This window comes from Podarcis muralis, chromosome 7, assembly GCF_964188315.1.
Source record: "Podarcis muralis chromosome 7, rPodMur119.hap1.1, whole genome shotgun sequence".
NCBI lineage: Eukaryota > Metazoa > Chordata > Lepidosauria > Squamata > Lacertidae > Podarcis > Podarcis muralis.
The window spans coordinates 86,265,570-86,405,464 of NC_135661.1; the positions used below are offsets into that span (position 1 = coordinate 86,265,570).

General features: G+C 48.3%; 1 protein-coding gene across 5 annotated transcripts; it reads left to right on the forward strand.

The window, feature by feature from the left end:
- The first annotated feature begins 14,046 nt into the window (after positions 1-14,046).
- On the forward strand, positions 14,047-119,950 carry MEIS3 (Meis homeobox 3). Of its 5 annotated transcripts, XM_077932330.1 has the most exons (14): positions 14,047-14,050; positions 46,048-46,067; positions 49,238-49,440; positions 59,064-59,211; positions 64,659-64,709; positions 68,158-68,208; positions 74,927-75,076; positions 84,953-85,064; positions 98,917-99,062; positions 107,423-107,499; positions 110,580-110,638; positions 113,890-113,976; positions 115,569-115,652; positions 118,972-119,950. In XM_077932330.1, exons 2-13 carry the CDS (start codon positions 46,056-46,058, stop codon positions 115,616-115,618), a joined length of 1,146 nt encoding a protein of 381 aa, XP_077788456.1. In that variant the 5' UTR covers positions 14,047-14,050; positions 46,048-46,055; the 3' UTR covers positions 115,619-115,652; positions 118,972-119,950. The 5 variants fall into 5 exon arrangements, with proteins under 5 accessions (XP_077788456.1, XP_077788458.1, XP_077788459.1 ...); XM_077932332.1 differs by lacking the exons at positions 14,047-14,050; positions 46,048-46,067 and adding an exon at positions 44,464-45,647; XM_077932333.1 differs by lacking the exons at positions 14,047-14,050; positions 46,048-46,067 and adding an exon at positions 48,394-48,417.
- The last annotated feature ends 19,945 nt before the right edge of the window (positions 119,951-139,895 follow it).

A 139,895-nucleotide genomic window follows, 5' to 3' on the forward strand; every position in this document is an offset into this window, starting at 1 on the left:
TGGGAGAAAGGCGATGGCAAACCTAGACAGGATCATTAAAAGCAGATACATCACCTTACCAACAAAGGTCCGTGTAGTTAAAGCTATTGTTATCCCAGTAGTGATGTATGGAAGTGAGAGCTGGACCATAAAGAAGGCTGATCACCGAAGAATTGATGCTTTTGAATTATGGTGCTGGAGGAGACTCTTGAGAGTCCCATGGACTGCAAGATCCAACCTCTCCATTCTGAAGGAAATCAGCCCTGAGTGCTCACTGGAAGGACAGATCCTGAAGCTGAGGCTCCAGTACTTTGGCCACCTCATGAGAAGAGAAGACTCCCTGGAAAAGACCCTGATGTTGGGAAAGATGGAGGGCACGAGGAGAAGGGGACGACGGAGGACGAGATGGTGGGACAGTGTTCTCGAAGCTACCAGCATGAGTTTGACCAAACTGCAGGAGGCAGTGGAAGACAGGAGTGCCTGGCGTGCTCTGGTCCAGGGGGTCAAGAAGAGTCGGACATGACTAAATGACTAAACAACAACAATATTATTGACACACTTACCTGCCCTCCTTTGGGAGGAAGGGAGGACAGTAAAAAAAAAAAACAACTAAAAATTATCCCCAGCCTGAAATGCAGTGGAGGCAGGGGGCATTAATTTTCTGGGTCCACAACATGTACAGATGAGCTTGAAGAGCCAGTGTGGTGTAGCGGTTAAGAGCGGTAATCTCGTAATCTGGGGAACTGTGTTCGCATCCCCGCTCCTCCACATGCAGCTGCTGGGTGACCTTGGGCCAGTCACACTTCTTTGAAGTCTCTCAGCCCCACTCACCTCACAGAGTGTTTGTTGTGGGGGAGGAAGGGAAAGGAGAATGTTAGCCGCTTTGAGACTCCTTTGGGTACTGATAAAGCGGGATATCAAATCCAAACTCTTCTTCTTCTTCTTCTCTCTAATAATCTCACACACCGGGATCGAGGGAGAAATAGGGTGGGGGGAAAGCGAGGGATTTTTGTTCTTGAGAATGCAGTTTGCACGCGAATCATTTAACACCTACCCCCTGCCCTGCCCTCCCTCTTGTTCTCCTGCGCATTTTCAAAGGCTATTTTGTTTAACATGTTGGCAAAACTGGAGATGCCCTGGGATTAAACCGTCCCGCCCTCCGGTCACTGCTGTGGCTTCGGCTTTTCATTGCGCTTCTCCTGCGTTCCGACTTGAGCTCCCCGCCCCTCCTTTCCCCCTTTTGGCAGAGCCTCTTGGCATATGGGGGGAGAGAGAAATCTGCTACTTCCAACACTCCATCCACCCTATTATCAATTAGGGAGCGAGTGATAAATTCGACACAGCTGGGGGCGTTTTTGTCCTTTTGTTGAAATGTACAGAAACCAGACTTCCCGTGGTTTTGCCTTCAGATGATGTCCAAGGATCACAAAACAGAACCCTCCCCCCCGCTGGGGTCAAAGGGCGTCTGGATTTGGGGAAATGGTGGGGCACCAAGTCCAAAATGGAGAAAATATGGGTTTTAAACATCAAGCCTTTCTTGCCCAAAGCGTCCCTCGCATTTCTGAGAAAGGAGAAAAGTTTTGAATTTTTTTTTTAAAGAAAGCGGGAGTGGGGGGTGCAGGAGAGATAATGTAAAACAGAAAAGGCCTGGAATTAACGTGCGTGGATGATGTAACTCAGGTGGTAAGAAGCCTATCATTCATCTGAACTCTCTCTCTCTCTCTCTCTCTCTCTCTCTCTCTGTGTGTGTGTGTGCGCGCGCGCGTGCCCCCGTGTGGGCACCCATATACCCACAAAGCAGTTTACCTCCAAAGTGTACTTTTTTTGCATTAAAATCAGAGGCACGACTGATGCCTTCAGCAGGGAAAAAAGGCTCACTATTTTAGTTGAAGGATTGCTTGCATTCACAGGAGCCTGTGTGAGTCACTGCTGTGGATGCGAGTGGAAGGAGGCAAGGCCATTGTTGTTGTTTAGCCGTTTAGTCGTGTCCGACTCTTCGTGACCCCCTGGACCAGAGCACGCCAGGCACTCCTGTCTTTCACTGCCTCCCGCAGTTTGGTCAAACTCATGCTGGTAGCTTCGAGAACACTGTCCCACCATCTCGTCCTCTGTCGTCCCCTTCTCCTTCTGCCCTCCATCTTTCCCAACATCAGGGTCTTTTCCAGGGAGTCTTCTCTTCTCATGAGGTGGCCAAAGTATTGGAGCCTCAGCTTCAGGATCTGTCCTTCCAGTGAGCACTCAGGGCTGATTTCCTTCAGAATGGAGAGGTTTGATCTTGCAGTCCATGGGACTCTCAAGAGTCTCCTCCAGCAGCAGAATTCAAAAGCATCCATTCTTCGGCGATCAGCCTTCTTTATGGTCCAGCTCTCACTTCCATACATCACTACTGGGAAAACCAGAGCTTTAACTATATGGACCATTGTTGGCAAGGTGATGTCTCTGCTTTTTAAGATGCTGTCTAGGCCTGTCATTGCCCTTCTCCCAAGAAGCAGGCGTCTTTTAATTTCGTGGCTGCTGTCACCATCCACAGTGATCATGGAGCCCAAGAAAGTAAAATCTCTCACTGCCTCACTATGGCCTCACTGGCAAGGCCATAGTGGTGACTAATTCTGGGAGGCAACAGGCAATCCCATGTGAGAGGGAGCAAATTCGGTGTGTCTCTGCACTGCAAATGATACAGTTGTTCCAATTACACCCAGCGGTGCCACAGAGTCAACTGCTTCCAGCAGAGGGTAATTGAAAAGATGCATGCCAAGAACATGGAATCACACAGAGATACAGCAGACAGCCTCCTCTGATAATTCTGCCACATCTCTACATTGATGTTGACTGAATGGGTCCATCAAACCTCGTGCAGAGAAGTGGCGGCACTTCGTACTCCTGACAGAGATTGTATGAAGAGGGTGAGTGCAGAGCAGGGCATCATACAGTGTTGCGGCACACACACTTGCCTTTGGGCTGATATTTTGGGCTCCTAGGAAGCCTGCATTTACCGGTACGTCTCAGGGTAAGGCAAGCAATAGATGCCAGAGGGGGGAGCCAGGACTTGACACTGGTCTGCCATGTTTTTATATTCTCTTCCCACATTCTCTGTAAGGAGGAGTCTTGCCTTAAATGAGTAAGAAAATACTAAGTCATGTTCATCTCATTATTACCTTAACTATTCTTTAAAGGTTTTTTTTACAAATTGTATTCAAGAGGACAGCAGCGATTCAATTTGTAATAATATGATTCTTATATTTGTGTTTGTAGAATGGTACATTTCTGTCTTGACCTGTTCTGAATAGGCTCCTCTTGGCCAAATCACTGTTAATACGGAATTTTTTATGGTTACCTCTGAATAAGGGGTTCCATCTCAAACGTGTCTTTCATCTGTGGAATTAGTTCTCGCAAGATGTAGCCACCAACTTGGATGGGCCACACTTTCAGAATAAAAATTTCCTTGTGTCCCACCAAATTTTTTATTGATAAGGAATACATTGGAAAACAAAAAAAGAAACCACAACTAGCTGTGCTTGATTTGTAACATCGAACACAACAACTTTATAATATGATCACGGGACTTCCAGAAAGTATACAACAATTATTTTGATACTACACTGAAATGTTTAAATCATGGGTAGGCAACCAAAGGCCCGGGGGCCGGATCCGGCCCAATCGCCTTCTGAATCCAACTGTGGATGTTTTTACATGAGTAGAATGTGTCCTTTTATTTAAAATGCATCTCTGGGTTGTTTGTGGGGCATAGGAATTCGTTCATTTTTGTTTTTCAAAATATAGTCCGGCCCCCCACAAGGTCTGAGGGGCAGGGGGCCGGCCCCCTGCTGAAAAAGTTTGCTGACCCCTGGCTTAGACGCTTCTTTGATTGTCCTTGAATTTTACCACCACACTTGCCATCGTCTCCTGCCACACCAGGGTGGCATGACAAACCCTTTGAGAACCACGGCTTTACAGGGGCGTGGCAGGGGGGGGCTGCCAAGGCGATGGCCCCAGGCACATTTTTTAAGGGGGCGCTGCCTCACGCCACCCTGCCAGCCGTGCACTGCTTTGCGAGACTGGGATCTGATCTGAATGATTCACTTCATTCATTTATCCCAGCAGACCTTTGAGCGCCATACCTCTCGACTCTCCTTCCAAAACTGGGCCAACAAACTCTTTTCTTTTTCCTTCCTTTGAAAGAACGAAGGAAGGGGGGGGTGTGCGGGAATAGAAAGAAATATTGCAAATGGGGAGGAGAATTGCTGCAATTTCCCCCCTACAGCAATAAAAATCATTTTGTACGACTGAAGATCCTTTGTATGCGTTTAGCTGTGCCCTTTCCCATCTCTTCGCCACTACCCTTTCTCATTCTCTCTCTCTCTCCCTCTGCAGTTCTATCCATCTTTGGAAGAGTTTATTTTCCTAAAGGAACCCTGACACTAATTGTCTTCCTAAATAAACGGGTCTGATAAATATTTAACAGTGCGTCGGAGAGAACGTAGAAGGCGGTAAAACGAACGCTCCAGTCATAGCAGCCAAGCAAAATAAATGGATCGGGTTTTGCTGCTAGGGGGTTAAAAATATCATTTGCCTATCCCATTGTGTGGGTTGATATTGCTTCCCCCCCTCCTCCTCCCTTTTCAAGGGGGAGGAATCACACGGGGTCCTTCTCACTAATCAACTTGCTGAATTCTGCCTGAACGTTGGCATGAAGAATTTTGGCTTTCTTCCTTTGTTGTAACGCACTCTGTAACAAACACTGGGCGTGCGTTTCAAGTGCACGAGCGAAATGGATAGGATCTGCAGAACGCATAGCTGTCAACTTACAGATTTGAAAATAAGGGACCAGCAGCCTCGAAAATAAGGGACCAACAGCCAAAATAAGGGATCAACAATTACTTTGGTAAAATACATATTTATTTGTTGCATGCAAATGGCTTTAGATACCTATTAGGTCCATAAATTACCATATAGCATATATTCAACACAAAAAAACAGCAACAATTTGTTGCTGACAAAGGACAGCTGGACATAGAAAGGGCCCCATTACCTTCAGTAGCTTATTTAAGGGACATCATCAATAAGGGACAGCAGCGGGACATGGCACTGGGATAAGGGACTGTCCCGCCAAATAAGGGACGCTTGACAGCTATGGCAGAACGGCACTCATTCCTGTGCAAGCCTCATTGAAACAAATGGGCTCCCACTCAATTCAATCAGGCTCGCACTGGAGAACACCTTGGGAAGGGGTGGTCTTCGTGGCTTCCTTGCATGCCATTTTTGGACTTCAAAGTCAACGGCCCAAAGTGTTTTCCCGAGCTCCTGATCTCTGGTGCTAGGCAAAATTCAAAATATTTTCAGAGAATACCTTCCTTTCAATTATCATATTGGAGAAATCTGTTAGTTTTAGCCTGGGCTTGGGGCAATTTCCAAAGGCCACAATTAATAAACTGCAACCTTATTCCTCCACCCCCCCAAAAAAAACAGAATAAAGCACCAAGCATCTTTTCAGAAAGATGCTGCTGAAAATAACCAACTTTATTTACTTCTTGAAAATGGCCTGCTTCAACAAATACACACATGCGCGCGCACACACACACACACACACACACACACACACACACACTATATATTTACCATATTTTTTGCTCTATAAGACTCACTTTTCCCCTCCTAAAAAGTAAGGGGAAATGTGTGTGCGTCTTATGGAGCGAATGCAGGCTGCGCAGCTATCCCAGAAGCCAGAAGAGCAAGAGGGATTGCTGCTTTCGCTGCGCAGCGATCCCTCTTGCTGTTCTGGCTTCTGGGATTCAGAATATTTTTTTTCTTGTTTTCCTCCTCCAAAAACTAGGTGCGTCTTGTGGTCTGGTGCGTCTTGTAGAGCGAAAAATATGGTATATATTCCTGTACAAAGAAATGTGAACAGCGCTAATTCAGTGCTAATTCAGAAAACCTCCATCCAAATGGGTTGCTCGGTGGCTGACCATACAGATTTCGGAGTCATTAGAAAAACTCCTGGACGGTTCGTTTCCATGCTGCCTGCCTGGCCTGGCCTTCTCTTCTCCAGACCTGTGGCTCCCATCCTCCCTGGGCAGACCTCGCCAGTTTCCTCTCTCCTCCACCTTCCGCTCTGCATTCCCTCCTTGCCTTCTGCGTCTTCGCTGTGTTGACATTTAGCTGTGATTTATTTATCGTATTCTCCATTCTCTCTTCCTCCCGCCTGCCTTCGCTTGTTCCTCTCTCTTGCTACGCAGAGGCCACTTGAGGGGAGGAAACGCTCACATCCTTCGGCAAGGTAGCAGCATCTTAAAACAAAGCCCTTTATGTCTTTGTAATTGGGGGGAGCCCTCCAAAACCACTCCCCAGGGCTAATTTCCAGGACTGGCCCAAGCGCCAATGCAGCCCATGTTTAGAACAGAAATGTCATTAGGAGGATCCAGAAAGCGGTGTGCTCTGTACCTAAGAGGCAGCGAGGGACGGCCTCTGTAGCAGAGGGACAGTCCAGTCCAACAAAGGCCCCTTCTAAATGAAGGTCTTCCTTAGAAGGGAGGTGGGGGCTTGAAATTGCCCCCCCCCCATATTTCATCTTAAATTGCACCAAGTTTATCCTGAATTGCATCTCTGCTTAAGTTATACCAGTTGCTTCTATATTTGCCCCTGTACGTGTAAATCAGTGCATGCAAATGTTATGCAAACCTGTGCGCCCCCGTTTGCCAACGGGCAAGTAGACATACCAGCACTGTATCCCAGCACCTTCTGCGTCTCCCAGAGAAGCCCTCCCACCAGATGTCAAAGAGAACAATAACTGCCAGACTTTCAGAAGACATCTGAAGGCAGCCCTGTTTAGGGGAGCTTTGAATGTTTGGAGGACTATTGTATTTTAATATTCTGTTTGAGGCTGCCCAGAGTGGCTGGGGAAACCCAGCCAGATGGGCGGGGTATAAATAATAAATTATTATTATTATTATTATTATTATTATTATTATTATTATTATTATTATTATTAATATTAGTATTATTATTGTTAGTTCCTTATTAAGAGGCGCAAGACATTTTTGCTGAGACAAAACAACACCACCAAGATGGGTGCCTCGCCTCTGCCATTCCCCAAACATCTAAGGTGATCGTACTAGACGTTGAACCTTATTTCAACACAGGTGCCCCCCTGAGGGCAGCTGTCTAGCTTAGGGGGCGCAGAGCAGATCCACGTGGTCCCCACAGCTCCCCCCCCAAATTGAGGCCATTCTCTACCTTCCAGCACCAGCTGTTTGAGGAGGCCACCTCACTCTACCACAGGGGTGAGCAAACTTTTTCCCTCAGACCTTGTGGGGGGCAGGACTATATTTTTTTTGGGGGGGGGGGGGAATGAATGAATTTCTATGCCTCACAAATAACGCAGAGATGCAATAAAAGCACGCATTCTACTTATGTAAAAACACCAGGCAGGCTCCACAAATAACCCAGTGATGCATTTTAAATAAAAGCACGCATTCTACTCATGTAAAAACACGCTGATTCCCGGACTGTCCGCAGGCCGGATTTAGAAGGTGATTGGGCCGGATCTGGCCCCTGGGCCTTAGTTTGCCTACCCATGCTCTACCAGGTGTTTGGGCCGGCTGTAGATATGACCCACAATTAGCTTGTGGAATTCCCTGCCACATGATATGAAAGTGGCTGCTACCCACACGTCTGTCAACGGCTGTTAGTCATGACATCTTCCTTCCTTCTTTCTCCTATTCGTCCCCTCTCTACCACTATCTGTGCATAAGCACGCATGTGTGTGCGTATGAATATTCTTTCTCTCGCTCTCTTTCTCTCTCTCTCCCTTTCTCAGATTCCTGCCCCCCCTTCCCAGCTCTCCCCCCCCCCCCCCGAAATTCAAAGAACATGGACTTGTTTGTTTAATTGCCAGCCTGTAACTTCCCATCGCCTTATCAGCCCCGGATCTGAAGGAATTAATTGAGTGTTAACGCATTTTATCTTTGAACAAACGAGGCCCCCAAATCTCTCCACTAATTGCCTTGGCCTGGCTGAGAGGCGGTAATTATCTCTACATTAGCTGGAAATTTCTCCCCTGACTTGGAAAAGAGCAAGGAGGGGCGGGTGGTGGGGAGGGGGGGGGGCTCAGGGTGGAGAAAATAACTGTGCAGCAGCAAAGAGGGGAAAAAGGGGGGAGGGAATCTGCGTCGCAACACAGTCTTGGGTTGAAAAGCTTGCGCATAAGAACACATGAAAGAGCCCTGCTAGTTTAGGCAAAATGTTCCTCCTTCCCAGCACCTTGTGGTCAGCCCAGATTCCTCTGAGAAGCTCACAAGTGGGGTATATAAATTAATGCACATGAGCTTATTCAGAGGTAGGCAAGCCCTGCATATGGAGGTTCTATATGCTTTTCGTTCTTTTATTTTACAGACTGTGCCGCATTGCAGTTTTGCCATTGCAAAATTGCTTTGTTGTTGTTGTTTAGTCGTTTAGTCGTGTCCGCCTCTTCGTGACCCCCTGGACCAGAGCACGCCAGGCACTCCTGTCTTCCACTGCCTCCCGCAGTTTGGTCAAACTCATTCTGGTAGCTTCGAGAACACTGTCCCACCATCTCGTCCTCTGTCGTCCTCTTCTCCTTGTGCCCTCCATCTTTCCCAGCATCAGGGTCTTTTCCAGGGAGTCTTCTCTTCTCATGAGGTGGCCAAAGTCTTGGAGCCTCAGCTTCAGGATCTGTCCTTCCAGTGAGACCTCAGGGCTGATTTCCTTCAGAATGGAGAGGTTTGATCTTCTTGCAGTCCATGGGACTCTCAAGAGTCTCCTCCAGCACCAGAATTCAAAAGCATCAATTCTTCGGTGATCAGCCTTCTTTATGGTCCAGCTCTCACTTCCATACATCACTACTGGGAAAACCATAGCTTTTACTATACGGACCTTTGTTGGCAAGGTGATGTCTCTACTTTTTAAGATGCTGTCTAGGTTTGTCATTGCTTTTCTCCCAAGGAGCAGGCGTCTTTTAATTTCATGGCTGCTGTCACCATCTGCAGTGATCATGGAGCCCAAGAAAGTAAAATCTCTCACTGCCTCCATTTCTTCCCCTTTCAAAAATTGCTTTAAGGACATAAAATCTACTCGAATGTACTGAACCAAACAGAGTTCACATCTGAACATGTATGAGTCGGATTGCACTGTTACTCAATGGTGCAATCCTACAAAATGTCTATTCAGAAGTCCCATTGGGCGAAGTGAGACTTATTCCCAGGGAAGTGTGTATAGGATTGCAGCCTCAAAATATTTGAATAACTTAAAAGCAAAGCACTCAGTTGTTTCTCAGTCAACCCAGTAGGGATGGGCGGATCTGTCAACTACAGCTTCTCATTTCTCCACATTCAGTTCTCCACATGCCCGGTTTGCAATTTTATTTTTAAAGTCATCATTAAAATTCGCCAGCAAATTTCAACTAATATGCATGCCCTTGTATGCAGTTTTGCCTTCTGCACACATTTTTGCAAAGCAGTTTCCCCTAAAAGAATGCATTTTCCCCCCATGAACGCATGCATTTCTATGCGCAGTTTACCCTAGGGCAGTATTTGCAATTTTGCACAAATATAATTTTGCAATTTTATTTTTAAAGTCCTCATTAAAATTCGCCAGCAAATTTCAACGAATATGCATGCCCTTGTATGCAGTTTTGCCTTCTGCACACATTTTTGCAAAGCAGTTTCCCCTAAAAGAATGCATTTTCCCCCCATGAACGCATGCATTTCTATGCGCAGTTTACCCTAGGGCAGTATTTGCAATTTTTGCACAAGTCGGTTAGAGAGCGGCGTTGCGAAATTTGGAGCAGCGCAGATCTCAAAGGATGCCGGTGTTTTGCTTCGTTTACTGACTTGGGAAGTGCAAATTAGCTGGGTCCATCGTTAAATTTCACCCCCATCCCTCCATTTCTTGGCCTCTGCATTTATTTGGCCAGAATGCTGCCACGGCACAGTGCTGGTCAGCCTACATTCTGGGGACAGCAAAATCCAGGTGTGTCAACAGGCAGTTGTTTCCTTCTGAAGCTTCCCCTCCTAGGGCCTCAGAAAAAAAAGGTAAAGGGACCCCTGACCATTAGGTCCAGTCATGGCCGACTCTGGGTTGCGGCGCTCATCTCGCTTTACTGGCCGAGGGAGCCGGTGTACAGCTTCCGGGTCATGTGGCCAGCATGACTAAGCCGCTTCTGGCAAACCAGAACAAAGCCAGAGCAGTACCTATTTATCTACTTGCACTTGGATGTGCTTTCGAACTGCTAGGTTGGCAGGAGCAGGGACCGAGCAACGGGAGCTCACCCCGTCGTGGGGATTCGAACCGCCGACCTTCTGATCGGCAAGCCCTAGGCTCTGTGGTTTAACCCACAGCGCCACCCACGTCCCTTAGGGCCTCAGAAACAGGCACGCTAAATGCATTCTGCAGGCGAGTGTGTCTGGGCAGGTGAACCTCAAGAACTTTCCATATAGGCAGTGTGGTGTAGTGGTTAGAGTGTTGTACTAGGGCCTGGGAGACCAGGGTTCAAATTCCTAGTCGGCTGTGAAGCTCACTGGCTGACCTTGGGCCAGTCCTCTGCTCGCTTACTCTCTGCCTAACTTGCCTCACAGGTCATTGTGGGGATTAGAAGACATCTGAAGGCAGCCCTGTTTAGGGAAGCTTTTAATGTTTAATAGGTTATTGTATTTTAGTGTTTTGCTGGAAGCCGCCCAGAGTGGCTGGGGAAACCCAGTCAGATGGGCAGGGTATAAACAATATATTATTATTATTATTATTATTATTATTATTATTATTATTATTAAATGAGTAAGGGGAGAGCCACATGCACCACTGGAGGAAAAGATGGGATAAAAATGCAATCAACAATCAACTCCTATTTGGAGATTTCCCTGGCTTTTTTCTGGCCCACGCTGGACCAGTCTGGATAGTTGGCCTCGGTGAAGACTTGACGTTTTCATCATTTGACGTTTGAGTTTCTACTGAAACGAGGCTGCATTTTAATGTTGTACTTAAAGTTGTATTTTAAGTTGTATTTTAATCAATTGTTTTTATACCTGGTGTTAGCCGCCTTGAGCCCGGTTTTGGCTGGGGAGGGAGGGGTATAAATAAAATTATCATTATAATTAATTAATTAATTAATTATAATAATTAATAAAAATAATTGATCATATATCCAGCCTCAGGGCCCCACAACCCAGAGAGCAGGTGTTCTTCAGAAATGCCCTTCACATTCCAAAGGTGCCTAAGGGTGCTCACCTGTTTAGGCCCTGACATGAATACCTAGCAATCATAGGAATGAATTTTGGTATTTAATTTTTTTAAAAAACCAAAAACCCACCCTGTGATAAAATAAATAAATACATGACACACGTGTGTCACAGCCTTGCTTAAGCTTTGTTTAAGAAGAGAGGGGTAGCGGTTAGCATTTTGGACAAGTCCCTGCTCAGCTGTGAAACTCACTGGGTGACCTTGGGCCAGTCACGGTGTCTCAGTCTGACTTGCCTACCTCGCCGAGTTGTTGTGCTGATAGAATGGGGGGGGGGGAGGGAAACCCACCCCACGCCACCTTGAGGTCCCTGGAGGAAACTCGGGCTATAAATGTAACCGCAGATAATTAAATAAATGCTTTTCTGCAATTAAAACGTTCAGTGTGCCATGCCTACCCATGCAACAGGACAGGATCCTGCTAGCACCTTTCTCTTACTAAGTCCATATAGTAAAAGCTATGGTTTTCCTAGTAGTGATGTATGGAAGTGAGAGCTGGACCATGAAGAAGGCTGGTCGCCGAAGAATGGATGCTTTTGAATTCTGGTGCTGGAGGAGACTCTTGAGAGTCCCATGGACTGCAAGAAGATCAAACCTCTCCATTCTGAAGGAAATCAGCCCTGAGTGCTCACTGGAAGGACAGATCCTGAAGCTGAGGCTCCAATAGTTTGGCCACCTCATGAGAAGAGAAAAGACCCTGATATTGGGAAAGATGGAGGGCACAAGAAGAAGGGGACGACAGAGGACGAGATGGTGGGACAGTGTTCTCGAAGCTACAATCATGAGTTTGACCAAACTGCGGGAGGCAGTGGAAGACAGGAGTGCCTGGCGTGCTCTGGTCCAGGGGGTCATGAAGAGTCGGACATGACTAAATGACTAAACGACTAAAGAACAACAACAAAAGTTCCTACTAAGTAAAGGAAGGAGCCTGGGTGGGATATTCTTGAGAAGGCCTCGGGGCTCCAGCAGGCCTCCTTAACCCAGGTGTGAGAAAGTCCTTTTCAGTGGGAGCATCCTGGACCACTTGCCACAGGTGGAGGGCAAACTCTTTAGCACAGGGGTGTTAAAGAGCCGACACCGTGTGAACAAAGGGATCTTGATGTGTGAATGAGGCCGTATGGGGCCCATTTGGCACAGTGCCATTGATTTAGTGTCTCTCTCCCCGTCAGAGTGCATGTGCAAGTGGAAAGACACACCACCCATTTCCACTCCTACCTCTTTGAAACTTAAAACTTGTTTCTCATGGGTTTCAGAGTGGGAAGCACGCAGAGAGAAAATATTCTTGTTCATACGGAGCCATATTGTAAACAACAGGCCTCTGATCTGGTGAAATAATACATGATTACAGCACGTATTATTATTATTATTATTATTATTATTATTATTATTATTATTATTATTATTATCATCCTCTGTAAAGGATTGTGAGAGAAATAGCTCTGCCTCATTTTTTTAAAAAAAATCAATTTCCCCCCAGCTATTCTCGTTCTTTTTCAACGTATTTCCTCATGAGACAGAACCTATAGCACAAAAATCCTCTCCAGCCCCATTGAAAGCAACACCCCCCCCAACAAACTTTGGGGTCCAAAGACCAAGGCTCCTTGCCAGTATGAATAGAACTTAATTTCAATCCTAGCATCGTTCCCTCAACAAGAGTAATAATAATTAGCACTGTTGACTGATTAAATGTTTTGTCTTAATTAATCATCCGTCTTCATTGCTTTGCATTTAAATATTTATGCATACGGGGCCACCACCACCCCCCAAAAAATACAGACACCTCTTTGGGTTATTGATGGAAATGCGAGATAACTCTGCAGTTCGGTAAACAAAATCTTCCACATTTGGCTTTTCTCCCCCTTTTGCAGTAATTTAGGAAGACCAGAATAGCTTCACCAAATGAGGTTGCTCTTTTGATTTGCAGCCCCACTGATGAATTACAGTTTTAATGAATTAATTAAAATTAATTAAAACCGGCCCCCACCAATTGATTTAACTGAAGCCTGAGCTGATTCGTCTGCCCATTAAACCGATTAAGGCTCACCGCCCAAGTAATAACAAGGGACAGAGGGGCTCTGAGCATGTGCAGAGTTTGCCACGGCAAGCAGGAACTATGTTCCACAGGCCAGAGGCTATGAGTTACAGGCGTCTCAGAACCGGGCCATCAATCATTGGCAAGGATCACACCGTTGGGCTGGCAATCCATAAAACACGGACTGGATTTTATTCATGTTCCTGTGGTCCAGCGTTTTTCAGATATGTATTTCTTATTCAAACCTCTCCATTCTGAAGGAAATCAGCCCTGAGTGCTCACTGGAAGGACAGATCCTGAAGCTGAGACTCCAAGACATTGGCCACCTCAGGAGAAGAGAAGACTCCCTGGAAAAGACCCTGATGTTGGGAAAGATGGAGGGCACAAGGAGAAGGGGACGACAGAGGACGAGATGGTGGGACAGTGTTCTTGAAGATACCAGCATGAGTTTGACCAAACTGCGGGAGGCAGTGGAAGACAGGAGGGCCTGGCGTGCTCTGGTCCAGGGGGTCACAAAGAGTCGGACACGACTAGACGACTAAAAAACAACAACAAGGTTACTGTATTTTAGTGTTTTGTTGGAAGCCACCCAGAGTGGCTGGGGAAACCCAGCCAGATGGGCAGGGTAGAAATAAATAATAATAATAATAATAATAATAATAATAATAATAATAATAATAATATTATTATAATTATACCAAATTTCATTCCAATATCTCTGTGTTCAGGAGAGAGATCTTGTATTACACATTAGTTTGGGATACTGAGTGGAAAGATAAGTGTGCCAAACTTCCAGCTGCAGGACATTTAAACTTTACTACTTGTGGCAAAGGGCAGCCACAGAGATATTGTGTCCAGGATGAGACCGTAAGGAGTCCACCTTACTGGGTGGTCTTGACCCATCAAGAACTCATTGAATTACCTTCATTACCAAAGAGCAACCTCAGCTAGCCTGCTGCCCTCCAGATGTTTGGGGCGGGCTGGGGCTGATGGGAGTTGTAGTCCAAAAAATATGGAGGGCACAAGGTTGGCAAAAGCTGTTCTGATGTGTTTTCGGCTCACAGGCTGTGGTCTTCTTTGCAGGGAGGTATTCAGACCGGTCTTTGTGCATCTGAAGAAGTGTGCATGCACATAAAAGTTTATACCTAAACGGCCTCGGTCCAGTATAACTGAAGGAGCGTCTCCACCCCCATCGTTTTACCTGGACACTGAGGTCCAGCACTGAGGGCCTTCTGGCGGTTCCCTCGCTGCAAGAAGCCAAGTTACAGGGAACCAGGCAGAGGGCCTTCTCGGTGGTGGCGCCCGCCCTGTGGAACGCCCTCCCACCAGATGTCAAAGAGATAAACAACTACCAGACTTTTAGACGACATCTGAAGGCAGCCCTGTTTAGGGAAGCTTTTAATGTTTGATGCATTACTTTATTTTAATATTGTGTTGGAAGCCACCCAGAGTGACTGGGGAAACCTAGCCAGATGGGTGGGGTATAAATAATAAATTGTTATTATATTATTATATACCAAGAACAAACTTAGTTGGTCTCTAAGGTGCTACTGGGTAATTTTTTATTTTTTTATATAGTTCGAGGTCTTTGTAAGATTTTTCAAGAGGGCTCTGATAAGATCTGGCTGCCGTCTGACCCCTACCCCACCCCACCCCACCCCACTCCAACCTGGAAAGAAAAAAGTGCATGTCCCATAAACAGAAAAACAAAGTTAAGAAAACAGAAGTCACCCTCCATCTGTCCCTTTCTTCGGACAACAAAGCCACTTGGCTAAGCTCCCCAACAATAAACACAAAGGGAGGGAGCCGGGCGGGGGTGGGGGGGTGGGCTTGCCAAAGGGATTGTGAAATGGAGAGGACCTGAAAGTGTGTGAGAGAGAGAGGGAGAAAGAGGGAGAGGGAGATCTTGCTCACTCTCCCAAGCAGCTGAGCTAACGGTCTTTTCTTTTGTGTGGGTTCTTCCGAAAGCTTGACCTTCGAGGGAAATGTCTTCCCTTGAAGCTAAGTGGCAGCTCGCCTGATCACAACCGATGAAGGGGCTGATCCAAATTAAATGCTTTTGGGTGACGTTACTGTCCTCTTGAGAGTCCCATGGACTGCAAGAAGATCAAACTGATCATGGCCACTGGTCCCATCACCTCCTGGCAAATAGAAGGAGAAGAAATGGAGGAAGTGAGAGGTTTTACTTTCTTGGGCTCCATGATCACTGCAGATGGTGACAGCAGCCACGAAATTAAAAGACGCCTGCTTCTTGGGAGAAAAGCAATGACAAACCTAGAGAGCATCTTAAAAAGCAGAGACATCACCTTGCCAACAAAGGTCCGTATTGTTAAAGCTATGGTTTTCCCAGTAGTGATGTATGGAAGTGAGAGCTGGACCATAAAGAAGGCTGATCGCCGAAGAATTGATGCTTTTGAATTCTGGTGCTGGAGGAGACTCTTGAGAGTCCCATGGACTGCAGGAAGATCCAACCTCTCCATTCGGAATGAAATCAGCCCTGAGTGCTCACTGGAAGGACAGATCCTGAAGCTGAGGCTCCAATACTTTGGCCACCTCATGAGAAGAGAAGACTCCCTGGAAAAGACCCTGATGTTGGGGAAGATGGAGGGCACAAGGAGAAGGGGACGACAGAGGACGAGATGGGTGGACAGTGTTCTCGAAGCTACCAGCATGAGTTTGACCAAACTGCGGGAGGCAGTGGAAGACAGGAGTGCCTGGGGTGCTCTGGTCCAGGGGTCACGAAGAGTCGGTCGGACATGACTAAACAACAACACAACTGTCCTCAACCCATTTACTCTGGAGAAACCCAATGGAGTTGAATGGATCTACTCTGGGGGGGGGGGAGATAAAGAGGCTGTGGGGTGTAGTCCCAAGAACAAGGGAAATTTCAGCCTGCCCAGGTCCTGTGAATGTGGAAAAGGACATTCTGATCTAGTAGTAGCCTAGAGCAGTGTTTCCCAACCTTGGGCCTCCAGCTGTTTTTGGACTACAACTCCCATCATCCCTAGCTAGCAAGACCAGTGGTCAGGGATGATGGGAACTGTAGTTCAAAAACAGCTGGAGGCCCAAGGTTGGGAAACACTGGCCTAGAGTACTCATGAGTGAGATCACCTGATGGGTGGGTTAATGTGGTTTGGGGGAAATGGCCTTGCAGGCCAACTTGTACCCCCTGTGTTTGGCTTTGGCCCATAGACTGTAGGTAGCGCATAGCTACTGGATGCTCCTTGGGGCGGAGAGCAGTCCATTGTACCATTGGAAGGATGCCACCATTATCACTGTGGCCATCGTCGCTTCAGCTCAGCTGAGTCCCACAAAGCAACTGTAAACTCTTGATTAGAGTTTTTCCCCGGCAAGTTTAGTTTAAGAGTGCAAACTTGTTGAGAGAAAGATGAATTTTTTAAGCTCTCAGGGTCTCGAATGACAGAAATGTGAGCAGATCAGAATGCCTAGGAAATAATAGAATGGGGGAAATATCTCTGTGTGCCACCCCTGGTGTTTGAAAATTAAAAACTTCTTTCCCGCTGCGTATAGGTTCCCCTCCTTTTCCCCCAAAGAGTCTACATGAAATACTGCCCTTTCCTTAAGAATTCTGTAACATTCCCTCCCAACTGCTCACACCATTGTAAGCGAGAGAAAATTGCATCTAAAAAAAGGATTTAAAAAAAGAAAACAAAAACGGGGGAGATAGGCCTGTTCTCCATTTTCATGTTCCTTGTGGTTTAAAACCTCAGCGCGTTGGAGAATTAAATAACTGTTTTCAAAAAGAATATAAAACACATTCCCCTGCCCCGTATTTCATTCTTTCTTTCTTTTTTTCTCCTACCAAAGCTAAAGAGTGAGATTTGACTCCAAATCTGATGCTGAAATCTTTGAGCAAGGTGGTGGTTTTCAAGCATTCCTAGGAAGCTTCTCTGGAATAGTTCAGTGAGAAGATGGAAGGACAAACTTGCACAGCCTGCTGATTAACCCCCACCCAACTGCCTTACAGATGCAGGAGCTTGGAATCATAGAAGGGACCCTGAGGATCATCTAGTCCAACCCCATGCAATGTAGGAACATGCAGCTGTCCCATATGGAGACTGAACCTGCAGCCATGGCATTTTCAGCACCATGTCTAGCCAGCTGAGCTGTACAGGTGTTGTGTGTCCTGGGTTTGGGGCAATGGATGATGCCCAGCTGTTGGTGCTTTGGTTAAATAATTTTAGACTCTGGGCTTAATGGTTTGGAGTTTTTTTTGGGGGGGTGTAGTGGTTAAGAGCGATAGACTCGTAATCTGGGGAACTGGGTTCGATTCCCTTCTCCTCCACATGCAGCTGCTGGGCGACCTTGGGCCAGTCACACTTCTCTGAAGTCTCTCAGCCCCACTCACCTCACAGAGTGTTTGTTGTGGGGGAGGAAGGGAAAGGAGAATGTGAGCCGCTTTGAGACTCCTTCGGGTAGTGACAAAGCGGGATATCAAATCCAAACTCTTCTTCTTCTTCTTTCTTTAGATGGCAATGTGCATCACTTCCTTCAACATGTGGTATCATTGTTATTATTTTTATCATCATTTAAGGTGCTGGTTTTAACCTTTAAAGCCCTATATGGCCTAGGACCCTTGTACCTACGGGACTCCCTCTCCTGGTATGCCCCACGGAGGACCTTACGGTCTTCAAACAAAAACATCTTGGAGTTCCCGGGCCACAGGGAGGTTAGGCTGGCCTCAACTGGAGCCAGGGCTTTTTCGGCTGTGGCTCTGATCTGGTGGAATGCTCTGTCACAAGAGACCAGGGCCCTGCAGGACTTGACATCTTTCCGCAGGGCCTGCAAGACAGAGCTGTTCCACCAGGCCTTTGGCCAGGGCATAGCCTGACTCCCTCCCTCGGCAATCTTCGTGGAGCTCTGGCCCAATGGTTGCCATTAATTTGATTCTGAATTGATTTTAGAATGAATTGATTTTAGAATGTATTTCAATTAATTGATTGTGATTTTATGTAAACTGTGTTATTTTTACTGTTGTTAGCTGCTCTGAGCCCGGCTTCGGCTGCGGAGGGCGGGATATAAATAAAAATCGCCATAATACTACTACTACTACTACTACTAATAATAATAATAATAATAATTTATTTATACCCCGCCCATCTGGCTTGGCTTCCCCAGTCACTCTGGTCGGCTTCCAACAAAATATTAAAATACAGTAATGCATCAAACATTTAAAGCTTCCCTGAACAGGGCTGCCTTCAGATGTCTTCTAAAAGCCAGATAGTTGTTGTTCTCTTTGACATCTGGTGGGAGGGCGTTCCACAGGGCGGGTGCCACCACCGAGGAGGCCCTCTGCCTGGTTCCCTGTAACCTCACTTCTCACAGGGAGGGAACCACCAGAAGGCCCTCAGCGCTGGACCTCAGTGTCCAGGTAGAACGATGGGGGTGGAGACGCTCCTTCAGTTATACTGGACTGAGCCAGATCAGCCAATTGTTTATGGTTGCTTCCAGACTATCACCATTTTTGGTGGGACTCAATCCCATTCCAGCAATTGTAGCTAATTGCACAACAAAACCTGCTTGCCTGCAAGCTAATTCGAACAAATGCCTATGAAATGCCCAGCACCTTCGTTTCTCCCTGCAAACATATCAGGTTGAATGCTCAGGTCACCACCGCCTGGAAGTGCCCTTATACAAAGGAGCTTCCTACATTCCTCTGCATGCAACCAGCCCAAATGTCATAAAACAGCGAGCAAGTTTCTGACTTTGCCATAACTCTCCATCAGGCTGCATGTTAAGCAAAGTGCAGGCTGGGGTGAGATACAGCTGGCTTGGTATCAAAGCTGTAATGTCTGCATTGGTCAACAATTCATTTTTGTTGCATAGCTCTGACGGGAAGGAAAACGGTGTTTCTGTGCATTGCTCTGGTTCGCCAGAAGTGGCTTAGTCGTGCTGGCCACATGACCCGGAAGCTGTATGCCGGCTCCCTCGGCCAATAAAGCGAGATGAGCGCCGCAAGCCCAGAGTCGGTCAGGACTGGACCTGGACTGAGTTGGCTGCTGATGGACTCTAAATTCCCATCAGCCCCTGCTTGTAGGCAAGAAACATCTGGAGAGCCATGGGGTCCTTCTCTTTCTGGCCAGATGTCTCTTCGGGTCTCTTCCAGCTCTATGATTCAAAGATGGTGGCGCTGTGTGTTAAACCACAGAGCCTAGGACTTGCCGATCAGAAGGTCGGCGGTTTGAATCCCCGCGACGGGGTGAGCTCCCGTTGCTCGGTCCCTGCTCCTGCCAACCTAGCAGTTTGAAAGCACATCAAAGTGCAAGTAGATAAACAGGTACCGCTCTGGTGGGAAGGTAAACGGTGTTTCCATGCACTGCTCTGGTTCAAATATTTCTAATGTTTAAATATTTCCTGTTTAAATTGTATCCTGGCCTTTGGCACATGCCAGAGCCCTGAAAGTAGTTCCTCAAAAGTAACCTCTTCCAGGTGCTTTGTGTCTAACAACAACAACAACAACAACAACAACAACAACAACAACAACAACAATAATTTATTTAAATCCTGCCTTCCCCAGCCAAAACCTGGCTCAGAGCGGCTAACAACCGTAAAAATAACACAGTTCACATAAAATCATAATCATTTAATTGAAATACATTCTAAAATCAATTCATTCTAAAATCAATTCATTCTAAAATCAAGAGTCAAATTAATGGCAACCATTGGGCTAGAGTTCTATGAGGATTACCAAAGGAGGGAGTCAGGCTGTGCCTTGGCCAAAGCCAGGTGGAACAGCTCTGTCTTGCAGGCCCTGCGGAAGGATGTCAAGTCCTGCAGGGCCCTAGTCTCTTCTGACAGAGCGTTCCACCAAGTCGGGGCCATGGCCGAAAAAGCCCTGGCTCTGGTTGAGGCCAGCCTAACCTCCCTGTGGCCCGGGAACTCCAAGATGTTTTTATTTGAAGACCGTAAGGACCTCCATGGGGCGTACCAGGAGAGGCAGTCCCGTAGGTACCAGGGTCCTAGGCCATATAGGGCTTTAAAGGTTAAAACCAGCACCTTGAACCTGATCCTGTACTCCACTGGGAGCCAGTGCAGCTGGTATAGCACCAAGTGAATGTGATCCGGCAGTGAGGACCCTATAAAGAGTCTTGCCGCGGCATTCTGACGTGGGATAAAACCAGGGATGGGGAAATCTGTGGGGCTCTAGATGCTGCTAGAATCTATCTCCCATCCACCCCAGAGAACATGGCCTACTGTAGCTCAATAATATCCAAAGGACTGCAGGCTCCCCATCCTTGGTTTAACCCAGGTGTAGGCAAACTCGGCCCTCCAGATGTTTTGGGACTACAACTCCCATCATCCCTAGCTAACAGGACAAGTGGTCAGGGATGATGGGAGTTGTAGTCCCAAAACATCTGGAGGGCCAAGTTTGCCTATACCTGGCTTAACCCCTCAGCCCTTGGCCACAACTATATCCACACCCTACATTTAAAAACACATGGCTCCCCCCAAAGAATCCTGGGAAATGTAGTTTCCCCCTCACAGAGCATTCCCAGCACCCCTCACAAACTACACTTCCCAGGAGTCTTTGCGGGGAAGCCATGCTTTTTAAACAGGCTTTAAATGTATGGTGTGAGGGTGACCTAGCCGGTGGCTCCATCTGCCCCTATTAATCCTTAGTTTGCCTCTCCTCTCCTCTCCTCTCCTCTCCTCTCCTCTCCTCTCCTCTCCTCTCCTCTCCTCTCCCTCCTTCCGATCCCCTTGTTCCTTAAACTTGCCAGGATTAATATTGTAGGCTCCTTGGAGCGGAGACCTGCCCTTTCTCTGCCAATGTCAGTCCAGGGAGGGCGGGCGGTGGCACTATATAAGTAAGTAAATGATAATTGAAAATCAATGGGGCTTACTTCAAAGGAAATGCGCTTACGAACAGGAAGAGGAAGAAAGAGGAGCTGGGGTCAGAGAGATATCACAATGGGAACATGTTTGATCATGAAATTCCACCCCAGTCGTCTCCTCCGCCCCCTTTTCTCTCCCAAACTGCCTTGTTCTCCAAGGAAGGGTGATTATCACCCTGCTCTCTTCTGCATGATCTATTTACCATACTAAAGACAGGAGCCTTTGAACTTTTATTATCCAATACCAAGGCTGACTTTTCTTCTTGTCTTCTTCTCTCTCTTTTTTTGGAATCCAATCCTTAAAATACTCAAAAGACCTTCCTCTAGAGATTTACTTTAAGAAAGATGTTGAGCTGGGACAAGGGGAGCGGGGAGGGGGGGCTTAATTTCCAGTACTCTTGAGTTTCTTCCCTTTCATGGCACTCAAAGGGGAAAATTGATTTAAGCAATATTACACCCTCTCCCCACCTTCCGAAAGAGCTGCAGTCTCCATCAAGTTCGCTGCAGCAGATTTGGTTTAGGTGGGACATTGTCCTCATTTGCAGTGTGGGAGAGTTGCATTACAAGGCCATAGGCAGACACATCTGTGTAGACTATGAGGATATAGTATAGAGCAGGGGTCAGCAACCTTTTTCAGCCGGGGGCCAGTCCATCGTCCCTCAGACCATGTGGTTGTTGTTGTTGTTTAGTCATGTCTGACTCTTCGTGACCCCCTGGACCAGAGCACGCCAGGCACTCCTGTCTTCCACTGCCTCCCGCAGTTTGGTCAAACTCATGCTGGTAGCTTTGAGAACATTGTCCCACCATCTCGTCCTCTGTCGTCCCCTTCTCCTTGTGCCCTCCATCTTTCCCAGCGTCAGGGTCTTTTCCAGGGAGTCTTCTCTTCTCATGAGGTGGCCAAAGTCTTGGAGCCTCAGCTTCAGGATCTGTCCTTCCAGGGAGCACTCAGGGCTGATTTCCTTAAGAATGGAGAGGTTGGATCTTCTTGCAATCCATGGGACTCTCAAGAGTCTCTTTGAGACCCCTGGTATAGAGCAAAATAAATACCCAAATTAGCAAACTCCTCCCTCTGAATACCAGTTGCTGGCAATCGCAAGTGGGAAAAGTGCTTATGTCATCCGGTCCTAGGGTTGCCGTACACCCGGAATTTCCCTTTTTTTGGCATTTTTGTAAAAAAACACACAAAAAAAGCTCAAAAACTTTGGGTTTGTCTAAAGAAAGCTGAACAATTTTTGGGTTTTTCCTTTTTTATATATAAATGTATTTATTTGGTTTTTCAGTCACATATCCAACATACAACACAGGTTTAAGATTCCAAAGAATCTACTGGATTTCCCCCCTGTCCTTTTTGGGTCCTATTGTTAATTATTTCCTCCTTCATCTTTTATAACAATCCAAAACTTTTATCTCTCCACTGTGTCCAAAATCCACCATTAAACCACAAGTGTTATTCCAATCCTACTAACGATTTTAACTGTTTACAATGGTCTTTAAGATAAATTTTAAATTTCCCCCATTCAAATTCCCCTTATTCAAATTTTGGTCTTCCTGATTCCTCTGGTCATTTTAGTCATTTCTAATAATAATAATAATAATAATAATAATAATAATAATAATAATAAAAAATTATTTGTACCCCGCCCATCTGGATGGGTTTCCCCAGCCACTCTGGGCGGCTTCCAACAAAGATGAAAAATAAACTAAAATGTCACATATTAAAAACTTCCCCGAACAGGACTGCCTTCAGATGTCTTCTGAATGTCAGGTAGTTGTTTATCGCTTTGACATCTGATGGGAGGGCGTTCCACAGGGCGGGCGCCACTACCGAGAAGGCCCTCTGCCTGCTTCCCTGTAACTTGGCCTCTCGGCATAATCCATCAACTTCATCTGCCATTCTTCTCTGGAAGGGACTTTATCTTCTTTCCGGTAACATCTGCGCAGCCCTGGTCACTTTTCTGCACCCTTGGGATTTTGGCACCTAGTATTGCTAAAAGGAATACTTCGGGGGGGGGGGTGTTAAAAGAAAAGGTTATTTTAAACATTTTAAAAACTCATTATATATCATTTAATCTGTGGGGTCTCCCTAAAGCAGTTTCCCCAGTTGCGATTCCAACTTTCCTCACTTGCGCCGGACTTTGGAATTTCTCCCTGGACGTCAATTCTGCCTTAATGTCCGGGAAAATACAGACCATGGGTAGGCAAACTAAGGCCCGGGGGCCGGATCCGGCCCAATGGCCTTCTCAATCCGGCCCGCGGATGGTCCTGGAATCAGCGTGTTTGTACATGAGTAGAATGTGTGCTTTTATTTAAAATGCATCTCTGAGTGATTTGTGGGGCCTGCCAGCTGTTTTTACATGAGTAGTTGTTGTTGTTGTTTAGTCGTTTAGTCGTGTCTGACTCTTCGTGACCCCTTGGACCAGAGCACACCAGGCACTCCTGTCTTCCACTGCCTCCCGCAGCTTGGTCAAACTCATGATTGTAGCTTCGAGAACACTGTCCAACCATCTCGTCCTCTGCTGTCCCCTTCTCCTTGTGCCCTCCATCTTTCCCAACATCAGGGGCTTCTCCAGGGAGTCTTCTCTTCTCATGAGGTGGCCAAAGTATTGGAGCCTCAGCTTCAGGATCTGTCCTTCCAGGGAGCACTCAGGGCTGATTTCCCCAAGAATGGGTAGGTTTGATGTTCTTGCAGTCCATGGGACTCTCAAGAGTCTCCTCCAGCACCAGAATTCAAAAGCATCCATTCTTTGGCGACCAGCCTTCTTTATGGTCCAGCTCTCACTTCCATACATCACTACTGGGAAAACCATAGCTTTAACACATGAGTAGAATGTGTGCTTTTATTTTAAATGCATCTCTGGGTTATTTGTGGGGCATAGGAATTTGTTCTTTCTTTTTTTCCCTTCAAAATATAGTCCGGCCCCCCACAAGGTATGAGGGACAGTGGACCGGCCCCTGCTGAAAAAGTTTGCTGACCCCCGATCTAGACGTATGGGAACCCTAACAAATGTATCCGTTTCAAAGAACGAAACAAACTGAAGGAGTTTGTCCACAAAACTTGTCCACAAAACATGCTTATTTTTATTTATTTCGTTCTGGTGCATTGCCGCAGTAGGGAATGAAAACAAATATTTGAATGGTAGCCTTTCCTCTCGGAGCGGAATGGGTAGGTTTCGCCTCTGAGAATACAGGTTAGAATTTCACACTGCTGACAATATTGTCAGGTGCTTATACTGAGTTGGAATATGCATATTTATTTTCAACATAATCTAAGATCAATTCATTTAGGTTGATAATTAATTGGCTAAAGCTAGTTAATGAGTGGGCAGCACAGGTCTCAGAAGCAATCAGCTGGCATGATATTGCCACCCTGAAAACAAACAACTTATGGCTTCCTAGGTTACATTGGTTTTACTTGCATAAAACAGAGGTTCAAGGTGTCAGCACCTAATTGGTGTTTTCCTTGCAAAGAGATTTCCATAAGGATTTGAATGGCCTGCCTTCCCACAGGGGGATATTATTTTTTCTCCCTTCAAGACCATTTCCCATACAAACCAAAGATGCCCCCAGATCACTTAAATCAGGAGTCAGCAAACTTTTTCAGCCGTGGGCCGGTCCACTGTCCCTCAGACCTTGTGGTGGGCTGGACTATATTTTGAAAAAAAATATATGAACTAATTCCTATGCCCCACAAATAACCCAGAGATGCGTTTTAAATAAAAGGACACATTCTACTCATGTAAAAACACGCTGGATTGAGAAGGATTGGGTTGGATTGAGAAGGCGATTGGGCTGCATCCAGCCCCTGGGCCTTAGTTTGCCTGCCCATGACTTAAATCTACCAATGAAAAAAGAACCCAAACCTGCTGAAATATAAATTATTACTAGATGATTACCTGTATGAAGATAATGTAACATTTATTTGAACTGGCAAATTAGTTGATGAATCAGTTAAAAGTGCGGAGGTTGTTCAGCTACAGAAACCTTTAATCGCTAACAGCCTTACAGAGCTGCTTTGGCAAAGGTTTATTACTGCAATTTCCATTTTTTGTAAAGTTTATGATATGGGGGGAATGTTAAGACATTTCCAGGTATAACTGGAAATGGGGGCGATGGGCTAAACTACGAAAGAAACCCCACACAGAATTGTGTATTATCTTTCATTTTCTCTCATTTATTTTAAAACACACACACACAAAAGGAATCCTGTTGATTTAATAAAGATAATTCCTGGAATGTAATATAGACATTGCATCTTAAAACTCAGAGACATCACCTTGCCAACAAAGGTCCGTATAGTTAAAGCTATGGTTTTCCCAGTAGTGATGTATGGGAGTGAGAGCTGAACCATAAAGAAGGCTGATCGCCGAAGAATGGGTGCTTTTGAATTCTGGTGCTGGAGGAGACTCTTGAGAGTCCCATGGAGTGCAAGAAGATCAAACCTATCCATTCTGAAGGAAATCAGCCCTGAGTGCTCACTGGAAGGACAGATCCTGAAGCTGAGGCTCCAATACTTTGGCCACCTCAGGAGAAGAGAAGACTCCCTGGAAAAGACCCTGGTGTTGGGAAAGATGGAGGGCACAAGGAGAAGGGGGCGGCAGAGGACGAGATGGTTGGACAGTGTTCTCAAAGCTACTAGGATGGGTTTGACCAAACTGCAGGAGGCAGTGGAAGACAGGAGTGCCTGGTGTGCTCTGGTCCAGGGGATCACGAAGAAGCGGACACGACTAAACGGCTAAACAACAACAACAACAATATAGACATTAGAGTCTCTAAACCGGTCCTGTCTCCAGAAGTTCCTTTTCCTGTATAGATAAATCTATTGCCTGATTAAAGATATCTCAGCCATACCTGCATATACAGTGGGCTGCAGCATTATTTGTGGCAGAAGCTGCCCTCTTAGAAGAGGCTTTCCCTCCTGCGTGGGAGAGGATGAGAAGGAATTATTATTATTATTATTATTATTATTATTATTATTATTATTATTTGTCTACTGCCCTTCCTCTGAAGATTGCAGGGCGGTTCATAACAGAAAAATACAAAATGAGCATACATCTTGTTAGGCGGCCCCAGCCACACATAGATATTGTAAGGGCTTGCACTGTAAACAATGGTTTGCACCCACAGAGGTCCTCACATGAGTGAAAGGGGCTTCCGTTCACAGGAGTGGGATCTCCACTTTCCACCATCTCCCCTTACACCAGGCATAGCTCCCACGTGCCTCATCACGAGCTGTTCCTCGCAAGAAGCTTTTCATCAGCTTTATGGAACTGAGGTGGAGATGCACCCATAGAATTGCATCCGCGATCCGAATCCCTTAATCTTTCGTAAAATTGGCTGCCCAATTACTTGTGGCACCTTTTCAATCCATCGAGCAGTTTCAAAACTATCAATCTAACTAACTGACTAATTGAAGAAATGCTGCAGCCTTAATCAAATATAATGTGTCATGTCTTCATCGTGGTGTCACCTTCTTCGCATCAACTCTGCTCCTGTGCTCTGATCATCGTCAGCCTGACTCACATAAATTGAGTGAGTGAAGTTTGTCCCTTCACCTTGGCTGCATTTGGACAGAAAGGAACTTAACCTCCAGCAGGGCTCCTTCCCTAAGTTCAGTATTATGTCCAGATCCTAAACTTTGGTGAATCTCTAGGCCGGTCCTATCATTAGGCAGAATGAGGTGGCTGCCTTAGGCGGCAGAGTTGGGGTGGTGGTTGGGGAAGGAGGTGATGGAGAGCATGCCATGTGGCCTAATATCTACCCACAAGGGCAGTGCAAAAAAAATTATCCCATGGTCAGCGTTGAAGGAAAATTCAAGTGCCAGTTAAGACAGTGGAAAGGGAAGAGGACACCATCTTGCCCTTTGCTTCTGGCAGAAAAATGTCTTGGGCCACCTCTGGTGAACCCTTACTTTAGTTTGTTGAAACAAGCCAGTTTCATAACCTATGGTTTGACTTGTTTCAGCAAACCATAGTTAACAGTAATCACAGTTTCTTGGATCTGGATAACACAGCAAGGTTTATTAAAATGGAAACAAAACCTTCCAAACGCCTCCTTGCAGCCACAGCAGGTAAAGGTAAAGGGACCCCTGACCAATAGGTCCAGTCGTGGCCGACTTTGGGGTTGCGGCGCTCATCTCGCTTTATTGGCCAAGGGAGCCGGCGTACTGCTTCCGGGTCATGTGGCCAGCATGACTAAGCCACTTCTGGCGAACCAGAGGAGCGCACGGAAACGGCGTTTACCTTCCCTCCGGAGTGGTACCTATTTATCTACTTGCACTTTGACATGCTTTCGAACTGCTAGGTTGGCAGGAGCAGGGACTGAGCAACGGGAGCTCACCCTGTCGCGGGGATTTGAACCGCCGACCTTCTGATCAGCAAGTCCTAGGCTCTGTGGTTTAACCCATAGCACCACCCGCGTCCCAAAGCCACAGCAGAGGCAGGCATAAAAGCCCCGATGTTTGATGCGGCTTGTTCCTATCACAGTAAACCATGGTTTATCATAATGTCCAAACCCAGTCAACATCCCCAAGCCTTTAGATGTTTGCCTCTTAAATCTCTGCATATTAGTAGACGGTTGTTCAGAATACAGGAGCCAAGCTAGTTAAAAAGGCTTGACAAGCCCTATTTATCTTTTCTCTCCCGCTTGCTAATTTTCCAACCATTTAACTTATTAATGTACAATGCTTGCTCGCTCATTTTTTAAGCACCTTTTTTAGTATTTTTAATCTTGTTGTCCCAATTAGGTAGCCCTGTAAAAAGTTGCAAGCGGACGAGGAAACATCCACACACACCCCTTTAAAAACAACTACAGCCACACCACAGTGTTCTCCCTTTTATTAATTTATCTGGACAGAAAAGTGATTCCCAAGGCAGGAAAAGGACGGGGGGGGGGGAGATGCCTTTGCCCCCTTGCTTTCAGCCTGAGAATGAATTATTGGATGGGCCGAAAGAGAGGGTGGGGGGAGCAGAGAAAAGATTTCTTTTAACTGAAAATTGTATGTAACGAGAGGTCATAAATGTGAGTACTGCACCTTTAAATTCACAGCTGCCATGCAATAAATATATTTTACGTGGTGGGGCATTTCAAAGGCGGGCATTCCTGGCGTGTTTTCTTGTCTATAATGGAGGGGCTGGTTTAACGCAGCAACATAAACACTCTGGGTCCTGTTGATTTTATGGACTAGCACGCCTGTAATTTATGATAAAGTATCTGAGCACCGGGCAGCTCTGGATGGCTTTGGGGAGGGGGGCGTTAGAGGGGGAGAGAGAGAAAGGGGGAAGATAAAAGGGGGGCGGAATTACAAGCATGCATTACTTGAAATCTGAAACAATATGAAAGGCTTAAAAAGAATGGCGGTGGCGGATTAAATTAGGCCGCGATCCTGGAGGCCTTAAGACGTTCAAGGTGCAGGCTGTTCTGGCCTGCTGGTGTGTTGGTGAAACTGTGCTCTGGACTTGTAAAGAGCAACTGGCCAGCTTGCTCCAAGAAGCTCAGGGCAACCTGCAGACCTCCCGATCTCCTGTTTTCTCCTGGTAGTGTTAGGAACGCATAGTACAGTTTAGGAACTAAGATTAAGAAACTGCTAAGAAAAATTAAGATTAAGAAACTGCTAAGACATCACCTTGCCAACAAAGGTCCGTATAGTAAAAGCTATGGTTTTCCCAGTAGTAATGTATGGAAGTGAGAGCTGGACCTTCTCCTGGTAGTGTTAGGAACACATAGGACAGTTTAGGAACTAAGATTAAGAAACTGCTAAGAAAAATTAAGATTAAGAAACTGCTAAGACATCACCTTGCCAACAAAGGTCCGTATAGTAAAAGCTATGGTTTTCCCAGTAGTGATGTATGGAAGTGAGAGCTGGACCATAAAGAAGGCTGATGGCCAAAGAATGGATGCTTTTGAATTCTGGTGCTGGAGGAGACTCTTGAGAGTCCCAAGAAGATCAAACCTCTCCATTCTGAAGGAAATCAGCTCTGAGTTCTCACTGGAAGGACAGATCCTGAAGCTGAGGCTCCAAGACTTTGGCCACCTCATGAGAAGAGAAGACTCCCTGGAAAAGACCCTGATGTTGGGAAAGATGGAGGGCACAAGGAGAAGGGGACGACAGAGGACGAGATGGTGGGACAGTGTTCTCGAAGCTACCAGCATGAGTTTGACCAAACTGCGGGAGGCAGTGGAAGACAGGAGTGCCTGGCGTGCTCTGGTCCATGGGGTCACGAAGAGTCGGACACGACTAAACGACTAAACAACAACAACAAGAAAAATTAACTGAAACCATAAGCTTGTTCATGCCTGTAAATAAACTCGATTATTAGTTAATGTTAAGTGGAGAGCCTAAGGGAGAAGTGGGAAAATGCTGTAGGTGGGAACTTCAGGCAGAAGCACACCAGCGAGGGGAAAGCTAGCTCGGAGTAGGGGAGGATAGCTTGGAGGCGGAAGGCGGGGAGATTGGAAGACAGGGTTCCCAGGATGAAAGGCGGCGGATTAGGGGTGTAATGGTGTTGGTGATAACTTGAACCACCAAGTTTCTCTTTTTGTTTTGAGTCTAACCCTATTTTTCAAATCTACTCCTTGCCCTTCCTTTCACTAACGGTAACTTAGCCAAAATATGCAACACTTTTAATGGTATAAAATGTCTGCTGAAGAAGCCAGTTGGGTAGCTCAGGCTGAAGGAGAGCGGGATTGGCGCCAAAGGACATCCAGGAAATTTCATAGGTGCATGAAGGCCCGAGGGACTCGTTTATCCGGCCCGCAGCGACTCCTGCCACCCGCTCTTACAGGTGCTGCGCTGTGCAGCTGCCCACTTCCGGGTCAGAGGAGCACCGGAAATAGCTTGTACACATGCGCAAGTGTTATTTCTGGTGCACCACCAGCTCGGAGGAGGCCTGTGCACATGTGCACAAGCTATTTCCCAGACGTGCGCCAGAAATAGCGTGTGCACGTGCGTATAGGCACGCGCTCCCCCGCCCCCCGGCCTGCCGAGCAATCGGCGCTGGAGATACCAGCCTGAGGTGCGGTAGGTTTCCTGACCCCTAGTTTACACCAATGGGCAGCACTGCCTGATTTCAGCAGAGTTGTCTCCCAGTCCTAGCAAAGTAGATTAGATGCTCCTCCACTGAGCTATAAAGGTAAAGGTAAAGGGACCCCTGACCATTAGGTCCAGTCGTGGACAACTCTGGGGTTGCGGCGCTCATCTCGCTTTACTGGCTGAGGGAGCCGGCGTACAGCTTCCGGGTCATGTGGCCAGCATGACTAAGCCGCTTCTGGTGAACCAGAGCAGCGCACGGAAACACCGTTTACCTTCCCACCGGAGCGGTACCTATTTATCTACTTGCACTTTGATGTGCTTTCAAACTGCTAGGTGGGCAGGAGCAGGGACCGAGCAATGGGAGCTCACTCCGTCGCGGGGATTCGAACTGCCGACCTTCTGATCGGCAAGTCCTGGGCTCTGTGCTTTAACCCACAATGCCACCCACGTCCCTATGGAAGATATAGAAAGAGGTAAATTATTCTTTCATACTACTGGAAGGGATTGGAAGGTACAAACTTAATAACGATAACGATGATAATAGAAATCCTGCATTTATTCCTAGATTGGACTAGATGACCCTCCCAACTCTAGAATCTATGAAATCCTTACTCACACCCTATTTAATGTAACTTACGGAACTCAGTGCCACAAGGTGAGGCAGGGTCTACCACAGGCTTCCTCAACCTCAGCCCTCCAGATGTTTTGAGACTACAATTCCCAGCATCCCTGACCACTGGTCCTGCTAGCTAGGGATCATGGGAGTTGTAGGCCAAAAACATCTGGAGGGCCGAGGTTGAGGAAGCCTGGTCTACCACTTTTAGCTTTAATCATGATGGTGACAGACTAGGTAACTTTGTAGGAAAGGACAGACCTATCAGAAGCCATCATGATCAATAGAACCTCCAGGTGCAAGGGCACTCTACCCTTGAAGGCCACGTGCTAGAACAACCTGGCAAATAGGTCCACATAAATGCTGGGGGTCTGGTCAAAGGGGGGGGGATTGCTCTATGGCTCCTGTAGCAGCCCCTTTGCAGCCTGAAGCTTTTCTTCGCTGAGCACAGAGTAGGGGGGGGGGTTCCCTCCCTCCCGTGCCCTGTACTTGATTTCCCTGCTGAGCACAGAGGCAGGATGGAGCCCTCTGCCCTTCCTTTGTCAGCCCACTCCCACCCACCTGTGTGCAATTCCAGGGCACCTGTGGCTTCCAGGCTGGTGCTTAAATGCAAGGATGTTCTAGGGCCGGAGAGAGGATCAGGCTCTTGGAAGCAAAAGACTGGATGATCTTGCTCAGAAACCACGCTGGGCATTTCTTAAGCTCCCGCCACCACCAGTGGCATAGCGTGGGGGGTGCAGGGGGGGCCGGCCGCACCGGGCGCAACATCTGGGGTTAGGGCAAATCCACAGGTTAGGAGGCGCAAATCCACGGGTTAGGGGGCGCAAATTACTTGCCTTGCCCCGGGTGCTGACAACCCACGCTACGCCACTGGCCACCACTTCTAGAATATTACATATATATATATATGGGAATCAGTGACTTCCTCCGATCCCATCACTGCTCTCCTGGATGTTTTCTTAATCTCCCCTCCAATCACCATCCCTCCCCTTTCCTTCTTCAGTCCAGATGTGATCCCAACAGCTGGCACGGCTGCAGCAGGGGAAAGGGGAAGATTCAAACGCTCTCACATAGCAACAGGGGTGAGGGGTGCAAGGGACGATCATTAATCATTTTTTGTAGGGAGAACCTAGCAGCCGTCTGCTCACAGCCTGGCACGGGAGGGGGGGCGGAGGGGGGAGGGATGGAGGCTTGTTTTCGGTGACGTGGCAAAGACTGGGTGTGAATCTGGAGTCTCACTGGAGCACAAGAACACAAGGCTTTCGGGGAGTTAAAGAGTCTTACGACATCCCACCCCCTGTAGAAATTCGTTTCTAAGTTCTGTTCCTTGCTTTCTGAAACTGGGATCACATAAGGTAGACCAGGGTGCAAGACTCCTGGATTCTACTCTATGCTTTGTCGTTGTGCTAAAATCTTGGAGTTGTTGTTTTTAAGTGTGTGTGTGTGATGTGAAGGCCCACCCCTTCCTGTCTTGACCTGTAACCAGCCTTGAGATTCAAATTCAGGCAATTCAGAGTTCCAAGTTACCTGCCTGCCTGAGCCCTGGATTGCAGAGACAGAAAGAAAAGACCTGACTTCCAGCCTCTTAACTGAATTTTAACGGTTAGGCAGTAGGTTCTTAGTAAAGGTAAAGGGACCCCTGACCATTAGGTCCAGTTGTGGCCGACCCTGGGGTTGCGGCGCTCATCTTGCTTTACTGGCCGAGGGAGCCGGTGTACAGCTTCCGGGTCATGTGGCCAGCATGACTAAGCCGCTTCTGGCGAACCAGAGCAGCGCACGGAAACGCCGTTTACCTTCCTGCCGGAGCGGTACCTATTTATCTACTTGCACTGGTGTGCTTTCGAACTGCTAGGTTGGCAGGAGCAGGGACCGAGCAACGGGAGCTCACCCCGTCGCGGGGATTCGAACCGCCAAGCTTCTGATTGGCAAGTCCTAGGCTCTGTGGTTTAACCCACAGAGGTTCTTACAGAACTGCAAACTCTTGCCGTGGCCATGCTCAAGGATCCTGAAAGAAGGCCCAGGCAGCAGCTGCCTTTAGTTGTATGCTGCCAGCAGAGCTTCTAGGCATAAATGTATATGCTGATTTGAACCTGGATGCAGAATTTGAACCCAGGATGCAGCCGCCTTGTAAGCAAGCCTGGATCTGACCAGTGCTGGGAATGGACGGGAGGTGGGAATGCAGCCTTGAGGTTCCACCATGGAGGAAATAAACTTAAAAGCAGTCCAAAAGAGCTTTTCCTGGCCAGCAGCTAAAGCGAGGCCAAAGATTTGCCTGCTACCTTTCTGCACAGTGGGCTGCAGCTAAAGGCTGGCAAAAAAAATAGCCTGGTAACCCTCAATGGGGACGCAGGTGGCGCTGTGGGTTAAAGCCTCAGCACCTAGGACTTGCCGATCGAAAGGTTGGCGGTTCGAATCCCTGTGGCGGGGTGCGCTCCTGTCGTTCGGTCCCAGCGCCTGCCAACCTAGCAGTTCGAAAGCACCTTCGGGTGCAAGTAGGTAAATAGGGACCGCTTACTAGCGGGAAGGTAAACGGTGTTCCGTGTGCTGCGCTGGCTTGCCAGAGCAGCGATGTCACGCTGGCCACGTGACCCGGAAGTGTCTGCGGACAGCACTGGCTCCCGGCCTATAGAGTGAGATGAGCGCACGACCCTAGAGTCTGGCAAGACTGGCCCGTACGGGCAGGGGTACCTTTACCTTTACCTTTTAACCCTCAAAACTAGGGTTGCCATATTTCAAAAAGGAAAAATCAGGACACCTAGAAAGACCCCAAAATTACTGAGCTTTTTTTTAAGGAAAACCCCAAAGTTGTTGAGCTTTCAGAAATTCCCCCCAGATGTCGGTTCCACCTTTGAAATCCCAGTAATGTCCTTTACAAAGAAACCAGAAGCATTTCTACTGGGAATGGTGGGAAGTGATATAAATAGAAAAGAATGTAAACTTTTTTTTATGTGCAGTAACAGCAGCTAGAATATTATTAGCCCAGATATGGAAGCAAGAAGAATTGCCAACAATTGAAGAATGGAGAATGAAGTTGATGGACTATGCAGAATTAGATAAATTAACAGGAAGGATCCGAAACCGACGGGACCAGAGATTTACCAAAGACTGGAGTAAATTTATGATCTATATGAAAAGTATCTGTGATGAACAAACGGCGTTTGTAGGTTTGCAAGAAGTTCTGTGAGGAATATTGTTAGAAATATTGTAAAATTGGAGAAGGGGAGATGACAGGTTAAAAGAGGTAAAGACAATATAAAATTAAGTAATGCATAAAAAGTGATTAAGACGGAAGATCATCGGAGGTGCTGATGGAAGTCCAAAAAGAATGTATTCGTTATAATATGTGGGGTATGTTTTATAATTTGTATGCTAAAATTAATAAAAAATGTATTTAAAAAAAAAGAAATCCCAGTAATGTCCAGGAAAATCCAGACCCAAACCCAGCACTTCTGTTTCTCAGCTCTTGGTAGCTGCCAACCCACAAGAGGGTTTGAGCTCCATCTCACAAGATTTTTCAACTTCTTGTCGAACGAAGAGACATGGATATTTGACTTGGGTTGCCTGGTTCCCCCCGCAGCCCGCTCCCCAACTAATAATATTTTCACCTTAAAGTTTGCACCAAAAAAGACAGAGAGCACTTCTTCGAGTGCTTTCTTCTTAAGCCTCCTCTCAGGGAAGATAATTGAGCAATTAGTGACAAATTACCTTCAGTGGCTTTCCCCCCTAATGAAGCCTTATGTAACAAAGTGCCAATTAAAAGCCACTCCTGACGAGAGAGAATGTGCAGTTTAAGAGTTTTCCCTGTTCTTCCTGCTACGGAGCCTGTTCCCCTATTGACTTTGCTCCAGCCTGGGTTAAGCTGCAGTCCGTTCTCTCTAAAGGGTCTGTTTTCATGACAGCCTCAGACTGGGGCAAGGGAAAACTTTGGTTTTTGTTTGCCTTTTAATGAGAAGCTCCCCAGCACACATTTCCCGGAACAATTCACAAACAGAAACATAACCTCGGGTTGCAGACCCCGGGTTGCAGACCCCTGCCCTAGGCCAACCCCAACCTCTCTCACCACCAAAGGAAGACAAGTGAACAGCAGAGAACCTGCACAAGCAATTTAAAATAAAATAAAATGCATGACCCACCCTTAACCCTTAGGTCCCAGGACAGGTTACAATAATCAAAAACAAAACGTTAAAACAATTTAAAACAAATAACCATCTTGGGAAGACAGTGGGGCTTAAGAATATACACCTCAAGTGTCAAAGGCCAGAGTGAAGTGGTGAGTGTTCAGCATAGCCCTGAAAGCCGCACAGTGAAGGTGCTGGACACAGAGGCCGATTGAGTGCAGCGCAACCAGTTCCGCCACCCTGGGTGCCAGGCCTAAGGGCGTCACCACTATGACATAGCAGAAAAGAGGTAAAGGTAAAGGGACCCCTGACCATTAGGTCCAGTCGTGACTGACTCTGGGGTTGCGGCACTCATCTCGCTTTATTGGCCGAGGGAGCCGGCGTACAGCTTCCGGGTCATGTGGCCAGCATGACTAAGCCGCTTCTGGCGAACCAGAGCAGCGCACAGAAACGCTGTTTACCTTCCCGCCGGAGCGGTACCTATTTATCTACTTGCACTTGACGTGCTTTCGAACTGCTAGGTTGGCAGGAGCAGAGACAGAGCAACAGGAGCTCACCCCGTCATGGGAATTCGAACCGCCGACCTTCTGATCAGCAAGTCCTAGGCTCTGTGGTTTAACCCACAGCACCACCCGCGTCCCCAGAAAAGAGGCAGGGGGCACCAAATGTTGACCTTGTGCAAGGCACAGCTGAAATTTTAAAAACGAGAGTCCGCCCCTTCTGGACACACCTCTGTGGGGAGGTAATTCCACGAGTTTGGGCCTGGCACAGAGAATGCCCAATTGTGGGCAACCACCACTCCTGAAAAGCATGGGGAACTGTAGAGTTTGGAGGGAACCGTCCACACCACACATTTGGAGCGCAAGGCTGCCCTCAAGGAATCATGGGAATGGAAGTTTGCTTTCTCAGGGAACTATGGTTCCTGAGAAGGCAAACTTAAAACCTTCTTAACACCCTTAAAATCATGGGTGTAGCCAAGGGGGCAGCCTATATCAATAAAAATACATAGCAAACTGAGGTTCTGCCCCCCCCTGCAACAAAATTCCTGGCTATGCCCATGCTTAACAAACCACATACATTTTGCCATTCCACACAACAAGAACTTATTCATATTTCTACTGTTATTTGCATACTCTTAATAATAATAATTGCAGGGACGCGGGTGGCGCTGTGGCTTAAAGCCTCAGCACCTAGGGCTTGCCGATCAAAAGGTCGGCGGTTCGAATCCCCGTGGCGGGGTGCGCCCCCTTCGCTCGGTCCCAGCGCCTGCCAACCTAGCAGTTCGAAAGCACCCTCGGGTGCAAGTAGATAAATAGGGACCGCTTACTAGCAGGAAGGTAAACAGTGTTCCGTGTGCTGCACTGGCTCGCCAGATGCAGCTTGTCACGCTGGCCACGTGACCCGGAAGTGTCTGCGGACAGCGCTGGCTCCCGGCCTATAGAGTGAGATGAGCGCACAACCCTAGAGTCTGGCAAGACTGGCCCGTACGGGCAGGGGTACCTTTACCTTTACCTTTAATAATAATAATAAAAAATTTTATTTAAACCCCGCCCTCCCCGGCCAGAGCCAGGCTCAGGGCTGCTAACGCTAATAAAATTACAGTAAAATCATAATGGGGGGGGGGGGACCAATTTAAAATACAGGTAAAAATGCAATTTAAAATGCAGCCTTATTTTAAAAGTAGCCCATAGATCAAAACCATAAGGGGAGGGAAAACATAAGGGTCAGACTGAGTCCAAACCAAAGGCCAGGTGGAACAGCTCTGTCTTGCAGGCCCTGCGGAAAGATGTCAAGTCCCGCAGGGCCCTAGTCTCTTGTGACAGAGCGTTCCACCAGGTCGGGGCCAGTACTGAAAAGGCCCTGGCCCTAGTTACGGCCAATCTCACCACCTTGCGACCTGGGACCTCCAAAATGTTGTCATTTGTGGACCTTAAGGTCCTCCGCGGGGCATACCAGGAGAGGCGGTCCCGTAGGTACGGGGATCCTAGGCCACATCTTTTAGGTAGAGAGACAGCTGTGATTTTGAAACCTCAGAATGTGCAGATTTGCAGGGGGTGGGGGAATCCCTCTCCAAATCAGACAAACATGACCAACACATGAAGTAAATTTAAGCTGCGGCCTTTAAAATCCTCGTAGCTATTGGCTGCGAGAGTGCAATACACTTTGTCAGTGTGTGTGTATATATATGGGTGACGGAATGTCCACGGACATTCCAATTGCTCAGGAGTTTCTGTTTATTTAAAAAAATGGAAAGAAAAGAACAAGCTGTTGCAAAATTCCTAGGAGCAGAGGAGCTCATGGAAGGTTTCAATAAGGAAAGCCGGGGGGGAAAGGAATATTAGCCAACTGTTAGATTGTGCAAATGAGTTTTGTGTAGACATGTAGAACAGCATGTACGAGTTGTATCGGAACAGACCCATTGAAACAGACGAACTTAAGACAGCCGTGCCAACTAATTTTAATGGGTCAACTCTGAGTATACAATCTGGTGTATTAAATCTGAGGCCTGGGTGCGTGTATGTCAGAGAGAAAGAGAGGATGAAGCAGATTAGATACAGTGGTGCCTCGCAAGACGAAACGAATCCGTTCCGCGATTCTTTTCGTCTAGCGGTTTTTTCATCTTGCGAAGCAAGCCCATTAGTGGCTAAGCCTGATTAGCGCTATTAGCGATTTAGCGCTATTAGCGGCTTAGCGGGCTTAGCGGCTAAGCTGTTAAAAGGCTATTAACGGCTTAGCGGCTTTGAAAAAGGGGGGGAAAGCGAGGGGGAAATGGCGAGACTCGCAAGACGTTTTTGTTTTGCGAAGCAAGCCCATAGGGAAATTCGTCTTGCAAAGCGCCTCCGCGACGGAAAACCCTTTCGTCTTGCGGGTTTTTCGTCTTGCGAGGCATTTGTCTTGCGGGGCACCACTGTACAGAGAAGGTACTACACATTATCACACAAATGTGTCTGCAGAATGATGTGGGTTTTTACTCTCATCATCCAATTTCAAGCTCCATGCTTTTCAGTGCACCACAATGCTACTATCCATCAAGACTTTCTAAATAGGAGGGTTAGAGGAGGAATTTGGTTCAGTGCAAATGTGGACGCGGGTGGCGCAGTGGGTTAAAGCACAGAGCCTAGGACTTGCCGATCAGAAGGTCGGGGGTTCGAATCCCCGCGACGGGGTGAGCTCCCGTTGCTGGGTCCCTGCTCCTGCCAACCTAGCAGTTCAAAAGCACGCCAAAGTGCAAGTAGATAAATAGGTACCACTCCAGTGGGAAGGTAAACAGCGTTTCCATGCCCTGCTCTGGTTCGCCAGAAGCGGCTTAGTCATGTTGGCCACATGACCCGGAAGCTGTACGCCGGCTCCCTCGGCCAATAAAGTGAGATGAGTGCACAACCCCAGAGTCGGCCACGACTGGACCTAATGGTCAGGGGTCCCTTTACCTTTTACCTTTTAATGTGAAGCGACCTATTTCATGTTTGGAGGCAGTAATGTTCCTGCTGGAAAATGCAAGAGAGTGCTCTTATGCTCAGGTCTTCCTTATGGATTCCTCCCAAAGGCATCTGGTTAGCTTCTGGGATGGAATAATGTTAGACTAGTTGTGCCATTGGCTTGATCCAGCAGTCTCTTCCAGTGTTCTTATGTTCGTACTTCCTGAAACAATATGCAAACCAAAACCATCCTTTGAAATTTGCGCTTCTCTGAATTTTGCGATGCAATTCTCCAACTGAATCCTGCCTGGGAAAATCATGCAAAATGTGCAAAATTTAAGGGGAAGTCGAAATATCTAAAAAAATAAAATAATAATTATAATAATAATAATAATAATAATAATAAATTTTATTTATATCCCGCCCTCCCCAGCCGAAGCCGGGCTCAGGGCAGCTAACAACAATAAAACAGTACAAAAGTACAGCATAAACAACATTCTAAAATCAGTCATTATAAAAATTAATTAATTCAAGCCACTGGCAACCATTGGGCCAGAGCTCCGCGAAGATTGTGTGTTGGCCAAAGGCCTGGTGGAACAGCTCTGTCTTGCAGGCCCTGCGGAAAGATGTCAAGTCCCGCAGGGCCCTGGTCTCTTGTGACAGAGTGTTCCACCAGATCGGGGCCACGGCCGAAAAAGCCCTGGCTCTAGTTGAGGCCAGCCTAACTTCTCTGTGGCCTGGGACCTTCAAGATGTTTTTATTTGAAGACCGTAAGTTTCTCTGTGGGGCATACCAGGAGAGGCGGTCCCGTAGGTACGAGGGTCCTAGGCCATATAGGGCTTTAAAGGTTAAAACCAGCACCATAAACCTGATCCTGTACTCCACCAGGAGCCAGTGCAGCTGGTATAGCACTGGGTGAATGTGATCTCGCAGCGAAGACCTCGTAAGGAGTCTCCCTGCAGCATTCTGCACCCGCTGGAGTTTCTGGGTCAGTCTCAAGGGCAACCCCACGAGGAGCGAGTTACAATAATCCAGTCTGGAGGTGACCGTCGCGTGAATCACAGTGGCTAGGTCAGGGCGAGAGAGGTAAGGAGCCAACTGCTTAGCTTGGCGGAGATGGAAAATAATTGTCCAGTAGCACCTTAGAGACCAACTAAGTTTGTCCTTGGTATAAGCTTTCGTGTGCATACACACTACTTCAGATACGAGGAAGTGTGCGTCAAAGAGCGTATGTCAGTGATAGCATGGAACAATGCATTACAGTGGTGCCTCGCAAGACGAAATTAATTCGTTCCGCAAGTCTCTTCGTCTTGCGGTTTTTTCGTCTTGCGATGCACGGTTTCCCATAGGAATGCATTGAAAATCAATTAATACGTTCCTAGGGAAACCGCCTTCAGACCAGGTCCGGGGACAGTCTGTCCCCGGACCTCTTCTGAAGGCTGGGGGGGGGGGGCAAGGGCTTTTCTTCCCACCCCCAGCATTTTAAAAAACCCTGGGACAGCGGAGGACTTCTCCGCTGTCCCGGCGATCTTAAAATGCTGGCGGGCGGCATTTTAAAATCGCCCCGACAGCGGAGGACTTCTCCGCTGTCCGGGGCGATTTAAAAGCCCCTGGGAAGGCAGGCAGGGGGGACAAAGACTTTCGCCCCCTGCCCGCCTTCAGAAGGTGTTCCCGCCCCCCCTCCCCGCTTCGGAACAGCGTTCCGAAGTGGGGCGGCTGGGGCAGGTGATCCCGCCCCCCCCTCCCCGCTTCGGAACAGCGTTCCGAAGTGGGGCGGCTGGGGCAGGTGATCCCGCCCCCCCTCCCCGCTTCGGAACAGCGTTCCGAAGTGGGGCGGCTGGGGCAGGTCTTCCCGCCCCCCCTCCCCGCTTCGGAACAGCGTTCCGAAGTGGGGCGGCTGGGGCAGGTCTTCCCGCCCCCCCTCCCCGCTTCGGAACAGCGTTCCGAAGTGGGGCGGCTGGGGCAGGTCTTCCCGCCCCCCCTCCCCGCTTCGGAACAGCGTTCCGAAGTGGGGCGGCTGGGGCAGGTCTTCCCGCCCCCCCTCCCCGCTTCGGAACAGCGTTCCGAAGTGGGGCGGCTGGGGCAGGTCTTCCCGCCCCCCCTCCCCTCTTCGGAACAGCGTTCCGAAGTGGGGCAGCTGGGGCAGGTGATCCCGCCCCCCCCCTTCGGAACAGCGTTTTAAAATGCTGGGGGTCGGGAGGGAAGCGCTGCCGACCCCCAGCATTTTAAAATCTCCCCGTGTCCAGGGGAGGTTTTAAAATGCTGGGGGTCGGGAGCGAAGCGTTCGCTGCCGACCCCAGCATTTTAAAATCTCCAAGGGACAGCAGAGAAGTCTCTGTCCAGGGGAGGTTTTAAAATGCTGGGGGTCGGGAGCGAAGCGTTCGCTGCCGACCCCAGCATTTTAAAATCTCCCCGTGTCCCGGGGAGATTTAAAAATGCTGGGGGTCGGCAGCGCTTCCCTCCCGACCCCCAGCATTTTAAAACCTTCCCGGGACACGGGGAGATTTTAAAATGCTGGGGGTCGGCAGCGCTTCCCTCCCGACCCCCAGCATTTTAAAATCTCCTCGGGACAGAGACTTCTCTGCTGTCCCTTGGAGATTTTAAAATGCTGGGGTCGGCAGCGAACGCTTCGCTCCCGACCCCCAGCATTTTAAAACCTCCCCTGGACACGGGGAGATTTTAAAATGCTGGGGGTCGGCAGCGCTTCCCTCCCGACCCCCAGCATTTTAAAATCTCCTCGGGACAGAGACTTCTCTGCTGTCCCTTGGAGATTTTAAAATGCTGGGGGTCGGCAGCGCTTCCCTCCCGACCCCCAGCATTTTAAAATCTCCTCGGGACAGAGACTTCTCTGCTGTCCCTTGGAGATTTTAAAATGCTGGGGTCGGCAGCGAACGCTTCGCTCCCGACCCCCAGCATTTTAAAACCTCCCCTGGACACGGGGAGATTTTAAAATGCTGGGGGTCGGCAGCGCTTCCCTCCCGACCCCCAGCATTTTAAAATCTCCTCGGGACAGAGACTTCTCTGCTGTCCCTTGGAGATTTTAAAATGCTGGGGGTCGGCAGCGAACGCTTCGCTCCCGCCCGCCAGCATTTTAAGATCGCCCGGGGCAGGCGGGGGGAAGGCAGGCGGGGGGGAGCAAAGACTTTTGCCCCCCGCCGGCCTTCAGAAGAGGTCCTCTTCTGAAGGCCGGCTGTGGGCGAAAGTCTTTGCTCCCGACCGCCAGCATTTCCCTATGGGCTTTCGTCTTGCGATGCAAGCCCATAGGGAAATTCGTCTTGCGAAGCGCCTCCAAAACAGAAAACCCTTTCGTCTTGCGGGTTTTCCGTCTTGCGAGGCATTCGTCTTGCGGGGTACCACTGTATATTAAAGGAAATCACTTGGAGAGTCCGGCAAAATTGCAAATACCAAGAGTGTAAATTGAGAGAAATAAACACTGAAATGCTTGCAAATTTTCATGAGGATTCTTTTTTAAAATTGCAAACCAACGCTGCAGTGTGGAGAACTGAATTTAAGATTAGAACAATGAGAATCTGAGAGAAACCAAAACTGGCAAATTTGTCCATCCCTGCTAAAGACCCGGGCAGTGATTACTGTTATCCATCATGGGTACTCCTCAAATCTGAAACTAACAATCTTGAGTAATCAGCACGTCAAGCCAAGGCCAATTTTGCCTTGACAGACACTTATCTCTCCCTCATCCGTGGCAGGGGAAAGGGGCCAAAAGGAACAGGGGGAGGGAAAAAGCAAAAACCTGTTTTAATTCAAAGCAAACCTAGGTGGCAATTTCTCAGGGAAGTGACTGGCGGATGTTTCTTGGTACTGCTTTCTGCGAAGAAAATTAGTAAACTGCCTCCATCCTCTCCTCCAAATTCCATATACTTGACTGCTATTCTAAGATAACTTAATAAATCTAAAACAAAATCACAGAAGTGTTCGTATTTGTTGTTTTTATTTATTTAAAAACGAGTCAATAAAATACATAATATGTTGTGCGGATTCGTTAACTTTAGTCCCCGTGTTACATTGCAAACATATGTAATAATTCCCCCCTGTTTACTCTTGCTTACATTTTCTTTGTTTTTTATCGGAAGATTATTGTGGATAACAAAGGTACTTTTAATGTCTGTGTTTTCGGTTCATAGGGTCCCATCTACAGGTCTCGCTTCCGTTTTCTGCCTACTCCTCCGTTACTTCCCCATGTCAAATTTTAGATTCTAAACTCCTGGGGCAGAGGCCTCTTTTGTTACATTTTGCACGCACACTGACGCTCTCTTTCCATCGTACACACACCTCAAACGCAGTGTCAAGAATTAAGCTTCAAAGGGCCACACTTCACTTCCCTCCACATAGTTTAATGTGCCTGATTCTCTGGCAGGACTTGGAGATCCTTCATGTTCGAATCTTGTTTGCAGTATCTTTGATTTCAGAAAGTGTTTGTGCATATCTTAATTTCGCTTTGAAAACCCTTCCTAGTCAGCTCATCTGTATGCCCCAACTTCTTCACTGTCCACCTTCTACATCTGATTAAGTTGGGTTAACCAGAGAAAACTCTTCCTACAATAAAATTGTTAACTTGATGATGATGAAGAAGGTGATGATGATTTAAATTTGTAGACCCACCCTTCATCCGAAGATCACTGAGTGGTTCACCACATAAAGATACAAAACGGTTGTACTTGCTGTGACAAGTACTCCCCTAGATGATGCTGTTGGTGATTTGGCAATAATAATAATAATAATAATAGCCAGACAGAGGGCCTTCTCGGTAGTGGCGCCCGCCCTGTGGAACGCCCTCCCTGCAGATGTGAAGGAAATAAGTAGCTATCTTCTCTTTAAAAGACATCTGAAGGCAGCCCTGTTTTGGGAAGTTTTTAATATTTAACGCTGTACTGTTTTTAACACTTGATTGGAAGCCGCCCAGAGTGGCAGGGGAAACTCAGCCAGATGGGCAGGGTAGAAATAATAAATTATTATTATTATTATTATTATTATTATTATTATTATTATTAATTTGTACCCTGCCCCATCTGCAAAGGGTCATGCACAATCATCAAGCCATACTAATTAACTAACCACAGTTAAGTTTGGGGAAGTACATAGTCCATGATTTTAGGGAACAACATCACCAGGCCTACAGGACTTGGGCCCTGCAGTTCGGATCAGGAGCTACACCTCTCTCCCTGCTGGGTGTTAATCCGGATCTCTCCCCCTTTGGGTTACTCCCTGGTGTCATGGATGTGTCTACACCCCCAAGGGAAAGTAGTTGAACTTCTGTGGCTCCCCTGACAGGCACCTGCCTGGTTCTGTTGGCTGTGGCTCAGCGCTGACCCGGCAAGACCTGCTCACTTGTTTAGGGCTCAGGTTGCCAGGTGTTTTGAGTGGCACTGCAGAGCATAACAAGATCCGCGCATCTCCTTGCTAGGGAAAGCCTTTACCTGCTAAAATCCTGAATGCCAGTTTTTTTTTGGGAGGGAAGCCCCCCCCCACAACAAGGTGACAACCCTGATCTACCAGGGCTGGATTTTATCAGTGGCGTAGCGTGGGGGTGCAGGGGGGGCCGGCCGCACCGGGCGCAACATCTGGGGGTTAGGGTTAGGGGGCGCAAATCCACGGGTTGGGGGTGCAAATCCACGGGTTAGGGGGCACAAATTACTTGCCTTGCCCCGGGTGCTGACAACCCACGCTACGCCACTGGATTTTATTTTATTTTATTTTATTTTATTTTATTTTATTTTATTTTATTTTATTTTATTTTATTTTATTTTATTTTATTATTTTATTTTATTTTATTTTATTTTATTTTATTTTATTTTATTTTATTTTATTATTTTATTATTTTATTTTATTTTATTTTATTTTTTAGCGGCAACCTCAGAAATAGGTGCCGGGGCTAAAAAAAAAACTCTGGGGAGCGGCTGCCCCTAAAGTCCAAGAGAAGAAGATCTCGGGGAGCAACTGGGGCCAGCCCAGGGGAAGGAGGCAAGCCGGCTCTTGACGCTGCTCGGGCGAGGAGGGAAGTCTCCCTGCCGCCTGACTCGTCCGCCAGAAGGACCCCTCGCTCAGCTGATAACCTCCGCTCTTTCCCATCGGAGGAGGAGGAGGCAGGCAGGCAGGCAGAGAACGAGTTAAAGAAAAAAGCCTTCTACTTCCGGATGTGTTCATAGCTCAGGGCTGTGAAGCTGAGAGAGAGAGAACCAGAGCGCACAAGAGAGAGCATCTTTCTTTCTCCCTCTCTCTCTCTCTCCCCTCCTCCTCCTCTTCTTCTTCTTTCCACATATACAGAAAGCAAAACAGCCTCCCAAGGAACAGAGACAGGCAACGAAGGGAAACCGCAGGCAACCGATTTGATTGATTATTTTCTTTTTAAAAAAAGAGATATATCTATAGATAGATAGATATAGATAAAAATAGCCATCGTGGGGTTTTTTAGAATCCAAACTCCCAGCCAGGAGAGAGGGCGCCTCGTCAATTTCATCCTCTCCCTCCTCGCCAGGTCCGCGGCTGCTTTAAGAGGAGGAGAAACTGACAAGCCCATATTCTCTCTGTGTGTGTGTCCCCCCCCCCCCAATTCCCCGCCCCAGCTCCTCTGTTTGCTGAGCAGAGGGGGCTGGGGTGTGTTGTGGGAGCTGAATCTTCCTTGGCGGAGATGCTGGGTGGGGGGGCTTTTTGGAACCTCTGAGCCCCCCCACACCTCCCTTCTTACACCTACTCTCCTCCTCCTCTTCTTCTTCTTCTCTCTCTCTCTCTCTCTCCATCCTTCCCCCCCCCCCCCCCCAACCCGGTTTTCCTTTTCATTCCTGGCTCCTTGCTTTGATAGGATTGAAGCCACAACCATTTAAAAGGAGAGAGGGAGGAGAAAGGAGCCGGGGGGGGGGGGAGAGAGAGAAGAAGAAGAAGAGAGAGTCGATGTCCATCTTTTAAAAGGAGAGGAGAAGGAGAAGGGGGGAAGAAAAGAAAAGAAAGGGGGGAGAGAGAGAAAAAGGAGTGTTCTGGAGAAGGGGGTGGTGGTGTTTGATCATCACACACACCCCTTCTCTCTCTCTCTCTCTCTCTCTCTCTCTCTCTCTCTCTCTCTCTCTCTCTCTCTCTCTCTCCTCCCCCCCCCCCTTCCAATTTCAAACTACCACCGGGTTGTTGATATTTTTTTTTCCCCTACGAAGACCATCAGTCACTTGCAAGTCTGACACCTCGCAGCACTTGATGGGCAGCTACGACAGCCAAAAGGCAGAAGAAAGGGTCTACTTGGGAGGAAGAAGACACCCGCAAGGAAGGAAATAAGGAACTCTAGCCTTCCCCCCTCCCATGCCAACACATCCACGCAGATCTGTCATCCCGGCAACCTCACTAGCAAGCTGGCTTAGGTTTGTTTTCTGTATCTGTACGTGTATGAGTGTAAAAGGCTAGATTTTTTTTCCCCTCTCTCTTTTTTTTTTGGGGGGGGGCTATTTTTTTTAAAAAAACTTATTATTCTTGCTGCTGAGCGATCCACAGAGAAACCGGCCGTCCCTGAAAGGAAAATAGGTTGTTTCCTAAACCCACCAAAACAAAAACCCCCTACCCAAGGCAACAATAGCCAAACTGTTTGAAACAATTTCCATCTCTCACTTGGTTGGTCTTCTTGGAGCGATGGGGTCAGAGAGGGGGCCAAAATGAAAGATCTCCTCTTTGGAAAGGACTGAAGTTTCTCTGGCCCCCCCAGAGCCGCCTCCCCCCTAGGGGGAGAAGGGAGAAGGAAAGAAAGCCCGAGAGAAGAAACTTCCCAGCGTCTGATGGCACAAAGGGTAAGTGATGGCGAGGAGGAGGACGGTGATAATAATGTGTTTTTGGGATAGAACTCGGCGTTGTTTGCGAAATCTGTTCTGAAGGATGTCTTATCTTCTGGCCTAGACTCTTAGAAGCACACGACAAAAACTCAACAAGTAAAAAAAAAAAGGAATGATAGGTCTGCGTGTTTGTTTTTTCATAGATATGTAGTTTTCTTATTGCCTGCTCTTTCGGAAAAGAAAAAAATAACTTTGTGGCTTGTGAAGTTAGTAACTCTAGAACTCACAGCGATAAAGTCAGACTGGGCTTGAACCTGTCTGCTGCCTTTAAAACAGCCTCCTTCCCTCCCTCCTTCAACACTTCCCATCTCAACTTCTTATTTGTAAATATTTATCTCTTCCCTCCCTCCGCCCACCCCGGGGTTTGATTGGCAAGTGTCAAGTGGAAATTTTTGGATGGGGGAAAAAGGAAAGAGAGAGGAATGCCACTTTGGAAATATATATATTTAAAAGCATTTTCATTTCGAGTAAATTAGATGTCACCCCTAGTCGGTATAAATAGAGGCACGCTTCGTTCTCGGGTTAACTTTGTGGTTTAAGAGAGATGGCTTAAAAAACAACAAAATAAACTAAATATTGACCGGTGTTTTGAAGCGTCCCTGTAGCAAATTTGAGCAAAATAGATGCATTGGGTATACTTAAGAACAAAACCAAAAAAGCAGCCGGGGACAAAACCTCTCTCACGCAGGGCAAAACTATTTCTTGACTTTCTCAGTCTAGCCCTTTTGCTTTGATTCCACGTTGCTCATTTGAAAGCCACAATGGGGCTGCTTTGTGGCATTTTGCGATGCCTTTCTGAAGTTTTTCGACTCCTTTTTTCTCCTCTGACCCCCCTCCGTGGAGCGGCAGAAAAGATCTGGCCGGTCTGAAAGGCTGAGGTTAATGTGTCTTCAATGTGGCCGGTTGTAAGAAATTCAGGAAACTTTTCATGGGACTCTAATTCCCAAACCGCCACCATTTATTTTGTATGGGGGAACGCTTCAGTACCCACCCCCTCCCCACTATTTTGAAATTCATCCATTGCGTTTGGGGCTGGGGGAACTACAATTCCTTGCAACAGAGACAGAAAGAGCTACTTCCTTCTGCAAAAAAAGTCTCTCGGTTTTTCCCCCCACCCACCCAACTTCTCTATAGTAAGCCTGCACCAACATTATTTAATTCAAAGAGAATCTCTGCCGCTTTATTAAAAAATCCTGTCCATTCTGACTAAGTTTTCAAACTTTAGAAATCAACTGTTTCTCTAGGCAAAAGCGGAAGGGTGTGAGTGTGTTGGAAATCCTTCACATTACACCTAGGAGAAACTCTGATAATTCAAAATATGAGTGTGCTCAATAGTTTTGCAACCAGCATTTGTTACCATACCTACACCTGAACAATTTAAATTACTGTTGCTGCTGTTGTTCATTCAGAAGTCCCATGCACAGAGCTTATGTGGGGCATTTAAAAGGCATCCGTTCATTTATTTATTTGAAATTGTGTATTTTGCACCCGTCGAAAGAAAGGTCTGTGGAGTTTCAAGCGAGGTTTTGCGAAACGAGAGAGAGAGAAATAACGTCAAGCGGCCCGTAAGAGCATGAGATACGGCATGATTTAAATAAGAATAGTTGGCAGGGTGAAAAAATTTCACACTTTCTCTTTTTTTGCCCCCTCCCTTCCCCCACGAAAGGGGGACGGGCGATGTGAGGAGAAGAGAATGTTTTTGTTCTATTTAAAAAGAACACCGAAGTTTCGAAAAGTGCCTGGCGGGGTTTAAGGAGTTATAAAGAGGTTGACTGTATCCCCTTTAAGGAGGAAAAATAAAAGCGAGCGAGAGAGAGATTGGGTCAAAAAGATGTAGGTGTTGATTTCTTAAGGGGGACAACCAGTCGAGGAAACGATGAAGATGACCTGCGAGTAACCGGGGGGACGGGACAGTTCATTCAGGAATTAAATCCAAGCTTATTTAAAAGCCCGCTTGCAGGAAGCATTGAAATCAGGCAGATCCCCAGTGTTAAAATGATGATGATGTTGATAATAAAATTAAAAAATTCCTTCTTGGACAGTCCAGTCCCAGGACAGGAGTATGACTGTGTGCGTGCGTGAGTTTGATCTCTCCAAAGTTCAGCGCCTCCCCGGCTAGGAGAAAAGCTTTCTCACTTCTTTTAAAGTTTGCAGAGAAGCGATGCAGTCTCCGGTCCACTAGCAAAAACAAAAGCAATTGGGGTTTAAGGAAGCTAGATTATTTTTCCCTTGTATGTGCGGAAGGTGTTTTGCAGTTTGAGGGTGCATCAAACTGCAAGCGAAATTAGCAGCTTTCCCCACCTGATTTGCAAGTAACTTTTTTTTTAGGGAGGGGAGAACTGGTGTGGGTCTTCTTCTAGCTGCTGTGTTTTGTAGGGGGCTGGGGGGGGGGGTAGAGACTACGGCGCCCAGTACTTGGGAGCGCGACGCTGCGCGCAGGCCTTGGAGAGGGAGGCTGGAATTAACAAGGCCGGCTTCGTGAAATTGACGAGCGCTGGCGTGAAATTGACTTAAGTGGCCGAAGGCACAAAAGAGGACACATTTGTGGCGAGGGATGGCGAAAGTTTGGGGGCTGTTGTGAGGGGCGGCTGGGAAGAAATGGCCGGGGGTCTCCTGAGTGGAGGATTAAGGGCAAAACTGGCCGTTCGTGTATGGACGCTGCTGCTAAGCTTTATTTTAATTTTAATTTATTTTGAGGGGGTGCAAACAAAACTAGCAAATGTTCGACCCAAGTGGAAAACTCGGGGAAGTCGTGACGTCGGTGGGAAAAGATCAAAATGCAGGGAGATTTAGATAATAACCAAGGCTTGTGTCTGTATATTTGTGCTCCCCCCTCAATACTTCGCCCCAAGTTCCTCTCTGAGATGACAACCTTCCAAAAATTTGCTTTTTAAAAGTCGGTCATTTAAAAGGCATCTTTCTTTGTATCACACACACGAATGTGACTTTTTAGGCGTGCTCAGATATGGGTTTCCCTGGTGTTTGGCTGTGGCATTTATTCGTCCTTTGGTGATGCGAAATTGGCTAAATGCGCCTAGATCGGATGTCTAAACTTTCTCTCTCTGTGTCTGTCTCTCTTTGCCCCACACCTTGCCCGGTTTTCGCACCTGGGTCTTCTTTACCTCCAGTACGATGACTTGGTACATTACGCCGGAATGGACGGGGTCTCTCTGCCGGGCTTTGGAGACCCACACACGGGCCGGGGTCTGCAACACCACGCTCTGAACCAGGGGGGCCCTTACGGATCCGCCGGAGTGAACCACCGGCCCGGCTTGCCCCCGGGGCTGGGCACCAACGACGCCTTGAAGAGAGAGAAGGATGAGATTTATGGGTGAGTCCGGATCCCGCTCAGTCCCTCGAGAAAGGACGGCGGGAGGGAGGTGGGATGGGTTGGCAGGGGTTCGGATAATGAGCCCAATTCGCCTTGAAAACTTATGCGCGCAACTCTTTGGCATCGGGGATCGGTCCCCCTCCTCTTCTCCAAACCCTCTTTGGATATTGGAGAAAGGGAGGAGAAGGGTGGAAACATGTGCGCCTCGATCCGAAGCCTGCCTCCTCGGGAGTAAATGCCTCTGTGATCTAGGGGGCTTTCCGCCCAAGGAAACGGGCCGCAGGAAGACTCAAAACTTGTTTGCAGAGGCTGCACCCCCGCCGCTTGCTCGCTTACATCGGGGTGAACCCGGCGGATCCTGCTCCTGCTTGCACGGAGGACTTACTCCCGAGGAATCGTGCTGCGCTCACTTGGAAGGAAGCCTCTCTGAAGCCATAGGGGCTGCTTCCCAGTTAGACGTGCAGACGACCCGACCGCAAATCTGATCTATTCCAGCCGGGATATTTCTCTAAATTCAGCTGGATCTCGCTCTCACACACAAACTCTTAGCGGATCGAAGATGTTCCCTTCGGGTAGATCTGTCCTCAGGCTTTTCCCCCTTCCCCCATGAAAGAGGGTTATTACCGTGTTTGCTTAATTGATCGATTCGGTGGGACGCGGCTTCCCCGCGGGTCTCCCCGTCTTGCTTTTCCCAGGGAGCGTAAATAGTGGGGTCCCCCACCCCCCACCCCCAGTCTCGCGCACACTTTATCCTTTTTTTGCAGCCGGATCCTCTGGGTGTTAATTCGTTAGTATTTTTCCTATGTGCTCCCGAGTAAGTCTGCCGAGGACCGCAGGTTGAATTAACTGTCCTCTCCCTCTAGGTCCTAATCAGTTTGTTTGGTGACTCCAACCAGACAGACTTTGATTTACAGCGGGCATTTTCTGCCTGGGTTCCGCAGGCTCTTCTTGTTTAGAAATCCGCTCAAGGTGCGTGGGATTTCTAGAACATCTGCGCGCCTCGAGATTTATTTGGGCGTCTGCGGTTTCTAAGACTTCACTTTATCCTCGCGCTTTTTCTCCGTGGGGCGAAAAGGATGGGTTGTACTGTAGATCTTTCTCTCGCGCGCTCTCCATTCCGCGCGTTTCTTCACGCCAAGGAATGACAGGATTCGCGTCTCCTGTTGCTGGCTAGCTAGATTTTCCTTCCTGCTGTGCGTTTACGACTCCCAGTCTCAGGTGGGTCTTTCCTCCTCCTTTCCAAAAGGTCCGCTCCTCTTTTGGGCTGCGCGTCTCAGGATTTCCATAGCAGATGAAATGCTCTCGAGATTTTCCGGCCTCTTTTTTTAGTTTCCACCAATCCTACAGTATAGATTCCCCCCCCCCCCCCCCGCTTCTGAAAAGCATTTTGTTTCCTGCTAGACTCAGAGGGATAGGGGCGAACCCTCCGACGACCGCAAGAAATAAGAAGCGGGCAAGCGACGGAGGTTTACGCTCTTGAAATCTCAGGCTTTCACTAAGACCTCGTAACAGCAGATGACAGAACACGAGGAAGATGCCTTATTCCAAGTCCACTGGGTCCAGTTAGCTCGGAAACCTGGCTCTCCGGGGTTTCAGACGGGGTTTCCCCGCAGCCCTGCCTGGCGATGCCATGGAGAATAGAGCCAGGGACTTTCTTCGATGCGCAACAGATGCGCGTCTACTGAGCCACGGCTAGCTGTGGAGAGCCCGGAGGGCGGTAGGTTGGCAAAAGCGGAGGACGCCGGGGAGGCGGGATGGGAGGGCACAGGGACACCGAGAGCTGCTTTATCCTGAGTCAGGCCCCATCCATTTGGCTGTGTCTTGCCCGCTCGGGCTGGCAGCGGCAATGATTCTCAGGGTTTCAGGCAGGGGAGGATTCGAACCCGCACCCCAAGGGGAGATGCCGGGGTGCGTGAAAAGCGGGTGCTTTGCCACTGAGCCTCAGCCTCTCCTCTTCCTCCACATCATCATCATCTATTATCCTGTGGTTGAGATCCCAGCAGAAAGGGACTCCAAAGTGCGCAGCTCAGCTGAAAGGGTGGTGGAGAGGATTAAAAAAAAAAAAGAGTGATTTAAAACAAGAGCGCATCCGTGCGAATCAGCCAAGGATCAGACCCTCCCCGGTGTGCCTTGCAGAGGTGGCCCCTCCCCGGTTTGAGAAGAGGCAGCTGACTCAGATTTGGGCATCAACGAAGGAGTGGCGAGGCGGGGAAGCGGCTGTGGCCTAGGGGAGAACAGTCCAGCCACTCTCTTCTCTCCCCTCGGCCCCCGCGCAACTCCAGCCTCAGTTCCCCCGTCTGTAAAACGGGACCAACAGCGGACTTCTCAGAGCAGGTTTGCGAGGGGTGAGAGGATTTGCGGCAGGAGCTTTTGATCAGAAGGAGGCGGAATCTTTTTCGGGGTGTGTGACGAATTAATGGATCCCGTGTGACCTGGATCCAAAGACGGAGTCGCCAGCCCCGTTATAAGTTGTGAACTTCCCAGAGGCGCAAGGTTGGGCACTCCGGGAAAAGGGACCTTGAGTGTTAAAGGGTCTTTTCGTTTTATCCCACATGACGATCCTCGTAGAATCCCCACAAGGGCTTCCTACAAACCACCACCACCATCCCAGTTGAAAAAGGCATTTACTGCATTAATACGGCCATTAAAATTATTTTTCACTGTGGGGGAGTGTGTGTGTGAGCATGCAGCGTTTTACAAAGTGCATTTTGCTGCTCTTTGCATTGGATCTGTCCCAGCGAACAGGTGGGGAATCTCCAAATCAGGCTTTGTTCTGCAGTTTTTTCCATCGCAGAGGTGAAAATGTGTGTGTGTGTGTGTCTGTGTCTGTGTGTAGGTACACGCATGATTTTGTGAGTGGGCATGGATGCGGCACACCCAGATCCACATCCTCATAGATTTGGATTTATTTTGAGCACCCAAGAAGGAAAAATCCAAATGACAGTTTTAAAAAGTTTAGTAGGCGTTTTCAGTTTTTTTCCATTTTTTGAAGCGAGTTGACTCAAAACCTGATTCTGGGATGTGCTTCACTTTGCCTGGGAGTAGAGCTAGTTTGGCATTAGAACACAAACCCTGCTAAATCGGACAAAAAGTCCGCTTTGCCCAGTGTCCTGTTTCCGACAGTGGCATGTCTAGTTCAGCGGCATTCGGCTGGTTGTTCAGGGCTCACTATTTGGTCAAGGCCTGGTCATTTATTTATTTACTTAGATTTATGATAAATAAACATTTCAAACAGAATCATCTTTACGTATCATATTTTGACTCCCCCCCCTCTTTCTGCGGTTCTTTATATTTACTCTATTTTCCCGCATATCCCAATCTAAATCTATTTTATATTTCGTTTCCATCCATTTCATATATGTTTTCACTGCTGAACTGATCTAAGATGGGCTGCAACAGCAGCACTGCCACCAAAGAGAAATAATAATAATAATAATAATAATAATAATAATAATAATAATAATAATAATAATAATAATAGAGAAATGGGTCCCCAAATGTATGCTTGGCTTAAGGTGGTTACCCAGGTCTGAGAACCTTTAAGACCCACAAGCAGGCCACGAAATTAATTGTCCTCCCCAATTGTCTGTTTGCCAGCAGTGTTTTCTGGGATACACTGCCACTGAAGAAGGAAGCTCCATTAACCTCTGGCTTTTTGCTCGTTGCTTCCTCTTGGGTTATCAGGCTATGTCCCACAAGCAGCTTAAAGGTAAAGGGTAAAGGGACCCCTGACCATTAGGTCCAGTCGTGACCGACTCTGGGGTTGCGCGCTCATCTCGCTCTATAGGCCGAGGGAGCCGGCGTTTGTCTGCAGACAGCTTCCGGGTCATGTGGCCAGCTTCTGCTTCTGGCGAACCAGAGCAGCGCACGGAAATGCCATTTACCTTCCCACCGGAGTGGTACCTATTTATCTACTTGCACTGGTGTGCTTTCGAACTGCTAGGTGGGCAGGAGCAGGGACCGAGCAACGGGAGCTCACCCCATCGCGGGGATTTGAACCGCCGACCTTCTGATTGGCAAGTCCTAGGCTCTGTGGTTTAACCCACAGCGCCACCTGCGTCCAAGCAGCTTAGGTGACCATAAACCACTCTTCTAGGTTGTCAGTGCAACCATCATGGCCACCCCACAGAGACAGGCTGAGCTAGATGCTTCTGTGTGCTTCCCATGCGCAGTGGCCATGTGGGAGAAGCCACTTCGGTTGACTTTTCCCATGCCACCACAAACACCTGCCTCCAGCTCGTGCAGGAAACACTGAACACGCTCCCTGTGTGATTGGCAGAGCACACACCAGTCAGGTCCCTGTGATATTGCAGAGGTGCCTGTATATTTGGATTGCGAACAGGGTCCTTGTAAGAACATAAGAATATCAGATCAGCCTACTGGATGAGGCCAATGACCCATCTAGTCCAGCATCCTGTTGCACAGTGGCCAGATTCCTTTGGGAAGCTGGCATGCTGGTTATGGACGCAGCTTCAGAGCCCATAGCAACATTGCTGGCCCGAGGAGCTGCTTAGATGGGTTGGGTGGCTAGATAAGCCTTCTCCAAGTACCGTATTTTTCACTCTATAAGACGCACCAGACCATAAGACGCACCTAGTTTTTGGAGAAGGAAAACAAGAAAAAAAAATATTCTGAATCCCAGAAGCCAGAACAGCAAGAGGGATCGCAGCGATCCCTCTTGCTGTTCTGGCTTCTGGGATAGCTGCGCAGCCTGCATTCGTTCCATAAGACGCAAACACATTTCCTCTTACTTTTTAGGAGGGAAAAAGTGAGTCTTACAGAGCAAAAAATACGGTACTTTTTAAATGCCAGCTTCCAGTTGCAAAAGTGCTTTTTGCTCCTCATTGTGAGCTACAGACTTAATCATTGCTCATCTGGAATCTCTCTTCCACAGGCTCTTCTGTGAGTAAAAAGAGTGGATTAGCCTTTTCCCAGCTGGGGCCCTACAGATGTTTTAGACTTCCAGTCCTATCAGTGATGGGAGCTGGAGTCCAGAACATCTGGAGGACTCCAGCTTGGATGTATTGTCCCATGCTTTGATCACTTGGGACTGGGAGGGAGGAGGCAAATCTCAAATGAGTGTCCCAAGAGAGAAAATGGGAAGAAACTGGGTGACGGTGGGAAGGTGCAGTCTGTTTCTGAACCTGGGGACAAGATGGAGCTGCAAGGTTGCGATTTGTGAGATCGTGTTGCGTGTTTTCCCTCGATGGTGGAAGTCTGTACAGTTCTCAGGTGACCTAGGTGTTGACCAGACATTGCCCTGCTTAAGCTCCAGCAAGGTTGTGGCATCAGGGGCTTTGGACTGCGCCCTAGGGACCTCACCTGCCTTGTTGTTGTTTAGTCGTTTAGTCGTGTCCGACTCTTCGTGACCCCCTGGACCAGATCATGTCAGGCACTCCTGTCTTCCACTACCTCCTGCAGTTTGGTCAAACTCATGCTGGTAGCTTCGAGAACACTGTCCAACCATCTCATCCTCTGTTGTCCCCTTCTCCTTGTGCCCTCCATCTTTCCCAACATCAGGGTCTTTTCCAGGGAGTCTTCTCTTCTCATGAGGTGGCCAAAGTCTTGGAGCCTCAGCTTCAGGATCTGTCCTTCCAGTGAGCACTCAGGGCTGATTTCCTTCAGAATGGAGAGGTTTGATCTTCTTGCAGTCCGTGGGACTCTCAAGAGTCTCCTCCAGCACCACAATTCAAAAGCATCCATTCTCCAGCGATCAGCTTTCTTTATGGTCCAGCTCTCACTTCCATACATCACTACTGGGAAAACCATAGCTTTAACTATATGGACCTTTGTCGGCAAGGTGATGTCTCTGCCTTACTTGGAAGCAAGTCCCGTTTGCTTCCATGGGTAGCATCTCATGCTAGTCCCACTCACAGCAGACTTGTTGAAACTAAGTTTGGTCCATTGGTTTCAATGGGACTTCGTAAGACTCAGTTGCAGACAAACCAGTGCCACTTAACGTCCATACAATGGACACAATCCATCAAAATGTGCAGTGCAATCAACGTCCAGCAGGCCCTGTGGAAAGATGTCAAGTCCCGCAGGGTCCTGGTCTCCTGTGATGGAGTCTTCGACCAGGCTGGGGCCAAAGCCATTGCAGATCTGCAGCCAATCCCAGCTTCCTGTATGGGGCATAACTTTATTGTATTCACGCTACATTTTTTTAAAAAAGTTTGTGCTTAAAATACAACACACAACGTCCTCCTTAGGGCATTCTCATCCCGTGCATGTTTATATAGATGTAAGTCCCACTGATTTCGATGGGACCTTGTCTGTGTTTAGGATTTGGGTTGGTGGGAGTGTCAGAAGATTTCTTCTCATGACCAGATTTCTCTCAGCTCACATCTTTTCCCCTGCAGGGAGGTTTATGGGCTGGCGTATCAGGGCTGTGTCTTCTCGCTCCCACACCCCAGCCAATTGACAGCTCTGTCATTAGGAGGAGAAAGGTGTATGTTTGGTTTTGAGGGGGAAAGGCTGGTGTGGAAGAGAAGAATTACCTCTTTCTAAACCCCCCTCCCTGTGCCCATCAAAAGAAAAGCAATTCAGATCCCCCCACCCTCTTCAGCTTCTCAGCAACCCGATTATTGGGAAATGTAATATTTCTGCATGGTTGGGTTTTTTTATATATATAGCGAATGGTTAAATATTTGCTGTGTTGAATAATTATATAAATATCTCTTTTCAAGTGTAAAGAAAATTACATTTTAAGAAGAAAAACTTAAGGGGAAGGACACTGAGAACCAAATTCTTGCACTTCTGTATGGAAAGCTCAGATCGGGCCCCACAACCCCAAATAAAACCAGTGTTCCTCTTCCTGTTGTTGTTTATTTGTTTAGTCGTTTCCGACTCTTCGTGACCCCCTGGACCAAAGCACGCCAGGCACTCCTGTCTTCCAATGCCTCCCGCAGTTTGGTCAGACTCATGCTGGTAGCTTCGAGAACACCGTCCAACCATCTCGTCCTCTGTCGTCCCCTTCTCCTTGTGCCCTCCATCTTTCCCAGCATCAGGGTCTTTTCCAGGGAGCCTTCTCTTCTCATGAGGTGGCCAAAGTCTTGGAGCCTCAGTTTCAGGATCTGTCCTTCCAGTGAGCACTCAGGGCTGGTTTCCTTCAGAATGGAGAGGTTTGATCTTCTTGCAGTCCATGGGACTCTCAAGAGTCTCCTCTAGCACCAGAATTCAAAACTAATAATTCAAAACCCTCTTCCTAGCTGTGGGTTATCGGCCAGAGTATTTGGGAATCGGATTCTGAAGACGGCACAATAACATCAGAAGAATCTTGTAGGCCTGAGGTCTGGCTAGGCCAGCATCCTGTTCATATGGGGGGCAACCAGATGTCCCAATGGGAAGCCCCACAATCTGAACACAAGAGCACTCACAGCACTTGTGATCCCTAGTGACTGGTCCTCATTTTCATGAAAAACAGCCCTTTGGCGTACATTCTGCTCCCTTGCCAGTTCTAGCCCAGGACAGAAATCACTGTAGAATCTGGTTCCTAAATCAAAAGTGCCCTGCCCCCTCCCCAGCAAGGTTGGGAAATGCAGAAACTGGTTTAAAAGCGTCACTGGGGGTGGGGGGGGAGCAACTGGCCTAAGAAGAACGTGATGGATTTCCCTTCCTTTCGTCTTCGACTTGCGCCGTGCGGTTTGAAACTTTCCAGCCGTCGTAGAGCAAGTATATTTTTTTTCCACCCTGCGAGACATAAAAGTTATTTGCCCCCCCCCCCCGCCGCCATGCCCAGCCCTGCAACACCCTACCCCCAGATCCCTACTTACAGCTGGCAATGGTTTTAATTTGCAATTTTTTCTCCCCCTCTTGGAATTTGCAGCGGGGCAGAGAGGGAGAGAGAAGATGAAATGTTGCAGGATTTTGCCTCCCCATCTTTCTTGGGGGGCAGCGGGGGATTTGTTTTGCTTTGCGTAGGAGATCTAAAAGTTCCGTGGAGACGCTCACTTAACAGCTACACCGTGCTGGGCCTCAGCTACAAATATTTGTGTAACATATGGTGCGTGAACTTGTATAATGTATGGCTGGGAACACTCTGTCTTGCTAGCTATCCGTCCAAATCTAAGGGGAAAATGTGTGTGCTTGTGGGGGGGGGGGAGCAGCCAAAGGATGGCCTTTACTGGTTTGCAGTTGACATTGCTCATACGACATAAATCACAGAACAGGATGGAAGTCAGCTCCCCCCCGAACCCCCAAATGAGCTCTTTGAAATAACTGTGATCCTAGCAGAAATGGTTTCTTAGAGCCACATACTGCCTCCCCCCCCCTCCTTTGAACGACTTCTCTCTCGTTTTTTCAGAATTTGCTCTTCATCTAGAACATTACTTGGCACGTAGACCAAGATTCCAAATTGCATTTTTTTGCATGGATTTTAAGAATTGTGGAATTGGGTTTTGTTTTTTTGCACACACACACGGCCCTTGCTGTTTTTATTCACTGGGCGGGGAGTTCCCTTCACACATGCAGGTTGAGATCTTGACGATGCCACACTGTGGTGACTTTGAGGTGTGAACATGCCGTGTCGTACGCCGCATCCCAGACAGGACTTCTGCAGCCTGCGCACTGCTTCACACACACACACACACACACACACACACACACACACCACACACACTTTGATGGAGTCTGTCAGTTTACAAACTCGGCTTAGAGGTCTCCAGCGCTGGTGGGCCAAGGCAGGGCCAGGGGATGTAAGAGACGACAAACAGATGCATAATATGGGCAGACACGATTTGTGATTATAGTTTTCTGGGTCTCCATGTGTCTTCTACTGAACGAGACCTGCCTACAGAGCCTCTCACAGCCCAGGCTGGGTCCTGGGGCCCATATGTGAAGTTGAGATGGGGGGAAAGTCGGTCTCAGGGCATATGCAGAGGATTTTTTATTTTTTATCGTTTCCAACCGTCTCTCCAATAATTTTTTCTTCCAACAGGCTTTCCCGCATGGGCAAATGAGTCTTTACCACAAATGTCCACTTGTTAATATTTTAGTCTTGCGTTAAATATATGGGCAGAATGTAAAAAATAAAATTGTTGCTGCTATTGTTGTTGTTTTTCTGTTTTCGTCTTATATGCCTGGAGATGGTGGTTTAGAAGGCAGTTAATAAATCAATGATGATGGCATTAAGAGAGCAGCAATATGGGTTTTCAGGTTATGGGTTGTATCCAATGTCAAGTCTTATTCAGAATAATCCACTGAAATTGGGCAGCATGACTAAGGCCCATTATTTTCAATAAGTCTACTCTGAGTAGAACTTGGGTGGAGACAACCCTATGACCCCGAGGCAGCATTCCCACCACTGCCTGGCTGAGGAAAGTAAATATTGAGATCCAATGCAACTTTCCCCCAATTTTCCATGAATTTTAATGTACAGTAATTTGTTTTTTCCTTTCAAATGGTCTCGAACACCAATAGTCCTTTTGCCTCACTTTATGCTGGCAGCGTGGCTAGTCAGGAAATGAGGGGAAAGCACCAGGCTCTGTAAGAAGAGCTTATGCTCTGAGCCTCCAACTCCTTTCCAAACCCATTGTGCCCCAGTTTCTGTTCCGAGCTGAAACGTTGGCTGGTCTCTTTGGATCTCCCACTCTGCTAGGCCCTAAACATCTACTCTTGTGTAACAGGCATCCCTTATTCCCGCTGCTGGCCCTGGTCTTTGAAAAATGTGAGCTGGCAACCTGTTCTCCCAGGGACACTTCTGGCTCCTACCCGGGAGGAGACGTCTGCTCGTCAGATTCCTTCAACGAAGACATTGCCGTCTTTGCCAAACAGGTTGGTTTCTGGAGAACGAGAGGTGATGGAGGGAGGGCAGAGCTGGGGAGTGCTTGGCAGTAGGAACGTGCAAATAAATCTTCTCTAAGTTGTTGTTTAGTCGTGTCCGACTCTTCGTGACCCCTTGGACCAGAGCACGCCAGGCACTCCTGTCCTCTACTGCCTCCCACAGTTTGGTCAAACTCATGCTGGTAGCTTCGAGAACACTGTCCCACCATCTCGTCCTCCGTCGTCCCCTTCTCCTTGTGCCCTCCATCTTTCCCAACATCAGGGTCTTTTCCAGGGAGTCTTCTCTTCTCATGAGGTGGCCAAAGTCTTGGAGCCTCAGCTTCAGGATCTGTCCTTCCAGTGAGAACTCAGGGCTGATTTCCTTCAGAATGGAGAGGTTTGATCTTCTTGCAGTCCATAGGAGTCTCCTCCAGCACCATAATTCAAAAGCATCAATTCTTTGGCAATCAGCCTTCTTTATGGTCCAGCTCTCACTTCCATACATCACACCTGGGAAAACCATAGCTTTAACTATACGGACCTTTGTTGGCAAGGTGATGTCTCTGCTTTTTAAGATGCTGTCTAGGTTTGTCATTGGTTTTATCCCAAGAAGCAGGCGTCGTTTAATTTCGTGACTGCTGCAGTGATCTCTAAGTTACCACTCCTTAAAAATGTTCCTTAGCCAAATTGCCTACTTGTATGTATTTGTAAGGGACGCGGGTGGCGCTGTGGGTTAAACCACAGAGCCTAGGACTTTCCGATCAGATGGTCGGCGGTTCAAATCCCCGCCACGGGGTGAGCTCCCGTTGCTCGGTCCCTGCTCCTGCCAACCTAGCAGTTCAAAAGCAGGTCAAAGTGCAAGCAGATAAATAGCTACCACTCTGCTGGGAAGGTAAACGGCGTTTCCGTGCGCTGCTCTTGTTCGCCAGAAGCGGCTTAGTCATGCTGGCCACATGACCCGGAAGCTGTACGCCGGCTCCCTCAGCCATAATGTGAGATGAGTGCCGCAACCCCAGAGTCGTCCGTGACTGGACCTAATGGTCAGGGGGTCCCTTTACTTTTACTCTGTATTTGTAGTCTTTTTAAAAAAATAAATAAATTCAAAGCCAGGTTCTAGAAAAAGATTCCTGACTTTGTTGTCCGAAGGCAGCTCTTAACTCGCCAGAGCCAGTGGAAAGTCCTGTGGCCCCTTCAAAATGACTTCTTTACCATGGCAAAATTTCGAGACTTCATGCATGCAACGAACTGGATTCTGGCCCGTGAAAGCTCAGGCTGCCATAAATTGGTTAGCCCCTTCCTTATTTTTTCCCCCATTTAACGAAGAGTTATATACTTGGTTCAAAGTTGTTTGCATGAAATGGTGTAAAGTGTTCATTAAGAAAAACAAGCTTTCAAAACAGGAAGCAGGATAAAATGACCAAATTGCAGAGAAAACCAGTGGCTTAAAAATAAATAAATGTGTATAATAAAATCACATGCCTGGGTAGACTTGCCTAAGCAAGGAGGAGGTTTTTATTTTTTAGCAGGCCAGCATGGCACGTGGTCACGTTTGATGGGAGTTGTAGTCCCACTGCTAGAAGGAGAGGAAGGTTGAGGAAGGTTCAACCTTCAAGGTTGGTGTAGACTGTTGAGAATAATAATAATAACAATAATTTATTATTTATACCCCGCCCATCTGGCTGAGTTTCCCCAGCCACTCTGGGGCGGCTCCCAATCAAGTGTTAAAAACAATACAGCGTTAAATATTAAAAACTTTCCTAAACAGGGCTGCCTTCAGATGTCTTTTAAAGATAGGATAGCTGCTTATTTCCTTGACATCTGATGGGAGGGCGTTCCGCAGGGCAGGCGCCACTACCGAAAAGGCCCTCTGCCTGGTTCCCTGTAACTTGGTTTCTTGCAGCAAGGGAACCGCCAGAAGGCCCTCGGCGCTGGATCTCAGTGTCTGGGCTGAACGATGGGGGTTGAGATGCTCCTTCAGGTATACAGAGCAGAGCACCTTCTGCTGAATGCAGATTTTCTGTGCAGTGCAGAAAGTCATGCTGGTCTTTTGCTTAGCTCCACGGCTTTAAGGTAAGAGGTGATTTTCATTAGGACCAGGATGCAGGAGAAAAGGGTTACACCCACCCAAACCCATGTGACCGTCCCAATCCTCACTGGTGGGGTTTCCTTGCCTGCTGTTTCTCAGTGAAAAGCAATTGCCCATGCATAGCGCCATACATGTAGTCTGGCCTTAAAAAAAAATCCTCTGTATTCTTTTAATTGTATGGAAATTAGGGACATTTATATTCTTTTAATTCCACGTTTTTATCGTCCTACTGCCTTTATATCTTTTCTGTTCTGGCAACCGGGCAGAAGAGGGTGAAGGTCTGGCAAAGCTCGTAGCAGCCAAGATGTATCAAATGAATAGCCTAGGATGGAACAAAAAAAGTGTGTGTTTTTTGGGGGGTGGGGGGAGTAAAGCAAAGTCTGTAATGAGGTCTCTACACTTTAAAAGAAAAGAAAAAGCTCTCTCAGGAGTAGAGAATACAGAGTGGAAAAACAGCTTGGGGAGGAGGAAAGAGGAGCTTAATCCCTTTCCTCCTTTTTTGCTATTAAAGGTAAAGGTAAAGGGACCCCTGACCACTAGGTCCAGTTGTGACCAACTCTGGGGTTGCGGCGCTCATCTCGCTTTACTGGCCAAGGGAGCTGGTGTACAGCTTCCGGGTCATGTGGCCAGCATGACTAAGCCGCTTCTGGTGAACCAGAGCAGCGCACTGAAATGCCGTTTACCTTCCCACTGGAGCGGTACCTATTTATCTACTTGCACTTTGACGTGCTTTCGAACTGCTAGGTTGGCAGGAGCAGGGACCAAACAACGGGAGTTCACCCCGTTGCGGGGATTCGAACCGCCGACCTTCTGATCGGCAAGTCCTAGGCTCTGTGGTTTAACCCACAGCGCCACCCGCGTCCCTCTACTTACATCATAGGAGCCTACAAAACACCGTTGCTGTATGTAGGTTTTATTTTATTTTATGTTTATCTTATATTTTGGAAATGTGCATCCAGTTTTTTTCCCTTTAAATTTTTTTGGGCCCCCAAGAGAGTGGGGCCCTAAGCTATAGCTTGCTTAGCTTATATGTAAATCCAGCACTGGTTGCGTCCAGCACGTGTTATCCCACCCTTTCCAGTACATCTCCCTGCCAAGGGTGCATCTGTAGTGTTGCTTTCATTATAGGTGAGCTTCCACCACACGGTGGCAAGTTTAGGAGGCACAATCAGCGCTGATTTGGCACCCTTGATTTGGCACAAACCCACTTCCCCCCTCCCTAATCAGACTTTCTAGCGCAAGGAATAAGCTTAGGCAGCGGGCACTGGAACCGGTGGGATTCAAGTTGCAAGAAAGGGAGATTCTGGCTCAACATCAGGAAGTACCATATTTTTTGCTCTATAAGACTCTCTTTTTCCCTCCTCAAAAGTAAGGGGAAATGTGTGTGCGTCTTATGGAGCGAATGCAGGCTGCGCAGCTATCCCAGAAGCCAGAACAGCAAGAGGGATTGTTGCTTTCGCTGCGCAGCGATGCCTCTTGCTGTTCTGGCTTCTGAGATTCAGAATATATTTTTTCTTGTTTTCCTCCTCCAAAAACTAGGTGCGTCTTGTGGTCTGGTGCGTCTTATAGAGCGAAAAATACGGTACTTTCTGACAGTAAGAACTGTTTGACCAAGGGATGGAAGGTAGTTGTCTCTCCTTCCTTGGATGTTTTTAAGCAGAGTTTGGAGGGCCATCTGTCAAGAATGCTATGGTTGAGATTCCTGCATTGAAGGGGTTTGGACTAGATGATTCTTGAGGTCCCTTCCAACTCTATTATTCTATGTTAACGTCACCTAACCTCCCTTGGAAGCAAATAGGAACGAATGCTTGAGAAACAGGGTGTCCAGAAGCTCTTAAAAACAAGCAATTTTGTTGCACGAGTGGTCCTCATGAACTTTAGCTGTGTGACCTGAGTTTTATGATGTTAAGAAGAAGAAGAAGAGGAGGAGTTTGGATTTGATATCCCGCTTTATCACTACCCTAGGGAGTCTCAAAGCTGCTAACAATCTCCTTTTCCCTTCCTCCCCCACAACAAACACTCTGTGAGGTGAGTGGGGCTGAGAGACTTCAGAGAAGTGTGACTAGCCCAAGGTCACCCAACAGCTGCAGGTGGAGGAGCGGGGAAGCGAACCCGGTTCACCAGATTACGAGTCCACCGCTCTTAACCACTACACCACACTGGCTCTCTTAAGCAGCATATAGAGCCAGTTGAAGTAAAATAAACTGTGCAACCTGAATTTGCCATGGTGTGATTGAATCCCAGTCTGGCAGTGACCCCAATGGGGAGAAAACCCTTTGGGGATATGGGGGGAGGGCGGTGCAGGCAAGCAAACTGATGCAGAGAAATGGCGAGCCGAGAAATGGTTAATGGGAAATGGTTCTAAACCACCCCCTTCTTTTTTTAAAGGCATAAGGCATTATTATATGTGTTCGCAATGTGCTGTTTGTCCTTGAGACGCAGCTGGGAATTAGGAAATTCCTTTTACTGGGATTTAACTCCCCCCCCCCCCCCGCCCGCCTTCTATCTTTTCAGCTAGTTGCCAGAACAACAAAAGGGGAAATGGAGGAGCCCTCCTCAGCCGCCGTCATAAAATAAAATAAAATAATAAAAATGTACTCCCAAGGTCAGCCTTTGCCAAGCTGGTGCCCTCCAGGTGTCTGGGAATGACTGGGTCTGATGGGATTTGTAGTCCCAGCACATTTGGAAGGCACTCGCAAGGCAAACTTCGCCTTAGGTGAGTAAACAACTTTTGCTCCAACCCCAGACCTGCCCAAACTGGACTTCACACACACATATAAACACACAAACACACAAACACACACACACACACACACACACACACACACACACACACACCTTTGCAGCTGCCTCTGGATCTGCTCTTAAAGGTCCCACCCGGGTACCAGAATTTTTGATTCTCCAAGTTGGCGGAGCCCTGTCCCAGAACAGAGAGGATGAGGCCAGACGCCTGGGTCTGTTTAGTGCCCTGAAACTATTTACTGCCGCGATTTCTCTCTCGTCTCTCTCGTTTCTTAAATGAGACATGTGGAGGGGGGGAACTACACTTTTGCATTTTGATACAGGGAGGGGAAATGTTGAGGAATTTTAAAAGCACAGGGGGCTCCTGGCGTGGGGGTGGGGTGGAGAGAGGGAGGTTGCAAACTTTTGAAAGTGAAATATATGTTCTTCTGCCAGCTGCTGCTCTCTGGGGACGAGAGTCACATTTTTTTGCCGTTTCTTTACAGTTTCTGGGAAATGAGAGAAACAGATTTTTCAGTGATGCGCATCGATTCCTTACATTTCTCTCTATCATGTTTTCTCCCCCTGTACTAACGCTCCTTCTGTTTTCTTCTCTTCCCCCCCTTCCCATCCCGAAATGCCCTTTTTTTAGGTTAGGACAGAAAAACCTTTATTTTCTTCCAATCCTGAGCTGGATAACTTGGTAAGGACGCTTCTTTCTTTTCTCGTTTTAAGTTTTTAAACTGCATTTCCCCTGTCCGTCTGCCAGCCTTGCCTACTGCGCATAGGAGCAACGAGGTATTTTCTCACATTCACTTTTAGTAATCACTTCTCCACACACACATTTTTCCATTCAGAGAAAGTGTAGTGTAGTGGTAGAGTATTGGTCCATGATCCGGGAGACCAAGGTTCAAGGTCCTTGGGTGAGTCAAGGCCCCTCAGCCTTCTCCTACTTCACAAGATTGTTGGGGGGATTAAATGAGGAGGGGAAGAAGCAGGTACACCCCCTCAAGCGCCTTGGAGGAAAAGCTGTTATGTAAAGCCGATGAATCAATTAATAAATCAATTAATATGTGTGCACCATCCAGATGTTGTTGCACTCCAGCTCCCAGCAGCCTCACCCACCCATAGCTGTCAACGTTTCCCCTTTTTTAAGGGAAATTCCCTTACAGTGGTACCTCAGGTTAAGTACTTAATTTGTTCCGGAGGTCCATACTTAACCTGAAACTGTTCTTAACCTGAAGCACCACTTTAGCTAATGGGGGCCTCCTGCTGCTGCCGCGCCGCCGGAGCACAATTTCTGTTCTCATCCTGAAGCAAAGTTCTTAACCTGAAGCACTATTTCTGGGTTAGCGGAGTCTGTAACCTGAAGCGTATGTAACCTGAAGCGTATGTAACCTGAGGTACCACTGTAGTGCCTTTACATGGGTTAACTCTGAACATGGATTTAAGAAGTCGTTTGCCTCAGTCCATGCAGGTTTTCTTCAGAAGGAAGCCAGGATCTTCAGTGAGACTTAACTCTGTGTACTATATGTACATAATAAGCTAGGGCGCCAGCTGCACGCCTTCCTACAGTAATCCCACAACTTACAAGGCATTATGTTCCGGGATCATGCCTAAAGTCAAAATTGTGCATGGTTAGAGCACATTGGGTGCAATGGCGGGGGGGGATTGCCAGAATATTTTCTCATGGATACCCACTGGCATTCTAATTTTTAAAAATATTTTTTAATAATAATAATAATAATAATAATAATAATAATAATAATAATAATAATAATTTTTATTTATACCCCACCCTCCCCAGCCAAGGCTGCGCTCAGGGCAGCTAACAACCAATAATAAAAACATGTTGACTGAAATACAGTGGTGCCCCGCAAGACGAATGCCTGGCTTCCTTGAAGTCTCTCAGCCCCACTCGTCTCACAGAGTGTTTGTTGTGGGGGAGGAAGGGAAAGGAGAATGTTAGCCGCTTTGAGACTCCTTAAAGGGAGTGAAAGGCGGGATATCAAATCCAAACTCTTCTTCTTCCTCGCAAGATGAAAAACTCGCTAGACAAAAGGGTTTTCCGTTTTTTGAGGCGTTCCGCAAGACGAATTTCCCTATGGGCTTGCTTCGCAAGACGAAATGTCTTGCAAGTTCTTGCGAGTTTATTTCCTTTTTCTTAAAGCCGCTAAGCCGTTAATAGCCGCTAAGCCGCTAATAGCCGTGCTTCACAAGACAAAAAAACCGCAAGACGAAGAGACTCGCGGAACGGATTAATTTCGTCTTGCTAGGCACCACTGTACAACTTAAAAAACAAGATTAAAATACAACATTAAAACATTAAAATGCAGCCCCATCACAAGAGGAGAAAGGAAAAAAGAAAGAGGGGAAGGGAATCAAATTGATTCCAAGCCAAAGGCCAGGCGGAACAACTCTGTCTTACAGGCCCTCCGGAAAGAAATGAAATCCTACAGGGCCCTGGTCTCATGAGGCAGAGCGTTCCACCGGGCCGGGGCCAGTGTTGAAAAGGCCCTGGCTCTGGTTGAGGCTAATCTAACTTCCTTGGGGCCTGGGACCTCTAGGATGTTGCTATTTATGGACCTTGAGGCTCTCCGTGGGGCATACCAGGAGAGGCGGTCCCGTAGGTACGAGGGTTCTAGGCCATGAAAGCTGAATGTGCACACAGGGCCGTCTTACCCATAGGCGCTAGGGGTGCGGGGTACCCGGGCGCTGGGCTCTCAGGGGCGCAGGCCAAGAGTCCGGCCCCTGAGAGTTGAGTCTGGGGAAGAGCACGCCCATTGGTCGGAGCGCTGCTGTAGGTTCTTCTGCTGCGGGCGGCTCTGCGCCACAAGTTCAGGGGCGACTGAGCCAATGAGACGCTGAGGCAGCTAGCCGGCTCCGCCCTCCTGCGCACCTGGGACTGGGCAACCTGGGGAGGGAGGCGCCGGGTGGATTTTTGCACCCTGGTGTTGCATATGCTTAAGATAGCCCTGTGTGCACAAGATACACCAAAGTTGAGGGTTTAGTGTATCTGATTTGGCCACAGTGACACAGGCCCAAGTTACATCCCACTGGAATGACTGTAACATGCTCTACAGTGGTACCTCGCAAGACGAATGCCTCGCAAGACGGAAAACTCGCAAGACGAAAGGGTTTTTGGGTTTTTGAGCTGCTTCGCAAGACGATTTTCCCTATGGGCTTGCTTCGCAAGACGGAAACGTCTTGCAAGTTTGTTTCCTTTTTCTTAACACCGTTAATACAGTTGCGACTTGACTTCGAGGAGCAACTCATAGCACGCGGTGTGGTAGCCTTTTTTGAGGTTTTTGAAGACTTTGGTGATTTTTGAAGCTTTTCCACAACTTTTCCGAAACCGTGCTTCGCAAGACGGAAAAACCGCAAGACGAAAAAACTCACGGAACGAATTAATTTCGTCTTGCGAGGCACCACTGTATATGGGGCTGCCTTTGAAAAATGCTCAGAAACCTCAACCGGCTCAAAGAACAACAGCCAGATTGTTGACCAGGGAGTGGAAGACTCCTTGGTGGAACAGCTCCACCAGCTACCGGTCTGTTTCCAGGCACAGTTTAAAGTGCTGGTTATGATCTATAAAGCCCTACACCATCTAGGCCCAAGCTCTCTGAAAGACCGTATTCTCTCATATGAACCTGCCTGGGTTTTGAGATCTTCAGGGGAGACCCTTCTCTCCATCCCCTCCATCCTCACAGGAAGGCTTGGGGGACACATGGGACAGGGCCTCCTCAGTGGCTGCTCCCAGACTTTGGAGTTATCTCCCTAAACAAGTTAGCCTGTCTCCCTCCTTGTTGTCGTTCCGCTGGCAGGTGAAGACCTTTTTGCTCCAACAAGCTTTTGGGAATTGACTGCTTTTAGTTAACGGGCTGGTGGCATGCTGTTTTCATTGTAATTATTGGTGTATTTATAAACAGATTTCATATATGCATATAGTTTTAATTCTATCAATGTTTAATTGCTTTTTAATGGTGGATGAGTCTATGTTTTCAGCAGTTCTTGATTTTATCTGTAAGCCGCCTTGACTCCTGTCAGGGAAAACGGCAGGCTGAAACAACAACAATATCACAGTCTAAGAAAAGTAATACAGTCACCAATCTTTAGCAATGACTTATTTTTCTCTCTCTTTATGATTGCAGATGATCCAAGCCATTCAGGTTCTGAGATTCCACCTTCTGGAATTAGAAAAGGTACAGATGTTTGCTTTGCTTTGCAATTTCTTTTATCCTTTTCCCACCCGCAAACCCTACACACACACCCCCCAAAAAACACCCCTTAGTCGTAGCAATTTGGAAGTTAGGCAGAAGGACATGATTGATCCCTGCTTTATTAGAGGCATCCCTGATTGGGAAAGAGCTGTGGTTTCCTACAATAACTGCTGAAACCAAATGTTGGGACAAATCAAGTTTGCTGAGAAGTCAAGTTGTGGTCAGTATGTCTTCCCTGCTGCAGCTAGTTTAGAATCCTGCACTGAAGAAAGTTGGATTTTGAAACCTGCATGAATTAGGTAGATTGCACCATTATTATTTTTTACATGCGTTCTCTTTTTTTTTAAATGAAATGTTTATTAAGCTTTTTTAGAATAATACAGTAAAAATGAAAAAGAAAATAGAAAAATACAAAATAAAAACAGTTAAAAACACACATATTTTCTGTTACTTATTTTCCTTTAACTTATTTCCTGGACCTCCTCATACCTCCCTTTTTTGTATTCCGCTTCAATTTATTGGTTCAGCAAATCCTTACCATTAGATTTTAACCCATTTATAACCCTTTTTTCATATTCTCTTAGAGCATTACAGCTGGAAACCCCTTAATTGCTATCCAACATCATTCTATCATTCATTAATTTTAAAATATTTCTGTAGATAGTCTTTAAATTTCTTCCAATCTTCTTCCACCGACTCTTCTCCCTGGTCTCGGATTCTGCCAGTCATTTCTGCCAATTCCATATAGTCCATCACCTTCATCTGCCATATTTTTTACATGCGTTCTCTGACTTCTGTATACATCATGTGGTGCATGCTCTAGTTATCTCCCGCTTGGACTACTGCAATGCACTCTATGTGGGGCTACCTTTGAAGGTGACCCGGAAACTGCAATTAATCCAGAATGCGGCAGCTAGACTGGTGACTGGGAGTGGCCGCCGGGACCACATAACACCAGTCCTGGGAGATCTGCATTGGCTCCCAGTACGTTTCCTAGCACAATTCAAAGTATTGGTGCTGACCTTTAAAGCCCTAAACGGCCTTGGTCCTGTATACCTGAAGGAGCGTCTCCACCCCCATCGTTCAGCCCGGACACTGAGGTCCAGCACCGAGGGCCGTCTGGCGGTTCCCTCATTGCGAGAAGTGAGGTTACAGGGAACCAGACAGAGGGCCTTCTTGGTAGTGGCGCCCACCCTGTGGAACACCCTCCCTTCAGATGTGAAGGAAATCCTATCTTTAAAAGACATCTGAAGGCAGTCCTGTTTAGGGAAGTTTTTAATATTTAATGCTGTACGGTTTTTAACACTTGATTGGGAGCCGCCCAGAGTGGCTGGGGAGGCCCAGCCACATGGGCGGGGTATAAATAATAAATTATTATTATTATTATTATTATTATTATTATTATTATTATTCTGACATGTTTGCCATTTCACATGGCTTGTTTTGGTTCTGCTGATATCCTGTCCCAAACCTTTAGAAAACGTTAACTGAGGCCCACCTCCCGGTACCTGAGACTTCAGGCATTGCCCACACACCTCCAGGCTCATCATGAGGGACAGAAACTTGTCTTTATAAAAGGAAAGTTGATGGTGGGGAGGGGGAGTTGAGGTCCCCCGCAGCAGAATTCTCAGCCTCATAGTGCAATATCTCACATATTTCTTCTGTGCTTCTGCAAAACTAGTTTTCACATAGCTCGAAGTAAAGCCTGAGGTGGTCCCTTGGAAAAATGAAAGGGTGAAAAATCCCACTATCTCAAAGTATAAGATTCTTTTTTTTTAAAAAAAACCAAATCAAAATCCAAGTTATCCTCCAGCAAAAAGAAAAAAGTTTGCACATAATTTCCCTTTCTCACAAGCGGCAGCAACAGCTGTCTCCAATTTTGAAGTATTTCCTCATATGGGAGTGAGAGGGGGAGAAGTTTTAAAAATAGACTCAGAGTCCAGTTCTCCATTATGTTTTTTACGGCACCAGAACTCATAGGTTTTCACATAAATGCTAATCTAGCGATGCCCCCCACCCATTCATACTGATGGCTAAAGAATACAGAAACAACGTCTCTCTGTGTGTATCTTGTAGGTTTTGTGGCTCGATCCACAAATCTCCTGGCCACCACATACCGGTAGCTCAGGTTTTCATCCCACAGCTGCCCATTTCTGAGTTAGGCATATATGCCCAGGACAGGTTGCGAGACTTCAGATCTGAGCTATCGAGCCACTATACTTAGCAAAGCCACTCTGGCCTTGTCAATGGAAGCCACTTCAGTTTAGTGGCTCCGGTTTCGCAAACCTCAGCCCAGGCCCCCGGTGCTGCAGCTGAGCTGAGAGGAGCTGGCCTGCTGGCCAGCTGGGTCGCCACAAGGCACTTTGCCATGCAGCTCAGCTCCTTCGCAGCTCCCCTTTTGCTTTGATCTCGCGGCTTCCAGCTCCACGTTGACAGCTTCAATTGTTCTAGGCAAACGTAACTGAAGGCGAAGCTGCAGAAAGGCATCCAGTGAGATCACACTGGGAGCTGAAGGAAGGAGGGTGTTGGCAGAGCCATCTTTCTGCCCGCTGCTGTCCATCACCTTTGGCCCAGCCAACATGGTGCCCTGTAAATATTTTGGGCTACAACTAGAGTGCGCCAGGTTGGCATAGCCTGACAAGACAGAAGTACTGTTCTTGGGGGACAGGAGGCAGGTGGGTGTGGGGGACTCCCTGGTCCTGAATGGGGTAACTGTGCCCCTGAAGGACCAGGTGCGCAGCCTAGGAGTCATTCTGGACTCACAGCTGTCCATGGAGGCACAGGTCAATTCTGTGTCCAGGGCGGCTGTCTACCAGCTCCATCTGGTACGCAGGCTAAGACCCTATCTGTCCACAGACTGTATCGCCAGAGTGGTGCATGCTCTGCTTATCTTCCCTTGGACTACTGCAATGCGCTCTACGTGGGGCTACCTTTGAAGGTGACCTGGAAACTGCAATTAATCCAGAATGCGTCAGCTAGACTGGTGACTGGGAGTGGCCGCCGGGACAACATAACACCGGTCCTGAGAGATCTGCATTGGCTCCCAGTACGTTTCCGAGCACAATTCAAAGTGTTGGTGCTGACCTTTAAAGCCCTAAACGGCCTCATTCCTATATACCTAAAGGAGCGTCTCCACCCCCATCGTTCAGCCCAGACACTGAGATCCAGCACCGAGAGCCTTCAGGCGGTTCCCTCATTGCGAGAAGTGAAGTTACAGGGAACCAGGCAGAGGGCCTTCTTGGTAGTGGCGCCCGCACTGTGGAACGCCCTCCCTTCAGATGTGAAGGAAATAAGTAGCTATCTTATCTTTAAAAGACATCTGAAGGCTGCCCTGTTTTGGGAAGTTTTTAATATTTAATGTTGTATTGTTTTTAACACTTGATTAGAAGCTGCCCGAGGGACGCAGGTGGCGCTGTGGGTAAAAGCCTCAGCGCCTAGGGCTTGCCGATCGAAAGGTCGGCGGTTTGAATCCCCGCGGCGGGGTGCGCTCCCGTTGCTCGGTCCCAGCGCCTGCCAACCTAGCAGTTCGAAAGCACCCCCGGGTGCAAGTAGATAAATAAGGACCGCTTACTAGCGGGAAGGTAAACGGCGTTTCCGTGTGCGGCTCTGGCTCGCCAGAGCAGCGATGTCACGCTGGCCACGTGACCCAGAAGTGTTTCCAGACAGCGCTGGCCCCCGGCCTCTTGAGTGAGATGGGCGCGCAACCCTAGAGTCTGTCAAGACTGGCCCGTACGGGCAGGGGTACCTTTACCTTTACCTTTAGAAGCTGCCCAGAGTGGCTGGGGAAACTCAGCCAGATGGGCGGGGTATAAATAATATATATAATTATTATTATTATTATTATTATTATTATTATTATTATTATTATTATTGCCTGTCTATATATCCTGGCGAGGTCTGGCCCAGAAATAAGTGTATGGGGTGCATGTTGCTTATGCGTTTAACTTCAGAAGAAGCTGGGTTCATCGGAGGTTGTTGCCTAGCAACCGCTCCATTTGAGCGATACCTTGGACCAGCGTCTTGGGCCTCCTGCGTTCAGAAATTTGGATATAGGGGGTTTATGTCACAGTACTTAAGATCACAGGTTGTGTGTCAGCCCAGTTGGAATTTCATCCTTTGGATCACGGGCAAGTGTAAGCCAGTGTGATTATTTGACTGAAGTTAGCCGTGTCTATTAATTTCAGTGGGTCTACTCTGAGCAGGACTAACGTTGGATGCAACCTTTTGGGTCTTCCCTGCGAGAGAAAGGCCATGCTCCTTGGCTTAGGGTCACGTCCAAACTGGGGACTGTTGTTTGTTTTGCTCTAACAAACCGCGGCCAGTAAGCCAAGGACAAACCTTGGCTACAGATCAGAGTTCCTTGGAAGGGAAACAAACCACAATCCCTGATTTGGATGTAATGCTAAGATAGGGATCGTGGCTTGTGTCCCTCCAGCGCTAGCAGAAGGGCGGGCAGAAATAACACAACCGGATTGTGGTTGGTAAGCTTACTGTGACTTGACAGGGCCTTTTCGGTGATGGTTTCCAGGTGTGGAACACCTTTCCTGGCAAGGTACACCTGTCTCCCGCACTGTTGAGAAAGTTAGAAATATTCTTGTTTACCTAAGCAGCTGGTGACTGGTAGACACTGGCTGTAGCAACCATGAAATCAATGCCTGAGGGTGTGTCGTTGCTTTATTTTTTACGTTCTAAATGTTTTATTTTTATTGCACCATTTTGATGCTCGCTGCTCTGGGCTCCTGTGGGAGGAAGCTCAGGATAGGAATTTCATGAACAAAACCAATAGATAATAAATAAATGTGGCCCCAGAAAGCTAGCAAGTCAGGGGGACAGACGGACTAGACTACAGTGGTGCCCCGCAAGACGAATGCCTCGCAAGACGAAAAACTCGCTAGACGAAAGGGTTTTCCGTTTTTTGAGTCGTTCCGCAAGACAAATTTTTCTATGGGCTTGCTTCGCAAGACGAAACGTCTTGCGAGTTCTTGCGAGTTTGTTTCCTTTTTCTTAAAGCCGCTAAGCCGTTAATAGCTGCTAAGCCGCTAAGCCGCTAATAGCCGTGTTTCACAAGACGAAAAAACCGCAAGACGAAGAGACTCGCGGAACGGATTAATTTCGTCTTGCGAGGCACCACTGTACAACCCTTCTCCCTGACGTGACCAACTTCCATGTGAAACCTGAATGTTTATCTTTACGAAAACAGAACAATCCTTTCACCTAGAAATCTAACACTTCAGGGACATGTCTCCTCCCTGACACTCTAGCTTTCGGGGCACAGGCTGCCCACCTCTTTGAGTTATTTGGTGGGCCCTAGAAAAGAGTGGGTGTCAAGTCTACCCCCTTTAACCAGCCCAAACCCACATGGGAAAACCCCACTGGTTGCCTCTACAGGTGGGACATGTGGTTGTGTGTGTGTGTGTGTGGAAATAAAGGCACACTCTTTGCTAGGGTAATGAGCTCGTTAGCCACGCAGTAAAACTCAGTGTTTGTAACCTGATAAATCCCTTGTTAATGTAATTAACCCTTTGATTCACGCAGAGGGCACCTGCTGGGAAGCAGCGGACTCTAGAAGCTGGGGTTTAATTCTTTGTCCTGGGGAAAGGGGTGTTTCTGAGTTCAGAAGAGGGAGAAGGGGGTCAGTGGTGCTCTGCTGGGTCAGAGACAAGGCTGTGGGGAGGCGGAAAGGGGAAATGGCAGCCCCATTCAGCCACCACTGAAGTCTCTTAGATCTCTGACATGCTAACATTAAGGGGGTCCCAAAAATTCACTAGGCAGTTACCAGATTCAGACCTGCTTAGTTTCAGCAAGGTGCTGGCTTCAAGTACGGTACCTTCAGAATAAGCCCTGGCCGGCGGCCTGTTTATTAAAAACAAAAGCCCTGCCAAGTTTCTAAACCCTGGTGCGTCAAGAGGAGCTTTGAAAAGGGCAATGGGGCATTTATTTATTCATGTTAAAGCATTCCTAAACCGCTCAGTATTTCAAGAATCTCCCAGTCTAAAAAACGAACAAATATACAGTGGTACCTCGGGTTAAGTACTTAATTCATTCCGGAGGTCCGTTCTTAACCTGAAACTGTTCTTAACCTGAAGCACCACTTTAGCTAATGGGGCCTCCCGCTGCTGCCGCCGCACCACCGGAGCCCGATTTCTGTTCTTATCCTGAAGCAAAGTTTTTCACCTGAAGCACTATTTCTGGGTTAGCGGAGTCTGTAACCTGAAGCGTATGTAACCTGAAGCGTATGTAACCTGAGGTACCACCGTACTGTTAAAGCAAATGAAATGATAATGAAATAATTAGACTGAACTTTACAAAACCCACACACATATATAAACAGGAACAAAAACGGAGCCTGATAAAACAGCAATATAAAAACCACAGAAAAGCGAATAAAACAGAAAATCAGAGGACTCAAAAACATGTAAAATGGGGGCTTTTCTTAGGGAAATCCTGGGCATATAAATATACCCTCTGCTTCCTACTCTTGGACCAGTTACTGATGCAGGAAAGGATCTTATCTGTTATGCCATGATTAGGAAGGAAAAAGTCCATATCTTGCCCCCCCCCCCACTTCCCTGAGTTCTTGGTTGCTTTCAGAACTCCTGAATGTTCAGGTAGAATACTTACCAGCTGGAAATTCCTGGCTTTTAAACCAGCCACTCCTGGCTACTCTTTCATTTTCACTTTTTTTCTTTCTTTTTGGCAGGTACATGACCTCTGTGACAATTTCTGCCACCGCTACATCACTTGCCTCAAGGGGAAGATGCCCATCGACTTGGTCATCGACGACAGAGACGGGGGCTCGAAATCCGATCTTGAAGATTTTGGCGGCTCCTGCGCCAGCCTCTCCGATCAGGTAGGACACCTGCGGGGCATGAGCTTTGGGCAGCAAGCCCTGGCTGCAGCCGAACCGTTTGCCTGCTGCCATCATAATTTGACTTTAAGAAAAAGGAGGCACGTTTTCAAGGAGTTTTCTGCCGGCCTGGAAATTTGCATATGTAGATTCTCAGATGTGTGTCTGAATGTTGTGCTTGTGATCAGCGGCATCAACTATATTGCAAAGTCAAGTAAATTGCAAAATGTTTTATAGGAAAAGTGGAGTGGTGTGAGGATCTCCCAGTGCCATTTCCATGCACAACTCTGTTGTTGTTGTTGTTGTTTAGTCGTTTAGTCGTGTCCGACTCTTCGTGACCCCATGGACCAGAGCACGCCAGGCACCTCTGTCCTCCACTACCTCCCGCAGTTTGGTCAAACTCATGCTGGTAATCTCGAAAACACTATCCAACCATATCGTCCTCTGTCGTCCCCTTCTCCTTGTGCCCTCCATCTTTCCCAGCATCAGTGTCTTCTCCAGGGAGTCTTCTCTTCTCATGAGGTGGCCAAAGTCTTGGAGTCTCAGCTTCAGGATCTGTCCTTCCAGTGAGCACTCAGGGCTGATTTCCTTAAGAATGGATGCGTTTGATCTTCTTGCAGTCCGTGGGACTCTCAAAAGTCTCCTCCAGCACCATAATTCAAAAGCATCAATTCTTCGGCGATCAGCCTTCTTTATGGTCCAGCTCTCACTTCCATACATCACTACTGGGAAAACCATGGCTTTACCTTGATGCAAAGCATCATTTGTGAGTTTGGGATGCTTACCTGCAATAGCTCAGGGGTTAAAAGTGCTGAAGGTTCAATCTTTAGCGTCTTCAGGTAGGACTGAGAGGTGTGGGAATGTTCAGGGTGGCAAGAGAGGATATATTGATTATTAATATCCTTCTAACTTGCGCTATGTGATGGCCTGGGATTCGGACTCGGATGCTGAACCTGAGGGATCCCAGCCTGCACAGGAGTCCCCGCCTCCAGAACCAGCTGAGCCGGGGCTGGGGCCTGAGCCTGAAGGGTCCTCACCTGTGCTGGATCCTCAGGTGCAGGCATCAGCTGAGGTGATGGAGGACCCATTGCCTGCAGGTGCTCCACTCTCAGCCCCGTCAGAGGAAGCCGAGGTTGCCTCTGGGTCCGGTAACCCTCCAGCCTCTTCTGAGCTGCAGAGGCTCAGGGCAGAGAGGCGGAGGGAACTAAGTTCTCGCAGGAGGAGGGCTCGCCTCCAGGCCAGAAGAGGCGAGTCACCAGAGGATCAGGGCCGCCCTATGCCTCGGGGCAGATAAAAGTCGGCCAGCCCTGGTCCCAAGTTGCGGGAGCAACATTGTTGGTTGCTAGTTCCTGCCTGAACCCTGTCCTGGTTTCCTGCTTGAGCGCCTGACCTGCCCTGGCTCCCTGCTTGCAAGCCTGTTCCTGACCTCACCCGACTCCCTGCCCTGCACCCAGCTTCAGCTTTGACGGACTGCCTCCATACTGCAACTTCGACCTCAGACTGTACTCGGACCTTGCCTCATGGTTAGCCCACGGGACTAGCACACGCTAGCAAGTTCCTTTACTTAGCAGGGTTTACATCCCCCTTTTTACACACACAGCAGATAGCTGGTTGCAGGCTCGTGTAAGCCTCTTACATTACCTCTCACATTACCAGACTGAATTGTACGTTCCTGGTAAGTTTCCTTGAATCCCTCTTAGAAGAATAAAGACGCCACAATCTTATTCAAAGTCAATAAAAGAAGTTTACTTACATCAGTTCACAGTTGGATCCCTGAAGGCAGACTTAGTTACAAATATGTACATGTGGATCTACCCCATATTGAGGGATAATCCCAGAACTTCTGCTAGCTGAGAGCTAGCAAAGCAGTCCTAGCTAGAAGCTGGTCAAATGAAGAAGGAAGTGAAAAAGAGAGAGGTGTGCTGTGTGACTCATCCTTTTGTTACCTGGACAGGTAAGGTCACGCCCACCTTCTATCACATGCAAAAGGAAGGATGCTCCAGCCCAGGAGGAACAGGAAGTTTCAACTGGCTGGACCAAACATCCCCTTGCATGTCCACTCTAGGAAGACAAGGAATGTTGTATTTGACTGCTCCCAGTGGATTACATCCCACAAGATAGACCCTTATCTGGAACCATGGAAAGCTACACTGCCAGTGTAGACAATAATGTGCTACATGGACCAATGGTCGGACTCGCAATACAGCAAATTCCTATTTTCCCTATAAAGGTAAAGGTAAAGGTACCCCTGCCCGTACGGGCCAGTCTTGACAGACTCTGGGGTTGTGCGCCCATCTCACTCAAGAGGCCGGGGGCCAGCGCTGTCCGCAGACACTTCTGGGTCACGTGGCCAGCGTGACAAAGCTGCATCTGGCGAGCCAGCGCAGCACACGGAACGCCGTTTACCTTCCCGCTAGTAAGCGGTCCCTATTTATCTACTTGCACCCGGGAGTGCTTTCGAACTGCTAGGTTGGCAGGCGCTGGGACCGAGCAACGGGAGTGCACCCCGCCGTGGGGATTCGAACTGCCGACCTTTCGATCGGCAAGCCCTAGGCGCTGAGGCTTTTACCCACAGCGCCACCCGCGTCCCATTTTCCCTATAGCCAATGTGCAATTGGGGTAACAGCAGGATTTTCCAGATCGTTATTTCACATTGCAATTTGGGATGCTAGAGTTGTTGTGCTAGTTAAAGAGGATAGTGATCTGGCTTAATGCTTCATTTATTTCCTTTTTTTATTTTACAATGGCACATAGCTCTTTTCCTCCTGTGGAAACAACCCTTTATAATTAGTTATTTATTACCATTAGCTGCACTGCCTTTTGTGATGAAATTTTAAGTCTGTGTTCGTCGTTTTCTCTGCTCTCTCGACATGCTGGAATTCTGTTCTGCCCATCCCTGAAAAGGGCAGGTTGAAACAATCACTTTAATAAATAAGTAATCCATCATGCGACCTTGTGTTTTCTTACCATTTCTGACCGACTTGCTTGGGTCAGCTTTCTTTATGCTGGGCAAGAGTTATAAGAAGTCTTGTCTGGCCTCACTGCGCTCCCCTTTTTCTTTCTGAGAGTTAATGGCAACTTTTCAGAACCCAGTTGTTGTATTGGGGACATAAAATTTGCTGCTGCAATGATGTGATCTTCAGTTTAGGAAATGATAACCGCAGATATTTCTCATACAGCTGTTTCTTCCAAACATATTGAGTTCAGAAGAGTCCCTTCTAGTCTTAAATCCTGCTCTTATCCAGGGCCTGCTATTTTGTGCGTGAAAGTGTGGCGATCCTTACCTAACCTGCTTTCTCTGCTGGGAGACCTGGCAAATATGCCCAATCTACTGCTTCAGTCTGTTACAAGTGCTACCTAATACTTATTCTGCTTTTGTAAGAAACTACAGCTAATCCAGAATGCAGCAGCTAGACTGGTGACTGGGAGCAGCTGCCGGGACCATATAACACCCATCCTTAATGATCTACATTGACTCCCAGTACGTTTCTGAGCACAACTCGAAGGGTTGGTGCTGATCTTTAAAGCCCTAAATGGCTTTGGCCCAGTACAGTCAAACGTTGGTTCTCTAATGGCTCCGTTTTTTAACATTTCGGCTCCCGAACGCCGGAAACCCAGAAGTAAATGCTCCAGTTTTTGAATGTTTTTTGGAACCTGAACGTTCCAAAGCTCTTGCAAGCAATCAGAAGCCACGCCTTGGTTGTCGAACGGTCTTCCGGAACGGATTACATTCGACAACTGAGATTTGACTGTCTACCTGAAGGAGCGTCTCCATCCCCATCATTCAGCCTGGACACTGAGGTCCAGCTCCGAGGGCCTTCTGGCGATTCCCTTCCTGCAAGAAGTGAGGTTACAGGGAACCAGACAGAGGGCCTTCTCTGTGGTGGCACCCGCCCTGTGGAATGCCCTCCCACCAGATGTCAAGGAAATAAACAACTATCTGACTTTTGGAAGACATCTGAAGGCAGCCCTGTTTAGGGAAGTTTTTAAGGTTTGATGTTCTGTTGTGTTTTTTATATTTTGCTGGAAGCTGCCTAGAGTGGCTGGGGCAACCTAGTCAGATGAGAGGCAAATAAATAATAAAATTCTTATTCCTATAGGTGGGGCCAAAGCATATGTGGGGGGTGCCGACACCCTCCCTGTTTTCCTCTCCGCCCAACAGGCTGTCAGACAAGGGAAGAGCTCGCTTTTGCCACAGATCTGAAGTGACCACTTGCAGAGAGACGGCCCTTGAAACCAGGCAATACAGAATTAGGCCAAGGGTCTCCATCTTGCCCACCGACCAACAATGACTCCCCACTGTTTAGGACAGAGGGACTGTTTGCAGCCCTAGCTGGAGTTTTGAGAGTGCAAATAATTTTTGCCGAGGCAGACGGAGGCGCAGAAATCACACTTGGATATCCGCAGGCTACCCGACGTCTCACATAAAGCATTTTGAAATATAGCTGACTTTGGGATCCCCCCCCCCCGCACCCCACACCCCCTGTCCCATCCCCGAACAGGTTTAGCCAGCTTCTGCTTGCTTCAAAAAGCCTTTTGATGGGCAGGGAGAAAGGAATGGTGTGTTTGCATCCTACAAAATCAAGCTTATTTCTCAAGCCGCTTCCCGCTCTTTTTGTTGTTGTTGTTTAGTCGTTTAGTTGTGTCCGACTCTTCGTGCCCCGTGGACCAGAGCACGCCAGGCACTCCTGTCTTCCACTGCCTCCCGCAGTTTGGTCAAACTCATGCTGGTAGCTTCGAGAACACTGTCCAACCATCTCGTCCTCTGTCGTCCCCTTCTCCTTGTGCCCTCCATCTTTCCCAACATCAGGGTCTTTTCCAGGGAGTCTTCTCTTCTCATGAGGTGGCCAAAGTATTGGAGCCTCAGCTTCAGGATCTGTCCTTCCAGTGAGCACTCAGGGCTGATTTCCTTCAGAATGGAGAGGTTTGGTCTTCTTGCAGTCCATGGGACTCTCAAGAGTCTCCTACAGCACCATAATTCAAAAGCATCCATTCTTCGGCAATCAGCCTTCTTTATGGTCCAGCTCTCACTTCCATACATCTGCTCTTTTTGGTCTACCTTAATTTGGGGGGGAAGTAATTAATAATGGTGTAAAATAAATATAACCCCTTCTCTCCCAGCCCGTATGGCTACTCTCGCCCCTTCCCTTGTAAGGGAAGTGGGGGAAGGGGGAACCCATCTCTCCTTGCAACATTCATGAGTTTGAAAGAAAAGGGTCGTACGTTTGGAAAATAATTACCTCTGACAGTTAGCTGGTAATGAAGGAGCCGTGGTCGCCTCTTGCACTGCCCCTGATCTCTCCCTTCCCCTCCCTGCTCCGCCAACTTTTTCATTTTTTCCCAAGCCCCGCTAATGCAGTCAACACATTCATTTGCCTATAGCAACTTGCTTGCATTTTTAATGTGCCCCGGGGCTATCGGGCTGGAAGCTTCGCAGAGTGGAGGGGTTTTTTTTGGGGTGGGGGGTGGGGTTGGTGCAAGGAGACGGAGGGGGGAGGAGGAGGCTGATTCTAGCAACATCCGCAGCCTGGCATCTGAGGACCGACTCCTTTCTTAGCCGTTCATCTCCTCTTCCACACTGAACATGAAGGGAAAAGAAAGTCGGTGTTGGGTGGAGACCAGGCTTCTTCCATCTCCAGCGACTGCCTAAGGGAGCCCGTAAGCGAGGCCTGGTGGCCTGCCCCTGTTTTTCCACCCCACGCCCCGCTTTATCGCAGGTACACTGCGCCTCTACATGGAGGTTCTGATAATAATAATAATAATAATACAGTGGCACCTCGGGATACATACGCTTCAGGTTACAGACTCCGCTAACCCAGAAATAGTACTCCGGGTTAAGAACTTTGCTTCAGGATGAGAACAAAAATCATTCTCTGGCAGCGCGGCAGCAGCAGGAGGCCCCATTAGCTAAAGTGGTGCTTCAGGTTAAGAACAGTTTCAGGTTAAGAACGGACCTCCAGAGCAAATTAAGTACCGTACTTAACCCGAGGTACCATGTTAATAATAATAATAAATTTTATTTATACCCCACCCTCCCTGACCAGAGCTGGGCTCAGGGCGGCTAACACCAATAAAATCACAGTAAAAACATAATAGGGAAAAAGAGGGGGGGGGGGGACAATTTAAAATACAGGTTAAAATGCAATTTAAAATGCATTAGCTGTTACATTTGAGGGCTTTCAATATGTGCCTAACCTCCCCCTCATTTTATTTTTTTAAAAAACAAGTCATCTGAATTTCCCATTTTTACCCTTTGACACTGAAGGCGTCTACATTTAGACCCGCCCTGTTCTCCCAATTGTAAATTGCTAGGGCTAATTTTAATACTGCATTATTATTATTTTTACACCTGCAGTGGGACCTTCTAATGAAGGGCAGGTAAGAAGTGCGCTTTGGGTGGGCCTACATGGCGTGTAACGTTTGCCTGGCTTTTACCCAGGGCCAAGCCTTGACTGGGGCAGGCCATGCCCTGTGGAACTCCTTGCCAATAGAAGTTTGGCAGGAGCCAACCCTACCCTTTTTTTTTTATGCCTTCTAAAAACGGTATTATTTAGACGTGCCTTTCAAAACCTGAGATTCTTCATTTGACATTCTTACTGCAGCACTGTGTGTTATCTTCTTGTAGGAAAGTGTGATTTTTAATACAGTGGCACCTCAGGTTAAGTACTTTATTCGTTCCGGAGGGTTCGTTCTTAACCTGAAACTGTTCTTAACCTGAAGCACCACTTTAGCTAATGGGGCTGCCGCGCCGCCAGAGCACGATTTCTGTTCTCGCCCTGAAGCAAAGTTCTTAACCTGAAGCACTATTTCTGGGTTAGCGGAGTCTGTAACCTGAAGCGTATGTAACCTTAGGTACCACTGTAAATAAAAAAAAAATAAAGGTAGTTGCTTTTCCTGCGGCTGTCAGTTCCACGATTGGGCAGGTGGGGAATGTTCATATCCCAAATAATAATTGTTGAAAATTCAAATCCCCCCCCCCCCCGTTAACATGCTTAAGCCTCCGTCCTTAAGATGGGGAGCCAAATCTCAGCCCTGGACTTGACTCTTAAGCGGCTCTCGCGAAATCCGCTTTGGGCAGAAGCTGCTGGGCCTGCACTTAATTAACCGCTAGTGTTGCTACCTTCGCTTCCTAGAGTTTGAAACAGCGACCCCCTGACCCCTCCCTTCCCGTTTATTGTGGTCTACAAGTGTTAGGTTCGCTTTCGAAATCCGCAGCTCCTTAACCCCTTGAACTCCTTAGGCCTCTCGCTTGTGGGGCTCCTGTGATCAGCTCTGCCAGGTTAATCAGGGAGGGCATGAGGGGGTGGGGCGGGGGCGCGGGGGGCCCGGGGCTTTGTTTTAGTCCCCCGGCAAGTCGGGGGGCTGCAATCCGAGCCCCTTCGGTAGCTGCGTGAGAGGCCCGGTGTCCCCCTTTGAACTCTCTTCAATTGGGCAAGGGAAGGGAAGGGAAGGGGGGGTCAAAATAATTACAGCCCCAGCGGAGGCGTTGTGGAAATCCCTGCTAAATCCTGGCCTCCTCCTTAAAGGATTTATGGGGAGGGGGGGAAAGGCTTGCATGGGAGAAGGAACTGGGAGCTGCGGATAAGGGAGTTGCCCCATGGTAGGGATTCCCTGAGCCGGCAGCAGCCGCTGGACAGGCGGAAGTCGAACCGGCGAAGCTGCCGCCCTTGCTGAATACCCTTGCCAGGAAAAACAAATTTTGTAGAATTGTAGCGTTGGAAGGGACCCTTGAGGATCATCTAGTCTAACCTGCTGCAATGCAGGAACACGCAGCTGTCCCTTACGAGGATCAAACTTGCAACCTTGGCGTTATCAGCACCACGCTCTAACCAACTGAGCTATATTTTGTCCGTTCGTTTCTTCCTGTCGGCGCAGGGTCAGGGTAGGGAAGAATTTGCCTACCGATGGTCCCTGTTTACAAACACACTAGGGATACTAATAATACCGGCCTACTTTGCAGGGACGGGACGCAGGTGGCGCTGTGGGTTAAACCACAGAGCCTAGGACTTGCCAATCAGAAGGTCAGTTGTTCGAATCCCCGTGACGGGGTGAGCTCCCGTTGCTCTGTCCCAGCTCCTGCCAACCTAGCAGTTCGAAAGCACACCAAGTGCAAGTAGATAAATAGGTACCGCTCCAGCGGGAAGGTAAACGGCATTTCCGTGCGCTGCTCTGGTTCGCCAGAAGCGGCTTAGTCATGCTGGCCACATGACCCTGTACGCCGGCTCCCTTGGCCAATAAAGCGAGATGAGCGCCGCAACCCCAGATTCGGTCACGACTGGACCTAATGGTCAGGGGTCCCTTTACCTTTACCTTGCAGGGATATTGGGAGGACTTTTGAGGGGGTGCAGATTGGGGGCAGGCAGTTTGGTGCCTTCCAAATAATTGTTGGACTACAGTTCCCATAACGGGGGGCCACATGGCTAACTTTCCATACTGAGCACCCAAAAGGACTGGGCAATGGGGGGGGGGGGTGTGGAAAGAGAGAAACTTTCCTAGAGAACTATTTTTCTTCTCCTTGTCATACGCTCCGGGATGAGGGATGCTTCAAGGTCAATAAAGAATCGACTGCAGGGTGTTCTAATTGGTTTACATGGGCCGTCAAAGTTTTCCTAGCTGGGTCTCTGCCACAGGCGTCTATTTTGTATGGCCTTTACATTCATCTGCTCTTATTTTCTGTCTTGTGTTTAACTGGTTTTCCACGCCACGCTCATTGCATTTTGTACCTTGCCTTGAGGTATGGGTGGGGGAGGCGAATTAGTTAGCTAATTAGTTTAATTAATAATACAATATAGATTTGACTCTGGTTGCATGGCCTTTGGGACAGCTGAGGACTTTCAAGGATCGGCTCAGTTCTTGCAAAGCTTCTCTTCCAAGCCATTCACTGAACGCCCAAGGAATAAGAATTGCTTTGCAGGTGGCAGATGAAGGGTTCTATCTATCTATCATCTATCTATCTATCTATCTATCTATCTATCTATCTATCTATCTATCTATCATCTATCTATCATCTATCTATCTATCTATCTATCTATCTATCTATCTATCTATCTATCTATTGTTACGGAAATTACCGGGAGGGGGCACATCTTTAAAGTTAAATATTACAAATATTATGCCTGAATGTATCCTTTCAACTTCACAGCTCAGGGAAGTTACCTAGCTTTAAAAATAATATAAAATCATGTCCTTTCCCAGTTTCCTCCATTCTAAAGCTATTTTCCCCTTGAAAAAGGACTTCAGGAAGTTCCCAGAGGTGACAATTGCTGGGCTCATTGTTAGCCAAAGGAAGTCAAATCTCATCACCTGACTTGCCTCAGGCTCCAGACATGCAAAGGAACTTCTATTGTACTTTTTGGTTGTGGGTACTTAAGACATATTTGCCTATGCTAATCTTATACCTGAGTCTTGCCCTGCCATGTCTGCTTATGCTAATCTTGTACCAAGGACTTGTCTGGACACGTTTGCCAAGGTTAACCCCTCCCCTTTTGTGACATGTCAGTGATGTAGCAATGATGCTGTACGAACTGTATTCTGGGATATGGTGGGAAAGTTTTAAAAGTCTTTGTCACCCCATCCTCGGGGTTCAAATTTGCTCTTTGAACCTACTGCGCAATAAACTTTGGTCTACAGCTATTTGCTCCGGTTGGCTGGAATCCTTTCTTTATTCCGCAGGGACCCATGGGCTCTGCCCGACGAGCTGGGTGACTGAGCAGCCTCGCACCTAGATTTTTTCCATAACACTATCTGTCTATCTAATCTACCCTTCTGCTGATAACCATTCTTCCTGGGTTGGGGATGAAAGGAAAACATGGATCTGGATAATCTCCTGGTGCTCACTCACACAGCTAACCTTGCCATGTGTGCTCCCTTCTCCTGTAGAACAACTCTTGGATTCGGGATCACGATGAGACGGGATCCACGCACTCGGGAACGCCGGGACCTTCCAGCGGTGGGATCGCGTCGCAGAGCGGCGATAACTCCAGCGAACAAGGTAGGTTTAGCGGATGCTGGAGGGAGGAGAAAGGCTCTGCTTCCTCGGTCCTGGATTTTCTGTGTGGGCTCAAGGTAAGGAGATCATTGCAGAGAGAGCCTTTTAGGTAGAATTAAGGATCTAAAGAAGGTGCGAAAGGTGATGTCTTTGACCAACAGCGCTAATACAGCAAAGAAAGAATTTAAGGGAACAATTGTAGGTAAAGAAAAGATATCCACCTCAAATAAAAATATTTGACACGGGCCAACAAAATAGAGAACCTGAAGAAAAATAACTGTATAACAAAATACAGTGGTACCTCGGTTTTCAAACATAATCCATTCTGGAAGACCATTCGAGTTCTGAAACATTCAAAAACTGAAAACTCAATATGGAAGCCTCAATACGGAAAACTCAATATGGAAAACTCAATACGGAAGGTACGTAGCATGTTTGACTTCCAAGGCGAGTTCAAAAACCGAAGCATTTACTTCCGGGTTTATGGCGTTCGAAAACCGAAATGTTCGTCAACGGAGACGTTCGAAAACCGAGGTACCACTGTACCAACAATGAACCAGGTAACCTGACAATAAACTATTGTTACATGGCAACGAAAGTTCAGAAACTGAGTTGAAAAAGTCAGTTACGATTACCATAATCATGATGGTTGTTCTTCGCATTTAAGCACTGCAGCCTTGCTCAGCCCGGGGTCTTCCAGATGTTTTGGGCTATAACTCCCATCAGATCCAGCTTAATTCATTTGCCTTCAGTCTGGGAAGAGGACTTAACTGAAGGCAAGCAATGTCAGCCCTGAGTGAGGGCAATGCTTCCTAAATCTCCAAATCTCTCCAAAATCTCTGTAGCCAGCAATGCTTTTCGCAGCAGACTTGCTTGCAGACAGTGCTCCTCTTCCTAATTTCTGCTTTCACATTAACTCAGCCATCTACGCCACAGCCCTGTGTGTCAGGCCACTATTTATGAGACCGGTCTTGCAAAATAATAATAATGAGGGATGGAGGCTGAGGCAAAGAAAATGGTGGCTCGGCTGAGCCCCCCTCGTAAGATTATAACTCTGTAAAATCGAGATCCCTTAGCACAAGAGCAATGACACACTGGAGTACTGTATTTTTCGCTCTATAAGACGCACCTAGTTTTTGGAGGAGGAAAACAAGGAAAAAAACACACCATATTTTTCGCCCTATAGGACACACTTTTTCCCCTCCAAAAATGAAGGGGAAATGTGTGTGCGTCCTATGGGGTGAATGCAGGCTTTCGCTGAAGCCTGGAGAGCGAGAGGGGTCGGTGCGCACGGACCCCTCTCGCTCTCCAGGCTTCAGGAAGCTATCCGCAAGCCTTGGGAGCTCCGCGGGAGTTCCCGTCGGGCTCCCAAGGCTTGCGGATAGTAGCCTGCATCCCGAAGCCTGGGGCGCGCTGCTTCGTGCAGATATCGGGAAGCCCCACAAGCTCAGGGGACAGCGGGGAGGCAGAGTGCCGCCATCCAGCTATTCCCCGACCTGGTTTGGAGGCTGGCAGTGGGGAGAAGCACGCTTCTCCCCACCGCCAGCCCCACAAGCTTTGGGGACAGCGGAGAGGCGGAGTGCTGCCATCCCGCTGTTCCCCGACCTGGTTTGCAGAGTTGCCTGCATCCCGAAGCCTTCGGGCAGATATCCGCAAGCCTGGGGAGACCGGTGCGACTTCCCGCAGGCTCCCTAGGCTTGCGGATAGCAGCCTCTTCTGGGGGCTGGGGTCGGGGGAAGCTCGGGCTTCCCCCGCCCCAGCCCCGCGCCTGGGTTGGGAAATAATTTTTTTTCTTTATTCCCCCCCCCCCAAAAAAAACCTAGGTGCGCCCTATGGGCCGGGTCGCCCTATGGGGCGAAAAATATGGTATTCTGAATCTCAGAAGCCAGAACAACAAGAGGGATCACTGCGCAGCGAAAGCAGCAATCCCCCTTGCTGTTCTGGCTTCTGGGATAGCTGCGCAGCCTGCATTCACTCCATAAGACGCACACACATTTCCCCTTATAGAGCAAAAAATACGGTAATTTGTACATTGCAACAGCAAGCTTTCACCCAGCGATGAGACACTTCTGGGACTAAGATGCCTGTTATGATGAAGCGAGGAGGGCGAGTCGAGTCTGGAATAGAGGGACGTAGTTGTCTTGTTTTTCTACAACGTATGCAGCTGCTTGCAGAGCAAAGAGGGCCTTCCATCTCAATTTAAGCAGTGTATTACGTTGGAAAGAGAATAAAGGTTGGAGAGGAAGGCGGAGCAAAGCGGGGAATGTGAGCACATCCAGTTACTTGCACTTCTTTTGGGGACCCCAGTTGTAGGATCAAAGGCTCTCGGAAAATGAGAAGATAGGGCACATAAGAGAAACTAGGCTTGGCAGAGTGGTCTCGACCAGAGACAAGGTGGGGGATATGCCTTTGGGTTCCTAACATACCCCAGCTTACCTGCGTACCCTTAAACTGTGCAAAGCAGTGCTGGACTTAGAGGGCTGTGGTAGGTTCCCCCGCACAGGGCCCTGAGCCAATGGGGTTCAAAATTGAGAAGATCCATGATTGAGAAGATCCATTTGCGGGCAGCAAATGTTGGCCTCGCTCAGGGTGCCAGACTCCCACAGATTTCCACAGTTTGCTACTGGAGCCAAGGCCACCCAAACTTAGTGCAGAAATTATCAGCAGTGCTTCAGGAATTTGAGTTCTGTGGACTGAACGATGTAACCTGTATCTTATCGGCCATTGTATTTGATCGGGAGGCAATTATTCTTTGGATTCGACAGTCCTATGAATTTTGCGGTGTACGATTCTCGGACGAAAGAAATGTCTCATTTAGAATAAAACGGATTTTGACGGGCATGCCTTTAGATGAGGTGTGTTCAGAAATGCTCGTTTTGCGATAGAGCAAGTATTTGAATAAGTAAATGAAAAGAAGTATTTAAGGATGAATTTTCACGCTGATTTATTTAAAAAAACAAACCACCCCACAGGCAACTGTAAGAGCAGGACAGGCTTATGAACAAAAATGTGTGAAACCAGATCTCTCCATTGCAAGAAATTATGGTCAATACAGTGGTAAAGGTAAAGAGACCCCTGACCATTAGGTCCAGTCGTGGCCGACTCTGGGGTTGCGGCGCTCATCTCGCTTTACTGGCCGAGGGAGCCGGCGTACAGCTTCCGGGTCATGTGGCCAGCATGACTAAGCCGCTTCTGGCAAACCAGAGCAGCGCACGGAAACACCGTTTACCTTCCCGCCGGAGCCGTACCTGTTTATCTACTTGCACTTTGACGTGCTTTCGAACTGCTAGGTTGGCAGGAGCAGGGACCGAGCAACGGGAGCTCACCCTGTCGCAGGAATTCAAACCGCCGACCTTCTGATCGGCAAGCCCCAGGCTCTGTGGTTTAACCCACAGCGCCACCCGTGTCCCACTTGGGTTAAGTACTTAATTCGTTCCGGAGGTCCGTTCTTAACCTGAAACTGTTCTTAACCTGAAGCACCACTTTAGCTAATGGGGCCTCCCGCTGCTGCCGCGCTGCCGGAGCACGATTTCTGTTCTCATCCTGAAGCAAAGTTCTTAACCCTATTTCTGGGTTAGCGGAGTCTGTAACCTGAAGCGTATGTAACCCGAGGTACCACTGCATGGTCATACCTGTGCTAAGGTGGGATGTTTTATTTGGGGGGAGGATACAAACTGGCTTGTGTTGTGCTCTCTCATCCAGATTCTGGAGCGTTGCGAGGGAGGCACCCCTGTGTAGCAACGTTATGCTTTCCCTCCCCGTGCCCTAAGCCAGGAAGGAGATGCATCCTGGCCTCCCATCTGTGTTTTGCAATCCCTGCGCATGTGCAGAGAGGGCGTGAGCCCGCCCACAACACCTGCGAGCGTGTTCCGCAGAAAGCCGGGGATCGCAGTTATGCTAATTAGAGTGTGAGCGTTTACACACACACACACAAACGGGCCTCTGCATTCCAGCAGTCGCCATCTGTTGAGCAAATACCCTGAGAATGGGGGCATCCAACTGAAGAAAGGGAAAGCAAAGGGAAAGGGAGGGGGGCGCTGGCAGCCCTCAAAGCTGGGGGGGTCGCCCTGGGAGTCACTACGGCGGAGCTGCAAGCCGCCCTGTGGAACCTCCTCCTCCTCAGACCTTGCAGAGCGCAGAAGTCAGCCTCCAATGGGGGGGGGTTTCGAGGGGGGAGCGGGCGAGGGGGAGGCGGGAAGGGAGGACCAGTGTGGGAGGAGGGGTAGATTGCCCTGGGAAAACCAAGAAACGGCATCCAGGTTTTAGAGGCGAGCGAGGCCTCCTAGGAGAAGGAGGAAGGTTTAGCCTTCTGACTTCCCGCCCCCCTCCCCACAAAATGACCTGCCTTATAATACTAATAATAATAATAATAATTTATTTATACCCCGTCCATCTGGCTGGGTTTCCCCAGCCACTCTGGGCGGCTTCCAACAAACACTAAAATACAATAACCTATTAAACATTAAAAGGTTCCCCAAACAGGGCTGCCTTCAGACGTCTTCTAAAAGTGTGGTAGTTATTTTTCTCTTTGACATCGGGTGGGAGGGCGTTCCACAGGGCGGGTGCCACCACCGAGAAGGCCCTCTGCCTGGTTCCCTGCAGCTTGGCTTCTTGCAGCGAGGGAACCACCAGAAGGCCCTCGGCGCTGGACCTCAGTGTCCGGGCAGAAGGGACACTGCCTCCATCCTGGTCCTTGCCTGCTGGTAAAAGAGGAGTGTTAGGAGGCCTGGCGTGCAGGTCTTTTAAGGGACAAAGAGTTAACATTTCCGTCCACTACCCCCTCATTCCCTTTCGCACAGTGCCTGTCAGGAAAGTTAGCCATCAGTCCAGTTGCTAACCCCTTGCAAATCAGCAAGGAGTGGTAAAATTGGCTGGACTGGTTTTTGAGATGCTTCTGGGCTGGAGAGTTTGGCTTCCTTTGACCGCTTGGAGAGCTTGGGAGCGAATATGGTGCTGGTGAGTGTGAATTAAGCTCTGCCCCATGGGTAGGCAAACTTAAGGCCCAGGGGCCGGATCCGGCCCAATTGCCTTCTAAATCCGGCCTGTGGACAGTCCGGGAATCAGCGTGTTTTTACATGAGTAGAATGTGTCCTTTTATTTCAAATGCATCTCTGGGTTATTTGTGGGGCATAGGAATTCGTTCATCCCCCCACCCCAAAAAAAATATAGTCCAGCCCCCCACAAGGTCTGAGTGACAGTGGACCAGCTCCCTGCTGAAAAAGTTTGCTGGCCCCTGCTCTACCCAACCTCTCTCCTTCTATGGCACAAGCCGGCTACATCAGTTCTTCCAGGCAGGAAAAGTTCAAAACAACCATTTATTTTTTATTTTTTTGAACCAGATTAAATCACCCATCTGCATTCTTTGTACCTAGATAGGCTTGCCAAAAGAGAAAAAAAATGTTTTCAGCAGGTGTTGGAATGGTTTTGGTGAAGGTTCCTGCTTGAGATCAATTGGCAGGGAATTCCTAAGTGGGGGTGGGGGTCGCCTAGAGCTTTGAAGGCACCACCCGTTGAGAGACCATCACCAGCTGAAGCCCACCCATTTTTTGAACCAGTTCCCCACCCTGTTCTTCTAACCACTAAGCATTGGTTTGTCCCCAGTGCTAGTCCTGCCCAGAGCAGACCCACTGAAATGAGCTTGGTCCATTCATTGCAATGGGTCTACTTTGAGTACAGCTTGGATGGAAGTGTGCATGCACTTATCTGAAGAAGTGTGCATGCACACGAAAGCTCATACCAAGAACTAACTTAGTTGGTCTTTAAGGTGCTACTGGAAGGAATTTTTTAGCTTGGATGGAGACAGCCTCGTATTCTCTTTGTCCGACTGGACATCCATAAACCTGTCTGCAGGCCTCCAGAGACAGGCCTGGTTACTCATGGCAGGAACAGAAAATAGCCGGCCCCGTGTGTGTGTGTGTGCCCTCTCCTCTCATTCCAAGCTGAATGGTGACGTTCCGAGGGTCAAGGGGTCGGCGCCTAAATGGGAAGAGGAGGGGCAGCTTGCTTTTTGCAAAGCGGATTGCAGGGGGGAGGGGGTGTTTCTTCCTGCCCACCAGCGACTTGATCAGCCGACATTTTTGCCCGACATTCCATTCCTTCTCTGGTTCAATCGGCTTCCGTGGCTGCGCATGGGAAGCTGCAGGGGGACAGATGCATGCAACAAAAGCCACACACCCACACACACACCCACACACACACACACACACACACACACACACACCTCCCCCAGCTTAAGTAGCAATGGGTTGGGTAATAATAATAATAATAATAATAATAATAACAATAATAATAATATACCACCTTTCGCAAGAAAAGCATGCATGCAAGACCAATTTCACAACATAACATCTATGTAACACCCAACTCAAAATAATTATACACATGCAATTATTTTAAGGAATGCATAAAAAGGTAAAGGGACCCCTGACCATTAGGTCCAGTCGTGGCCGACTCAGGGGTTGCAGCGCTCATCTCGCTTTACTGGCCAAGGGAGCCGGCGTACAGCTTCCGGGTCATGTGGCCAGCAGGACCAAGCCGCTTCTGGCGAACCAGAGCAGCGCACGGAAACGCCGTTTAGCTTCCCGCCGGAGTGGTACCTATTTATCTACTTGTACTTTGACGTGCTTTCGAACTGCTAGGTTGGCAGGAGCTGGGACTGAGCAACAGGAGCTCACCCCGTCGCGGGGATTCGAACCGCCGACCTTCTGATCGGCAAGTCCAAGGCTGTGTGGTCACCCGCGTCCCAAGGAATGCACAATGAAACGCAAATTCTCATAAAAGCAACAGCATAAATAGACGAGAAAATCAGCAGCAGGGTATCTAAACTACAAAGACAGCCCACAGATGCAGAATCTTTTGTCAAAGGTAGTTCTTGATCCTGGCTACCTATAGAAAACCAGAGTCTCCCAGCTCTCACCTGAGGGCTTTCCTTCCCTCTCCTAGTCTCTCACCCTAGGTGAGCTTTGCTTCTCTGCCTCTCTCTCAGGGCACTTAGCACTTAAAACTTCCTGTGCATTAACCCAACTCTTTACTATGTACACCTCTAAAGCACACTTGAAGCACACTGTGCTACTGAGTACTGAATAAAGGGCTTGGTAAATTTAGGAAAGGGACGCAAGTGGCGCTGTGGGTTAAACCACAGAGCCTAGGGCATGCCGATCAGAAGGTTGGCGGTTCGAATCCCCACGACGGGGTGAGCTCCCGTTGCTCGGTCCCTGCTCCTGCCAACCTAGCAGTTCCAAAGCACGTCAAAGTGCAAGTAGATAAATAGGTACCACTCCGGCGGGAAGGTAAGCGGCGTTTCCGTGCGCTGCTCTGGTTCACCAGAAGCGGCTTAGTCATGCTGGCCACATGACCCAGAAGCTGTACGCCGGCTCCCTCAGCCAGTAAAGCGAGATGAGCGCCACAGCCCCAGAGTTGGTCACGACTGGACCTAATGGTCAGGGGTCCCTTTACCTAAATTTAGGAACCGTTTTGCAAGTGTGTTCCTCTGGATTCCATGGGACTTACCCCGAGGTAAGTGTGTGCTAGCGTTGCAGCCTTGATTGCATTGTGTGTGCAAATACGACCCGCACATCCATGTATGCGCTTGTGCCAATGTATATACGATGAAAAGGAAGAGTGTGGGAGTGAAATTGACTAGACCGGAAGCGCCTCAATATCTGGTCTAGTCAATTTCTGCACTCCGCTGATTTGCAAGGGATTGGCATCTTGACAGATAAACTAACTTTTCTGAAGGGCCGCTGTGAGGAAGAGAGTGAGATTTAGTGGGCCAGTCTGGGCCGCCCCACCCATGAGGCAAGGTGAGGCAACTGCCTCGGGCGGCAAGTCCACTGGAGCAGCAGATTCTGGTGTCAATCTTTCTTCTCCCCCCAACACCTTGTTCCTATGCGGAGCTTCCCTGCCCCCTTCTTCCTTGGCGGGGAGGGGGGCACCACTTTGGGGTTCCTCTCGTGTGTATTGGGCTGGCCCTGGAACCTGGTATCACCTCCTACTCCCTTCTCCACACCAGACTCTTGCATCCAGGTTGGCGACAGATGTGAGATCAGGTACCATCTCTCAGTGGGGTTGGTTTGGGCCTAGTGCAGGGGTCAGCAAACATTTTCAGCAGGGGGCCAGTTCACTGTCCCTCAGACCTTGTAGGGGGCCGGACTATATATTTTTTTTTGGGGGGGGGGATGAACGAAGTCCTATGCCCCACAAATAACCCAGAGATGCATTTTAAATAAAAGGACACATTCTACTCATGTAAAAACATGCTGATTCCTGGACAGTCCGCGGGCCGGATTGAGAAGGCAATTGGGCCGGATCTGGCCCCGGGCCTTAGTTTGCCAAACCATGTCCTGGTGGCTTCCAGGTGCCAACTCTTAAGAGTAGGGGAGTAAATTCAGACCCTACAAGTGTCCCTATTTTCCAGGGACGCCCTTGATTTAGAGAAGCCATCCTGGTTTCTGATTCAATTCTGGAATGTCCTGCTTTTCTTTTGGATTTCCCTATTTTCACTGGAGAAATCTTGGAGGGTATGGAGTTATCCTGTACAGGGAAGAGTTTTTTATATTGTTGTTTTTGAAATGTTTTTACGTCTCTTGAAAGCTGCCCAGAATGGCTAGGGCAACCCAATCAGATGTGTGGGGTATAAATAGTAAAATTATCATTATGGAATGGGACGTCCCTATTTTCATCAGATAAATGTTGGAGGGTATGTAAATTAGGGGTGAGGTGAGAAATTAGAGGGATTTTCCTCTGAGATCAGGCTCCTTTATCCCATTATAAATAATAATTATAGCAATGTGTTTACACAACTAGGTTAGGCTGGGACCTGTGCCCCTGTGGTGCTAAAGGTACTTTGGATAAGGAAACTCTGGATGATCTGGGAAGGCCTGGGCTAAATTCCTACCTCTTTCCACATCCGGTTCCATTTCTGGAAAGCTGCCATTTCTAAGCCTCGGTTTTCCCTATCTGTGAAATGGGGGAATACTGCAGTGAGGAACATGAGAGAGCTACGTTTTTATCTTAGGACTGCAACCTTTCACTAATAGGTTAGTCAACAAACTCTTTTTGTAATTTGATTAGTGCTGGCTAAGCAAAAGAGTCAAAGGCGCATTTTAATTCTGGGTTAGGATGTTAAGACACCTGCTTGTTTGTGTTTTGAGACTAGTTCCCCATATGTGACCAACAACGGGGAATGGGAAAGTAGAAAAATCAGAGCCTTCTCTTTCCTGAAATAAGGAGCAGCAGCTTTCATTTATTAAATTGCAAATCATTTCAAAATGGGATCTATTTTTGGTAATGTGCACATTTATTTCAACTTAATTAGATAAAAGACAGACAATTAATCAAATAAGCACCCGGAATACAAAAGCTTGTTTTTTTCTAGGTTCAGATATTGTGTTTCTTCATTTAGGAAGAGTGTGCTCTGTCTGTTCTGTGGCAGAACACAGAAGTGAGAGCCTCCTTGAAGCACACTTTTCCCCAACCCCTGCTCTGCCTAGTCTAGTTATAAACCATAAATCCACCTATAATGTGGTAAGCAGACAAGAAAGGTGTAGAAGGGTACTGCCTGACCTTATCAAAGTCCCGAATCCTGTGATCTGCAAAAAATTAAAATTAAAAATGGTGACAGTGCTCACTTCGCCCAAATTTCTTTTGGTGAGGCTCTGCTGGAGTTGTGCACATCTCACTGCAGTGACGTTGCTGCAGCCTTTTTATTTTGGAATTTTGGCTTTTGGGCTTGCCTGGAAAAGCCCGACCTCCCGACTGCATCTGCACCTCGCCCTCCTGGTTTTGTTCTTTTGCAAAGAGCTGCTGCAGTTTTTGCAAAGAATTGTCCTTGCGCACCCCTCCGCAAGCAGAGTTCTGGAAACAGGGGGCAATGGATTTTACTTTTTGCATTTTTTGGGGGGGGGGGAGCGGGAGAGGGGAGGAAAGCAGGGTGGGGCCGGTGATCAAGTGGGGACACGGGTGATGGCTGCTGGAAGCCCCTGACAACAGAGCTTTCTCTGATGCATAATTTACGTCCCCCTCCAGGCAGGGCTTTTAAGCTTTTAGCCGGAGGATATAAAAGCATGACAGCTGTTCCATTGGGCTAGGATTGGGCGGGTGTGGGGGGGAAAGAGACGGGATTTTATGTTTGTTAGGCGAGGCTTGTGTGCAAAGGGAGGCGGGGAGCGTGTGATAGCAGGGGGGTTCCACACTGCAGGCCCCCCTCTCCTTTTCTTGGGCATTGACAGGAGGGAGAAAGTTCTATCTTCAATCTTCTGAGGACCCCGCTATGAAGGAAGTTGACTCAAAACGGGAAGAAGTCAAAGGGGTTGTTCCTTGTAAGTGGAAGGATGCTTCTGTGTGGGATAAGAAAGCTTATTTTATTAGCTTTTAAATCTCGCCTTTCGCCCCAAAGAGCTGAAAATCCCGACGACGAGAACCCTGTAAGGTAGGCTAGGCTGAGAACGTGACCGATTGGCCCAAGGCAGCGGCTTCTCAAACCTCTTTATCTGGGCCACGTTTTCAGAAGAAGAAGGAAGGCTCGCCCCACACAGAATTTCTTATTGATGGGAAATACACTGGAAAACGAAAGAGAACAGTTCTTAGTCGTGCTTGATTTATAACATAGAACACAACTACTTTATAATATGATCATGGGGCACCCGAAAAGTATAAACGCAGCTACATAATAACACAAATCATTGCCAAAATATAATTATAAGTGAGTTTTCTCCAGCGTTTCTCCAAGGTTGTGACTTTGCAGCTGAGATTGTCCTTGATGCTCTTGATCTCATTTTGAAAACACATCTATCCATATTCTGCAAATAATTTCCCCCCTCTATACTACACCGAAATGTTTAAGTGTTTCTTTGATGGTCCTCGAACCTTCCTGCCACACTTGCTCTCCTCTCCTGCCACACCAGTGTGGCGCACCGCACTCTTTGAGAACCACTGGCCTACGGTCACTCAGTGAGCATCAGGGCTGAGCAGGGCCTTCTGCCTGGTTCTTCCTGGTACAAAACCAACACTCCAACCACTGAACCACACTGCCTCATCTTCAGAATCTTTCATGGTTATGCAGAGGCGGTTTTAGGGAAGTGCGACCGGGTGCGGCCCTACAGGGAGCGCCAAAACAATACTGTAGAACGGAGCGCGAGAGGCAGGTGGCACCGAATTTTAGCGCCACTGAAATATCAGAGCCCAAAGTCTGCCACTGAATTATGGGACGTATTTCAAATAAACTCAGCACAGCATGTTCTTCCTTAGTAATCCGCCATCCCTGAGAGAAAGAGAGACTGAGAATGCCTTGCCTAAGCCCACTCAGTGAGGTGAGACTTAAAATGGGTGGGAGTCCTCTGCTTCCTCATGATATTAAAACTTATTACAGTGGTACCTCTGGTTGCGAACGGGATCCGTTCTGGAGGCCTGTTCGCAACATAAAAAGAGCGCAACCCGCAGCGGCGTGTCTTCGCATGTGTGGGTTGTGATTTGTCGCTTCTGCGCATGCGCGTGGTGTCATTTTGCGCGTTTGCGCATGCGCGAGTGGCGAAACCCGGAAGTAACCCTTTCTGGTACTTCCGGGTCGCTACGGGACGTATCCTGAAATAAGGTAACATGAAGCAAACGTAGCATGAGGTATGACTGTACAGTGGTACCTCGGGTTACAGACGCTTCAGGTTACAGACGCTTCAGGTTACAGACTCCGGTAACCCAAAAATAGTACCTCGGGTTAAGAAATTTGCTTCAGGATGAGAACAGAAATTGCACAGCGGTTAGAACGAATTAAGTTCTTAACCCGAGGTACCACTGTACCACGACTAAACGACTAAACAACAACAACAACAACAACAAGTCGTTTAGTCGTGTCTGACTCTTCGTGACCCCCTGGACCAGAGCACGCCAGGCACTCCTGTCCTCCACTGCCTCCCGCAGTTTGGTCAGACTCATGCTGGTAGCTTCGAGAACACTGTCCCACCATCTTGTCCTCTGTCGTCCCCTTCTCTTTGTGCCCTCCATCTTTCCCAACATCAGGGTCCTTTCTAGCGAGTCTTCTCTTCTCATGAGGTGGCCAAAGTCCTGGAGCCTCAGCTTCAGGATCTGTCCTTCCAGTGAGCACTCAGGGCTGATTTCCTTCAGAATGGATAGGTTTGATCTTCTTGCAGTCCATGGGACTCTCAAGAATCTCCTCCAGCACCATAATTCAAAAGCATCCATTCTTCGGCAGTCAGCCTTCTTCATGGTCCAGCTCTCACTTCCATACATCCATGTGATAGCCTTTAGCTATTGAAGATGGCCATTGTATCTCCTCCTCTTTTTGAGGCTAAACATACCCAGCTTCTTCAACTGTTCCTCATAAGGCTAGGCTTCTAGAGCCTTGATTGTGTACGCCATTTCTCTCTCCTTTTGTGTTGATCCAGTGGACGTGTTACAGGCCCTGACTGATCAACCTGTGACAGCCGGCTCTGCCTCAAGGACGGAGGCAGCCCATCTTAAATTGACGGATCGTCTGTCTGCTTTATCCCTCTTAACTCGCTGCTGTTTGCTCTGACTGATGAGGGCTCACCAGACCAGTGCTGACATCTAGAGAGGCTACAGCTTGAACCAGCCACTTTTTGCATGCAAGACACGTTCTCTACCATGACTGCTAAGTAAAGGGTAAAGGGACCCCTGACCCTTAGGTCCAGTCGTGGCCGACTCTGGGGTTGCGACGCTCATCTCGCTTTATTGGCCGAGGGAGCCGGCATGCAGCTTCCAGGTCATGTGGCCAGCATGACTAAGCCGCTTCTGGCGAACCAGAGCAGCGCACGGAAACGCCGCTTACCTTCCCACCGGAGCGGTACCTATTTATCTACTTGCACTTTGACGTGCTTTCGAACTGCTAGGTTGGCAGGAGCAGGGACCGAGCAACGGGAGCTCACCCCGTCGCGGGGATTCGAACTGCCGACCTTCTGATTGGCAAGTCCTAGGCTCTGTGGTTTAACCCACAGCGCCACCCGTGTCCCTCCACCATGACTGCTAATGCCTGCCTAATGGACAGCTTAGCCGGTCATGTATGGTGGCCAGATCCGAGGAACACCTGCTAACCAGGAAACAAAAGAGAGTAGTCCTTCGCACAGTTAGACTATGGAACTCACTCCCACAAGAGCCGGGGTGGCCACCAATGTGGATGGCTTCAAAAGGGGATTAGACAAATTCACAGAGGATAAATGATCAATTTACGACGGCTGTTCATGCCCTTAAATAACACACTCAGTCCCCACAGGGCTAGTTCAGGCACAATTTGCTTTTAGCTGCTGGTTTAGAAATCAAGGACTGTAGGCCAAGATATTTAAAAAGAACCTCCATGCCAGATGCAGGGACAAATATAGGACATATATTATCTTTATATTCTGTTCATGAATGCCCGATCGTGTCTGTCTGGTTCCTGTGTGTAGCAGTATTCTAAACCATATGGATCCGTCAAAGCAATTCATATGCATAACCTCCTTCCTGCTCTTACAGCTGTGATGCAGCAGCTGGGTCTGTAATGTTCAGCCAGCTAGGCGCGTGAGCGGGTCAAAGTGAGTAGAGGGAGAAGGCGAAACTATCTAGAGGCTCACTATTCTTAAAGACCCTGATTTCATCACAGATTTCAGTTTACAACAGTCCTCCCAATGGTGAGATTCCACCACCAGCCTCTAGGGGGCCTCTAACATCCGACGCTTGATACCATGTCTCCCTCTAGTGGCCACATATGGTATGACCCCAAAACCTCTTTCTAACTGAACCACAGCAGATTTAGTCCCGCACCAGGTACAAACATGGCGGGCCTCTATCTCTGCCCATCTTTCTCAAAGGGATTTCTCTCTCCATTTCTGCTTCTTTTTCCTCACAGGGGACTGTCTAGACAACAGCGTGGCCTCCCCCAGCACGGGAGATGACGACGACTTAGACCGAGACAAAAAACGGAACAAGAAAAGAGGGATCTTCCCCAAAGTGGCCACAAACATTATGCGTGCGTGGCTATTCCAACACTTGTCGGTAAGAACGTGGATCTTTGGGGGGGGGGGAAGGGTAGGAGAGAAGGGAAGGTAAGGCGCCGGGATCATAGAGAACTGCCTTATATGGAATTAGTCCATTTGGCTCAGCAGTGCCCTTACTGGCCGAGTCTCTCTAGCATTTTGTGCAAGGGGGGCTATTCCCAGTTTTACCTGGAAACGCTGGGACTTGAACCCAGGACCTCTTCAAAAACCAGGGTTCCTGCCTCCCATTCTCAGCTACGCAGGGAAGAATTGGGAATGGGGGGCCCGGACTATTCGAACAAGGGTTGATGGGAGTTTCCTGAAGCTTCCTGGAGTACAGAACAGATCAGATATGCGAAAACAGCATGCAGTGGTACCTCTGGTTAAGTACTTAATTCGTTCCGGAGGTCCGTTCTTAACGTGCAACTGTTCTTAACCTGAAGCACCACTTTAGCTAATGGGGCCTCCTGCTGCCGCTGTGCCACCGGAGCACAATTTCTGTTCTCATCCTGAAGGAAAGTTCTTAACCTGAAGCACTATTTCTGTGTTAGCAGAGTCTGTAACCTGAAGCGTCTGTAACCCGAGGTACCACTGTACAGTGGTACCTCGGGTTACAGACGCTTCAGGTTACAGATGCTTCAGGTTACAGACGCTTCAGGTTACAGACTCCGCTAACCCAGAAATATTACCTCGAGTTAAGAAATTTGCTTCAGGATGAGAACAGAAATCGCGCAGCGGCAGAGGAAGGCCACATTAGCTAAAGTGGTACCTCAGATTAAGAATAGTTTCAGGTTAAGAACGGACCTCCGGAACGAATTAAGTACTTAACCCGAGGTACCACTGTATTCTGTCTCTAGAGCTAGGACTGGGGAACCTATGACCCTCCGAATGGACTCCAACTCCCATCAGCCAGCATGGCCAACATTCACAAATGATGGGAGTCGTAGTCCAACAAGTATGTGGAGGACCACAGTTTCCCCTCTCCCGAATTAACCCAGTTTCAAACCCTTCCATTGGCTCAAGGGATCACAGACACTTGTTTTCTGAAGCAGCAAGGAGCGTTTAACAGAAAGGTCCTAGCACAAGGCTTCTATTTTTCGCAGCACCCTCTTCAGAGAGGACCCTCTCTCCCTGATCCCTTTGCCTTTTTGGTGAGCAGCAGCAAATACCCATGGGACGCGGGTGGCGCTGTGGGTAAAAGCCTCAGCGCCTAGGGCTTGCCGATCGAAAGGTCGGCGGTTCGAATCCCCGCGGCGGGGTGCGCTCCCGTTGTTCGGTCCCAGCGCCTGCCAACCTAGCAGTTCGAAAGCACTCCCAGGTGCAAGTAGATAAATAGGGACCGCTTACTAGCGGGAAGGTAAACGGCGTTTCCGTGTGCGGCTCTGGCTCACCAGAGCAGTGATGTCACGCTGGCCACGTGACCCGGAAGTGTCTCCGGACAGCGCTGGCCCCCGGCCTCTTGAGTGAGATGGGCGCACAACCCCAGAGTCTGTCAAGACTGGCCCGTACGGGCAGGGGTACCTTTACCTTTACCTTTTAGCAAATACCCAGGTGATCTTTACGCAGGACTTCGAAGTGGAGAAGCAGAGGCTGTGTGGTTGTTGTTGCTACCTCTGTCTCCCCAGCGGTTCGCTGTTTCTCCCCCACCTCCCAGAGCTGGGTTGAGCTTGTATTTTAAATGGTTTTATCACGAGAGCATTTATTTATTTATTGCAGTTATTCATATCCTGCCCCTCAGGATACAAACCTTTCCAAGTTGGCTTACACAAGTGAGATTGAACTACAGTACATTTAAACAAACACACACACACACACACACACACACACACACCACAATATGCAGTATCAAGGTACAAACAATATTGTATATCATCAGGATCAATATCAATATCATCAGGGTGCTTTCCACAGGGCAGTTTGCAAGTAGGGTGGCCTGGTATATAATAGTAATAGTAACAATAGTAATAATAATAGCAATAATAATAGCAATAATAATAGCAATAATAATATTAATAATAATAGTAATAATAAATTTATTTATACATACATACATAGCGATACAAGTGGCGCTGTGGGTTAAACCACAGAGCCTAGGACTTGCTGATCAGAAGGTCGGCAGTTCAAATCCCCACGACAGAGTGAGCTCCCATTGTTCAGTCCCAGCTCCTGCCCACCTAGCAGTTCGAAAGCACATCAAAGTGCAAGTAGATAAATAGGTACCGCTCCAGCGGGAAGGTAAACGGCATTTGCTAGGACCGAGCAACGGAAGCTCACCCCATCGCGGGGATTCGAACCACCGACCTTCTGATTGGCACGTCCTAGGCTCTGTGGTTTAACCAGCAGCGCCAGCCGCGTCCCATTTTTCCTTGTTGTTTTGTCCTGTCCGACTCTTCAGCACCCCCTGGACCAGAGCACGCAAGGCACTCCTGTCTTCCACTGCCTCCCACAGTTTGGTCAGACTCATGCTGGTAGCTTCGAGAACACTGTCCCACCATCTCCTCCTCTGTCGTCCCCTTCTCCTTGTGCCCTCCATCTTTCCCAACATCAGGGTCTTTTCCAGGGAGTCTTCTCTTCTCATGAGGTGGCCAAAGTCTTGGAGCCTCAGCTTCACGATCTGTCTTTCTAGTGAGCACTCAGGGCTGATTTCCTTCAGAATGGGTCATAGAATCCTAGAATCCTAGAATCATAGAGTTGGAAGAGACCACAAGGGCCATCGAGTCCAACCCCCTGCCAAGCAGGAAACACCATCAGAGCATGGATAGGTTTGATCTTCTTGCAGTCCATGGGACTTTTTCCTTAGGATATCCCTATTTTTGTTGGAGAAATGTTGGAGGGTATGGAAGAGCAGAGGCAGCTCTATTAATTCTGGGGACAGCCCTGCAGTGAGAGCCCATCCCTCATGCCAACGTGCTTTACCCAGGGGTTTTCTCCGACAACAAGGCACGCGGACCATCCGTTATTAGAATGGGCCCAAAGCTGGCCTTAATAAAGGACGATGTTTCAGCCATGCCGCTGATCATTTCTGCCCACGGCGCCATTTTCTGCCAACGCAGGCTGAGTTGGGGGAATTGCTGGCTCCCTGCTTGCAGCACCTTTTGAACTGGCAAGCGAGCGGCTTGCTAGCTAGCAGTGGGCATCTTTCCATGCCCGCCACCCAGGCTCCCTTCCCTTCCCTTCCCCTCCTCGCTCGCCACCAAGCTGCCAGGCAATTAGGCAGGGCCTCTCCCTGGTTAGTTAAACAAAGGCGAGTTAATGAGCGCTGGCCAATTAGTGGCTAATTGAAGGAGCTATAAAGCTATTAGAGGCTGGTGAAGGGTAATCAATTCTAGCCAATTACCCTGAACGCATTGGCAGGGAGTGAGGTGGGAGGGGGATTCCAAGGCTAAGCGGCTACAGCTAAGCTGGGCCCAGCCTGGCTCTAGTGGGCTAGGGAGCAAGCGAATTGGAATTGGGGCAGGGGGACGCCTTGTCTTCCTCACCATGCGCTATCTAGTTTGTTTTCGTATTTGCTGCTTAGATTTTAAGCCCAACCTTGCCCCAAGGAGTGGAAGCATATGTGGTTCTCTCTCTCTCTCTCTCTCTCTCTCTCTCTCTCTCTCTCTCTCACACACACACACACACACACACACACACATTATCCTCACAACCATCTTGTGAGGTAGGTTCAGCTGTGAGATAGTGACTGGCCCAAGCTGACCCTCTGAACAGAATATGGGCTTGAAGCCTGACGTCCGAACTCCTAATCTGACGTTGTAACCACTGCACCAGGCTCAGCCTCAGCTTGAGGACCCCATGGCTAACATGTCGGGGGCCACACACCTGGGCTGGGCAGGGCCAGGACCAAATCAGAGTGGGGCCAAATGTAAAAGAGGAACGATGGACCCTTCAAGTGTCCCTGTTTTCCAGGGACGTCTCTGATTTAGAGAAGCCATCCTGGTCTCCCACCGTAATAAATTATCTATCTATCTATCTCCCCCCTCGCAAGGAAAAATGTGGTGCGAAATCTCGCGAGATCATGGCACCCAAAATGTCTGCCATTCTCTCGTGGGGAAAAAAATGGGATGTCCCAGTTTTCCTGGGACACTTGTGACTCTTTTCACCCAAGAGTGTCTATAGGGAAGGAGGTGGCCTTTCTGATACACAGAGTTCCCCAGAGGTCTCCCATCCTGACACTAACCAGGCTGAGTTCTGCTGAACTTCATCAAGGTTGCTACATCCTAAGCATTCAGCCTCTGGACTTCTTCTTTTCTCCTGGATTTTTATAAGTCACATCCCAGGGCAAATCTCCCAAGGTGGCCGACATCAGAACAACACCCCATCAATCATCCAAAATCAATAAAGCTGCAATCCAGAACTAAGAGCAGTTTAAAAATAAATTAAACTTTACAGCATTAAAAGGCAGCCGTTAACGCAATATTTAGGGCCGTGTTTTGAACAGCAGCTTGGGGGGGGGGGGAGATTTTCAGGAGATGAGGAAGCTTTAGCCTTTCAAGAGGATGCAGGACTACCGATCCCATAATCCATGACCATTGGCTGTGCTGGCAAGGGCTGATGGGAGTTGGAGTCCAATGATGCCTAAAGGCCCATAGGTTCCCCCGCGCTGGGTTTTCAGGGTCCAGCAAAGTAGGGGCCATGCAAATCTCCCTAGGGAGAGAGTTCCACAGATAGGGGGCCATCCATGCTGAAAAAGGCCCCGTCAACTCGTGGGTTAGTTCATGTGGATTGGGAGCTAAGCCTACTTTCCCCATCCTGACTTCAGGTACTGATATTGAAACCTGATCTGTTGTCGTTTAGTCGTTTAGTCGTGTCCGACTCTTCGTGACCCCATGGACCAGAGCACGCCAGGCACTCCTGTCTTCCACTGCCTCCCACGGTTTAGTCAAATTCATGCTGGTAGCTTTGAGAACGCTATCCAACCATCTCATCCTCTGTCGTCCCCTTCTCCTTGTGCCCTCCATCTTTCCCAGCATCAGGGTCTTTTCCAGGGGGTCTTCTCTTCTCATGAGGTGGCCAAAGTCTTGGAGCCTCAGCTTCAGGATCTGTCCTTCCAGTGAGCACTCAGGACTGATTTCCTTCAGAATGGATAGGTTTGATCTTCTTGCAGTCCATGGGACTCTCAAGAGTCTCCTCCAGCACCATAATTCAAAAGCATCCATTCTTCGGCGATCAGCCTTCTTTATGGTCCAGCTCTCACTTCCATACATCACGAAACCTGATCTACTGGGTTATATTGTCTCATCTGCTTCCCGAAAGGTTATATGGCAATGGAAGCAGGATCACGGTCTTTAGTGCAGAGTAAACAAGGATGATAGCAATTTCTTTATGTGCTGTCATAGGAAAGCCTGTCATCTGTACTTACTACTACACTGAAGGCTTGAACTGGTGTAGAAGCTATTTCCTCTTCTCAGGGATCCCTGGGAATCACACAATTACAGTTGTGTGAACGGGAGCCTAGGGAAACTCTGAACACCTATATTTCCTAGTCTCCCTTTTTGGGAGAAACCATAGATACTGGGGGGGGGGGGGACTATATACATTTTAAAGTTGAATTCCACCTCCCCCTTTTACATTCAAGAGTCCCCCCCACAAGGAAGATACGTTTAATTGTGCATCAGGATATCCCCAAGATTTTTTTGGAAATGGAAATAATAATTTAAAATAATAATAATAATAATAATAATAATAATAATAATAATAATTCATTATTTATACCCTGCCCATCTGGCTGGGTCTCCCCAGCCACTCTGGGCAGCTTCCAACACAATATTAAAATAAAGTAATGCATCAAACATTAAAAGCTTCCCTAAACAGGAAAGTAAGGTAAAGGTAAAGGGACCCCTGACCATTAGGTCCAGTCGTGACCGACTCTGGGGTTGCGGTGCTCATCTCGCTTTATCGGCCAAGCGAGCCGGCGTACAGCTTCCAGGTCATGTGGCCAGCATGACTAAGCCGCTTCTGGTGAACCAGAGCAGCGCTCGGAAACGTTGTTTACCTTCCCGCCGGAGCGGTACCTATTTATCTACTTGCACTTTGAGGTGCTTTTGAACTGCTAGGTTGGCAGGAGCAGGGACCCAGCAACGGGAGCTCACCCCGTTGCGGGGATTCGAACCACCGACCTTCTGATCGGCAAGTCCTAGGCTCAGTGGTTTAACCCACAGCGCCACCGCGTCCCAAAAACAGGAAAGTAGGAACCGTGAATTATCAGACAGTCCATCCTCTCCTGGTAAATAGGGGAAACTGGGAGCATCTGTGGAAGTTCTGATCTCCACGATGCTCCAGAAGAAACCCCCAAAGTGGTGACCTTGTGTTTCAAAACCTGAGAGAAGCTTCAGAGTGGCCTCCATAGCCATTGCCCCACTGGGTGTGACCTGGGTGACCTTAGATCATCTGTCACCGGGCTGTCAGATTCGGGGCCCCTACGGAGGCCCGGTTGCGACTCGTGGGCAAGGACCCAACTCATCCATCATTTGGAGTGACAGCTAAAAGGCAGGAGGGCAGGATGGGGGGGGGTGGACAGTTGCCAGGTCCCCCGATACAGGGTACAGGGGACCTTTGTGTCTTGGAACATCTGCTTGGGAATTGGGGAAAAGAAAGGGACGTGGTTTTGTGACGGGCATGGAAAAGGAAGGTGATCCCCGAAGCGGGGGACCAGGATCTGTTCCCATATCTGCTGGGAACATAAGGCGAAGAGATAGGGGCCAAAAAAGGAACCTGAAAAGAAAGGAAAGATTGTGACATTCAGTTGGTGCAGGGCTGGCAAAATTGAGCAGCGAAGCTTTTTCCCTCGACCTCTTCTTGAGGGTGCTGGTGGGGTTGCATGCTTGTTTGGATACTCCACATTTGGGGGTGGGAAGAGATGCAGCATGTTGTTGTTGTTTAGTCGTTTACTCGTGTCCGACTCTTTGTGACCCCCGGACCAGAGCACGCCAGGCACTCCTGTCTTCCACTGCCTCCCACAGTTTGGTCAAACTCATGCTGGTAGCTTCGAGAACACTGTCCAACCATCTCGTCCTCCGTCGTCCCCTTCTCCTTGTGCCCTCCATCTTTCCCAACATCAGGGTCTTTTCCAGGGAGTCTTCTCTTCTCATGAGGTGGCCAGAGTATTGGAGCCTCAGCTTCAGGATCTGTCCTTCCAGTGAGCACTCAGGGCTGATTTCCGTCACAATGGAGAGGTCTGATCTTCTTGCAGTCCATGGGACTCTCAAGAGTCTCCTCCAGCACCAGAATTCAAAAGCATCCATTCTTCGGCGATCAGCCTTCTTTATGGTCCAGCATTTCTCCCCGCATGTAGAAAACCAGCTCTTCAAGAAGGACTCAGTCTCACATTCCCCTGGTACACTCCCCCCACTTAAAAAACAACAAAACACTTCTGCAGGTAGGGCTGGCGTTAGCACATGGCACCCTTAATCAGTTGCTAGGGCCCCTGTGTCCTGGCAGGGCCTACTGCTGATGCCTACTGTGGGTCCTCTTTAAAATAAAATTTAAAAAATTCTTTGAGCTGGGTCTATTTCCCACAAAATGCCCCCATTGCAGTATCATTCCAGGGCTCTGTCGGAAGTTAAAATAGACCAGCCTTTTGCAGCCCAGCTTCTGTGGGGCTCTGCTTTCCCGTTGGCCTCAGACAGCAAGGCCAAGGATGGTGGAAGTGGAGGTTCAATGACATCTGAAGGGCACCAGGTTGGGGATGCCTGGGCCAGGCCCAGCAGGGAATGCTCAGGTGCCCCTGTTGTCCTCGTTGAGGCCCACTGCTGTGCATAGCCACTTGGTAAACATCCCGGTCCTGCGTGGAATTTTACCTGTGGTCCAGTATTCAAATATTCTAGACCACCCCTCACCCCTGTAGCCTCAGGTGGTACAGTCCACGAAAAAGCTTTGCCACTAGATTTCTGCTCATCATATAAACTGGGCCACGGTTTAGCAGAGAGAAGGCAATGCATGTGGCCAGGAACTTCTTCTTCTTTTGCAAAATCTCAAAAAAAGAGCTTTTGAGTTATTTCTAATGAAATTCGCCAAAATCAACACTTCCGTCATGGGCTGCCATACGTCCGGATTTCCCCGGACATTTCAGAGATTTCTGCCCGGACGCTGTTTACAAGGGCTGAAGACCAGCTATGTCCAGGGAATTCCAGACGTATGTCAACCCTAGCTAAATCTTTGGCCACAAGGCTCTGGTCCACATCAAAGCCTATAAAGCACTCTGGATAGTTCAGTGCTTGAATTATGCTAGGGGCCAAGGTTGTGATGCTAACATGGGGTAATCGCTATGTACGGGGACCAAGCTCAAAGGTGGTTTAAGAAACCTTCCGCGAAACCCTTCTGATGATAATGGGCCAGCTTCGCTAACACCCTCCCCAACTTCTCTTCTCTTCCCCTGAACAGCACCCCTATCCCTCAGAAGAACAGAAGAAGCAGCTAGCTCAGGATACGGGACTGACCATATTGCAAGTCAATAACTGGTAAGGATCTCAACGCTGGTGCAGAGGGGTATTTAGCTCCTTTAGATCCATTTCTTCACCCAGTCCGGAGGTTCTCTTCACTGATGTGGGTTGCAGCCAACTAGGTTCTGTTTGTGGTAAGGTAAAGGGACCCCTGACCATTAGGTCAAGTCGTGGACGACTCTGGGGTTGCGGCGCTCATCTCACTTTATTGGCCGAGGGAGCCGGCGTACAGCTTCCGGGTCATGTGGCCAGCATGACTAAGCCGCTTCTGGCGAACCAGAGTAGCGCAGGGAAACACTGTTTACCTTCCCGCCAGAGCAGTAACCTATTTATCTACTTGCACTTTGACGTGCTTTCCTGCTAGGTTGGCAGGAGCTGGGACCGAGCAACAGAGCTCACCCCGTTGCAGGGATTCGAACTGCTGACCTTCTGATTCGGCAATTCCTAGGCTCTGTGGTTTAACCCACAGCGCCACCCGCGTCCCTCTTCTGCTCGTGGTAGACATATTAAAAAATTATGAACCTAAGTGAGTACAGTCATACCTCATGTTATGTTTTTTCAGGATACGTCCCGCGGCAACCCGGAAGTACTGGAAAGGGTTACTTCCAGGTTTCGCCACTTGCGCATGCGCAGATGCACAAAATGACATCACGCGCATGCGCAGAAGCGGCAAATCGCAACCCGCGCGTGCGCAGACATGCCGCTGCGGGTTGCGCTCTTTTCATGTTGCAAACAGGCCTCCGGAACAGATCCTGTTCGCAACCAGAGGTACCACTGTAATGTACTTTGAGTAGGACCATAGGACCCACCCTGGATGCATGCAGCCCTTTGGCAGCTTTTAAAAAAGCTCAACAACTTCAATCCTAAAAAAAGCTCAACAACCTTGGTCAGCCCTCTGGTCGGCCCTTACGTATGTTCACTTCATCAAATCTGGCCCTCTTTGGAAAAAGTTTGGACACCCCTGATGTAGTGGGTGCACATAATAAAGGCTTTAAATTAATTAATAATATGTTTGAAAATATGTTGTTAAGCCATTTTAAGGACAGAAGGAGGGCTTCCTGGATCAGGCCAATGGCCCATCTAGTTCATTATCCTCTTCTTACTGTGGCCACTCAGAAGCTCCAGTGGGAATCCATCAAAAAGGACCGAAGTGTTACAGCGCTCTCTCTCCACTTGTGATTCCAGCAACTCAAACTTAGGCTCACCCAACGACAGGAGGGTCAAGTGTTTTTTAATACGATGATTAATTTAGCACATGGGACTCAGTGCCACAAAAAGGGGAGCTGGCCTCAGCAACTCAGTTAGATATACCCATAGAAGATATATCCTCTATATCAGCTTGAATTTCAGGCGCTAGGGCCAGATAACAGGGGAGAGAGCCCATCGTTTCATCCCTTGCATGTGGACTTTCCTGAGTCATGTGGCCGGACCGGAACGTTGGGCAAGGTGGACCTTTGACCAGGAAGGAAGACAGCCTTGCGCTCATGCTTACCCTGCTTAGAAACAGCTTGTTTTTCGGTCTGAATTTAAAATCGATGACATGTAATTGGCTATAAAGATTTTTTTTTAACATTTTCTCCCAAGGCAACTCCCAATTTGTTTGGGGAAACTGCTGTTCCAGAGCGTCATTTGGCTAAATAGAACTTCTGTCTACAGGGGAGCCTGATTTTGGGAACCAGGCATTAGGGGTTGCCATTGCCTCCATGCTTTGCAAACGAGTGGCCAAAGCTCTCTGACTGTCCCCTGCTGGAGGCAGAGTGCTGGTATGATTATTGCAGCAGGACTGTGGCTCAGAGGGAGAGCACCTGCTTTGAATACAGAAGGCCTCGAGTTCAGTTTTTGACACCACCAGCTAGGGTTCCCTTATCCGAAACCCCAGAGAAGCATTTCCAATTGGTGTTGGTCAGACTTCCCCAACCAGGTGCCCTCCATTTGCACGGTGGTAACGCTCCTGCTGCAGCCCGCCTTGGAGCAGGCAGTGACCTACTAGAAGGTGCCGACTCACCAGCTGAAGACCAGCACATATAATAATAACAACAACAACAATAATAATTTATTATTTGTACCCTGCCCATCTGGCTGGGTTTCCCCAGCCACTCTGGGTGGCTTCCAACAAAGATGAAAAATACATTAAAATGTCACACATTAAAAAATTCCCTGACCGGGGCTGCCTTCAGATGTCTTCTAAATGTCAGGTAGTTGTTTATCTCTTTGACATCTGATGGGAGGGCGTTCCACAGGGTGGGCACCACTACCGAAAAGGCCCTCTGCCTGGTTCCCTGTAGCTTTGCTTCTCGCAATGAGGGAACCGCCAGAAGGCCCTCGGAGCTGGACCTCAGTGTCCGGGCAGAACGATGGGGGAGGAGACGCTCCTTCAGATATACTGGACCGAGGGCTTTAAAGGTCAGCACAACACTTTGAATTGTGCTCGGAAACATACTGGGAGCCAATGTAGGTCTTTCAAGACCGGTGTTATGTGGTCTCAGCGGCCACCCCCAGTAACCAATCTAGCTGCCGCATTCTGGATTAGTTGTAGTCTCTGGGTCACCTTCAAAGGTAGCCCCACGTAGAGTGCATTGCAGTAGTCCAAGCGGGAGATAAGTAGAGCATTCACTACTCTGGCGAGACAGTCTGTGGGCAGGGAGGGTCTCAGCCTGCGCAGCAGGTGGAGCTTGTAGACATCTGCCCTGGACACAGAATTGACCTGCGTCTCCATGGACAGCTGTGAGTCCAAAATGACTCCCAGGCTGCGCACCTGGTCCTTCAAGGACACAGTTACCCCATTCAGGACACGGAAGTCCTCCACATCAGCCCCCCCCTGCCCCCCCAAGAACAGTACTTCTGTCTTGTCAGGATTCAACCTCAATCCATTAGCCGCCATCCATCCTCCAACCGCCTCCAGTACTGTGCCAGAAGGACCAAGGGTCTGACTCTGTACCATGCAACTTCCTAAGCTCTTAGTGTGGCTCTGTGACCCAGAGTTGGGCTGCCAATAAGCAAGCGGCGTTTTGGAGAGAGGCAGCATAATCCCAGACCAAACTCTGACCCTATTATCAGTCGGTGCCTGACTCCTCCACTGCCTCTTATGTCTCTTGCAGGTTTATTAACGCCAGGCGGCGCATAGTTCAACCGATGATCGATCAATCAAATCGCACAGGTATGGGGTTCCGTCGGGGAGAGGGGAAGTGGGGTTTTTTGGTTGTTGGGTTGTGGGATCCAGGATGCTGGGGCTGCACTCTCTTAACTCAACCTCCTCCAATGTGGGGCTCTCCAGATGTTTTGAACGACTGAACGACAGAGAGCCAGTGTGGTGTAGTGGTTAAGAGCGGGGGACTCGTAATCTGGGGAACTGGGTTCGCGTCTCCGCTCCTCCACATGCAGCTGCTGGGTGACCTTGGGCCAGTCACACTTCTTTGAAGTCTCTCAGCCCCACTCACCTCACAGAGTGCTTGTTGTGGGGGAGGAAGGGAAAGGAGAATGTGAGCCGCTTTGAGACTCCTTCGGGTAGTGATAAAGCGAGATATCAAATCCAAACTCCTCTTCTTCTTCTTCTTCTTCTTCTTCTTCTTCTTCTTCTTCTTCTTCTTCTTCTTCTTCTTCTTCTTCTTCTTCCCAACACTCCCAGCTAGCAACGCCAAAGACTAGGGGCGATGGAAGCTGTGGTGCAGCAACATCTGGGCAGCTGCAGGTTCCCCCTCTGTCACAGGAGCCTGCCAGTCAGTAATCACACCGTTCAAACTTGCAGTTCATTCCCAATGGTCTTATTCCGTGGAAATCAGTTGCTGAGGCTGAAAGTCCCTGTCTCCCTACTGTTAGGATATACCGTATTTTTTGCTCTATAAGACTCACTTTTTCCCTCCTAAAAAGTAAGGGGGAATGTGTGTGCGTCTTATGGAGTGAATGCAGGCTGCGCAGCTATCCCAGAAGCCAGAACGGCAAGAGGGATTGCTGCTTTCACTGCGCAGCGATCCCTCTTGCTGTTCTGGCTTCTGAGATTCAGAATATTTTTTTTCTTGTTTTCCTCCTCCAAGAACTAGGTGCGTCTTGTGGTCTGGTGCGTCTTATAGAGCGAAAAATACGGTAGTTTCGTTCCACCTTAAAAGGGTACAGGCATGACTGCTGTATGTCACATGCCTGTTTACTTCCAGCACAGCTCTGCTGGGAACTTCCATTTGTATATAGCTTTTGCGTTCTGCTGTTTTGCTGGAGACGAAGGGAAGCAGACATGTTTTCCTCTGTTCCTGAACTATGCTGAATAAAACGCTGTACATTACGCTTACACATTTCTCTGTCCGCCTCTTCTGCTGTGAGAAGATTTACACACTCTGCTGATTGGGCGTGCACGGGGCTCTAAACATATCTGCGGCTCATGTCGCTGATTGATGCTGTTCCAAGGGAGACCGGCTGCCGGCCGGTGGCTGGAGTCAGCTGGGGGCCTGCCTGATGCCTCTGTCTCCCCAGCAGTATCCCAACGCCCACAGCTGTCTACGTCACCTCCTCTCCAGGGCTTTTCCCAAGCAATCTGATACGCTGTCTGCTTGCAGCCAACCTCTCTTCCGCCCCTTTCATTCCTCTTCTGATTCTAGGAGGGGGAGACCCCAGTGACTCTTTACCAGCCAGACTCATCTCTGCCTCTTTGCCTCCCGCCTCCCACTCGCTTGCTTCAGCTTCCGTCTCTGATTCTGGACTGCTCTCTGCCACAGACTCTCCCTGCTCGTTAAGCCCTGTTGCCTCTTCAGCTTCCAGCATCACCTCCTCCCAGTGTGGTGTAGTGGTTAAGAGCGGTAGTCTCGTAATCTGGGGAACCAGGTTCGCTTCCCCGCTCCTCCACGTGCAGCTGCTGGGTGACCTTGGGCCAGTCACACTTCTTTGAAGTCCCTCAGCCCCACTCACCTCACAGAGTGTTTGTTGTGGGGGAGGAAGGGAAAGGAGAATGTTAGCTGCTTTGAGACTCCTGAAGGGGAGTGAAAGGCGGGATATCAAATCCAAACTCTTCTTAGAATCATAGAATCATAGAGTTGGAAGAGACCACAAGGGCCATCGAGTCCAACCCCCTGCCAAGCAGGAAACACCATCAGAGCACTCCTGACATATGGTTGTCAAGCCTCTGCTTAAAGACCTCCAAAGAAGGAGACTCCACCACACTCCTTGGCAGCAAATTCCACTGTCGAACAGCTCTTACTGTCAGGAAGTTCTTCCTAATGTTTAGGTGGAATCTTCTTTCTTGTAGTTTGGATCCATTGCTCCGTGTCCGCTTCTCTGGAGCAGCAGAAAACAACCTTTCTCCCTCCTCTATGTGACATCCTTTTATATATTTGAACATGGCTATCATATCACCCCTTAACCTCCTCTTCTCCAGGCTAAACATGCCCAGCTCCCTTAGCCGTTCCTCATAAGGCATCGTTTCCAGGCCTTTGACCATTTTGGTTGCCCTCCTCTGGACACGTTCCAGTTTGTCAGTGTCCTTCTTGAACTGTGGTGCCCAGAACTGGACACAGTACTCCAGGTGAGGTCTGACCAGAGCAGACTACAGTGGCACTATTACTTCCCTTGATCTAGATGCTATACTCCTATTGATGCAGCCCAGAATTGCATTGGCTTTTTTAGCTGCCGCGTCACACTGTTGGCAGCAGCTTCTTCTTCTTCTTCTTCTTCTTCTTCTTCTTCTTCTTCTTCTTCTTCAGTCTGCTCCCTCTGACCACTCATCAATGTCCCACCACCATCCCCCTGGCTCTGAGCCTTCTTCCCATGGGGGTTCCCCAGCTGGTTCATCCCACTGCTTCAAACCAGTCCCATGACACCCTCTCTGCTCTAACTGGGACTAAGATGTAAGCCTTTATCAACCTGATCTTCTGCCCAATGGATATGATATTACTCACTGCGAGAAGCCAAGTTACAGGGAACCAGGCAGAGGGCCTTCTCGGTGGTGGCACCCGCCCTGTGGAACGCCCTCCCACCAGATGTCAAAGAGAACAACAACTACCAGACTTTTAGAAGACACCTGAAGGCAGCCCTGTTTAGGAAAGCTTTTAATGTTTGATGCATTACTGTATTTTAATATTTTGTTGGAAGCCGCCCAGAGTGGCTGGGGAAGCCCAGCCAGATGGGCGGGGTATAAATAATAAATTATTATTATTAAATTATTATTATGGCAATGAATCAGCAGTTGACAGGATTATCAGATACCTAGAAACCCTAAACTAAAAACCCTGTTATATTACCTAAAAGATGACTTTGCAGTTGGTATGGAATTTATTGATGGGCATCTAGAGTGCGCAGTGCCTTGCGTCAGCAGGTGCAGAATCTATGAGGGCTTCTAAGAAAGTTCCCAACGGATTTTCACACAAATCCTCGATGGGTCATGAAAGCAAGCGAGTTTTTGAGATGATGTTCCTTTCATCCAATCAGGTCAAGGGGCACCATACAGCCCTGATGGGCAGCCAATGGGAGGTTACGTCATGGATGGGCAACAGCATATGACGATTCGCCCCCCAGGTAAGTGGCGACTGAACTCAAGGCAACAAGGGAAGTAGAGAGGGCACCGTGGGATTGTGAGATCAGAGGGATTGGCAGATCTGTCGATTTTGGTTCCTCAGCTTCCCATCTATGGGCTCAGTTTCTCAGCGCTAAAAGGCTGGCAAGTTTCCAAGAGGACTTTAAAAGTCCCACAAAGGGATGTAGAAAAGGGTAGAGCTTAACCGAAGGCTGGAGAAACTGAAATTGACAGATCTGCCCATCGCTTACCTCTGCCACCAGACTTAGCCAAGGGACCTCTCAGTACTATAGCAGACTCTGATTCCAACACCTGAGCTCCCAGGGTTCAGTCCGCTTCGGTTCAGATTTTTAACGTGGGCCTATGTCAGTCATGGGACACGGGTGGTGCTGTGGGTTAAACCACAGAGCCTAGGACTTGCCGATCAGAAGGTCGGCGGTTCGAATCCCCGTGACGGGGTGAGCTCCCATTGCTCGGTCCCTGCTCCTGCCAACCTAGCAGTTTGAAAGCACACCAGTGCAAGTAGATAAATAGGTACCGCTCCGGCGGGAAAATAAACGGCGTTTCTGTGCGCTGCTCTGGTTCGCCAGAAGCGGCTTAGTCATGCTGGCCACATGACACGGAAGTTGTACGCCGGCTCCCTCGGCCAATAAAGCGAGATGAGCGCCGCAACCCCAGAGTTAGCCACGAGTGGACCTAACGGTCAGGGGTCCCTTTACCTTTACTATGTCAGTCACACTTTATGAATCAATATGGGAAACCGAATTGCAGGCGGTCTTCGAAATTCGCACTTCTCTGAATATTGTGACGCACTTCTCCAACCAGAGAATGTGTGCATTCAGGGAAAGTGTGCAGAAAAATTCGTTGCATCGGATAAAGACAACATATGAAGTGTCTTATATTGCTTGCAAAAGTATGCATTCCAGGCAAAATTGCCGACAAACATGTGCACATTTGGAGACATTTGCGCTAAAATGCTGACAATTTTTTGTGAGGACTTTAGAAGTAATAATGGTTTGCAAACCGTTAACAGAAATTTGGAGAACTGAGCTTAAGGCTGGAAAATGAGAATCTGAGGGAAACCAAAAGGGACAGATTCATTCACCCCTAGCCCTGATAAATGGGTTGTCTCCAGTGCAAGTTCTACTCAAAGCATAGTCCTTGAAAGTTATGCATTTTAAGTAATGCATTCACACAGTAGTTTATTCTGTTTCCCCCGATGTTTCCCTAACTGTGAATTTCTGCATTATATTTGAGTGTTGACATGACAATAAACGACACTTCCGGAAACATAGCGGAATGTAGCCCAAGTTTCGCACTCGTTTCTGTTTGCAAACAGCAAGAAAAAGAGGAGCTAAATTTGCAATATATTCTGCTATATTTCCGGCAGCGGCTTTGACGTTGCGTGAAAAGCTCGAATACAACTTGGCAATCAACAGTTGGGGAAACGTCCTAAACCGCTGTGCGAATGCAGCCTAATTTGAGTCTGTTATTTCAATGGGTCTGCTTAGTTGGCTACAAACTCAGTTGGCTGTGTGAAATAGAAGTGGGGTGCTGCGACACTTACAAACTCTGTTTTGTCCTCTGTTTCCAGGACCAATGGGGATGGCAATGGGCATGGAGGGGCAATGGCACTACATGTAAAGCCCTGAACCCGCTGACAACACAAGATGGGGAAGTGAGTATCTCATGGGAGTTTGCGGTAGCTGGTGGGTTCATCTGGCCTCGTTCTCCAGGAAACAGAAGTACCGTATTTTTCGCTCTATAAGACGCACTTTCCCCCTCCTAAAAAGGGGAAATCTGTGTGCATCTTATGGAGCGAATGTAGGCTGCGCAGCTTTCGCTGAAGCCAGGAGAGCGAGAGGGGTCGGTGCGCACCGATCCCTCTTGCTCTCCTGGCTTCGCTGGAGAGGTGCTGCGCAGCTTTCCCTCTCTGCGCAGCGCCCCTTCAGCAAAGCGGGAGGAGAAACGGAGCCCCTTCCATTTCTCCTCCCGCTTTGCTGGAGAGGCGCTGAGCAGAGACGGAGAGAACATTTTTTTTCTTGTTCTCCTCCTCTAGAACTAGGTGCGTCTTATAGAGCAAAAAATACGGTAGCATGACGGGTGCTCGTTGAAGCCAAGCGTGGCATCCGTGCTCAGCACCCTTGGGCAGCTGACAGGACCCACTCACACAGGCGCTGGCTCTGGGTCGTTCCCCCCCCCCCCGTTGAGTGGCGGAAATATACTCGGAGTCGAGAGCGGATTTCATGCTCTTTATTCAGCTCATAGTGGTGAGGAGGAATGGAAGTTCCCCCCAGAATGTCTGCTTTATATACATTATTTACACAATGGGCCCCACGTGATTGGCTAATTCCGGGATTCTCCTGTAGGCCGATCAGGTTGTGGATTCACTTCCACCTGGAGCTGGATTGGGTGGCTCCTGTGGACCAATCAGACTGCTGCATTCTGGATCCTATTGTTCTAGGACCAATCAGACTGCTGCATTTTGGATCCTATTGCTCTAGGACCAATCAGACTGCTGCATTCTGAATCCTATTGTTCTAGGACCAATCAGACTGCTGCATTCTGAATCCTATTGTTCTAGGACCAATTAGGCTGCTGCATTTTGGATCCTATTGTTCTAGGACCAATCAGACTGCTGCAGTCTGGACCCTATTCAACTCAGTACATAACAGTGGCCCAAGACATTTTGGCACCTGAGGCAAACCACAAAAAGGCTAGAAGGGTGTGAGTGAAGATCTATAACAGGAACAAGGGGGTGGGGATAAAGATCTACATCGGGATCTGCTGTCCCCGTGGATCCTGCCACCCCAGGTGGTTACCTCACCTTGCCTCATGGGCCCTGTTTCAAACCACTGCTGGGAATTTCTCACTGAGGCTTTGTGGTTGGGGCATTTGGGGAGATGCCCCTCAAGAATCTGGCTGGCTCATTTGTGGGGCGGGGGAGAAGGGACTTCAGCCAATAGTGCTGAGCTAATATTTTTCAGGAGATATTCCATACACACACCCCGAGATCCCTTTCTCTCTCCTCTCTGCTAAATTTCTCTAAATAGTTCCCACCATTTTAAATTATTCTTTTGTTGTTGTTGTGGCGGCTGCAATTCCCGCTCCCCACAATACCCTGGAATGGTGCAAAGGGGCATTCGGGGGGTGTGTGTGCAAAATTCAGGCCAGGGGGCCAACGCAGCTGCTGTGAAACGAAAAGGAGGAAACAAACGAAAGCTAAACATTTTAGGAGAAACAAACAAATCTGGGCTGCGGCAACTGTGGCTGATGCTGAGCTCCCCACCAAGCCACCCAGGAAACTGTTGGAGGAGTTCTCTTTTCCCTGGAGAAATCCTGCGAAATTGTTGCCCCAGCTTCTCTGCCTGCAAGCGGCATAAAAGATTCTGGGAGTTCCTTGTGAGCGTAGAACTGGTTCTCTGGGCAGATTCTGGGTCACTCATTCAACATGGGATATTGGCCGGAGTGTCAGACTAGAATGAGGGAGACCACGTTTCAGAGCCATATTTCAAAAAATGAAAATCGGGACACAAAAGTTGTTGTTTTTTGGGGGGGGGTGAAGTTGTTGAGCTCCCCCCCCCAAAAAAAATCTCAACAACAACAAAAACAAAGGTTTGGGAACTATTTTAAAGGAAATTTGGCATAAAATCTACACTTCAGACATCGATTGCCAATCGCCCAGGTTTGTCCAATTTCCGGAAATTCTGCAGAGACGCCATTTCTGATATGCTCAGGAAATCCTGGACCTATGGCAGCTCTACTTTAGAGGCCCTATGCACTGGAAAAACTATGGTGCCCTCCCCCACTAAGTAATTAAAAATAAAAACCATACTGAACCATTTTTTAATAGTGAGAAAACAAATTGATTATAACACGTGAAATGATCTGATTTCTTTGCCTTGTTTTGATCTACCTTAATAGGACGCCCCCTGGTTTAGGTGGCGATAAGGGATAAGAAGAAAAGAGTGTTGGCTTTGCTGCTGCCCTAAACACACGTTTAGTCTCCCAATTCGGTAATCCGGGGTTCAAAAGGGGCGTGGCTGGTGCTGTGGTCTAAACCACTGAGCCTCTTAGGCTTGCCGATCAGAAGGTCGGCAGTTCGAATCCCCTCGACAGGGTGAGCTCCCGTTGCTCTGCCCCAGCTCCTGCCAACCTAGCAGTTTGAAAGCACGCCACTGCAAGTACCTAAATAGGTATCACTGCGGCGGGAAGGTAAACAGCGTTTTGGTGCGCTCTGGTTTCTGTCACAGCATTTCGTTGCGCCAGAAGCGGTCTAGTCCTACTTGCCACATGACCTGGAAAGCTGTTTGTGGACAAACGCCGGCTCCGTCAGCCTGAAAGCAAGATGAGCGCCGTACCCCATAGCCGCCTTTGACTGGACTTAACCATCCAGGGGTCCTTTACCTTTATAAAGGTAAAGGTAAAGGAATCCCTGACCATTAGGTCCAATCGTGGCCAACTGTGGTTGCGGCGTTCATCTCGCTTTACTGGCCGAGGGAGCCGGCGTATAACTTCTGGGTCATGTGGCCAGCATGACTGAGCCGCTTCTGGCGAACCAGAGCAGCGCACGGAAACACCGTTTACTTTCCCACCAGAGTGGTACCTATTTATCTACTTGCACTTTGACGTGCTTTCGAACTGCTAGGTTGGCAGGAGCAGGGACCGAGCAACGGGAGCGCACCCTGTTGTGGGGATTCGAACCGCCGACCTTCTGATCAGCAAGTCCTAGGCTCTGTGGTTTAACCCACAGCGCCACCCGCGTCCCTTTACCTTTATACCAGGGTTCAAATCCCCATTTGACCCTATCTCCTAGTCTAGCCTACCACACACGGGTTGTTGTGTGGGTAAGAGGCAGAGGGGAAGAGCTGTGTACGTAACCTGGAGCTCATCAGCTAGAAATACGACAGCAAATTGAAAAAGAAGATTTGAAGTGCAGGCTGAGTGAGGAAAGCATGGCTGGCTTTCACTGTCTGCTCCTTCTTGGTTTTTTTCAGGTTTCCAGACTAGGCTGTGTGCCGGGCAACACGAACCCTAGCAGGTTTTACGGGCACCAGACTCCCAGCAAATCAGGGCCCCCTGCGCCCACAACTTCCCCAGCGCTCCGCGAGAATGTGCCACAGACCATTCTCCCTCTCCCCCTCCAGCCACGACGCACGGCCACTGTCCGCACTGCAACCCCCGACCAGAGGAAGCGAAACACCCCCAGCACACCCAAACCCCCCACTCGGGACGGGCCGAGCACGGACAGCGCCCCTTCCCAGCCCTCCTTCTTCCCGCCCTTCCGCCAGTTCCTTCTCTCCCTCGCTCCTTTTTGCCAAATAAAGAAGGACCGTTCCCGACAACCTGTAGCCAAAACGACAAGGCTCCGAAATATCCCGCGGGCGTCGCGTCTGCCGGGGTTTAGGAGCCAGACCAAGCTGGACTTTGATGGAAACAGATCCCCCTTCCCAGCGTTTGAAAAAGGAAAAAGAAAGAACAAGGGAGAGGTGGAGAGCGCAATCCGTCTTTCAACGAAGATGTGGAGAGGGGGGAAGGTCGAGGTATTAACTTTTTCATTGCTTGGGGTCTGATCCATCATTTTTCTTGCCACGCGCATACCTCACGCCCGCCTGCCCCCCGCCACCGCTCCAGACACGGCGGCCTCTTCACGGACTTCTTTTCCAAAGGAGAGAATGTTCCAAGCAGGGTTGTGTGTTTTGTTTCATTTTCCAAAACCTTTCCTTTTTCCTTCCTTCCTTCTTTTTTTCTTTCTTTCCCCCTCCCCCCCCCTCCCTTCCTTCTGGATGTTTTAATTATTAATTAATTATTGATGTCGATGCTCAGAATGGGGAAGTAAATTAAATTGTACATTTTATTTTCCTTTTTTTCCAGGGTTCTTGTTTTTAATGTGCTTTTTTTTGTTTCGTTTTGTTTTTTAAACTGAGAAATAATTCAAGAAAAAGAGAAAAGAAAAAAAAACCAAAACGAACTACATCCGCGGCCTTGGTCTCGTTTGTTGTCGCCGGGTTGGTTTGTTGCTGTTCTGAGTTATCGAGACAAAATGACGTTCGCCTCTTCCTTTATTTATAAGAAATGGCTGGTGGGATGGGGGCGGTGGGAAGGAATAATCCTTAAAGCTGCCATTTCTGGGCGGGCTGAATTTAAGGATCCTGAATATGCTAATATCTAAGGGTGTGTCTACACTAAAACGTTTTTTAATCCAGATTAACTGTTTGGACTCAGCTGAGTCTCAGGGCATTGGGCAAAAGATTCCTGCATTGCAGGCAGTTGGACTAGGTTATCCTGTCTTGTCCCTTCCAACCCTACAATTCTATTATTTTATCCTCCTAGGAAAATGGAAAATTAGAGTTATCTGAAAGGTCTGGATGAGTCCTGTGTCTTCTCCAACCTTGTTGTTGTTTAGTCGTTTAGTCGTGTCCGACTCTTCAGCACCCCATGGACCAGAGCACACCAGGCACTCCTGTCTTCCACTGCCTCCCGCAGTTTGGTCAAACTCATGCTGGTAGCTTCGAGAACACTGCCCAACCATCTCGTTCTCTGTCGTCCCCTTCTCCTTGTGCCCTCCATCTTTCCCAACATCAGGGTCTTTTCTCTTCTCATGAGGTGGCCAAAGTACTGGAGCCTCAGCTTCAGGATCTGTCCTTCCAGTGAGCACTCAGGGCTGATTTCCTTCAGAATGGAGAGGTTGGATCTTCTTGCAGTGCATGGGACTCTCAAGAGTCTCCTCCAGCACCATAATTCAAAAGCATCCATTCTTTGGCAATCAGCCTTCTTTATGGTCCAGCTCTCACTTCCATACATCACTACTGGGAAAACCATGGCTTTAACTATACGGACCTTTACAGATGCCAATTTTATACAAATTTAACTGTCGTGGCTTCCTCCAAAGGATCCTGGGGGTTGTAGTTTGACATGGTGGAAGTAAGACCAGAAATTGCTGTCGGTGTTCAGACCAAAACCAATAGAATCCAGCTGTGCTGTGTGCCGTTAGTTTGTTCCAGCCCAGCCATTTCATACCTCAACCTGATCTTTCGATTCCTATGTTGGACGACTCCTGGCACATCTGGAATTTTAAGAGGGTGTTATAGGCCCCACCAACGAGGTTGTTTTTCACCCCACCTTCCACTGCTCAGTCTCTTCCCCGTTCCCTCCCAGTCACAGACAGAAAAAGCACGCATCGTCTTTCGTTCCACAGGGTTGGGAGGAAAGTCAGATCCACCCAAAACTGAAATGGATCCTCATGGATTTGCATGATTATACAGGCTCGCCCACGACCACCATCCTGTTTAAGATTACAGCGGTAAAAAGCACAGCAAAAATAATAGATCCAGTGCTTCCCAGCACTACAAAAATTCAAGGCACACAGCTTCACGAATAGCCATAATTTTTTTAAAAAAATAATATTTATTAATTTTCAACAATTTAAACACAACACTACAAAAAACAAAAAAACAACAACAATGCAACAATACAATACCGTACAAAAACCACTACACAACACTAACCCAAGCAATTAACAAAACAAAACAAAAACCATTCAAAACACAATCCAGTTTCAATAACTTATCTTTCATTCACATGTTTCCACGACCTCCTCACACCTCCCTTTTTGTCTTCCACTTCTATTAATTGTTTCAGCAGTTCCTCTCCATCTTCCTCTATTTTCTATCCTATAATTATCTTAACACATTCTGGCCTTATTTTTCCCTTTAATACCCTATTAATCTATCTATACCTAATCATAATTTTTTGTAGATAGGATGACAACAAAAACAAGAAACCACACAACATGTCACCAAACTGGTTCCCTCCAGTTGTTTTGAACTATAATTCCCATCAGCCTCAGCTGCAGATGGGAAATATTCAAAACATCTCGAGGGCACCTGGTTAACAAAAGCTGGTTTACTGGACAGACAAACTGCTTTATTTAACGCGTCTCTTTTATCTGTTGTTCTTGTCCCGAGTTTTTATTAGTCTATATTTTTTTTTTCCTGGAATGGATTATATTTGATAGTTAGTTTTATAGCCACTGTATGTTGGTTTAATACAGTGGTACCTCGCAAGACGAATGCCTCGCAAGACGGAAAACTCGCTAGACGAAAGGGTTTTTTGTTTTTTGAGCTGCTTTGCAAGACGATTTCCCCTATGGGCTTGCTTCGCAAGACGGAAACGTCTTGCAAGTTTGTTTCCTTTTTCTTAACACCGTTAATACAGTTGCGACTTGACTTCGAGGAGCAACTCATAGAACGCGGTGTGGTAGCCTTTTTTGAGGTTTTTAAAGACTTTGGTGGTTTTTGAAGCTTTTTCAAAACTTTCCCGACACCGTGCTTCGCAAGACGAAAAAAATCGCAAGGCGACAAAACTCGCGGAACGAATTAATTTCGTCTTGCGAGGCACCACTGTATGAAATAAGCGAAGACCCCGCCACACAGAAATCAATGAATGTGGCCTTCATTCACAATTGGCCACTTTGAAAGACATCCCCGCACCCGGAATGCTAGCCTGTCAGGGAGAAGGGTTCTATAGCCTAGGCTTGTCCTCAACATCCCAGCTACCTAGGTGCAAGGATTTGGGGGAAAGGTTTGCATTCAGTTGAGTGACACCTCATCCCCTTCCCATTCCAAGAAAGTACAGCCCAGAACTATGTTTACTAAATACCGTATTTTTTGCTCTATAAGACTCACTTTTTCCCTCCTAAAAAGTAAGGGGAAATGTGTGTGTGTCTTATGGAGTGAATGCAGGCTGTGCAGCTATTCCAGAAGCCAGAACAGCAAGAGGGATTGCTGCTTTCACTGCGCAGCGATCCCTCTTGCTGTTCTGGCTTCTGAGATTCAGAATTATTTTTTTCTTGTTTTCCTCCTAGGTGCGACTAGGTGCATCTTGTGGTCTGGTGCGTCTTATAGAGCAAAAAATACGGTATGTCTATAGTGAGGTTGGGTATTCTCAGGCCCAGGAGTGCATCCTTCTATGAACTCTCTGCTGGCCACACCCCTTCTTCACAGGCCACACCCCTCAATTGCCCCACTTTGCACCCCAAATTCAGCTGAAATTTGTCCTTGAATTCCGACCATCTCTCCTGCTGGACAGACAACAAAGAGGTGTGTGTGTGTGTGTGTGTGTGTGTGTGTTTATTAATGTTTTATTTGCAAATTTAACAAAGGAAAGGAAGGGGGAATTTAAGAGACACTAAAATAAAGGAAAAGGAATAATATATGAATATTACTAACAAAAACACACACTCTATCAGTTCATATTATGGATACAGCCATCAGAATATGCACCTTAAAATAAATGTAAGCCCTCCAGGTATTCAAAATGTCCACGTGAAACTGATGTCCATATAAAATATTTTTCGAATGTTGTCAGGGCAGAGAGGTCCTCAGACCGTTGCATAGTAGACAGTGGGTATTTATCCTTCCAGGCTCGAAGTCTCTTAGCAACCAGACGTGCTTGCAAAATCCACTTTTGCTGTCCTGCCGTTAATCGCCATGCCGCAGGAAGATGATATGAAAGTACACAAACGCCTGCAAATATCAGGGATATTGCCAATACAAAACTGATGTGGATAACAACTTCGGACCGAAAAGCCCACCTTGTACGCCTCAACGAGGCATTTTCTGTGTTGCACCTCCAATATCTGTCTGAGCTGGACAGTGCCTTCCTACACAGGGTCAATTACACTCAAAATATTGATTCTTGCCGGATCAATCTCAATTTCATGTCTTAGGAAACCTTATCTCTCAGGCATGTGCCTGAAGAAACCAGCCTACTGCACAAAGGTAAAACTGATATTAATTGCTCCTCCCACTTCGCTCTTCACTGTATCCGTCATTGATGTGGCCCCGGAAGACTGTTTAGGTGGGGATGTCCCCCCCCCCCCCGGGTTGCAAAAGGTCTAGAGAACTGTGATCCACGCGACGGTCACCTCCAGACTGGATTATTGTAACTCGCTCTACATGGGGCTGCCCTTGAGACTGACCCAGAAACTCCAGCGGGTGCAGAATGCTGCGGCGAGACTCCTTACGGGGTCCTCGCCGTGGGATCACATTCACCCGGTGCTATACCAGCTGCAATGGCTTCCGGTGGAGTACAGGATCAGGTTTAAGGGGCTGGTTTTAACCTTTAAAGCCCTCTACAGCCTAGGACCCCCGTACCTATGGGACCGCCTCTCCTGGTAGGTCCCACAGAGGAACTTACGATCTTCAAACAAAAACATCTTGGAGGTCCCAGGCCACAGAGAGGTTAGGCTGGCCTCGACCAGAGCCAGGGCTTTTTCAGCTGTGGCTCCGATCTGGTGGAGCGCTCTGTCCCAAGAGACTAGGGCCCTGCAGGACTTGACATCTTTCCGCAGGGCCTGCAAGACAGAGCTGTTCCACCAGGCCTTTGGCCAGGGCACAGCCTGACTCCCTCCTTTGGCAATCTTCACAGAACTCTACCCAATGGCTGCCATCAATTTGATTCGAAGTAATTTTTTAATGAAATGATTTTAAAATGTTGTCTTATTTTATTGCTGTCAGCCGCCCTGAGCCAGGCTTCGGCTGGGGAGGGCGGGATATAAATAAAAAATTATTATTTATTTATTATTGTTAGAGAAAACCAACTTGGCGGCAGCAGCTCAAACGCTGACAGTGCCAAATTTGAAAAAGGTGCGAGTCCCGTTTCCACACAGCGGCCGCAACTCTGCACCACCTCACCTGATGCCAGCAAGCCAAGGAGAATCGATGCGGCCGAGGTGATGGGGAGGCAGCTGGCGGCAATATCTCACTGTGCGACAACCTCTTGATTAGGGAAAGGGGATAATGGGCCTCGCCGGGCCTGCAGTGGACAACCTGATGGATGGTCCAGTAGTCTGGAGGGGGATTAAAGCAAGCTGGAAGATGGAGAGCAGATCTAAGATCCATCAGGGTTGGCCGACTCGGCCTGCGCACTCCACCTTTGTCCTGGGATATTAATGCCCCGGTTCCCCCGCTTTTTCCGGGTGGAAAGACCAAACCTAAAAGACACGGTGTTTTTGTTCAGAGAAAGGTTTACAAAATGGCGCAATGTGCGGAGAGAGATTATTATCTCCCCATCCTCCCAGCTCGCCTTCTTCTCTCGGGATACTAGAACTTAAAAGGTAAAGGTAAAGGGACCCCTGACCATTAGGTCCAATCGTGGACGACTCTGGGGTTGCGTCGCTCATCTCGCTTTATTGGCCGAGGGAGCTGGCGTACAGCTTCCGGGTCATGTGGCCAGCATGACTAAGCCTCTTCTGGCGATCCAGAGCAGTGCACGGAAACACCGTTTACCTTCCCGCTGGAGCGGTACCTATTTATCTACTTGCACTTTGACGTGCTTTCGAACTGCTAGGTTGGCAGGAGCAGGGACCCAGCAACGGGAGCTCACCCTGTCGTGGGGATTCGAACCGCCGACCTTCTGATCGGCAAGTCCTAGGCTCCAGAAGCTGTACTCCGGCTCCCTTGGCCAGTAAAGCGAGATGAGCATCGCAACCCCAGAGTCGGCTACGACTGGACCTAACGGTCAGGGGTCCCTTTACCTTTACCTTTAATACCCATACCTCACACCAGAGCTTTCCAAACTTTTCATGTCAGGGATGCACTTTTTCGACACGCAACATTTCGCGACACAGTAATTCGGTTTTACTAGCAACCCGGAGGTTGAACTAACCCCTTTCCAGCCCTGGGAGGAACGTGGCAAATGTTCTCACAACGCACCTGCACACTGCAGCTGTCACGACACACGGTTTGGAATGCTCTCCCTTACAAGCACCAGGTTGAGATTCTAACTCTTAGCTCCTGCCTTCTTCTGCATTGTTTTTGCTGCATTAGCAGCCCAAAAGTGACCTCCCTGGGGCGCAGTCCTGGGTAGAGTGTCGGAGGTCCTCGGCTGCCCAAACGACAAGACTCACTGGTCTCACTGATGGGGGTCCAAAGGAAAGGAGAGCAAGACGTTTGGCACCAGCTTGACTGCAGGAGTTGCGGGAAGGAGACGTACAAGGCACCATCCAACCACCTTAGGGACTCCGCTCTGGATTTGTGTAGGGTTTACCCATGAGCCTTTTCTTCTCCCAGAGATGTCCCACAAGGCAGTGGGGTAAGAGTCGCATCATTTGCTCTGCACACACACACACACATACCTGCCACCCTTTGCCTCTCACCACTGCTGTCATGTGGGCCCCTAAGAAGGCATGTGACCCCCTGGGTCTATGATGTTGATGTTGATGATGATTATAACAACAACATATTTTATTTATACCTTGCCCTCCCCAGCCAAGACCGGGCTCAGGGTGGCTAACACCCAATACAAAAACAAATTGATTGAAATACAACTTAAAAACAACATTAAAATACAGTGGTGCCCCGCAAGACAAATGCCTCGCAAGACAAAAAACCCGCTAGACGAAAGGGTTTTCCGTTTTTCGATGCGCTTCGCAAGACGATTTTCCCTATGGGCTTGCTTCGCAAGACGGAAACGTCTTGTGAGTCTTGCGATTTTTTCCGCTCCCCCCCCCTTTTTCTAAGCCGCTAAGCCGCTAATAGCCTTTTAGCCGCTAAGCTGCTAAGCCTTTAATAGCCGCTAAGCCGCTAATAGCCTTTTAGCCGCTAAGCCGCTAAACCGCTAATAGCCGCTAAGCCGCTAAGCCGCTAATAGCGCTAATCCGCTAAACCGCTAATAGAGTTGCTTCGCAAGACGAAAAAACCGCTAGACGAAGAGACTCGCGGAACAGATTATTTTCGTCTTGCGAGGCACCACTGTACAACATTAAAACGTTAAAATACAGCCTCATTTCAATGGAAACTCAAATCAAAAACTTTTGGGGGGATGAAAACGTCAAGTCTTCACCATGGCCAACTATCCAGACTGGTCCTACATGGGCCAGAAAAAAGCCAGGGAAGTCCCCAAATAGGAGTTCCATCACAGGAGGGGAAAGGAGAAAGATATTTAAGCTCCTTAAATATCTTCTTTGGACAGCAAACACATTGGCGGGAGATGAGAGGTCCGTTAACAGCCATGAGTGGAGCTTCCATGTACCAAAGCAGTCTACCCTGCACGCTGGAGACAAAGAACAGGGTGAGGCCACCTCCTAGAGGTGCCTGGATCAGAGCTGATAAGAAGCAGAACGCTGAACTGGACGGACCTTTTGTTTCGTTCTTAAATCAAGATCACCGCGTGTTGTACAGATGTGTGCCGAGACCTGTGCAGTGCGGAACGTCCGTTGTTTTCCTGCGTTAAGAATGAGCAGGCTTCAGGTTGTTAACGGAAAAATCCGAGGGCTCCCTTGGACAAAAACAAAGACACCAACCAGGATTACTTAGAGCAAAACAGCAGCCTGTAGGCTTGGCCTTTATTGATCTGTTGCAACAGGGTGCTCCCCTCACCTGCAGGAGAGGAAGAGGAACCCAGAAAAATGGTGTGTAAGGCCTTGTAAAGACTTTTGAAATTGCCACCCCCAGAAACATCATACATACATCACAGAAGGGGTGTAACCTAAGACCACCCTTCAGATACATCACACCTACATCACAGAAAAGGCGGTCTAAAACAGAAATTTGAATGTTGTTTTTCTCCTGTCCTTGTTTATCTCCTGTCTGGCAGGTTACTTGATTGGATTGCATGGGTAGCCTGGCCAGTCTTTTGTAGTGATAAATACTTAGTTCCTGGGCCAGGTCACAGGCTCACACCCTATTCAAACACAGACATACCCTTAAGACAGGATTTGTGAAGGAAAAGACAATGGGGAGGCTTTTTTCCATTTTGACCTTGCAGAGAAAACATTTGTTCAGTTTAGGAATCAAAATGGTTCCAGGTTGGCCTTCCTGTGCTGATCCATGTATGTGCTTGGTTGGTATACTTATGTACATTACCATATATTTAAGACCATAAAATTCCTATCACAAGGTTTGTGATCTGCTTTTCAGTGGATCAGGCAGGCTGACATACGCCAACAAATAGGGAGCAGGGTGCTTTTTGAGCATCTGCCATGCATGGGGGTTTGTGATCAAGACCAGAACCAAGCGGGCAAGTTCCTCCACACCCAACGCACTTTTGTTCCCCAAAAACACCTCAATGCATCCCCCCCATAACTTAATTTAGGGGTGTCTGAGCAGTCAGCTTTTTTGGTCGTCGCTGTTGCTAGACAATGGGGAATCAAAAACGTGGGCTGACCTACGGCAAATCACCCAGAAATTCAGGACGGATGAATCTTTCAGCTTTGTTTCCCTTCCCTATCTCGTTTTCTCCAGTCTCAACTTCATCAAATATCCACATCAGGGTGCAATTTTTTTTTTTAAAAAAAAAAGAAGCCATGGCGAAAATTCTCCAGGCCTCCATGCTGCTTTCTCCTGATACACACGTTTCTGCGTGCAATTTTGCCGAACACAGACATTCTTGCAAACTGCGTTCGGTGAAAAGCGAATTTCGAAGGAGAGCTGGGTTTTGGTTTGCGTATTGTTTCCGGAAAGGCGAATTAGGAGCTCAATTGAAGGCAAATCGAACTGGACAAGTCTCCCCCTCTTTTTGGCCCGTGCCTATCCTCCAGGCTTTCGGAAGCCATAATCTTACCCCTTTCTCGTTTCCGTGAAGATTACAGGCGCATATACGCCGTCTTTCGCACATATGCACCCTCTTACACACACACACACAACCCACAACCAACAGCCAGCCATTTCCAGTTCTTTGCCACGGACAGATTAACAGCAAACAAGGGGGCCGAGTTCCGATCTAGGCCATGCTAATTTACGGGGTATCTGCATCCCGTCTCTGGCAACGTGATTCATGCCAGCAGGAGCGGCAATTGGTGGGTAATGTCACTGAGAGGTTTGATGCCGCCACGGTTGTGGGGGGGGGAGAGGAGGGGGGAGAGAGAGGGGGGGAGGAATGATGGATGGGCCATGCCAAAGAGGTAGAATTAGGTGTCGAGGACCCTGGCTTTCCAGGAGAAAAAATAGGAAGGGGTGGGAGCTGGGGAAATAAGAATCATAATAAAGTCATTTATCACCGGGCGAGGCTCGCCAGTCAAGCCGCCGATCTCTGGGGAACAGGGCGGGGGGAGGAGAGGGGGGCAGCAAGGGGGGGGAGCGAGCCGGACTGAGCGCGTGTTTCTGAGCCGCTGGTTTTTAAGCACTGTTGTCGCTCTCTAGTGGAACGGGCGCGGGCGGGGAATAAGGAGTGGGGAACCCCCTTCTTTCGGCCTGCCAAATGTGGCCAAGGGTTATGCTATCAGTGGTTCCATATAAGAGCTTTTTATAAGAGGGGGGCTGGGGAAAGAGACCCATAGCTCATTTCCACACTGCCGGCCTACATTTGCCTCACCCGAAAGAGCACCTAGTTTGGGGTCTTACACAGAGGAGAAATTACTTCCATGTGGGCACAGGGGGCAGGGTCTGTCCATCCCCTCCTTGCTGTATGCCACAAGGTACCTGGGTTTTGGGGGGTCTATTACATAGCTGTCAACGTTTCCCTTTTTTTAAGGGAAATTCCCTTATTCCAAATAGGATTCCTCGCAAGAAAAGGGAAACGTTGACAGCTATGGTCTACTATCTCCCAGGAGCATACCCTCCAACATCTATCTGATGAAAAGAGGGGTGTCCTATTCCATAATAATAATAATAATAATAATAATAATAATAATAATAATATATTATTTACGCCTGTTGTCTTTGTCCATGGAGTTTTCTTGGCAGGGATACTGGAGTGGCTTGCCGGTTCCTGCTCCAGGTAGATCACGTTTGGTCAAAACTCTCCACTATGACCTGTCTGTCTTTGGTGGCCCTGCACGGCATAGCTCATAGCTTCTCTGAGTTATTCATCTTAAAAAGCAGAGACATCACCTTGCCAACAAAGGTCCATATAGTTAAAGCTATGGTTTTCCCAGTAGTGATGTATGGAAGTGAGAGCTAGACCATGAAGAAAGCTGATTGCCGACGAATTGATGCTTTTGAATTATGGTGCTGGAGAAGACTCTTGAGAATCCCATGGACTGCAAGAAGATCAAACCGATCCATTCTGAAGGAAATCAGCCCTGAGTGCTCACTGGAAGGACAGATCCTGAAGCTGAGGCTCCAGTACTTTGGCCACCTCATGAGAAGAGAAGACTCCCTGGAAAAGACCCTGATGTTGGGAAAGATGGAGGGCACAAGGAGAAGGGGACGACAGAGGACGAGATGGTGGGACAGTGTTCTCCAAGCTACCAGCATGAGTTTGACCAAACTGCGGGAGGCAGTGGAAGACAGGAGTGCCTGGCGTGCTCTGGTCCAGGGGGTCACAAAGACTAAACGAGTAAACAACAATCCCAGGACAAATACGCTTCAGGTTGAGCACTTTTGGGTTGCGCTCCGCGGCAACCCAGAAGTAACGGAGCACGTTACTTCTGGGTTTCACTGCTCGCGCATGCACAGATGCTCAAAATGACGTCACACGCATGCACGGAAGCGACGAAACGCGACCCGCGCACACGCAGACGTGCTGTTGCATCTTACGTTCTGTTCAGGATGCGAACGGGGCTCGGGAACGGATCCCGTTCGCATCCCGAGGTACCACTGTATTGAAGTTGAAGAGGACATTGTTGTCTCCGTGGCACTAAAAACATGGGATTTTAAACTGCATTTTTTGTGTTTGTACTTTTATTTGTGATATTTCTAGGATCTTGCAAACCACACACTTCTTTGAAATATGAATTATTATTATTGGTCATAGCTGCTACCAGTCAGAGAAGGCAACGTTGAGCTAGGTGTAGGGTTGCCAACACAGTGTTTGTGGGTGCCTTAGCAGCCTTGTGAACATCCCCAGGCACCTACCGATCCTCGCTGCTCCCCCCTGCCCTCTTTATCATGAGGACAGTTACCTTCCTCCCCTGAAGAGCTGAAGGAGGAAGTTGGAAGAGAGACGCTCTTTCCTACTTCCTCTTAGCTCTCTATGTGCTTTTCCAGTGCTCAGATTGGCGTTGGAGCAGCTGAGCAGAGAGCGGGGAGACTGAGGGGAAGGGAAAGGGAGGAGGATGAAAGATGGGTGGGGGAGAAAAAGAATGAAATCAGGGTGTTGAAGGAGTCGGGAAGGAGAGGAAAAGCACGGAGCACCAGAGAGAAAGAAGACAAGTGTGAACACATGCATTGGATCCAGGAAGATCGCTACTTATAAAGTATACTTATAAAGCTACTTATAAAGCTGAAAAATTCGTTTCATGGCTTCCCCAGCCAACACTGAGAGCCAGTTTGGTGCATTGCGTGACATGCATATGACCCCCTGAGCATATACTGAACATGATCTGAGTTGCCCAGACGCTTTTTCATCTGATGAGGCTGCCAACTTCTCCTTTTTTCATCGGCTCCTGTGCTTTTCAGAGCAGCGCATCCTCTAATGCTGTGAAAGGCTTCACCTGTTGGTAGCTAGTTGGCCAAGTCTGGCTCAAGAGTCAGGATGCCAGTTGTGGGGAAGTAGGGGGTGCTGCCCCCCATGCCCTGCTTGTAGGTCTCCTGAGAGCATCTGGTTGGCCCCAGTGCGATACAGGAAGACAGGAAGCTGCCTTGGACCAAGAAACACAACTGGCCTTGCCTAGCTTAGCGTTGCCAACACTGGCCGCCAGTAGCTCTCTGGGCTTTCAGGCAAGGGTCTCCCCCAGATGTACCTGGAGATCCCAGGATCTGAACCTGGGACTTTCTGCAGGCAAAGCAGACGAGCCACAGACTCAATGACCCTCTGATTTGGTCTAATGTGGGGCTCTTCTTCCTTCCGAGCTACTGGAAAAGGCACAGGAGCGAGTTGGGCTAGTTTCCCCCTACAGAGCAGTTGGCAACCTTGTGAATTTCCATGCCCCTCGAGGCCAAAGCCGCATCCCAGGACCATTTGATCCTTGCTCAGACCTCGCACCCTGGGCAAGGATGACCAGAACGTGCGGCGCTTTGTAACATCTGCTTGGGAAGGTTTCCGTTGGCGCGATGACAAAAGGTTTAAACAGATGGGTGTAGCGCGACTCCTTGCGCTCCCTGATCTCTGCCTCTGCTCTCCCCGCCGTGGTCCCTGGGAAGGCTTAAACGCCATGCGTGGCCATCTCTGGTTCAATCACAGGCTAATGAAGCCACATTAATCATCCAATTATACACCTGTCAGGCTGGGAACAATGGCTCAGGGCGCACTGAATGAGGCTGGAGGCATCGGAGCTCGGAGGGCCCCCCCCCCCCAGGCAAAAACAAATCCCAGGGAGACAATAGGAAGCAAAACAGAGAGGACCCCAGAGCAGGAGGGGGAGGGGTGAACTGGGCGGGGGGGGGGGCAAAGGGGCTAAACTCACGGGGAGTTTTGTGTCTAGATAAAAAAGGGGGGCACCCGACTCAAATTCCCTGCTCTGGCCTCCAGGCGTAGAAGTCTCTGCCAATTGCTGAAGCATCCCATCACCTAGCAGTTAACAGAACTGTAAGCAAGGGCAGGCGGAATAAGGAAAAATGGGGAGCAGTTGGGCTTTCATAAATAAACCAGGCTTGCACCAAGCGACCCCTGGAAGTCACTGGGACATGCGAGCGGAGAAATTCGTGTTAGGTGAAGATGGATGGATGGCTCAGCCCATTTCAGACCTGCTGGTTTCTCATTTCCCCCAAATCTTTAATTTTAGTTCTCTGGGTTTTGCAGCACGCACGCGTGTTAAAAATCCTTGTGAAAATTCGCCAGCATCTTAGCATGACTTTCTCCTTTGTTGTTGTTTAGTCGTTTAGTCGTGTCCGACTCTTCGTGACGCCATGGACCAGAGCATGCCAGGCACTCCTGTCTTCCACTGCCTCCCGCAGTTTGGTCAGACTCATGCTGGTACCTTCGAGAACACTGTCCCATCATCTTGTCCTCTGTCGTCCCCTTCTCCTTGTGCCCTCCATCTTTCCCAGCATCAGGGTCTTTTCCAAGGGGTCTTCTCTTCTCATGAGGTGGCCAAAGTCTTGGAGCCTCAGCTTCAGGATCTGTCCTTCCCGTGAGCACTCAGGGCTGATTTCCTTCAGAATGGAGAGGTTTGATCTTCTTGCAGTCCATGGGACTCTCAAGAGTCTCCTCCAGCACCATAATTCAAAAGCATCCATTCTTCGGCGATCAGCCTTCTTTATGGTCCAGCTCTCACTTCCATACATCACTACTGGGAAAACCATAGCTTTAACTATACGGACCTTTGTCGGCAAGGTGATGTCTCTGCTTTTTAAGATGCTGACTTTCTCCTAAGAAACGCTAATTGCTTTGTACGCAGCCATCTTTGCAAGCTGTTTCCTTTAATACGATGCATTTCTGAATGGCATCCTCACTAAGATTTCCACCTCTAGGTACACATTCGGCGAACGTATCCAGTTTTGTAACCATGGTTTGGTTGAGAACCGCATTGCAAATATTCGGAGAAGTTCAAAGGTTCTTTTCAGTTTCTGTACTGGTTTGGGAAGTGCAAATTTTACGTCGTTTCTCACAAAATGCAAACAAAATTGGACTTCTGCACTTATTCTTAGAGTTTGGGTTGCTCACTTTTTTTTACTGCCCCCCACTCTTCCGCTTTTAACAGCAATATGATATGCTGATATGCAGAAGAGCAGAAAAGGAGATTTCTCCTGGCATCCCTCAAACCCTGGGGAATGTTTGGAGTGTTTTAAATTTCCCAAATGATGTGTCATGTAGGCTGCTATTAAAAGCCCAGGAGAGGCGGGACCAAAGGGGAAAGTGGGGAGTCTCAGTGCCCCCCCCCAAACCCACAATAATTGTGAAATCATTCACTCTGGACAGAGAAGGAATCCCTACCCACTAGACAACACTGCCTCTTCAGTTTTGGAGGTAGCTCTTGTGCTATCACAAGGTTGCCACCTCCCCCCTCTGCCCCACTGTCTGTTCCTGAGATTTCATTTATAGTTGAGGGTGAAATTCAAATTCCGTCCACATTCTAAGGTGAACAGATCAAACCTGCATTTTCGAAATGAATCTGTGAGCTGCACATCCTTGAAAATGTGCACTTTCCCCCTGAATTTTGCAATGCAGTTCTCTAGCAGAGTCATGTGTACAAGAAATGCCTGTGCTGGACAAACAGGTCACCTGCAGGAGCGTCGCTGGTCGTTCCCTGAATAGGTGAGGCTCGTTTGGCCACAATAAGAAACCAAGACTTTTAGTGTCACTGGCCCAGTGCTGTGGAACTCCCTGCCCCATGAAAAACCCAGCAGGCCCCTTCTGTGCTGCCTTTTAAACACCTGCTGAAAACCTTTCTATTCTGCCCGATCTATGCAGGCAATAAGGATCACAGCCTTCCACGATGATGATGATGATGATGATAATAATAATAATTTATTATTTGTACCACACCCATTTGTTCCCCAGTCTGGGCGGCTTCCAACAGGGATTAAAAATACATTAAAACAGCAGTCATTAAAAACTTCCCTAAACAGGGCTGCCTTCAGATGTCTTCTAAACGTCAGGTAGTTGTTTATCTCTTTGACATCTGGCGGGAGGGCATTCCACAGGGCAGGTGCCACTACTGAGAAGGCCCTTTGCCTGGTTCCCTGTAACCTCACTTCTCGCAGTGAGGGAACCACCAAAAGGCCCTCGGATCTGGACCTCAGTGTCTGGGCTGAACAATGGGGGTGGAGATGCTCCTTCAGGTATACTGGGCCTTTGAGGCCATTCAGGGCTTTAAAGGTCAGCACCAACACTTTGAATTGTGCTCGGAAATGTACTGGCAGCCAATGTAGGTCTTTCAGGACTGGTGTTATGTGGTCTCGGTGGCCGCTCCCAGTCACCAGTCTAGATGCCGCATTCTGCATTAGTTGTAGTTTCCGGGTCACCTTCAAAGGTAGCCCCACGTAGAGCGCGTTGCAGTAGTCCAAGCAAGAGATAACTAGAGCATTGATGTCTTTTAAAAAAAATGTTAAAGTATTTTTTATCATATGGTTTTATGTTTTATTGCTGTTTTATTTACATACACACACGACACAGCAGTAAACAAATATTTGTATGAATAAAATAAAATAAAGCGTGCATATGAATGCATTTGTTCATGAAAATAGCATATATAAACGCATTGTACGAAGAGAGATTGGTTTGGCAGGAAAATGCATACGTTGAGCAAAATTGCTTAAACAATTGTATGTATGTATGTTTGTTAATTTAGAGCATTTGGCACCCAGTTCTCCAGCCGAAAAAGGCTCCCGGAGCATCTTACATGCAATCAAAACAAGGCAGGCTTACAGTCTGAAAAGCACGCGACACACAAGGGAAAAGGGTAAAGGAGGGAAGAGGAAAATATATATTATAGAAAGAGGGGAGCAAGGGGAGAGGGAGAGAGATTTCAACCTAAAATGCTGGTGAATTTTCACGAGGACTTAAAAATATATATTGCAAAGTGATGATCGAAATACTGAAGACCAGGAAGGTGAGGAACTGAGAGGAGCCAAATTTGACAGCACCTGAACACAGAAGAATGAAAGAAGCAGTGTTTTCTCCACGATCACTTTATCTCTATGCCAAGCAGGAAATACCGTATTTTTTGCTCTATAAGACTCACTTTTTCCCTCCTGAAAAGTAAGGGGAAATGTGTGTGCGTCTTATGGAGTGAATGCAGGCTGCGCAGCTATCCCAGAAGCCAGAACAGCAAGAGGGATCGCTGCTTTCGCTGCGCGGTGATCCCTCTTGCTGTTCTGGCTTCTGAGAGTCAGAATATATTTTTTCTTGTTTTCCTCCTCCAAAAACTAGGTGCGTCTTGTGGTCTGGTGCGTCTCATAGAGCGAAAAATACGGTATTCTGCTTTGCTTTCTGCATCTCTTAATGCCAGAGGATTGGGGGCAGAGGAGGCGGGAGGGGGGAAACATGGCAACCAGCCCTACGGCCGTCTCGGCCCATGGATGAAAACACAAAACAGGAAAAACCAGGCGATGTCCACCTTTGCAACAACATTCCTCCCTCCTTGGTTGAAATCACGTCTAATCGCTGAGAAGTCATAAATATCCTCTCTTTGAATCTATCAAGCCGCAGCTCCATTCTTTATCTAGAACTTGGACGGGAGGGAAGGGGAAATAGTTATGCCACCTCGATTAGACGGAATACCCAACTTGATTGCGGCGCATTTTTCAAGAACACAAAATTAAATTAAAAAGACACAGGAAGTTCTTAGACAAAATGATGGATGGACTTTGATATTAATGTGTGTTTGTGTCATGGACGGCGGGGGTGTGTGTGGAAGGGAGCCTGCAGTGAATGCAAAGAAGGAAAATGGGTGAGTGGAAGTATATGCATAGCACTTTATATGATACAAGGGTGCTGTTTAGACCAAGGCAACCGTAAGTGAAGGCCTAATGAAGATTGCTCTCATAATTGTTGTTGTTTAGTCGTTTAGTCGTGTCTGACTCTTCGTGACCCCCTGGACCAGAGCACACCAGGCACTCCTGTCTTCCACTGCCGCCCACAGTTTGGTCAGACTCATGCTGGTAGCTTCCAGAACACTGTCCCACCATCTCGTCCTCTGTCGTCCCCTTCTCCTGCCCTCCGTCTTTCCCAGCACCAGGGTCTTTTCCAGGGAGTCTTCTCCTCTCATGAGGTGGCCAAAGTATTGGAGCCTCAGCTTCAGGATCTGTCCTTCCAGTGAGCACTCAGGGCTGATTTCCTTCAGAATGGAGAGGTTTGATCTTCTTGCAGTCCATGGGACTCTCAAGAGTCTCCTCCAGCACCACAATTCAAAAGCATCAATTCTTCGGCGATCAGCCTTCTTTATGGTCCAGCTCTCACTTCCATACATCACTACTGGGAAAACCAGAGCTTTAACTATACGGACCTGTCTTGGCAAGGTGATGTCTCTCATAATACTAGAACTCAATGGGCTCGTTCCATGAAGATCAAACATAGAAATTATCAGAAGGTGCAAACCAGGGATCCTGTACTCATCACGTCAGGCAGAAGAAGCAATTATGGTGTCAGGAAATCCTTTCCTCTCCTAGGTAGGGATGCGGGTGGCGCTGTGGTCTAAACCACTGAACCTCTTGGGCTTGCTGATCAGAAGGTCGGCGGTTTGAATCCCCACAATGGAGTGAGCTCTCGTCGCTCTGTCCCAGCTCCTGCCAACCTAGCAGTTTGAAAGCACACCAGTGCAAGCAGATAAATAGGTACCATTGCGGCGGGAAGGTGAATGGTGTTTCTGTGTGCTCTTGTTTCCGTCATGGTGTTCTGTTGTGCCAGAAGCAGTTTAGTCCTGCTGGCCACATGACCCAGAAAGCTGTCTGTGGACAAACGCCGGCTCCCTTGGCCTGAAAGCGAGATGAGCGCTGCAACCCCAGAGTCGCCTTTGAACGGATGTAACTGTCCAGGGGTCCTTTACCTTTACCTCCTCTCCTAAGATTGCCAACAAAACCCGCCTAGACAGTTCCTGTGCCATTAACAGAAATCTGATGTGCGGAAATTGGAGGGGAGGTGTCAAAAGTGGGCAACTGGCTACTCGCCACTGCAGGGCAAACTGCACCTGCCTGAAGTCCAAGGACAACATAAGAAGATCCCGGTGGATCAGGCCAATGGTCCATCTTGTCCAGCATCCTGTTCTCACAGTGGCCAACCAGATGTCTGTAGGAAACCCACAAGAAGGATTTGAGCACAAGAGCACAAGAGCAACTCTCCCCTCTTGTGGAGAGGGAGACTGTGCTGGTCCCGGGGGGAAGGTTACCGTTGACGTAGTCGAAGTCCGGTCCTGGGTCAATAGCCTGGAAACAGTTCACAAGGAGCGGGGCGAGGTCCGAAGCAGGAAGCCGAGCGGGGACAGGAACACTGGAGGGTCAGGTCTGGGTCCGGACAGGAGCAGGTACTCAGCGACGACGTTGCTCCCGCAACCTGGGACCGGGCTGACTGGCCTTTATCTTCTCTGAGGCCAGGGGCGGCCCTGGCCCCCAGGAGCCCCGCCTCTCCTGGCCTTAAGGCGAGCACTCCTCCTGGGAGAAACCAGTTCCCTTCGCCTCTCTGCCCTGAGCCTCTGCAGTTCAGGAGAGGCTGAAGGGTTACTGGGCCCAGGGGGAGACTCACCTGTAGGCACTGAGTCCTCAACCACCTCTGGAGCCAGAATGGATTCACCTGGTGCCTGCTCCTGAGGATCCGGCACAGGTGCAGGCGCCTCAGAATCTAGGCCTTGCCCCAGTTCAGCTGGCCCTGGAGGCGGGGACTCCTGTGCAGGCTGGGATTCCTCCGGTTCACTCTCAGAATCGGATTCCCAGGCCATCACAGAGTTGTTGTTTTTTGCTGCCCCCAGCTGTGGAGTCAGAGCCATCTCTCCTCCTCCATGAATCTGTCCAATTCTCTTTTAAAGCCACTCAAGTCGGGCCTCCCTGCCTCCTGGGGAAGTGAGTTATAAACTTCTACCATGTCGCCTCTCGCTCGCCTGTTCTCTAATCTAAAAAGTCCCAAACACAGCATCCTCTTGATCATTTTTGTGGGATGTGAAACACAAGAGCAGTCAAGTACAACATTCCTAGAGTGAACATGTTTACACATGGGGAGGAGTGTTTGTCCAGTCAGCAGGTCAACTTCCTGTTTCCTTCTGGGCTGGGACAGACTTCCTCTGCATGTGACTAGAGGTGGGCATGGCCTCACCTGTGCAGGTAATGACAAAAGCACAGGGCAGGGCAGCCATCTCTCTCTTTGACTACTTTCGTTGAAGAAGCAACATCTGCTTAGCCAAAGATGCTCTCTTGGCTTAGCCAAGAGAGGACAAAGAGACTGTCTCCTTATGAGATATTTTCCAGGTGTATGTTACTTTTCTAAGCTAAGTCTGCCTTCTGGGATCTGATTGTGAACAGAATGTGAGTAAACTCTTTTTATACTCTTATAAAAGACTGTGTCATGTCTTATCTTTTATGCGGGAATAAGGGGGAAATACCAGAACAGTTATTCTAGAGGCTTTAGCGAGCCTGAGCAAACGCATCCGCTGTGAGTTTAAAAGGGGGAATGTTACTCTGCTAAATTGTGAACTTGTTTACACAAGTTGGAAAGGCTCTAATCACACAATATATCCTCTCCTGCATCCCTGAACATTCCCACAATTTTGGCCACCCTAACCTTCGCATCTGTGACGATCCATTAGAATGAAGGGGGTTCTGCCCCACCAACCTCCACCTCCCCTCAGCCAGCCCCCACCTGCCGACCTGCTCATTTACAGCCAGCCCACAAGGTGGCACTGTTCGTCGGCTTCCTCCTCCTTAGGCCCCATCCACACTGCACGTTTAAAGCAGTATCATGCCACTTTAAACAGTCAAGTCTTCCCCCCGGGAATCGTGGGAACTGTAGTTTCCCCAGGCTGCAGAGAGTTGTTTAGGAAACCTCCTATTCCCTTCCTGGAGCTAGAGTTCTCAGAGTGGTTTTGCAATCAATTCCTCTTCAAAGGCAACTCTGGGAATAGTAGCTCTGTGAGGGGAATGGGGGGGTGGTGGTCTCCTTGCAACTTGCAGCTTCTGCAACCATCAGGATTTATTGGGGGAAGCAGGGAGGAGGATGGCAACAAAACCAGCACTACGTGGCTCTGCCTGCCATTGGCTGCGTCGCCACCTACTGTTGACCTCCAGCATCACCAGTCTGAATGGGCGCCATTCACCATGGAACACACCTCTTCAGTTAATCCACAATAACCACTACCCCTAGTTAGAGACCAACCCCACTTAGTTGAAGTGTTCAAGGTGTGAGAATCTAGCTATTAAAGGATCGGGGCCCTTGGGGAAGGCACCACAGCCTTTAACGTGCATTGTGAAGATCGCTGATCTGCACCGAGTAGGTCCCTTTAAACATCAGCAATACCTTTCTTCCCCAAGATAGCGAACCTGGTTCAACTCCCCATCATCTCTTTGCTCATTCCATATTTCTCCTCTGATTCTGATGACTAGGGCAGCCTTTGCACACCTGGTAGACCTTCCTGAATTTTTTGACTACAACTCCAGTCCTTTCTGCCTGGGGG

Excerpts from the sequence above, each read along its gene's own strand:
- MEIS3 (XM_077932329.1), top strand. The coding sequence starts at position 48,708 with ATGGCCGGGGGTCTCCTGAGTGGAGGATTAAGGGCAAAACTGGCCGTT. Across the intron at positions 85,065-98,916 it reads CGATAACTCCAGCGAACAAG|GGGACTGTCTAGACAACAGC; the intron begins GTAGGTTTAGCG and ends TTTTCCTCACAG. Across the intron at positions 107,500-110,579 it reads ATATTGCAAGTCAATAACTG|GTTTATTAACGCCAGGCGGC; the intron begins GTAAGGATCTCA and ends TGTCTCTTGCAG.